Source organism: Muscardinus avellanarius, assembly GCF_963383645.1.
Source record: "Muscardinus avellanarius genome assembly, chromosome: 9".
In the NCBI taxonomy this organism is placed as follows: domain Eukaryota; kingdom Metazoa; phylum Chordata; class Mammalia; order Rodentia; family Gliridae; genus Muscardinus; species Muscardinus avellanarius.
In genome coordinates this window covers 11,714,768-11,855,311 of record NC_137795.1, presented here as the reverse complement: position 1 = coordinate 11,855,311, position 140,544 = coordinate 11,714,768, and the positions used below count along the sequence as shown (strand labels likewise).

The window sequence follows — 140,544 nt, the reverse complement described above, 5'->3', positions numbered from 1 at the left end:
ACACACACACACACACACACACACACACACACACACACACACACACCAGGGTGCCCTCATGAGGCACATCCTCTGCTTCAAGCAATCCTTTTTTCTGCAATACCATGCCCAACACCAGGGGCTTGAAGCGAATCAAACTGACCATTACGGCAGCCTTCTACAGGTTGCTATGGCTGCACCACATTGCAGTTGGGGAAACTGCTGGCCACTACGGCCATTCCCTGCAGAATGGACATCTGCTAGGACCTCATCTCCAGGACCTGCGCAGCACCAAATGCCCTCTGAATACTGATTTTGAATTCTCAAGAAGCCCTACAGGCCAGCGCCTTCCCTGTTCAGAAATGGTAAGTGGAAACCATCTCTGCAGTCCCTGCTTCCTGCAGTAGGCAGGCCCTTCTCTGTGCACCCTGAAGGCAGCTCAGGACTGAAGGGTATCAGGATCCAGAGCACAGATACACATCATTCCTGGCAGCTGGGAAGCCTAGCTCCTTCCTTCCAGAGAGCAAACTGGACTCGGTGCCACCTCTGATAAATTCCGTGTGATCGTGAACACGTTTTACCTCTCTGCCCCTTCCTCTGGCCAGGCAGGTCTGTGAAAGGCTGGACCTGGCGCTCAGATGAGGGGGACAGCAGAGACCACCAATTCAGGACAAGAAGTTGGGCGTGGTGATGCACACCTGTAATCCCAGTGCTTGGGAAGCTGAAATAGGAGGATCATAGGTACAGGGCCAGCCAGCTTCAGCAACATAGGAGACCCAGTTTCCAAATAAAAAAATAAAAGGGACTGAGGGTATAGCTTGGAGGTAGAAAGCCCCTGGGTTCAATCTCCAACACCACCAAAAAAAAAAAAAAAAAAAAAAAAAACAGGACAAGCAGTCCTGAGGGATTGTGTCCAGGAATATTACAGAGGAGGCTTTCTATGCAGTTTCTGTTGGTGTGACCAGGAGAACCTCCCCTTCCCTTGGAATGAACTCAGGACTCCCCTTCCACTATGGAGACCAAAATCCCCATCAGAGGGGCCTTGCTTTGAAGGCTTGCTGGAATCCCAAATCAGTGCATGGTTTCTGAAAGCGGTCACATGTCCTCACCCTTCAACACCAAATTCCACCCACTCCTTGGCTCCATCTCTGGATCATGAGGTGAAGCCGCTCTGCACAGAGACCTCTTCAATGGCAGGACGTCACTGCTGAGCCTGGCCCATCCCCTCCCCACCTCGTGTATGCGTACAGAATCCCTGATTGTTAACACTGAGCGAGCTGCTGCAAACAGGCCCATGTTTTCATCTTCCAGCCAGGGAGGCTGGGGCCAGGAGATGAAGGTAGGTATCCCATAGGACCAGGTAGGTAGGCCCTGGAGGATAGATTCCAAGTCACCCATAGCCAGGCCAGGTCCCTCCCAACGTGGCCCAGGAGCCCCAGCACTTGGCAAGCATTCTTCCATCAAAGCCCGTACACACACACATCTGCACCTGTGCACACGAATACACACGCAGGCACACAGGCATACCACACACTCATGTACACATATATGCACCCTCTTGTTCATGCTCAGAGCATTTACTTAGTAAGGTTTTTTCAAAACAGGTTTTTTATTTAATCCATCCCCGTTTTGTGAACAATGGTCCCCCCAGTCCTGTTTTCTTGCTAAAAAGAGATTCATTAGGAGAGGAGAGATCAGAAAAGGCTAACATCACCGCCACTGGTCCTGAGCTCACACACACACACACACACACACACACACACACACACACACACACACACTCCTCTGTCAGAGCGCATTGGAGCAGGGGCCCCAGGCCCCGAGATGTCGCAGTAGACCAGGAGGAGACCCTGCGCCTCCTTTGCTGCCCGGGTCCTTCGCCCTCAGCTCCTCTGGCGCGGGGGGCAGCCGGGGACGCTCCCGCAGAGCCTGGGGGCTGCGCCAGGGCCACTGCGCGTCCCTCGGGTCCCCAGGGAAGGCGAGCCTCCGCTGCCCGTTCCGGGGCCCCCGGGCTTGAGCGCGTCGCCCGAAGCCCCTTACCGCAGAGCAGCAGCAGCAATGCGAGAAGGCGCGGCAGCCGCGCTAGCAGCTCCATCTTCAGCCGGGCTTCTACAGCTGGGCTCGGCCACCGCTCGTCCACTGCTAGTGCACCGCTGGCCAGGTCTGGGCGCTGCAGCGGGACACGGAGTGCGGGGCGGGGCCACGGGAGCCACGCCTCCGGTCACGCCCCGGGCCCGCCCCGGCCACGCCCCACTCGCGATCGGGTGCAGCCTGGAACGTGTGGGGGGCGGGAAGGCGACGCGCAGAAATGGTGGGCTTGCTCTGGGGTCTGGGCTGCGGTCCAAGCAGGAATAAGAATGGGTACCGACTGGGAGGGGAAATTGGAAGGCTGCCCTTCAGGCCGAAGGGCAGTGTGGGGGCAGAGTCAGGGAGGGAGAAGACCCGGTAGCGGGCTGGGGTGAAGATGAGGATGGAGGGTGTGGTGATGGGCTGTTGGGTCAAGGCTGGGCCTGGGCAGGACCTGCGGGGAGGAGGCCAGAGTCCAGGGGGTCCCCAGGTGGAGAAGAGGCTGTGAGCAGAGGCAGCCAGGTCTCCCTACACAAGGCCTCACCCAAGGGCTGAAGGAGGGAGCCAGGCGAGAAGCCAGGATGGCACCTCTGAGCTAGCGAACTGTGTGTGCGCGTGAGACCGAGAGGGTGAGTGTGTGTGGCGGCAGGCGCACGCACACTTGTACACACAAAGGGCGGAAGCAGAGGCAGTCTGGGAGAGGGAGGACAGTGGCGGCCCCCCCACCCCAAGGACTTGACCTCAGAGCATCCGGGCCCTGATGACAAGGAGAGGGCTTCTCCAGCAGCAGGTCACTGTGCCAGGTAGCTCACCTCTGTCACCCTCGGACGCTGCCAGCACATGCCCTAGCCCCCAGGGGCATTTTGGCCTTCCAAATGACCAGTGTCAGGACCACTTCTGAGACCCAGGCTAGGGACCCCTCTGTGCTCCCGGGCCTTCCAGCTGAAGGTCGGGACAAGCCTCACCTCTGTGAGTAGCCATGGCAACAGCCTTGGGAGGAGCTGGGCTAGCCTTTCCTGGCTTACAAAGACCCTCTTTAGAATTTTCTTAGAATTTCTGTGGAAGAAATTCTCATTAGAGCCAAATTAATACAAGGGAGACTCTAAAATTGATGTCAACCATCTTCTGCCTGAGAGGCCTGGGGCGTGGCGGGGCAGGGACAAGCCTGGGATGAACAAGGGTAGCTCACACAGGCCTTGCACCCTCTATCAGGGGTCTTAAGAAAGGCTGACCAGCCAAGCGTGGTGGCACATGCTTGTAATCCCAGCATTTGGGAAGCTGGGACGGGAGGATCACGGTTCGTGGCCAGCCTCAGCTACTTAGTGAGTCTCTTCGCAACCCATTGTGACCCTGTTTCAAAAATAAAAAGACTAAAAACTAGGGCTGGGGGTGTAGCTGGGAGGTACAATGCCCCTGGGTTCCATCTCCAGTACCACAAAAAATAAAGAAAGGAAAGGAAAGAAGGAAGGAAGGAAGGCTGACCAGCTACCTCCCTTGACCATGCACTAACCAAGGCAAACCAAAGGTCAGGACAGGAGCAGGTGCCACCAAAGGCCCAGAGAGAAGCTTAGACCAGATTGACCCCAAGCCATCTGCACATGGAGTGGGTCGCCAGCTGGGAGAGCACCCTGAAGCCTGGGCCAGCCGGAGAGGGGGAGAGGGACTGTGAGTCACCTCTGAGCAGTCCATGGGGACAAACGCCATGGACCAGGCAGGGCCGCAGTCACTGCACCCACGACCTGTCCACTTTGTCCCGGTCTGGCTCCTCCCCCAGGTGCTGACCACTGGGATGCTGGTGATGCTCAGAGGGGCTCCCTGGAGCAGAAGTGGGTGACTGAACCTGGAGCGGGGGACAGTCAGGGCCAGGGTTGCCACCCGCAGGGAATACCAGGCCATGGAGACACAGGAGGAGTTCCCGGGCTGCGGGCAGGTGGGACGCAGCATTCCCTGGGGAGGTCAGAGTGGCCAGCCTCGTGTCACCGCAGGCTGTCACCGCCCTCCGTGAAGAGCCTCGGCCTCCCTTGGCGTCCCTGATTGCTTTCACCCCTCAGTCACAGTGGTGGTGCATCCTGGAGCTTCTGACACTGGGGATTAAGACACTGGCAGCTCTCACTTTCTCACTCCAGGCTTTATATAGCTGGCTTCTTCCTGGACAATGAGAGGGGCCATATGGAGGGTTCTGGGCTAAGAAGGCACCTGCTGCTACAGTCCCACCAAGGTCCAGCCTCCAGCCAGCAGAGAGGGATCCCAGGGGTCCCCAAGCCACCCCAGGACCGTAACAACTCTGTTTTTAACATTCAGCGAATTGGCGTAGATGATGTGTGGACCCGGGTAGAGATGAGGAAAGGCAATTAGGTCAGAATGCCCGGCTCAAGAGAGGAAGCAGGAGCCTGGTGCGGTGGCACACGTTGTAATCCCAGGATTTGGGAGCATTGCCGTTTTCAACCAGCCTCAACTATTTAGTGAGGCCCTTTGCAACTCAGTGAGACCCTGTTTCGAAATAAAGAATAAAAAATAGGGCTGGGGGTGTAGCTCAGAGGTAGAATGTCCCTGGGTTCCATCCCCAGTACTGCAGGGAGATAGAAATGATAGATAGATAGATATATAGATAGATAGATAGATAGATAGATAGATAGATAGATAGATAGTAGATAGATGATAGATAGATAGATAGATAGATAGATAGATAGATAGATAGATAGATAAGCAGCCCGGGGCAGGAGGGAGTTGGAGCGTTCACAGCCACACTTTGAACACACTGTATAAGGTTCGATGAGGTCCTTCAGAGGTTATCTAAGGATAACAGCATATTGATCCACAAATAATCAGCCCTGAAATGTGGAGAGGAGCAGGAAGAGCCTGGATCCCTCCTGGGACAAGGAACCCCCATGGTGGCTGCTCTATCCCTCATACACCCAAGATCCCACGATGAGCTGGCACACAGGAGCCCACCTCCTCTGCACTGCTGCCACATGTGGCTAAGCCATGCACCTGCCCCTCAGCCCGGCTGGGCAGGAGCCCTTGTCTACTGCCCTGTGTCCCTTAGGGCTCATAATTCCTTATGCCAAACCTCCCATTTCAAAACACTGTGTGGTATCTCTCCTGATCAAACCCTGATACACTATTAAATATCCATTCTATAATTATTTCCCATAAACAGCTGTAAAAGAAATTTTCCTCTGGCACTCAAGGAAGGAACCTCTTTCCTTTTTTTTTTCCCAATCAGAATTTTTATTTATTTATTTATTTATTTATTTATTTTTTATTGGTGCACTGTATTCATACATCATAGTGGGATACAAACTTTTGTAGACATACATGCACACATCGCCCAGTCAGCCCCCACCCAATCACCACCCCTTCCTCTCCCCATCCCTCCCTCCCATGCTTGGCTTAGTGGTTGACATCTAGTATTATAGCAATTTATCCAAAATTAAAAATTATAATCTCACATAACAGTTTCATTTGTCTGATACCAAGCTTTTGATGACTTAAAGATAACATTTCAATATTTCTTTTTACTTTCTTTCTTACCAGAGAATATTTTTTTCTATTTTTTTAGGTGAAACTATCATATATTAATATATTTATTCTTCAGAAAAAAAATCTATCCTAATATGGAATATGGACTCTAGATACCCAAAACGATCTTGAAAAAGAACAAAGCTAGAAGATATATATTTTCTGATTTCAAACCATATAAAGCTACAATAATTGAAACAGTGTAGTACTATTCTAAAGGCAGATATATAAACCATTGGAGTTAAATAAAAGCCTAGAGCTAAATTCTTCCCTATATTGTCAAGTTATTTTTGACAAGGTTTCCACGAACATTTGGTGGTGGAAATAATAATCTTTTAACTAAATATTGTTGAAACATAATAATTACATGGAAAAAAATAAAGTTGGACCCTTACCTAATCCCATATACAAATATTAACTCAAAATAGATAAAAGACCTAAATATAAATCTTAAGACTATAAACTTTTAGGAGAAAATCTGGGTCATAAAACCTCACAACATTGAAATTGGCAGTGATTTCTTGGTTATGATTTCAGTGGCACAGGCAACAGAAGAATATACAAACTCCCTAAAAAATAAAAAAAAATATTGTATATCCAAAGACAATGTAAACAGAGTTAACAGTTACTAATAGAATGGGATAAAATATTTCCAAATGCTATATCTGAAGGTATATTAATATTCCAACTAGAAATCCTAAAAATTAACAACAATAAAGGCAAACAATACCATTTAGAGATAGGTAAAAGACTAACATAAGTAATGAATCTCCACAGATAACCAATCTTAGTTGACTGTTGGATGGAAACTCTTGTTTCTCTGGTTCTGGTGTGTGTTACCTATTTCTTCTTTGTGGTTAATCTCTTTGAGTATTTTCTCTAGTGCTGGTTTTGAAGACATAAATTCCTTCAGTTTCTGTTTGTCATGGAAGCTTCTTATTTTTCCATCTAATTTGATAGAAAGTTTTGCTGGGTAGGAAATTTTTGGCTGGAAGTTGTTTTCTTTCAGAGTTTGGAATATGTTACTCCAAGCCCTTCTAGCTCTCATGACTTGGTTTGGGAAGTCTGGAGTGATTCTAATTGGTTTGCCTCTGAATGTCACTTGGCCCTTTGTTTTTGTTGCCTTTAAGTTTCTCTGCTTGGCTTCCACATTGGTCATTTTGACAATTATGTGGCGTGGGGATCCTCTTCTCCGATTCTGTCTAAAGGGAGTTCTATAAGTTTCCTGGACCTGTGTATCAACCTCTTGCTCTATGTTTGGAAAATTTTCTGCTATTACTTCCTTGAAGAGATTGTTGATCCCTTTGGTTTCACTTTCTTTTCCCTCCTCTATTCCAATTATTCTTAGGTTAGCTCTCTTAAAATGGGCCCATATTTCTTCAATGTCAGATTCCTGCTGTCGGATATTTTTTTCTAGAATAGAAACTATGCGTTCATTTTTGGAATGATCATCTTCAAAGAGCGAGATTCTGTTCTCCATGTGGTCTAATCGGTTGTTTGTGCTTTGAATTGAGGCCTTTACTTCATTAATTGCATCCTTTATCTCTTTTTGGCTCTCTCTGAGTTCTTTTCGAAGCACCTCTATTATTTCTACAGTTATTTTCCTGATTTGATCTTCTAGAAATCTCTGATTTTCTGTTTTATCGGGTTCTGATGTTGTAGGGTTGTGGGCATTCATTGCTCCAGTATTATTCCTCTTTCCCATGATTTCGGAAGTTTGTGCCTTCTCTGGGTTCTTCCCTTGGGTCACTATGACTTCACTTAAGGTGTTCTGGATCTCGAGTCAGTAGTATCTCAGACCCCACTACTCCTTTACTGGGTTGTATCACAGAGTCTCCAACCCAGAGAGTCGATAGAGGCTGCTTTAGACTGTGGGGGGTGCCAGGTTGCATGTTCTCCTATGGTGTGATATCTCTGCCACCGCCCCTCCCCCGCTGGGTCAAGTCCCAGGGAGTACAGTACTGGGATTTCTCCTCTGTGGCCCGCAATTTGACTCACTGTTCTTGAGTACGCAGATGTAGCTGTACTGGATTCGGTGAATTCTCTGCTGCTGCCGCCGGTGACAATATGGCGCTGCTGCTATGCCCTCGGCCGTGAGGCTGGCGTATTCTTGGTTTTGATTTCCACTCTGAATCCCTGCAGCGTGTGCTGAGCTCAGCCACTGGGAGCTTTAGATTTTACCTGCGCCAAGAAATCCCGCCTGGCTGTTCCGCAGCGGCTCACCTCGGCTTGTTGTAGCCGTCCGGTGAATTTGCCGCTGCCGCCGGCAGTATGGCGCTGCTGCCGCGTCTTCAGGCGTGAGGCCAGTGTATCTCCTCTGTGGCTCTGAGCTCTGTTCTCAGTCCGCTTTCTCTCTGGAGCCTGGTGATTTTTTTGTTTCTCTGGTGATGGTGTTTTCTGGCTATGAAAGGCGCTGATTTTGTGGTAATGGAGATTGGTTGTTAGCGGGGCTCTTAAGCCCCGCTTTTCTCGGTCACCATCTTCCCAGAAGTCCCCTCTTTCCTTTTCTTTTCTTTTTTTTTCTTTTTTTTGTGGTGGTACCAAGGATAGAACCCAGGGGCCTTCTACCTCTGGGCTATACCCCCAGACCTATTTTAATTTTTATTTGGAAACAGGGTCTCACTAAGTTGCTAAGAGCCTCACTTAAGTAGCTGAGGCTGGCTTCAAACCTGCAGTCCTCATTCCTCAGCCTCCCAAGTACTGGGATTACAAGCATGTGCCACCATGCCCGGCTGAGTAGCCTCTTCTCTGAACCTTGGCAGCCGGGCATGGTGGCACACTCCTGTAATCCCAGTACTTGGGAGGTTAAGATGGGAGGATCACAGGTTCAAGGATAGCCTCAGCTACCTAACAAGACCCTCAGCAAACTAGTAAGACCTGCTTAGACTAAATAAATAAGTAAATAAATAAATAAATAAATAAATAAATAAATAAAAGGGCTGGAGGGGAAGCTCAGAGGTAAAATGGCCCTGGATTCAACCCCCCGTATCACAATATAGACACATACATACATGCATACATACATACACACACACACATACATAACATTATGCTTCTGCCAGATGAGAAAATGCCGAGCATCTTGGCCTGCACCCTCTCTGGCCTAGCGACACTTGAGTGGCCTGCCTGCATGTCCCCACCTCAAGGAGCCCGCTGGTTTCCAAGCCTCTGCTTGTTTGGGGTTAGAATTTAGGAGGTCTGGCGCCACCTGCCTGCCGAGAAAGACATTTCCCAGGGCTTGGCTCCCTCTGCTGGACAGATGCTTAAATAACCTCAGGACATCCTCTACACCATCGTGAGTGGAACATCTGAGTCCTAGCTCTGGGACACCTGTCTCCAGAGAAGGAATGATGGCGGAGATTCCAAGAAGGGGTGCCTCTGACCTCCCAGATGTTTCCCACCTCATCTCAGGACCTAGTTCTCCATCTCGGATTTTTTATTTTGTGTGTGCGACACCGGGAATTGAACCCAGAGGCATTTTACCTCTTAACTAAACCCCCAGCCAGATTTTTTATTTTTTATTTGGAAACAGGATTTCACTAAGTTGTGAAGGGCCTCACTAAGTTGTCGAAGCTGGCTTCAAACCTGCGATCCTCCTGTCTCAGCCTCCCAAGTACTGGGATTACAAGGGTGTGCCACCACGCCCGACTCCATATCAGATTTTTAAAATATTTTTCTTTTTCTCAGTTCTAGTGATTGAACCCAGGGCCTTGCATGCACAAGACGAGTACCTTACTACATCTCCAGTCCTTGTAAAATTTTCTTGAGGCAGGATCTTGCAAAATTGCCCAGGCTGGACTGGAATTTGCAATCTTCCCTCCTGCCTCAGCCTCCAGAGTAGCTGGGATTATAGGCGTGGGCCACTGTGTCCCAGCTACATTTTTATTTTTAATCGGTCCATAGTAATTGTGTAGCATTTTGGTAGATGTATTTTATGTGTGATGATCAGAGCTTGGTAGCTGCCATATCTATCACAAAAGACGTACATCTTTTTTTGTGCATTGGCCACATTCAAAACTTCTCTCTACTAGGTGTTTTGTTTTGTTTTGTTTTGAAGTAATGGGGATGGAACCCAGGGGCATTCTATCTCTGAGCTACACTACACCCCAGTCCTATTTTTCAGTCTTTATTTTGAAACGGTCTCACTGAGTAGCAGAGGGATTCACTAAGTAGCTGAAGCTGTCCTTGAGCCGTGATCTCTTGTCTCAGCCTCCCAAATGCTGGGATTACAAGTGTGCACCACCATGCCTGGCTCTTCTAGTTACTTTGAAATAATTCAATTCACCCACAGTCATCTACCTGCGCTAAAGAATATGAAGTGTTGCTCCTCCCATCCAGCAGCACCCTGCACCTGCCAACCTCCTTTCTTCGTTCCTTGCCGCCTCATTCCCTTCCAGGCTCTAGCAACAACCACTCTCTTCTCTGCTTCTTTGAAGTCAGCTTTCCCATTTCCACATATAAGTGAGAACGGTCGGTATTTGTCTTTCTGCACCTGACTTACTCACTTAATATAACGTCTTCCAGTTTCGTATTGCTACAGGTAATGGAATGTCACTCTTTTATGGCTAAACTTTATTCCACTGTGTATATATATTCCACACTTTTCTTTCTTTTTTTTTTTTTTTTCGGAGTTAGAACCCAGGGGCATTCCTCCAAGCTTCACCCCCAGCCCTATTTTTTATTCTTTATTTTGAAACAGGGTCTCACTGAGTTGCAGAGGGCCTCGCTAAGTAGCTGAGGCTGTCTGAGAACCGCGATCCCTCCTGTCCCAGCCTCCCAGATGCTGGGATGGCAAGCGCGCGTCACCACGCCTGGCTTATATTCCACATTTTTCTTATCCAGATCTTGGTTATTGAACAGTGCTGCCATAAACATGTGAGTGCAGATAATCTCTTCAACATACTGATTTCAATTCCTTCCTTTTCTATGTATACTCAGTATCGGGATTGACAGATCATTTAGTTCAATTTTTAAGGTTTTTTTTTTTTTTTTTTTTTTTGGTGGTACTGGGGTTCCTGGAAGCCCTTCTTCCTCCGGGCTACACTCCCAGACCTATTTTATATTTTTCAAACAGGGTCTCTTACGCCAGCGCGGCTGGCTTCGAACCTGCGCGATCCTCCTGTCTCCGCCTCCCAAGCGCGGGGATTACAAGCGTGCGCCACCACGCCCGGCAAGGGTTTTTTTATTTTTGTTCTTATTTTGTTTTGCTTTTGTGGAACTGGGTATTGAACCCAGGGGCATTCTACCTCTTATCCCCACAGCCCTTTATACTATTTTATTTTGAAACAGGGTCTCTCTGGGTTAATGAGACTCTCACTACTTGCTGAGACTGTCCTTGAATCTGCAATCCTCTTGTCTCAGCCTCCCAAGTACTGGTACGATGGGCACACACCACCACTGGCCAATTTTTAGTTTTTTGGCAGGAACATCCATACTGCTTTCCATAATAGTTGTGCTAATTTACATTCTCTCCAACAGTGTACAAAAGTTTCCCTTTCTCTGCATCCTCACCAGCACTTGGTATTTTTGTCTTTTTTTATAAGAATCATTATAACTGGAATGAGACAATATCTCATCATAGTTTTGATTCGCATTTCTCTGATTAGTGATGCTGAGCAATTTTATATATACTTGTCAACCATTTGAATATCCTCCTTTGAGAGCTATCTGTCTACTCAGGCCATTTGCTTGCTTTTCACTGGAGTATCTGCATTTTTCTGTTGAGATCCTTATAAAGTCTAGAAATTACTCCCCAGTCGGATGAAGAGTTTGCAAACATTTTCCCCCATTCTCCTGATTGTCTCTTCACTCTTTTGAGAGTTGCCTTTGCTGTGCAGAACACTAATTCCATCCATTTTAGTTAGATGTAATCTCAAGGATCATTTGCTCTGGTTGCCTGTGCTTTAGGGTCATAACCAAAACCTATTTGCTCAGACCCGCGTCCAGAAGCATTTTCCCTACCCTTCCTCCTACTAGTCTCAGAGTTTCAAATCCTGAACGTCTCTTGTGTGTGTGTGTTCTCTTCCGTTCTCATCATTGGGGATTTGTAGTTTTCTTTCACACCCTTAAGTATTTTCCCATATTTTTGTAGCTACTATAAATCGTTTTGTAGCTACTGTGATTTGCATTGCTTTCATGATTTCTTTCTCAGCAAGTTCATAATTGATATATAAAAATGCTACTGATTTATCTATGTTGATTTTGTTTATCCATTCAATGATTTTGGAAGTCTTTACATCTTTCTATGCATAAAATCCTGCGAATAGGGTTTTTTTTTTTTTTTCTTTTTGTGGTACTAGGGATGGAACCCAGGGGCATTCAACCTCCAAGCTACACCCCCAGCCCTATTTTTTATTCTTTATTTTGAAACAGGGTCTCACTGAGTTGCAAAGGGCCTCACTAAGTAGCTGAGGCTGGCCAAGAACCGTGATCCTCCTGTCTCAGCCTCCCAAATGCTGGGATTACAAGCGTGCCCACCACCCTTGGCTCCATTTATTGAGTTCTTTAACTCCAAGATTTGCAATTCTTTCTTTGGATGATGTCTACTTCTGCTGAATTCATCACCCACAGCATGAATTGCCTTCCTAATTTTATTGAATTTTGTATATTTTCTCATATCTCATTAAGCTTCCTTAGAATTATTCTTTTTAATTCTTTAATAGACAATTCAGACTGCCAAGATCGCGTTCACCCCGCGAGCACAGTCCCCTCACCCTCCGCCCCGGCCGGTCCACACCCGCCACCCAGCTCACCATGGATGACGATATCGCTGTGCTCGTCATTAACAACGGCTCCGGCATGTGCAAGGCCGGCTTTGCCGGTGACGATGCCCCCCGGGCCGTCTTCCCATCCATCATGGGGAGCCCACGGCACCAGGGCGTGATGGTGGTCATGGGCCAGAAGGACTCCTATGTGAGTGATGAGGCCCAGAGCAGGAGAGGCATCCTGACACTCAAGTACCCCATCGAGCACGGCATTGTCACCAACTGGGATGACATGGAGAAGATCTGGCACCACACCTTCTACAACGAGCTGCGTGTGGCCCCTGAGGAGCACCCGGTGCTGCTGACTGAGGCTCCACTGAACCCCAAGGCCAACCGTGAAAAGATGACCCAGATCATGTTCAAGACCTTTAACACTCCAGCCATGTATGTGGCCATCCAGGCTGTGCTGTCCCTGTACGCCTCTGGCTGTACCACTGGCATTGCGATGGACTCCGGTGACAGGGTCACCCACACCGTGCCCATCTACGAGGGGTACGCCCTTCCCCATGCCATCCTGCGTATGGACCTGGCTGGCCGGGACCTGACAGGCTACAGCTTCACCACCACAGCTGAGAGGGAAATTGTACGTGACATCAAGGAGAAGCTGTGCTATGTTGCCCTGGACTTTGAGCAGGAGATGGCCACCGCAGCTTCCAGCTCCTCCCTGGAGAAGAGCTAGAGTTGCCTGACGGCCAGGTGCTCACCATTGGCAATGAGCGATTCCGCTGCCCTGAGGCACTCTTCCAGCCTTCTTTCCTGGGCATGGAATCCTGTGGCATCCATGAGACTACCTTCAACTCCATCATGAAGTGTGATGTTGACATCCGCAAGGACCTCTATGCCAACACAGTGCTGTCTGGTGGTACCACCACGTACCCAGGTATCGCCGACCGGATGCAGAAGGAGATCACAGCCCTGGCCCCTGGCACGATGGAGATCAAGATCATTGCTCCCCCTGAGCGCAAGTACTCCGTGTGGATCGGCGGCTCCATCCTGGCCTCACTGTCCACCTTCCAGCAGACGTGGATCAGCAAGCAGGAGTACAACGAATCCGGCCCCTCCATCGTCCACCGCACGTGCTTCCAGGAGGACTGTTACTTAGCTGCGTTACACCCTTTCTTGACAAAACCTAATGCGCAGAAAAAACGAGATCAGATTGGCATGGCTTTATTTGTTTCCTTTTTTGTTTTGTTTTTGTTTTTTGTTTTGGCACTTTTGACTCAGGATTTAAAAACTGGAACGGTGAAGGTGACGACAGTCGGTTGGAGCGAGCATCCCCAAAGTTCAACAATGTGGCCCAGGACTTTGATTGTACATTGTTCTTTTTTTTTAATAGTCATTCCAAATAATAGTGAGCTGCATTGTTACAGGAAGTCCCTCGCCCTCCCAAAAGCCGCCCCACTCCTCTTCAAGGAGGATGGCCCAGTCCTCGCCTGAGTCCACACAGGGGAGGTGACAGCATTGCTTTTGTGTAAATTATGTAATGCAAATTTTTTTAATCTTCGCCTTAATACTTTTTTATTTTGTTTTATTTTTAATGGTCAGCCATCAAGGCCCCCCAACTTTTTGTACCCCAACTTGAGATGTATGAAGGCTTTTGGTCTCCCTGGGAGTGAGCTGAGGTGTGGAGGCAGCCAGGGCTTACCTCTTACACTGACTTGAGACTAGTTCAATAAAGTGCACACCTTAAAAAAATAGACAATTCATATACTTTCTCTCTCTCTCTCTCTCGCTCGCTCTCTCTCTCTCTCGTGTGTGTGTGTGTGTGTGTGTGTGTGTGTGTGTGTGTGTGTTATTGGGGATTAAATCCAGGGGTATATTACCACAGAGCTATGCCCCTAGTTCTATTTAATTTTTATTTTGAAACAGGGTCTCACTAGGATGTCTCACTACTTGCTGAGACTGACCTTGAACTTGGGATCCTCCTGAGTTCTAGGATTCCGAGGGTGCACCCCCCACCCGGCTGTACATTTTCTTGTCTTTGGAGTCTGCCTCTAGAGTTACTGTGTTCCTTTGGAGGTGTCATGTTACCCTGGATTTCCATGCTTCGTGTGTTCCTATGTTGGTATTTGTACATCTGACGGGTCAGTTGTCTCTACCAACTTTATAGGATGGCTTTTGTAGTAAAGGACTTCCTAACCAGGCAGGCCTATAACCCCAGTACACAGAAGGCTGAGACAGGAGGATTGCATGTTTGAGGCCTCAGCAACTTGGTAAAACCCTTAGCAACTTAGCAAGATTCTGTTTCAGATGAAAGAATCAAGCCAGGCGCAGTGGCACACGCTTGTAATCCCAGCATTCGGGAGGCTGAGACAGGAGGATTACAGTTCGTGGACAGCTTCGGCTACTTAGTGAGGCCCTTTGCAACTCAGTGAGACCCTGTTTCAAAATAAAAAATGAAAAATAGAGCTGGGGGTGTCGCTTGGAGGTAGAATGCCCCTGGGTTCAATTCAAGGAAAGAAGGAAGGGAAGGAGGGAAGAAGGAGAAGGAAGGAAGAGGAGTGAGGAAGGGGAGGGAGGGAGAGAATCAGAGAGGAAGGGAGGAGAGAGAGGGAGGGGAGGGGAGGGGAGGCTCAGGCCCTGCTGCTGCTGTGTGCTGTGAAGCTGGTTGGTTGGCTATGCCCTGTTGGCTTCTTTTCCAGGTGAATGCATTAGCGTAGTGCCCACATAGCTTCTCAGCTATAATCTCCATGGGCAAAGCAGGTGCACCCAGCTCTGGCTATGGGGCACCCACCCGTTCCTGTGAACTGGGGGCTGGGGTGGCAGTCAGTGTCTGACCGCTGTGAGGCCAGCCGCACCAGTGGGCCCCAATGGAGGACCTAGCCGTACGCAGCAGCAGCTTGGGCACCTGCGTGAGGCACCCAGGGCCAGCCTAGGCAGAAAGCACTGCTGTTCCCGGGCACCAGGGGGGTGGGCGGAGCTTCCGGGAACAGGCTGCTCGCGGCTTCGGCTTCTGGCTTCCGGGGAGGGGGTCCGGATGCTGCAGGGAGGCTCAGCAGCTGAGCGCTCAGGAGTCAGGGGTGGGCAGGCGCAGCCACTGCCTACTTCCAGAGCCTCAGTGGACCCATCCACAGGGGTGGGATGCCTGCATGTGTTCCTGGCTATCTCCTTTTTTGTTTGTTTTGTTTTAGGGTTATTTGTTTGTTCTTGTTTGGTACTGCTAATTGAACCTAGGGGTATTCTACCTCTGAGCTATACCGCAGCCCTATTTTATTTTTATTTCAAAACACGAGAGTCTCACTACTTGCTGAGGCTGTCCTTGAACCTGCAATCCTCCTGTCTGAGCCTCCAAAGTATTGAGATTACAGGCATGTGCCACCATGCCCGGATCCTATATCTATCTATATCTATCTATATAGATATCTATGTCTATCTATCTATATAGATAGATATAGATAGGTTTTTTTGTAGTACTGGGGATATCTATAGGTAGATAGACGATAGATACTTTTGGGGTTTGTTTTTTGTTTGTTGTTTGTTTTTTGCAGTGCGTGAGATGAAACCCAGGGGCAGTATACCTCCAATCTACATCCCCAGCCATATTTTTTGGTCTTTTTATTTTATTTTATTTTATTTATTTTTTGTGGTACTGGGGGTGGAACCCAGAGGCTTTCTACCTCCGGGCTATACTCCCAGACCTATTTTATATTTTATTTGGAACAGGGTCTCACTAAGTTGCTGAGAGCCTCTCTAAGTAGCTGAGGCTGGCTTTGAACCTGTGTCATCCTCCTGTCTCAGCCTCCCAAGCACCGGGATTACAAGCATGTGCCACCACACCCAGATATAAAGCCCTTTTTTTTATTTTATTCTTATTATATTTTGTTTTTGTGGCACTGGGGGTTAAACCCAGGGACATTCTACCTCTGAGCTACACACCCCCAGGCTGATTTTATTTATTTTGAAACAGGGTCTCACTAAGTAGCTGAGGCTGGCCATGAACCTGCAATCTTCCTGTCTCAGCCTTCCCAGTACTGGGATTATAAGCATGCATCACCATGCCAGGCTCTAAAGTCCTTTTTAAAATTAAAGAAATAACCAGCATGGTGGTGCATGCTTATAATTGCAGTTTGTGGACAGCCTCTGCTACTACTTAGTGAGTACCTTTGCAACTCAGTGAGAACCTGTTTCAAAATAAACAATAAAGCCATGCTCGGTGGTACATGCTTGTAATCCCAGCATTTGGGAAGCTGAGACAGAAGGATCGTGGTTCGCAGATAGCCTCAGCTACCTAGTGAGGCCCCTTGCAACTCAGTGAGACCCTGTTTCAAAAATAAAGAATACAACCAGTGTGGTGGTACACGCTTGTAATCCCGCATTACAGGGGAGGCTGAGACAGGAGGATCACAGTTCACGGCCAGCCTCAGCTACTTAGGCCCTTTGCAACTCAGTGAGACCCTGTTTCAAAATAAAGAATAAAAAACAGGGCTGGGGATGTAGCTTGAAGGTAGAATGGCCCTAGGTTCCACCCCCAGTACTGCAAATTAATTACTTAATTAATTTATTTAAAGAAACAAACTGGACAGGGTGGTGTGTTCCTGTAACCCTAGTACCTAGGAGGCTGAGACAAGAGGTCGGAAGGAAAGAAAGGAGAAGGAAGGAAACACACTTAGCATGGTGGTGCACACCCTGAATCCCAGCTACTCAGGAGGCTGAGTTTATGGAGACATCAGAGACCAGACCTTCGCCTCTGATGGCTCCCACAGCCTGGATCCCTGCCCCTTTGACCCTCCTGCCTCAGCCCAGGAGACCAGAACGTGGCCCCCACATCCCTTCCCCAGGCCACTGCCCGCCAGAGGCCAGGCCCTCTCCCTCGCACCAGGACAGGCTCCCACCTGGACAACTCCCATCTCACCAGCACCCAGCCCACTCCCACTTCAGTGCCAAGGACACTGACCCGCCAGGGTCCTGGTTCACTGTGCCTGGCAGCACGCACTCCTAGGCCCAGGGACCCCCACGCTCCTCTGTCCCCACACAGCCACTCGTCCCTCTGAAGGCTCAGGGGACTCCCTCCTGGGAGCCTCACAGTGCTGAGGAAGACGGCTCCCCAGGGTCTGCCCCGCAGCCCCTGCACCGCAGCCCCTGCCCCACAACCCCTGCACCGCAGCCCCTGCACCGCTGATGGTCAAGCGCTGGCTGCTAAACCCCAAAGGAACAAGCTGGGCCAGCTGGGATCTCAGAGCAGGCACCAAGCCGCCATCTCTCTGCGTGTCCAGGGCAGACCCAGTGCTGACTGCGGCGTCCAGTCCACTCACAGATGGCCCGGAGGCGGGCAGGAGAGGGGCCGAGGCAGGCAGGGGCACACGCACAGAGCGGATGAGGGAGGACTGTGACCCAAAGATAGGCCCATCCCGGGGGTGTGACCCCAGGAACTAGCGTGAAGGCCCAGTGTGTGCCATGGTCACAAACACTAGCCTGGCCTCCTCCATCCCTGCCTCTGCTCTCAGAGTGTTGGAGGAAACGCCAACACCCAGACACCCAGGACGAGTGGTGCAGAGCGTGCTCCCAGTGCCCACAGCCCCGGGCCTCAGTTTCCCCACTGACCTACCCCAGGCACACAGAGCTGATGGGGTTGCGAAAGAACCTGTACATCTCGGAAGGACATGGGCTGAAGCCAGGCAAGCCAGGGGCCAGCGAACACCCTCCAGGGCACAGGAACCCAGCGTCCCTTGCCGCTGGGCCTGGCAAGCCGAGTGGAATATGTTCTGTTCCTAGAACCCGCGGGCGTCCCTGACTCACTTGCAGGCTCTGAGGGCAGCCTGAGCTCCCGGTGCCATCAACACCCGCTGTCCTCCCCTGCGCCCCAGCCACACAGTGTGCATTCCCCAGGCCCTGCGGCCTCCCCTGCGCCCCAGCCACGCAGTGTACATCCTCAGGGCCCTGCGGCCCCATTCCTCGGGTAGTTAGAGCAGGCCTCGGCTCTCTCAGGCAGAGCCCCAGCAGAAGTTCTGGTCTGTGTCCCGCAACTGCAACCTAAGATCAATTATTGGAGAAGCTGAGGCAATGGCTAAAATGGAGGTAGCCCGCAGGCGAAGTGATCGCTGCCTGACCACTAACAATGACGCTTTCCAGAAACCTTGATGGTGAATGAGGTGCTCAGAATGGAGCTTGATCGGCCTGGCAGGGTGGCACACACCTGTGATCCCAGGCCCCTGCCTGCCTCGGCCCCTCTCCTGCCCGCCTCCGGGCCATCTGCGAGTGGACTGGACGCCGCAGTCAGCACTGGGTCTGCCCTGGACACGCAGGGAGATGGCAGCTTGGTGGCTGCCCTGAGATCCCAGCTGGCCCAGCTTGTTCTTTTGGGGTTCAGTGATCCCAGTACTTGAGAGGCTGAGACAGGAGGACCCCAGGTTCAAGGCCACTGCACAGTAACTAAGCAGGAGACCCTGTTTCAAAATAAAAAGTTATTTTATTTTTAAACAGCCAGGAGTGGTGGTGCACACTTGTAATCTCGGTATTTGAGAGGCTGAGACAGGAGGATCTCAGGTTCAAAGCCAGCCTCGGCAATTTACCAAGGCTCTCAGCAACCTGGTGAGACCCTGTTTCCAAATAAGAAATAAAAAATCAGGCTGGGGGTGTAGCTTGAAGGTAGAATGCCTCTGGTTCCAATCCCCAGTGCCAAAAAACAACATTAAATTAAAAAGGGCTAGCTGAGCCAGGCATGATGGTGCACACTTGTAATCCAAGCATTTCGGAGGCTGAGGCGGGAGGATCACAGTTTGTGGACAACCTCAGCTACTTAGTGAGGCCCTTTGCAACTCAGACCTCCTGTCTCAGCCTCCCAAGTACTGGGATTACAAGGGTGCACCACCATGCCCAGCCTGTAAACTGTATTTGTATTTTTTTTTTTTTTTTTTTTGCTGGTCTAGGGATAGAACCCAGGGACATTCGACCTCCAAGCTACACCCCCTGTCCCATTTTTTATTCTTTATTTTGAAAACAGGTCTCACTGAGTTGCAGAGGGCCTCACTAAGTAGCTGAGGCTGTCCGTAAACCGGGATCCTCAGGTCTCAGACTCCCAAATGCTGGGATTACAAGCGTGCGCCACCACGCCCGGCTAACTGTATCTTTAAAGAGAATAGATCTGCACCTCCATGCATGAACATGAACATGAAGTGATTATCTCTGAGAAGAGTTGAAAGCAACCCTCCAGGAGCGAGGTTGGGCCCAGTGGGAAAGCCTCAACCCCACCCCAGAATGCATGTGTTTTATCCTCATATACCTGTGACTTTTTTCCAGAAAGGGCAATAACAAAGGAGGAACAGGCTTAAATTAAAACCTCTGCTTTTATCTCTGACTGGCATGTGTTGAAATTCTTTTTGCCACGGGAGCCAAGAACCCACAAAAGCTATCATATTGTTCATGACAGAGGGCCTCTGAGACCCATGGGGACAGTCAACACGGGATCACTGTTCCCATCCTGAAATTCTCAATAACTTTATGCGCGTGCATGCATGTGTGTGCGTGTGTGCGCATGTGTGCGTGTGTGCGTGTGTGTGCGCACATCTGCATGTCTGCTCACAGTGGTGGGGATTGAACCCAAGACCTTATGTGTGCTGGTACTGGAAAATGGCTTTGGTAAGAGAACAGCAGCAGTAAAACACGTGTGGCCCAAGTACCCACTGAGTCCGGTTGTCCTCTGCACACAGAGCCCCAGGCAGACGCAGGTCAAGCTCAGCCCTGGCCTGAGCCACAGCAAGATACCACAGGCCCTAGCAGCCGGGCGTGGTGTCCCATGCTTGTAATCCCAGTACTTGGGAAGCTGAGATAGGAGGATCACAGGTTCGCAGCTAGCCTCGGCAACTTAGTGGGGCTATCAGCACCTCAAATAATAAAATAAAAGGGAGCTAGGCATGGTGGCGCACACTTGTAATCCCAGCATTTGGGAGGCTGAGACAGAAAGATCACAGTTCGCGGACAGCCTCAGCTACTTAGCAAGGCCCTCTTCAACTTAGTGAGACCCTGTTCCAAAATAAAGAATAAAAAGTAGTCCTGGGGTGTAGCCCGGAGGTAGAATGCCCCTGGATTAAGACCCCGGTACCACAATAAAAAGATAAAAAGAGCTGGGGGTGCAGCTTGGAGGTAGAATGCCCCTGAATTCAATCATCAGTACCACACACACATACACACACACACAAAAAGACACCGTGGCCTTCTGAGAAACCCCAGCAGCCAAAGAGCTGTTTCCTGCTGGCCCTCCTCCCGTGTCAGCTGCAGTTACCCTGAAAATAATGGCCAACGCAGGAAGGGAAGAGGGGGGACAGGCTCCTTCCTGACCCAGCAGCAGTGGCCACCCAAAGTCGACGGACCCGTGGGTGCTCAGCACACGTGTATGCCTGCCACGGGACAGAACTGTCCCAGAAACGGGGATGACGTGCTGACACCTGCTAGGAGGTGGATGGACCTTAAATATCATGCCCGGGGAGAGAAGTCAGCACAACAGGCCACATGCCTTGTGATTCTGTTTACACCGAATGTCCAGGACAAACCCAGAGACAGACAGTAGAAGGGTGGGTGCCAGGGACAGAGGGCAGAGGGGAAATGGGAATTAACTGTCCCCGGTATGCCGGTTTCTTTTTAGGCAGATGGAAATGTTCTGGAATTAAACAGAGGTGGAGCCGGGCATGGTGGCGCATGGTTGTAATACCCACGCTTGGGAGGCTAAGACAGGAGGATCGCGCAGGTTCGAAGCCAGCCTCAGCTACTTAGTGAGGCCCTTTGCAACTCAGTGAGACCCTGTTTCAAAATAAAGAATAAAGCAGCTGGGTAAGGTGGCTCACGCTTGTAATCCCAGCGCTTAGGAGGCTGAGACAGGAGGATCCCACAGGTTCGAAGCCAGCCTCGGCTACTGAGTGAGGCTCTCGGCAACTTAGTGAGACCCTGTTTCCAAATAAAGGATAAGCCGGGCGTGGTGGCTCAGGCTTGTACTCCCAGCATTCGGGAGGCTGAGACAGGAGAATCACGGTTCGCAGACAGCCTCAGCTACTTAGTGAGGCCCTTCGCAACTCAGTGAGACCCTGTTTCAACAACAACAAAAAAAAAATGGGCAGGGGTTGTAGCTCAGAGGTCAAATGCCTCTGGGTTCCAACCCCAGACCCGCAAAAAAAAAAAAAAAAAAGTATAAAATAAGTCTGGGAGTATAGCCCAGAAGTAGAAAAGCCCCTGGGTCCCACCCCCTGTACCACAAAAAAATAAAAATAAAAAATAAAAAAATAAAAAGGCTAAAAAATAGGACCAGGGGCATAGCTCAGAGGTAGAATGCCCCTGGGTTCCATCCCCAGTACCACAATAAATAAATAAATAAATAAATAAATAAATAAATAAATAAATAAGATTAGATAGGGCTGAGAGTATAACTTAGAGATAGAATGCCCCTGGGTTCAATACCCAATACCAAAAAAAACAAACAAAAAAAAAACTTGGCATGGCACAGAAGAGGACTTGTGATATTTCTGCTGAAAATAAGAAATTTTAACTTTCATGCAAAACTTTTTACTGCAAAAACATCATCACAAGCTAAGACATAGAGTTTGTGGAAGAGAGGAAACTTCTGTTCTTTAGTACCTTCAAGGTAGCACCTGTTCCCATTTGATTTTTAGTGTGTGTGTGTGTGTGTGTGTGTGTGTGTGTGTGTGTGTGTGTGTTTTACAGTACTGGGGATAGAACCCAGGGGCATTCTACCTCTGAGCTACACCCCCTGCCCTATTTTTTTTTTTTTTTGGTGGTACTGGGGTTCCTGGAAGCCCTTCTACCTCCGGGCTACACTCCCAGACCTATTTTTACATTTTTATTTGGAAACAGGGTCTCCTAAGCCAGCGCGCGCGGCTGGCTTCAAACCTGCGTGATCCTCCTGTCTCTGCCTCCCAATCGCGGGGATTATAAGCGTGCGCCACCACGCCCGCCCTGCCCTATTTTTTTATTCTTTATTTTGAAACAGGGTCTCACTAAGTTTCAGAGGGCCTCACTAAGTAGCTGAGGCTGTCTGAGAACTGCGATCCTCCGTTCTCAGCCTCCCAAATGCTGGGATTCCAAGCATGCACCGCCACGCCTGACTATATTTTCATTTGTTGAACAAGGGACCCTGTAAGCATAGCTGGCCCTGGGGACACCCCAATTAGGCAGGCCCATAGGGACCGAGGCCCGGGACACACAGTGAGCGGCTGCAGCCTGGGTCCTAGGTTCCTAGCATAGGTCAGCTCTGGCCTCGTGCTCAGCATGGAAGCAAAAAGGACCCAGATGTCCCTGCTCCACCTATCCATAAGGCAGGCAGGAAGGGCCAGAGGACCAGCAGGGCTGACCTGTCTGTATCCCCAGTTTCCCCTTGATCTGAGTTCCACCTCCCTCCCTGGAAGGTAGAACTGCCCATGGGCAGCTATGGAGAGGCACCAGAGGTGGCAAGCAGACACCAGATGCGCCCTACAGAGGTCATGCTGCCACCCAGAGGGGCCGGGCAGGGCCCGTAACTCTGCAGAGGGGATTCGAGGGACACCACAGAGACACACAGTGCCCTGGGCACAAAGAAGAGTATTCTGGGCTGGGATCCAAGTGTCTGGTGGCCTGAGGGCCCCAGGAGAGTCTCAGAGGGGCTCCGAGTCCAAATCAAGAGGCCACAGGCTGGTATTAAGGGCCACTAGCCAGGCAGAGCGTGGCTGCCCCAGGCCATCAATTAGAACATGCTCCTTCTGGGGTCTCCACACGCTCTTCCTTGCCCATCCCTCCAGGCAAGAGGATCAAGGAAATGCCCCCGGACTGGAGGGCCACGTTACCCAGCAGCACTCCCTGCCCTGTGGCACCGGCCTGCTTGGCACAGGCGGGGCCCTTCTGCGAAGAGACCTTCCGGGTATCCCCTCACAGGCAGGCCTCCCTCCTCCCAATGCCCTAGATTCTGCAAGATCGAGCGACTCACTCCTGTAGAAAGTTCAGAAAGCTACAAAAAAAAAAAAAAAAAAGCCCACAAGAGAAATAAGAAATAAGCCCCCTTTTGAGGTAGCACGTGGCACCTGCTATCCACTCCTGATTTGTTTCCTGTGAAACTTTGCTCAAATTTTGGACCTGTCACATCTTAAAGGGCCCCATGTGACCACTGAGAGTGACGGCTATATCATGTACGTCACAGCACCTATTTCCTTCTTCTCCAGCCCTTAATTTTCTTCATTCTCATAATAAACATATAATTACTCTTTAAAGTGGAAAAAGAAAAAGAAAAACAGCCGCCCTTACAAGGGACATCTTTAGACATTTCAAACCATGAGTCTGGGGGCAGCAGCCGGTCCTCCCAGCCGGGGACTGACCTGTCCCTGTGTCCAAGGAAGCAGTGCCTCCGCCCAGCTGGGGCTGTGCCAGCCTGCCCTCCCCATGGGCTTCCTCCTCCAGGTCTTTAAAGGCACCACGGGCACTCAGCTCAGCATCAGTCACCTGCCTCCCACCGAACCACCACCATGCGCTGTCTCATCAGCCTCACCCTCGGCCTGCTGGCCCTGAAGGCAGTCCTTGCTCTGGACCCAGAATTCATCGCAGAAGGTAAGCCCCAGCCAGCCACCTCTCCCCAGGATACACCCAGGAGGGTCTCCCATGCACCTCGGTGCTGCTCACTCTGGTGAAGTGGGCACCTCGAGCTACCAGCCATGGATGAGAAGCTCCCGGCTGGGCGATGGAGTGATGGCAGCTGTCCTTGACTTTCCACCCTCTACAGAGGGTCTGCAGCTTTGCTTCCTAATTTTCTAAGCTGACTTTCTTATTCTTTTCTCAAGAGGCTGTGGTCTGGCAGGTTCTCTTCCACCACCCCCTCGCTAAGAAATGGTGTCTCGCCGGGCGTGGTGGTGCACGCCTGTAATCCCAGTACTTGGGAGGCTGAGACAGGAGGATCACAGATTCGCGGCCAGCCTCAGCTATTTAGTGAAGCCCCCTGCAACTTACTGAGAACTCGTTTCAAAATAAGAAATAAGCCAGGCGTGGTGGTGCACGCTTGTAATCCCAGCATTCAGGAGGCTGAGACCTAAGGATCACGGTTCGCGGACAGCCTCAGCTACTTAGTGAGGCCCTCTACAACTTAAAGAGTAAAAAATAGGGCAGGAGGTATAGCTCGGAGGTCAAATGCCCCTGGGTTCTACCCCTAGACCCACATAAAGTTAAAAAATAGGTCTGGGAGTGTAGCCCGTGGGAGTGTAGCCTGGAGGTAGAAGGGCTTCCAGGAACCCCAGTACCACCAAAAAAAATAATAAATAAAAATAAATAAATAAATAAATAATAGGGCTGAGAGCATAGCTTGGAGGTAGAATGCTCCTGGGTTCTATCCCCAGTACCAAAAAGAAAAAGAAAAAAGAAATAAAACAGATCTGGGGATATAGCTCCAAGGTAGAATGCCCCTGGGTTCAATCTCCAATATGGCCAAAGGAGGAAAAAAAAAAAGGGGCATCTCAGCTGGCCACCAGGGCATATGCTTGCAATCCTAGTATTTGGGAGGCTGAGACAAGAAGATAGCAGGTTTGCAACCAGCCTCAGCAACTTAGCAAGGTCCTCTGCAATTTAGTGAGATCCTATTTCAAACTAAAAGATATGCCAGGCACGCTTGTAATCCCAGCGCTTGGGAGACTGAGACAGGAGGGTTGCGATTCACAGCTTCAGCTACCTAGTGAGGCCCTTTGCAACTCAGTGAGACCGTTTCAAAATAAAGAATAAAAAAACAAGGCCGGGCGTGGTGGCGCACGCACGCTTGTAATCCCAGCATTTGGTTGGCGGAGACCAGAGGATACTGTTCAAGGACAGCTTCAGCTACTTAGTGAGGCCCTTTGCAACTCAATGAGACCCTGTTTCAAAAAAAAAAAAAAAAATAGGGCTGGGGGTATAGCTCAGAGGTAGAATGGTCCTAGGTTCCATCCCTAGTACTGCAAAAAATAAAAATAAAAATAAATAAATAAAAATAAAAGATAGAGCCGGGTGTGGTGGAACACGCTTAGGATCCCAATACTTGGGAGGCAGAGAGACAGGAGGATCACACAGGTTTGAAACCAGCCTCAGCTACTTAGTGAGGCTCTCAGCAACTTAGTGAGACCCTGTTTCCAAATAAAATATAAAATAGGTCTGGGGGTATAGCCTGGAGGTAGAAGGCCCTTGGATTCCATCACCAGTACCACAAAAATAAATAAGTAAAATTTTAAAAAGATAAAATAGGGCTGGGGATGTAGCTCAGAGGTAGAATGTCCATGGATTCCATCCCCAGTATCAAAAAAGGAAAGGAAAAGTGAGCTATTGGAGGCTGGGCTCCCTGTATTCCCACTTGCCTCCGCCTGTCCTTCTCTGTGACCCAGGGGTGAGGACAGGGCCCCGGCCCCACTTACCCACCTGCCGCCCATGCAGCTGAAGTCATGTGCCCCGAGCCCGGCTCCTCCAAGGACGCGGACTGCACCGCAGACTGCCTCACCAACGAGAACTGTGTTGGCAGCAAGTGTTGTAACAGCGCTTGCGGCAGCGCCTGCAAGACCCCCGTCAACGGTAATGCCCCATCTGGCCAGGGTTGTCCCGGGACTCCCGAGTGGGCACCGCAGCCCTTGCTAGTGCCCACACACCAGCCCTGCGCCCCTGGCCTGCCCTGAGCCCCCTGAGCCTGCCAGGCTCCTCCTGGGGCCTCTGTGGTCTCCTAAGGACTCCATGGTGCAGAGGCGCTGCGGGGGATCCTGCCCCGAGACCACCAGGAGGCCCTGAGGCCCAGGGACACATCGGAGCTCAGGGTTCTCTAGGCTCTCAGCTTCCCCATTCCTAAAACGGGGGGTTGAGAGTTGGGGGTGCCGGAAGTGGCCCTAGCATGGAAGGGCTTCCGGCCCATCTCTCCTCTATAGCTGCCCAAAAGGCTGGCCGCTGCCCCTGGGTGCAGCCCCTCGCGGCTTCTCAACCATGCAACGAGCGGAACCAGTGCTCCAACGACAACCAGTGTGACTTAGGCAAGAAATGCTGCTTCAGCCAATGCGCCATGAGGTGTCTGGATCCCGTCTTCGGTATGCAGCCCCAAGGCTTCCCCTGGGCCCTTTTCTTCCTCCACTTGGTCTGGCCACCACCTGGCCCCCCGGGGCAGAGGGCAGGTGGAGTGCCAGGATACAGGTGTTGGGCTCCATGGAGGCTCTCCTCCAACATAGCTGTGCCACCTGCAAGCTTCCCTGGCACTCGACATGCTGCGCAGGTCAGGAGTGGGCGTCAGTAAGCAAGCGGGCTCAGGAAAGCAGAGACTGGCCCAGGGCGGGCAGCTGGTGGGACTTGGCCCTCGGGGCCCATGTGCCAGGCCATACCTTTGCCAGGAAGAGCTCAAAACCATAAGCCAGGCAAGATCGCGCATGCTTGTAATCCCAGCATTTGGGAGGCTAAGACAGGAGGATCCTGCCGGTTTGAAGCCAGCCTCAGATACTTAGACCCTTTGCAACTCAGTGAGACCCTGTTTCAAAATAAAGTATAAAAAATAGGGCTGGGGGTGTAGCTCAGAGGTAGAATGCCCCTGAATTCCATCCCCAGTACCGCAAAAAAAAATAAAAGAGAGAAGAGAGAAAGAAAGGAAGAAAGAAAGAGAGAAAAAAGAAAGAAAGAAAGAAAGAAAGAAAGAAAGAAAGAAAGAAAGAAAGAAGGAAAGAGAGAAAAATATAGGACTGGGGGTGTATCTCAGAGGTAGAATGGCCCTGGATTCTATCCCCAGTACTGAAGAAAAAAAAAAAAAAGAAAAAAAAACCACCTCGAAGTCCCAGTGAGACACAGGCTCAGGGCTAACTGTCCATGATACCTGTGACCTGAACCCTGGCTCCGGCCACTGACCCCAGCTGACAGTGGCCTCACCCACCCACCTGCCTCTGCGGCAACAGTGCGGCAGGGACGGTGACGTGAGGGCCCAACTCGCTGACCAGCACAGCCCAGAAAAGTGCCTGCCCAGCAGGTCCCTTGCCACTGGGGGCGAACATGCTAGCATGTGAACCACAGCGCGGAGGTGACCTCCCCCCATGCCACCTGTGTCCCCCTGCAGAAAACGCCCCCTGATCGCCCAGGAGTGACCAGCCCCAGTCTGAACCCCAGCAAGAACCTTCTCTCCTGGATCCAGCGAGCACATAATGTCTCCTCTCTGCTGCTAATAAAAAAATCTATTTGGCTTTATGTCTCTGTCTGTCTGTCCATCTGTCCCTGGCCCCTGAAGGAGGGACTAAGCAAACACAGGCCTTGCCCTTAAGGTGGCTGGGGCTGCTGCAGGAAAATGGGCAATCCCCATGTTGAGGACCATGTGGGGGAAGGCTGGGACCTGGGGCCAAGCTCCAGCGAGACTACGGGAAGGGACGCTGGCAGATCCCTGGGCTGGGAGAGGCCCCCACCCAGCTCTGGGCTTACCAGCCAGGTCTCCTACATCTGCCTACTCTGAGGTGTGACCAGCAGAAGCCAAACCTGCGGGAGTCTCGGAGCCCCAAAGGTGCCAGGGGGCTGGTCTAGCAGCATGCAGTGCAAAAAGGCACTGTTAGTGGGTGCATAAAAGGATAGAAAAGAAGTCGGGTGTGGTGGCCCACACTTGTAATCCCAGCATTTGGGAGGCTGAGTCAGGAGGATCGCAGTTCGAGTTCAGCCTCCACTACTTAGTGAGGCCCTTTGCAACTCAGTGAGACCATTTCAAAATAAAGAATAAAGCCAGACATGGTGGTGCACACTTGTAATCCCAGTACTGACTTGGGAGGCTGAGACAGGAAGACTGCGCAGGTTCGAAACCTCAGCTTCTGCTTTTTTTTTTTTTTTTTTTCTGGTGTTACTGGGGATGGAACTCTTCTACCTCCGGGCTACACTCCCAGACCTATTTTATATTTTTATATGGAAACAGGGTCTCTTAAGACAGAGACGCTGGCTTCGAACCTGCGTGATCCTCCTGTCTCCGCCTCCCAAGCGTGGGGATTACAAGTGTGTGCCACCACGCCCAGCATCGAAGCCTCAGCTTCTTAGTGAGGCCCTCAGCAACTTAGTGAGACCCTGTTTCCAAATAAAATATAATATAGGTCTGGGAGTGTAGCTCAGAGGTACATCCCTAGTACCACAAAAAAAATAAAGAATAAAAAATAGGACTGGGGATGTCACTCAAAGGTAGAATGCCCCTGGATTTCATCCCCAGTACAAAAAAAAACAAAAAAAGAAGATAGAAGAGGGATGGGTGCACATTGGCACCACTCTCTGCCAGTGTTGTACAGCGTCTTCAGCAAAGTGTGTGTCCTGCTCCAACACTGGGTGGGCACCCTGCAGCCCATGCTGATCCCAATGCTGGCAGCTGGCAGCCCAAGTTCACATCGGACCCCACAAGTTAGGCACCTGGTCCCACAGTCTGCTCCCACTTCAGAGGTCAGTCCCAAGGCCCAGGCCTCCTGCACATCTGGCTGACTTGGCTATAAAGCTGGAGCTTCTCACAGTCCCTCCAGTTGTCCAGAAGTCACTGGAAGCACTCTACTGTACTCTAGAATATGGATCAGGAGCAGCCAGATAAAGGGACCCTTAGGGTGAGGCCAAGGGTGGGCAGGTGCAGAAGAATCTGTCCCCATGGACCAAGCTGAGCCTCCCTGCACACACCAGTGTGCTCACCGTCCCAGAAGTTTCCCTGTCACCCGCTCTCCATCTGGAGCTTTTTTTTTTTTTTTTTTTTTTTTTTTTTTTTTTTTTTTTGGTGGTACTGGAGTTCCTGGAAGCCCTTCTCCCTCCAGGCTACACTCCCAGAGCTATTTTATATTTTTTTATTTGGAAACAGGGTCTCTTAAGCCAGCGAGGCTGGCTCCGAACCAGCACGATCCTCCTGTCTCTGCCTCCCAAGCGCAGGGATTACAAGCATGCGCCCAGCCATCTGGAGCTTTTACAGAGGTGTCCTTACGCAGACATGGTTGATTCAATTATTGACCACTGGGGATTGAACTCAATCTCCAGCCACTTTTTCCTCCCTGGAGATCAAGGATAATGCTAAAGTTCCAGTCCTCTAATCCGGTGACTGCTCTTTTAACGACCAGACCCCGTTGGAAGCTACGGAAGGGCCACCGAAAGTCACTTTATTAGCAAAAGGCCCTCCCACCACTCAGAAAATGCTGCAACAGTCGAGCACAGTGGCGCACGCTTGTAATCCCAGCATTTGGGAGGCTGAGACAAGAGGATCTCGGTTCAGGGACAGCCTCGGCTGCTTAGTAAGGCCATTTGCAACTCAGTGAGACCCTGTTTCAAAATAAAGAATAAAAACTAAGCCGGGCAAGGTGGCACATGCTTGTAATCACAGCATTTGGGAGGCTGAGACAGGAGGATCATGATTTAAGGACAGCCTCAGCTACTCAGTGAGGCCATCTGCAACTCAGTGAGACCCGGTTTGAAAATAAAGAATAAAAAAATAGGGCTGGGGGTGTAGCTCGGAGGTCGATTGTCCCTGGGTTCCATCCTCAGACCTGCAAAAAAAAAAAAAAAAAAAGTTTAGAGCCAGGAGTGTAACTCGGTAACAGAGAGCTTGCCTAGCATGTGCGAGCCCCCGGGTTCAAAACCCAGTACCTAAAATAATAATTTAAGAGAAAAATTAAAAATCAAGTAATCATTCCTTGGGAAATATAAGGCAGTGAGAGGAGGGAAATTAAGTCCACACATGCACAACGGAAGGAACCCAGCCTTCCCGCTCTATTTCCTCCTGCCTCCCTTTTCCCCGTCCTTTTCCCGGAGCGGCATCCAGCACCACGCCCCGCCCACCCGGGTGGGCGTGGCCGTGACTTCCGGCCTGGCGCGCGCAGCAGCCTCAGTTCCGGCGGCGCCCGATGACGTAGGCGAGCGCGCCGCGCCTCGTGGGCCTGGGACGGCGCGGGCGGCGGATGGAGGTCAGCGAGGTTGGCTGGGCTTCGGTCTGGCGCCACGGAGAGAAGGGGCTGCTCGGCGCGGGTAACGGGGGGCACAGAGGCCTGGCTGGGGGATGCGGAGAGGTGGGCCTGGGAGGGTGGGGGCGGCCAGACGAGTCCGGAGGAAGCCTGCGGCGGGGAAGGGATGGCGGGCGCCGCTCGCCCCGGGCTGGATCGGCCGGCTGCGGGCCTGTGCGCACGCGCCCCTCTGCCGGCCGAGCCCCGCCGGGTCCTGGAAGGCGCTGCCCTTGTTGACCCCTAATGTCCCCAGCGAGTCGATTTGGGTTAATATTTGCCCGATCCCGAGTCCGGCTTCTAGGCCTCGCTTTCTGTAAGCTGGTGTCTTAAAAACTGGACAGGTTTTCCAGCGCACGGTTTCAGGAAGTGGTAGGTGGTTGGACTTGGGCAAGTGTTCCTCGCTGAGCCTCATTTTCCCCCTCTTAGGTAGAGGTAGGTTAAGCTTTCTTATGGCTGCGGTAATTAGATGTTAAGATAAAAATGTGCTGGCCATATAATAAATTTCAGGAAATAGAAAATCAAAGATGCTTTCGGCTTTGCAGAAGCGAGGGCCCTATCATGTGGCCTGCCAAGGTCATGTAATCTCTCAGGTAGAACTGGTAAAAGCAACATCATAGGGATAATGAGCCCATAGTCTTGGAAGGGGTACTATGTTGTGGGGCTTGGAAAGATTTAAGTGTGCAGAGCATGAGGGGGACCATTCGCTGTGGGGAGGAGATGAGATAAAACTGAGAAGAAAATTGAGGGCCATGTTGTGAAATGAATTTTGTGATAGATTCAGGACTTTGTGCTTATAAGTTGGGGGGGGTTGTTCCAAGTAAGTTTTTGATGTAGTCTACCTTGATTTGGGGAAGCACACTGTCGTGTTGCAGTGCTAAAGAGTATCCACAGAACATTAGTAGTATGAGCTACCCCCCACTTTTTTGTCACCGGAGGTGGAACCCAGGGGCATTTTGCCTCTGAGCTATTCCCTATTGTTTTTATTATTATTATTATTCATTTATTTTGAATCAGGATCTCACTGAGTTGCAAAGGGCCTAAGAGCTGAGACTGTCCGTGAACCACAATCCTCCTGTCTCTAAGTCAGTAATTCCTATTCCTGGTTACCTTTGAGATAAAGTTAGTGCTCTGAGCCCTATCTGCAGAGATTCCCATTAGGAGATGTTGGGCAGGACCTGGGAATCTGAATTGTTGAGACCACTCGTGGGTGATTTGAGACACAGCCAGGGCTGAAAATCTTCCAGGCTGCAATGTGATTGTGTTTTAGAGTTTGAAGGTATTCTATACTGAATAAAATAAAAATAAATGAATAAAATAGGAGTTGGGGAGAAAAAATGCCCCTGAGTTCCATCCCGAGTTCCCTCCCCCAAAAAAGCCAGGTGTGGTGACACGTGCTTGTAATCCCAGTATTTGGGAAGCTGATACAAGAAGATTGCAGGTTCACCTCAGCTACTTAGACCCTCCGCAACTTCTTCAAAATAAAGAATTTTAAAAAAAATAGAGCCAGGCATGGTGATGCACGCTTGTAATCCCAGCATTTGGGAGGCTGAGACAGGAGGATCACAGTTCATGGACAGCCTCAGCTACATAGGCCCTTTGAAACTCAGTGAGACCCTGTTTCAAAATAAAAGGGGTTGGGGGTGTAGGTTGGAAGTAGAATGCCCCTGGATTCCATCCCCAGTACCGCAAAAAATAAATAAAAGGGCTGGGGATATAGCTTAGAGTTAGAATGCCTCTGGATTCAATCCCCAGTGTCACAAAAAAAGTACTGTCTCATATATATGGATATTCAAAAAGGAGATAGATTAAGTCTGGCTTTAGGGAGAAGATGGCTGTGACTTGATTTCCTCTAAGTTGGAGGGTGAGAAGCTGCCACTCTAGTACCTCCTGTCTTTGCAGGGCTTTGGAATCACTGACTAGGAGTCTTATCTCCCCACCCGCCCAGCCATCATGGCAGCTCGCCTAGTGAAAAGATGCACGTGCCTCCTGAGAGAAGCGACTCGGCTTGCCCCTGCTGTGACTCCAGTTGGCCATCTGAGACTCGCTAGGGTGGCCCATAACACTTTGAGCTCCTCAGCCACATCACCCAGTTCCCCTTCCCCAACTTCCTTGACGGAGCTGGTGGAAAAGGAGCAAGTGTTTACCCCTTACCCAGAGTGTCAAGAGGTCGACCTGCTCATTGAGAAGGCCACCAGGCCGAGGGAGCTGCTAGAGCTGCTTGATAATCACAGACTGCGCCACAATCACGCCGCCCTCATACTCATCCGGCTGTCTCGCCTGCTGTCAGAGAAGCCAGAAGACAGGGCAGTGGTCATACAGGATGCCCGCTGTCGGCAGCTGCTCCATCTGGTCACCAGTCAGGTGGGTGTCAGCGGGTGGTCTGAGAACTTGGACAAAGGGAGAGTAGCCAGAGGCACAAGCAGCGGACGCCCCCAGCATCTTGTTGGCAGTTCTTTTTCCTATGTTTCAAAGATTTTCCTATGTTTTCTACATTTGTCCTCAGAAGAGCCCTATTAGGTAAATATTGATGTCTTCATTGTACAGACGGCTAAAACTGCAACTAACACTACTACAAGAAACTTACTATTGCTTTGTTGAAGAAATGCTTAGAAGTTGGAACCTCTCTGGCTGAGAATAAGTTATTCTCCTAAAGAAAAGTCAGGATATCTTATAGCTAAAAATTTGTTGTTGGAAGCTGAGCACAAAGGTACACAACTATAATCACAGTTCTTGGGAGGCTGAGACAGTATCATAGGTTAGGCCAGACTCTGCCCTTTTTTAATTTTGCGGGTCTGCTGGGGATGGTAATTTTTACCTCCGAGCCACATCCCCTGCTCTATTTTTATTCTCTATTTTGAAACAGGGTCTCACTAAGTAGCTGAGGCTGTCCATGAACCATGATCCTCCGGTTTCAGCCTCCCAAATGCTGGGATTATAAACGTGCGCCACCACGCCCGGCTCTGTTTAAAAAGAATAAAGAGGGGCTGAGAGTGTCACTCAGGTAGAATGCCCCTTGGTTTCATCCCAGGAGTTGGAGTAAATGCCCCCAAAATGGGGCTCCAGAGGCATTGCAGCCAGACATGGGGCTGGTGGGGTACAGTGTGGCTGCCTTTCCCCCTTCCCTGCCCAGATAGCCTCAGTTTGGCACGGGACCCTTGTGAAGCTGCTGCGGAGCCTGTACCTGCTGGCGCTCCCTGAGACCTCGAAGGAACTGCAGTCGGTGGAGCAGGAGGTGCGCTGGCGCCTGCGGAGACTCAGTTACAAGCAACTGGCCCTCCTGGCCGAGTCCTGTGCCTCCTTCTCAAAAGAGCAGCACTCCCAAGAGCTGCTGGCCGAGCTGCTGGTGCACATGGAGAGGCGCTGGACTGAGATTGAAGATGGCCGCACCATGGTGGCCATCATGATGAAGACAGGGCACCTCTCAGAGCCCCTGATGAACCGCCTGGAAGACAAGGTATGGCGCCAAGAGCTGGCTACATCTGGTTTATCTCTGCCGGTTTTGGGTTTGTTTTCGGTGACTGTCCTCTGTCCTTCTTCACCGAGCAGGAGAGTATCGTGTAATGGGACAGGAACCCTGGAAACTTGTGTCCAGAGTCTCAGGCATCACACGGGGAGGGACCAGAGGGCCCCAGGTGGTCATGCCAGCCATGTTAAGCCAGGGCCACCCACTTGCCATACCATGAGCCATCTCCCTCGATTTCGCCTCCGGAGCTCCTGGCGTTGCCACAGTCCAGCTGCTGGCAGAGCTCTTTAGATAGGCTGTGCGTCCCCTGCCTCCCTCAATTTTGTCCTTGCAGTCAAGTCAAATTCAGCCTCCATCATGTCGTGATAGAGGCTGGCCCAGATGGCTGCCACAGCAAGCTCCGCTGCTCATGGGCCCTGGGCCCCCTGCCCTGGGGCCTGGGGATAAGTTTGGCTGCGGACATTGTGCCCTCGGTTCCGGGAGGAGGCAGGCCCTGCGTGGGTAGGCCTGTGTGGAGTCAGCTCAGGCCCAGTTGCTGTCTCACAGGGGCTGCACTGGATGGGACCCTTGCCCCCAGCTCATCCCTGCCACCTCAGGCCATCGAGCTGACCCCTGCACGGCTGTGGTTGACAGTGCCTGGAGCTGGTGGAGCAGTTTGGCCCGGATGAGTTGCGGAAGGTGCTCGTGACGCTGGCAGCTCAGAGCCGCCGGTCGGTGCCCTTGCTGCGGGCCATCTCCTACCACCTGGTGCAGAAGCCCTTCCAGCTGACAAAAGGCATGCTCCTGGACCTCGCCTATGCCTACGGTGAGGAGTGCGGGCCCTGGCAGGGTGAAGAAGGCCTGCAGCCGTGTCAAATTCGGTGCCTGCCCCGCCTGTGGGAGGCATTGGCCCAGAAGGCTGCCACAGAAACATTGTGACTCATGGGCCCTGTCCCCCTGCTCGGGCTCAGGGATAAATTTAGCCACAGACACCAAGCCCCTGGACCTCAAGGCTGAGGTGGGTGGGCAGTGAGATAGCTACTGACCTGAGCTAAGCCCTTTGATCTGCTCCATCCCAAAGGCAAACTCAGCTTCCACCAGACACAGGTATCCCAGCGTCTGGCTGCTGACCTGCTGGCCCTCGTTCCCAGCCTTACTCCTGGCGAGGTCGCCCGCTGCACCAAGTCCTTCGCCTTCCTCAAGTGGCTCAACCTGCCCCTGTTTGAAGCCTTTACTCAGGTGAGCCGTGGCTGGTGCTGGCACCAGGGCCTGCCCCAGCTCAGAAGTGGCTTTGGAGCCTCTGTTGGAGACACTGCTTTAAGCACGACCTAAAGCTAGTCTGCAAGCACTAATGTGTGGGTGGGAGAGAGATTTCTGGCTTTCTGGCACATTTAGAAAGATGCTACTTAATGGTGGGGAAGCTCATCTGAGAGCTGTGTCTGTGCTGGGTGGTGTTTTCCTCCATGACAGGATAACTATAGCAGGGAAAACACGGAGGGTGAGGCCGAGTGTCTGCTACCTTCTCCCCAGCCATTGGCTGCCCAGAGGGAATTGCCAGGGACCTGCCTGCGCTCGCCTTTCCCTGCGCTGGTCTCCACCGGGCCTGCTAGTTGCGGAACATTTCTAAGCCACTGTCAGGCGGTGTCTCAGGGTCCTGCAGCTGTCCCCATGCGCACGGCCCCTCAGACTGGGCTGGGTGGACGCGGCCCGGCAGGAAGCTCATCCTGTCCCTCTGCCGTTCCCACCTGGCCAGCACATTGTGGACAGAGCCCAGGACGTTCCCCTGCCCCACCTGTGCAGCATACTTCTAGCTTTTGCCCGGCTCAACTTCCGCCCAGAGCAAGAGGATCCGTTCTTCAACCTGGTAGGTCTCCAGCTACTCCTCTCCCTTGGTCACAGGAAGCCGCCTGGGGTGGGAGGGGAGGGGCCATGGTGCCCGCTGTGGGCGGGGGTGGCATCCCCGGGAACGTTGGGAGCCAGTGCCGATCCATGCTGCTGTGACTCAGGGCTGGGGCCCTGCTCTCATTTTGCAGCGCACCTTTAGCATCTACTGATGCTCAGAGGCCCTAGTGGGAACTGGGGTGGGGGCTCCTGCTCCATGCACCAGCTGTAGAGTGTGGGATGGTTATGAAGCCTGGGGTGTCACAGTCCAGGGGACTTGGCCTGGTACATTGCTGAGAGCGGCCAGCCAGGGCCACTAGCGGCCTCACGTTTGGGTGCTCTGATCCTGATGGTCAGAAATCCCTTCTTCCTCACCCTAGTGCCCCTCAAGGACACTACTAAGAGAGATGATGTGGGGTCTTAGGTGTCTGTCAGGGTGAGGGCTGGGTGAGCCTAGCTAAATGTATCACTCTTCAGGCATGAAGAAGGTTCTGGTACCTCTAGCCCAGAGTTGCTCCAGACCTGACCTGGCCAGGTCCTCACCTAACACCTAGTGGCCTCCCCCAGCCGTGGGGCAACAGGTCGAGGGCAGGTCATTGGTAGTTGGCTGCCCTTGGATGTTGCAGTCCTGGGCAGAGCTTACTTTCTCCCCCACACCTTGTATTCACTCCCTCAGGTGCGGGAGAGGCTGGAGCCTACACTGGGGAGCCTGGAGCCCTCCTTGCAGGTGGACCTGGTATGGTCGCTCTGTGTGCTGCAGCAGGTACGGGAGGCGGAGCTGCAGGCTGTCCTCGATCCCGGATTTCACGCCAGATTTCTAGGTGAGACACCCCCCCTGAGATGGCGGTGCTGCCTGGTCTGTCTGCCTAGAGCCAAGTGGAGATCACAGTAGGCCGGGTGTGGTGGCGCACACATGTAGTCCCAGCGTTCGGGAGGCTGAGACCAGAGGATCACGGTTTGCAGACAGCCTCGGCGACTTAGTGAGGCCCTTCACAATTCAGTGAGACCCTGTTTCCAAAAATAAAAAGACTAAAAAATAGGACTGGGGGTGTGGCTCAGAGGTGCAATGCCCCTGGGTTCCATCCCCATTAACAGGGGGGGGAAAAATCTCAGTAGAAGCAGAGACGGCCAGAGAATAGCCCAGGGCTTCCCCTCCCTGCAGGTGGCCGCCAGGGCCACTGCTCTCCCCTCTTAGCGCTTCCCTGACCCCTGCTCTGCTCCTCCTGGCCTGGCGCCTACCCCACCTTTTCTTGCTCCCCTGATCCCAGGAGGCGGGTCTCCAAAGGACCAGAGCACCCTCCAGAAGCTGCTGCACATCAACGCCACCGCCCAGCTGGAGCACCCCGAATACAGGGGCCCCTTCCTGCCAGCATCCGCCGTGGCCCCCAGCCCCTCGTCCCCCAACAAGAAGGTGACCCCCCTGCAAAAGGAGCTGCAGGAGACTCTGAAGACTCTGCTGGGCAGCGCCGACCGGGGCAGCTTCGAGGTGGCCACGCAGTACGGCTGGGTGCTGGGTGAGGGCTCCCTCGGCTGGTGAAGGGCCTGAATCTGCCCAGTTAGGACCCTCTGACCCTTCCTGGTGCAGCGAGGGACAACCCCTGAGCTGCAGGACCCCTCCCGTGCTTCCCTGTCTGGCTCTGGGAGGACAGGGACAGTCCTAGCAGGCTCTCGCCCATGCCCCTTCCCAGATGCGGAGGTGCTCTTGGATGCCGATGGCCAGTTTCTGCCCCTGAGGGACTTCGTTGCACCTCATCTTGCCCAGCCAGCTGGGAGCCAGCCGCTGCCCTCGGGGGCTAAGAGGTGGGTGGCCAGGGACCCGCGGCAGCACACAGCTCTTGGGCGCACACACCGGCGGTCCTTCTCTGAGGGGCTGAGCGCAGCCTTGTCAGCAACCTTCCCTCCTGCTAGGCTCGCTTTCCTGCTCTGGGAGTTCCCCAATTTCAACAGCCGGAGTAAGGATCTGCTCGGCCGCTTCGCTCTGGCCCGCCGCCACGTGCGAGCCTCTGGCTTCCTGGTGGTGGATGTGAGTACCTGCTGGCCGAGTGTCACTGCGTAGGAGGTCCAGCCAGTGCTGCTGCTGTGACTACAGGAGCCCCCGGGCCTAGGCCCAGCTAAGACAGGGTCTTCTGTGAAGGGCGGGAGGGTCAAGGTCACCCTTTTAAGCGTCCAGGGAGGCATTGCACTTTCCTTTTCTGGGATTGACTTCTTGAGTGTTGTTTTTTTAACCACCTTTTGTCATTTGGAGGCCCTGCTAGGCCCCCTGGGGTTTGTGGGCCCCTCAGGCACCAGCAGAGCCAGGGCCTCCCCACTCAGCGCTGGCTCCTCCTGGGTCTAGGCAGCCAAGGGGTGGGAAAGCACAGGCAGGGCCAGGACAGCGCTCCAGCCAGCCAGCATGACGCGGCCCCTGCTGCCTTCCAGGTCCCGTACTACGAGTGGCTGGAGCTCAAGTCTGAATGGCAGAAAGGCGCCTACCTGAAGGACAAGATGCGCAAAGCAGTGGCCGAGGAGCTGGCCAAGTGATTGTTCAGCACAGACCACCGCTGGGCCTAGCAGGGAGTGCCAGCGGCAGGAACCACGCCGCGGATGAACTGTCAGCTGCACGGCCCCTTAGCCCGGTGGGGGTGGCCGCAGCTCCAGGGGCCTGTGTCCACCCGTGGGGAATAAAATCTAACTGGTGGTGAGCACCAGCCAGCTGCCCAGCTTTGCGCCTCCCCCTGCTCTGGAAGACGGGTGGTTCTTGGGGCTCTGTACCTTGCGCTGCTCTGCTGGACACTGCCAGCAGACAGAAGACCTTGGGGGGTGAGTCTGATACCTGCTTATTCCTGGGGGCCTGTTGTGAGCCCACAGGCAGGCAGAGCACTGTAGCTCTGGACGTTCCGGGAAAGCCAGTGCAGCGAGATGAGTGAAAGGTGTTCTGGAGAGGGCTGGATGGCTGCATGGGCCTGTCTCTGGGAGGAGGATTCGTCAGCTGGTCCCACAAGGTCCAGAGCCAGATAGGGGCACACCAGGCCACCCTGCTGGGGCCCTGTGCCCAGACGGCCTGGGGCCCAGGGAGCCAGGATGTGCCGTCCCAGTCAGGGTGAAGCTGGGGCACCAGGCACTGCTGTCCTCTCCTCTGCTCCTGCCCCTCCATTCCTCAAGAAGGTGACTCTCTGCTTGAAGCCTGGTGTTCCAGCTTGACCAGCAGGTCCAGGTGTTTAGAACCTGGTCTTTGTTCTACTGCAATGGAAGGTGGGCCCGAGCCCAGCAGAGGGAGCATTCCACAGTGAAGGAATAGCCAGCTCCAGGCCCTGTGTGCCTCGCAGGGAGTCCATGTGCTGTTCACCACTGGGGGAGGGGCACAAGCTTCTATTTGAAGTAACAGGTTGCCAGTCTTGTGGTACTAGGGGTTAAATCCAGGGGTGCTCTACCTCTGAGCTATTCCCTCAGCTCTATTTTATTTTTATTTTGAATAGGATCTCACTAGGTTAGTGAGAGTATTGAGAGTCTCACTGAAGCAATTCTCCTGTTCCAGCCTCCCAAGTGTGTGCCGCCATGCCCAAACACCACTTGTATAGGAACATTCTCATCAGTGGTAGAATTCGGGTGCGTGGGCGCCCCAATAGTAACAACACAAGTTAGGGCATGGGGCGTTCCCATCATCATAGGACATTGTTTTTACTGGGGATGGGGCCTGGGGCCATCCTACCTCTGTGCTATGCCCACAGCCCTATATTTTGAAACAGGATCTCACCAAGTTGCTGAGGCTGGCCAAGAGCTGTAGCCCTCCTGTCTCAGCCCCCAAGTATTGGAATTGCAAGTGTTCCTTGCCATGGCCAACTTTCCAGTACTATCTCTTGAGGACTTCCTCAAATCATTGCATGTGCCGATGGCTCCCTTATTGTCTTAACAACTGTTGCTTTATACCACTGTGCATTTACCACCTCACCCATCTTGATGTTTCTTGGTTTGGGCTACTATGATAAAAGTGACCATAAAACCTGCCCAGAAGTACAACTGTCATTTCATACCGAGTTTAGTGCTGGGTTTTGCTTGTTTTTAACTCTAAAGAGTGTGTGTGTACCCAAAAGCATTCTACCTCAGCTATATCCCTAGCCCGCTTTTTTATTATTAATTGTTGAGGCTGCCCTTGAACCTGAGACCTTCCTGTCAGCCTCCCAACTAGGGTGATTACAGGCTTGTGCTGCCATACCCAGTGTTCACTGATTATTTTGGGGGGGAGGAGTACTGTGGGTTGAACCCAGGTGCATCTTTTTTTTTTGTGTGTGTGTGTGTGTGTGTGTGTGTGTGTGTGTGTGTGTGTGTGTGTGAGAGAGAGTCGGGATTGAACCCAGGGGCATTCTACCTCTGAGTTACACCCCCTGCCCTGTTTTTTATTCTTTATTTTGAAACCGGGTCTCACTGAGTTGCAGAGGGCCTCACTAAGTAACTGAAGCTGTCCACAAACCATGATCCTCTGGTCTCAGCCTCCTGAATGCTGGGATTACAAGCATGCGCCACCATGCCCAGGAACTACACTCCCCAGCATTTTTTTTTTTCTTAATTTTGAAACGGTCTAAGTTGCAAAGGGCTCACTAAGTAGCTGAGGCTGGCTTTGAACCTGTGATCCTCCTATTGCAGCCTCCCAAGTCCTGGGATTATAAGGCTGTGCCACCAAGCCCAGTTTGTTAACTGGTTTTTCAGGAATTTTTCCAGGTCTGTAGTGATACCACGGTTCTAACTTGCATTTACCTCCTGACTAGTGGTGCTGAATAAATTTTTCATCTCTGAAAAGTTGATAGATGTCTCCTTGCCATCTGTCCCCTTTGGTGAAATGTCTTTTGTGTCCTAATTTGATTGGATTATTTGCTTTTTCCCTGGTAAATGTTGAGAGATTTGGTGTTTGTTTTGATACTGATGATTGGAACTCAGGAGAATTCTACCTTCAAGTTACACTCCCAGCTGGGGTTGTAGCTTGAGGTAGAATGCCCCTGGGTTCAATCCCCAATACCACAAAGAAATCTTTGAATTAGAAGATAGGTCAGCCGGGCGTGGTGGGCACGCTTGTAATCCCCACGCTTGGGAGGCAAAGACGGGAGGATTGCACAGGTTCGAAGCCGGCCTTGCTGGCTTAAGAGACCCTGTTTCCAAATAAAAATATAAAAAATAGGTGTCTGCGAGTGTAGCCCGGAGGTAAAAGGGTTTCCAGAAACCCCAGTACCACCAAGAGAAAAAAAAGATAGGTCAGAGCCAGGCGTGGTGGCACATGTGTTTAAGAGGCTGAGACAGGAGGATCCAGGTTCCAGGACAGCCTCAGCTACTACTTAGGCCCTTTGCAACTCAGTGAGACGTTTCAAAAATAAAAAATAAAAACTAGGACTGGAGGTGTTGCTCAGAGGAAGAATGTCCCTGGGTTCCATCCCCAGTACTGCAAAAAAGAAGATAGGTCATTAGAGATTATACAAACTGAAGAAGGGATGGGGAGACAGCGGCCAGTGTGAATACCATTAAGCACATCAACATACGCTGCTTCCTCCCGAAGTCCACACGGCTTCTGAAGAGAGGAGCAAGCCACCCCGGGGGCCTCAGTCGGCCTTGATGTCCAGCGCGCGGCTTCTGGTCACTACCCGGAAGCTGCCCAGGCTGAGTGCTGTCAGTCACACACCACTATCCCTCAAAGCCAACACAACCTGGAGAGGAGCGCTCCCAAAAGGGAGGGCTCCCAGGATGGGGGAAACCCACTGAAAGGTGTTCTAAGGGTTTATATACTTCTTTCTGGGTGGGATCCCAGAGGCAGTCTTGGGATTGGCATCGTGTCCTTTCCTCCGCGGGGAGTCCCAGACGCTGTCTTCTGGACTCCTGGGACCCTCCTAGAATTGCTTATCAGCAGGGACAGTTGGAGTTCTGTGAAGCTCTGGCCTCTCAGGAGACTTGACTTCATTGTCACTTGACAATTAGTTGGCATCTGTTGCCCCTCAGGAAATGAAGGCTGGCCTCCGTGGCCCTGCGGCCCTCTCTGCCTACTCCAGTACCTCCTCGCTGGGGCTTGGTACTGCTACCTGCTGGTCTGTACAGTGCCTCACTGGGCTACTTTTCACTTTAGGCCCACTCCCCCCGGGTGTTAGGCCTCTGGTGCCCCGCTTGAGGGGTGCAGCTTTGGGTGTGCACAGTTCCCGGGAGGGGAGGACACGAGCTGGCAGGGCCCTCTGCCTCTCCCTCACCACACCCAGCTATTAAGCTTCACTAATGGCCACAGACCGGCCCACTGATTACCCTAAAGCTTTCAACAGTCTCCTGGGGCACACACTATCCGCACCATAGAACAGTTTGAGGTTCGATATTTTTTCTAGCCCCTGGAGGGCTCCCCCCAGCACTGCAGCAGATGCATCTCCACCAGACCCCACACCTCCCAGCTGCCTCTCACAACCCCCACTGCTCCTGTGCACCCCCCCAAGTCTGTTCACTTAGGAAGAGATGGGGGCTCTTGCAGCCTGCTTCTCTTCCCCAGGCAGAATATGGACGCAGTGGCAAGCTTTTGCATGACACCCATTCTGCAAGCTGAGCCTCCAGCGGAGGGAGACAGACTGCCGGGAACTTCCTCACTTGCTGGAAAGGCACTGTCAGAGCCCCAGTATTCTCAGCACACCATGCCCGCAGTAAACCCACCCTTCCACAAGTGGGACTGCGGAAGAGGGAGCCCCAGCGGAGGACAACTGCAAATGCCTGTAATCCAGTACTTGGGAGGTTGAGGGTCACAGGTTGGAGGTCAGTGCTTGGTAACTTAGTTAGAGCCCCCCCCCCCCGTCTCAAAATTTTTTAAGGGTTGGCATGTTGCTTAGAGGCAGAATCCCCTGAGCTCAATTCCCAGCACCACAAAAAAAAAATAATTTTTAAAAGGAGACCATAAGCAATGGACTAAGCAACAGGTATCTTGCAGCAGGAGGAGAAACACTGAGTTTTTCTTCGCAGCAGGAGGCCCTCCAGCCACCGCTGGGGGAAGAAACTCTGAGCCCTGTTCTGGTCTCCACCCATCTGCAGTGACTCCACCTTCCTTTGCTGGGAGGGAGAGGTCTTGGTCCAAACACAGGACTTTGCCCTACTAAATTTTCATAGATTTTATTTGTTTTTCATACTACAGGTTAAACCCAGAGCCATTCTATCTTCAAGCTACACTCCTATCCCTTTTTATTTTTTATTTTGAAGAACAGGGTCTCACTAAGTTGCTGAGGGCCTTCCTTGCTCCATTGTTGAGGCTGGCCTCTAATCTGTGATCTTCCTGCCTCAGGCTCCTAAATACTAGGATTATAAACCTGTACCACACCACACCTGGCTTCATAGATTTTCATGAACAGATGCCTCATCATTCTCTATTTTCCCTTTGGACCAATTACAGAAGATTTAAAATTTTTTTCTATTTATTTATTGTGGTGTTGAGGCCTGATCCCAGGGGGGCTTTGTGCCTGCTAGGCGAGCATTCTACCACTGAACTACACCCCACCCCAATTTTTCTCATTTAATATATTGGTGTTGTGAATTGTTTATTTTTAAGTGATTTTTGTTTTGGTACTGGGGATTGAACTCAGGAGCATTCTACCTCCCAACTCTTCTTTTTTATTTTGAAACAGTATCATCCCAGTGTGGGGGTGTAAGCCTATAATCCCAGTACTTGGGAAGCTGTATAGGAGAATCACAAGTTCAAACCCAGCCTCAGCCATTTAGCAAGGCTCTCAGCAACTTAGCAAGACCAGGTTACCAAATAAAAAATAAAATAGGGCTGGAAGTATAGCTTGGAGGTAGAATGCTCCTGGGTTCAGTCCCCAGTGCAGAGAGAGAGAGAGAGGAAGAGAGAGAGAGAGGGAGAGAGGGGGGGGGGAGAGAGAGAGAGAGAGAGAGAGAGAGAGAGAGAGAGAGAGAGAGAGAAAATAAAAAAGAAACAAGGTCTTGCTAAATGACTGAGAGTTTCACTGATTTGCTGAAGCTGGCCTTGAACCTGTGATCCCTATCTCCAGAACTAGGATGATAGGCGTGTGCTACCGCACCCGGTCTGATTACATTTACTTTAAATATGTTGGTAGCCAGGCATGGTGGCACACACTTGTAATCCCAGTACTTGGAAGGGTGAAACAGGAGGATCACAGGCTCGAGGACAGCCTCAACAATTTAGCAAGACCCTCAGCAACTTAATGGAACCCTGGTTCAAAATGTTGCTCAGGGGTAGAATGCCCCTGGGTGTGTGTACGTGTGTTAATGGGAATCAAACCCAAGGGTACTGTACCACTGAACTACATCCCGAGCCCTAGTTATTTTTTTTTTGAGAGAATCCCTAAATTGCCCAAGCTGGCCTCAAACCCCTGCTTCAGCCTCCTAATGGCTGGGATTGTGGCGTGCGCAGCTGCACCCTGTGATCATTTTCCTCACTAGTGTCTCCCTGCACCCCAGGAGCCTCTGGACGGTTATCAGGGAAGAAAGGCATGCGCTTCCCAGCAGGCCACTTGCAGTTTTGGCAGACTCTGCTGTAGTGTCCGCAGGCCCCCACCTTATACGGGAACAAGGAAGAATATCTGGCCCTTCTGTTGGTCGGTAGGATCAGTGAACATCAGGCCCGGGTCTCCTGCTGGACGGGGCCTCTGACCCCTGCTGCTGTGCTGTTTTCCTGGCCCCTCACCAAACCACCAGTTTCCAGTCATCTCAAAGAGTTCTATTTTGGCTTTCTTTTTCTTTTCTAGATTTATAGTTGCCCTTGGTAAGGAAGAATGAAGAGAAGCCCCTCTGGCCCCACTAAGGGGCATTTTGTTTCTGCAAAATCCATGATGTTAGCAGGTTGTGGTGGCAGAAACTTGTAATCCCAGTGCTTGGGAGGCTGAGACAGGAAGATCACAGCCTCAGAAACTTGATAAGACCTCTTTCTTTCTTCCTTCCTTTCTTTCTTTTTTTGTGGTACTGGTGGTGGAACCCAGGGGCCTTCTACCACTGAGATACACCCCAGTCCTATTTTTATTCTTTATTTCAAAACAGGATCTCACTAAGTTGCAGAGGGCCTCTCTAAGTAGCTGAGACTGGCTGTGACCCCGCAGTTCTCCTGTCTCAGCCCCCAAGTACATACTGGGATTACTAGCATGCACCACTTCGCCTTGGCTAATGAGGCCTGTTTCAAAATAAAAAATAAAATAGGGCTGAGGTGTAGCTCAGAGGTGGGCTGGGTTCAATTCCCAATAACACACACACACACACACACACACACACACACACACACACACACACAATAATAGTAGTAGTAATCATCATCATCATCCATGATTTTGACAAGATGGCCGGCAGCTGTCAGAGCAGAGAGGTAAGAATTCAGCTAAGACAAGCAGCAGCATTCAGAATGCTTGGGAGACAGAAATGGGGGTCCTTAAGTGGTGGGTGTAAAGGAAAGGAGGAAGAAAGAATCACCCCAGGGAGGAAAGATGGGTGAGCCACCAGCGACTTTGCGGGCTGCGGGGTCGGGGCAGTTTTGTGGAAGAACACTGGGCTTAGCTTTAGCACAGCAGGTGTGGTGTCTGGGGCACAGCGGGTAGGTACGTGGTGCTGAGCCTCGAGGCGGGTACCAGAGTCAGTTGTCCTGAGCTTTCCTGTACAATCTGAAGACAGAAGGCGCTGGAGGCTCTCTCTTCGTCTCCCACAATGGCTGCTCTGATTTTCCCTACCCCAGCTAAGAAATGATGACAATGTGTCATTCATCCGTGCCTGGCACGGTGTGTGTGCGGCGGCAGGGGGCGGCGCTCTGCGAATCTGGGCGGTGCCCCGGCCTTTGTGGAAGCAATAGTGCATTTCAGGAAGGCCTAGGGACGGACTTCATCCTTGGAGGTGTGGCAGAAGCCTCCACCAGAAATGGAGGGAGGAGCGTTTCTTTTCTCTTCCCTCCTCCACTTAGAGGACTGAGGGGGTTAGGAGTGGGGCGCAGATCCTCAGGCTACAGGGAGACCCAACTCCGACCAGGATCTTGTCTGGGATTGCCTTCCCTGCTGAGCTCTCCAGCTCCATCTCTTGTTGCCAAGGAGACAGGAGGCGGTTGTCATGGAGACCGACGACGGCAAGTACCAGCCAATCACTACAGACCTGCGGTTCCAGATCATCTTTTGGAGGGAGGCATCGAGCTGAGCAGGGTCTCCTCCCCTCCTTGGGCCCTCTGCTCTGACAGAGAGGAGTGGGCTGCGCCACAACCCCCCCAGAGCAAATCTGAATCCCCCAGGATCCTTAAGCAATGTCTGCGCATCTTCCCAATTAAGGGGTGATGGATGCTACCTGAGAGGTGCCCAGCTGCGAATGGCTCTGAACACCTCCGAGAAAGGCAGGACGGGGCGCAGGCCCTTCTCCTGCCTGCTCGGATTCGCGCAGCGCAGGAGGGAGGCGCAGCTGCGGGTGGGGGTGGGGAGGGAGCACCCCCTCGCTCCGCTGGCTCCGCAGTGCCCAGCTCACCCGCGCACGCTCGCTCCTGCCTCTGGGCGGGCGGGGCGGCGCTGACGTCACCCACGCGCCCCCCCCCCCCCCGCGCGGCAGAGGGGCGGTGGCCGCGCGGGCTACACCGGGCGGCGGCACGGACTGACGGACCAAAGGACAGAGGGACCGGCAGGTGCGCATCCAGACCATGCCCGGGGAAGCTGCCCGCGCCGAGCTGCCGCTGCCCGAAGCGGGCAGGCCCGGACCCCGCACAGGTGAGGCCGCGGCCACTCCCCGCGCGGCCCAGGCTCCCTCCCCTCCTGTCATCTCTGCGGTCTGGTCTTAACTCCGTCTGAACCCGCTCCCGCTCGGGACTTTGGGGGACACGGGAGGGGTGCGGGGAGTGCCCTCGGGAGCCAGAAGCGACTGGGGACCCACGCCCTTGGCCTCTGACCCCGGGTACCAGCTCCATGAGCCCCGGGGCCTCGTCCTGCGCTTGATGGCGGCTCCTTGGCCATTGTCTGGCTTAGCTGCAGCCTCCGGGAGCCAAAGGCGGTGGGTTCTGAAGCGGGTGGCCCAGCTGATTCCTGTAGGCTGGTCCAGCACCAACCCAGAGGGAGCCAGCAGCGCCCGAGCAACTGACCAGACACGAGAAGGAGTAGGGCGTCGGGCCCCACCTGCGGGCGGATGCAGACTGAGGGCCATGGGGAGGAACAGCGGCCTGGCCAGTGATGGCCCCACTGTGGCCTCCCATCCTTAGAGAGCTGGTCAGCCAGTGCTGGTGACCGTGGGTCCACTTGGCTGGGACAGTTAGCCTGGATGGCCCTGCTGGAGGTGGGCCAGGTGTGGCTTGGGCAGGGCCAAGGGCACCTTGCAGGGATGGGACCTGGGCTGTCGTCACCTCTGCCCGTGGTGAGAGCCGGGGGCCATGGCTGGGCCTCCCCAGAACCAGGGTCAAGTACTGGCTGGGTTTTGGCTCACTCAGTGACCTTGAATGAGTCACTGTTGGCCTTCTATTTCCATTCTGTTCTAACCTTGGCCCAGTTCTGCCCTTCCGTGCCCTGGGGTACACCAGGGGTCAGTGTGATGCCAAGACCCTCGTGATGCCCACCAGCCACGCCCACTCGGTGCCAGGGATTGGGTGTGCTCAGCGGACTTCAGAACCCCCTAACTTCTCCAGCAGCCTGCCCCTTAATCGATCCCTCCCAGCTGGGCACCATGGGCCCAGTAGCCTGATGCTGCTGAGGGCGGACGGGGCAGCCTGGCAAGACAGCCACCCCTTCTTCGGCTGTACCTCTCCCCCAGGCCAACCTTTACTTTGCAGATGGGAGCTCACTGTCACAAGTGAGCGTGCTAGGTGGCATCACCTGGCAGGCATCTCTCTGCCCAGGAGCACAGCCCCTTCTCAGGCAGGACTTGGCCTTGGCTCGGTGGGGGGGGGGGGTAGGGGTTTTAGTGGCTGTTTCAAAGAGAGGCATCTGGCTTTGGTCCAGGAGAGGGAAGGGCTGTTACAATCATCCGAATAAAGCTTGGGAGTGTTTGGAGCACACAGACCTCTTGTGATGTGGGGTGAAAACCGCAGGATTGGAAAGTGCAGGGATAAAGCCTGGTCAGCAGACAGGAGGCAAAGCACCAGGGCCTGGAGTGGCTCTGCTCGCAGGGTGCAGGGCGGTGTCCCGAAGTGCTTTCTGACCTGCAGCACTTCCTGGTGTATGTGGGGAGTGGCTTGTCAGCTGGAGGTGTGTCTGTCCCTGGAGGTTTTCTGAGCATCTGCAGCCTCTTCATGGGGCACCTAGGGACCCAGAGCAGGGCCTCAGGGACAGGAGGATCTGGCTGCTTCTATGAAGAAGATACAGCCCTCCTGCTCCTACCGGCTCCAAGGTCACTGTCTTAGTTACCACTGCCCTTCTGGCCCCATGGGGCATGTCTGTCTCCATCCTCCAGTAACTTGGCTGCATGCAGGGTCCTGACTCCCCCCTCTCCCTGTGCCCCTGAGGAGGGGAGGGGGAGCAGAGTGGCACAGAGCCCTGAGAGAAAAGTTAGCCTCAAGTGCAGGCAGCAAGGAGAGGAAAGAAGGCCCCCCTTTTAAAGGAGATGTAATTGAGAACCGGAATGTTCTGAAACTGCCCAGCACGGGGGCCCATACCCCCTGTCACAGGAAGGGGCTGGCTCTGCCCAGCAGATTCTGATTGCCGTCCACTCCTACCAGGCCCTGCTGAGCCACGCTGATGTCAGGGACAGGAGACAGAGAATTCTCTGAAAAGAGAATCGCTAGCTGCATCTCCTACAAAGTGCTCCCAAGAAGAGCCCAAGTTTGTAACATAGCAACCCTCCCCACCGCTGCCTCTTCACAAAGCCACTGTCAGAAGCCCTGGAAATTCTCCCTTACATGCAGTGTCTCTCTGGACTTGCCCACCAGCTCCCACGGGGCCCTTTCATCAGTAGGATTCTGACCTGGCCCGAAGATGCAACCCAGGCTTCATGTCCTTCTCTTGTCTCCACAGACCTCTCCTGTGACGCAGCTGCTGGCACCATCCTGAGAGGGGAGACCCATGCCTTGACCCCAGAGCCCAGCCCCCTGGCCCTCACGTTCATGCCCGGCAAGCCAGGTGCCCGGCCGCAGCCTGAGGGAGCTAGCTGGGATGCAGGACCTGGCAGCGCCCCCTCAGCCTGGGCAGACCCGGCAGAGGGTGGCCTGAACCCCGCGCTCCTCACCGAAAGCCCATGCCCCCAGGCTCTGCCCAGTGAGGGCCGGTTCCCCGAGGCGCTGCCTGCTGAGGCCCCGCTCCCTGCCACCCTGGAGCCGCGGATTGTGATGGGCGAGGAGACTTGCTGGGCGCCCCCGTCGCTGAGGGCAGCCCGGCCAGTGCTCAGGGACCAGGAGGGTGGGCATGCCAGCCTGCACCTGCCCCCCGAGCTGTGTTCTCAGGGTGATCCTCCTGTGCCTTCCCCTTCGCCAGACCTTGATTCCTACTTCACGCCACCCTCCACCCCCACCAAGACCACTCTTGCCCTGGCCCCAGGCCACGGGCTGCACAGGGACGCCTGGGCCCCAGAGGCTGAGCTGCTGGGCGAGCTGCTGCACTCACCGCCCACCTCGCCCTCAGGCTCCTACATCACCGCTGATGGGGACAGCTGGACTTCCTCTCCCTCCTGCTCCCTCAGCCTGCTGGCCCCTGCGGAAGGGCTGGATTTCTCCGCGGGCTGGGGCCTCTCCCCACAGGGGTCCCTGGCAGATGATGGAGAGCCCTGCCCTGCCACACCCTCCGAGGCCCTGTCCTCTGAGTCCAGCCTCTCAGCAGACAGCAGCTCCTCCTGGGGACAGGAGGGCCATTTCTTTGACCTGGACTTCCTGGCTAATGACCCAATGATCCCTGCAACCCTCCTGCCCTTCCGGGGCAGCCTTATCTTCCAGGTGGAGGCTGTGGAAGTGACGCCACTGCCCACAGAGGAGGAGAAGGAGGAGCGAGTGGCTGGGGATGCTCCGGCCCCCACTGAAGAGGCTGAGGAGGACAGCACGTCAGCCTCCTTCCTGCAGTCGCTGTCAGACCTGTCCATTGCTGAGGGGATGGACGAGGCCTTTGCCTTCCGGGATGACACCTCCGCGGCCTCCTCGGACTCAGACTCGGCCTCCTATGCAGGGGCTGACGACGACAGGCTTTATAACCAGGAGCCCCACGCGCAGCCCAGCACCCTGCTGCAGGACAGCGTCCAGAAGCCAGAGCAGGACCCTAGAGACGGGGCTGCCTTCTGGGGCCTGGTCCCCACCCCTCAGGTCTCAGGAGAGGCCGCCCGCCTTGCCAACAGCCAGGAATCAATCCCAGAAATGCCAGAAGAGAGACTTGCTTTAGGCCAGGAGGCTGAAGCTTCTGGGACCCCTCAGGCTCCGCAGGGAGCCCCAGGCCTCCAGGCAGGGGCTGGAACCGGGGTGAGGCCTCAGGCCGGGGAAGCAGCAGCTGACCTCACTGCTGGACATGCACCTGCCACCAGGGCACCGCCTCAGCCCTCCCGGGAGGGGGTGAGTGCTCCCCTGGGAGAGCCCATTGCTACAGAATCTCCTCCAGCTCTCCAGGAAGAAGCAAGCCCCACCTTGTGCCCAGCCCCTCCTGAGAGCCTGAAGGAAGGAGGAGGCCTGGGCCTCCCCTCACCATCCAAGTCTGTGGCTGCGGCCACGCCAGGCCCCCAGCAGGCCGAAGGAGGCGACCTCCTGCCCCAGGTGGCCCCCGAGGTAGCACTTCTGTACATACAAGATGCAGAGCCCACCTCAGGCCTGGAGCCCGTGACTGTGACCACACAGGGTTCCCAGCAGGCTGAAGAAGGTCACCTCCTACCCCCAGTGGTCCCCAAAGCAGTACTTCCACCCCTGCCAGATGCAGAGCCCACTTCACGCCCAGAGCCCAGGGCTGCAGACACCTCTCAGGCCCTGCAGGCAGAAGCAGGCTGTGCCCCAGGGACTAAGCCTGAGGCCTCCAAGACCCTGCAGGAACTAAGTGTGGCCTTAAACCCAACACCGGGGCCTGAGGAGCAGGACCTGGCTCCCTCTGGAGACCCGGAGCTTCCAGGCTTGGACAAGGCCCAACAAGGTGCCCCAGGACCAGCAGCAGAGGCAGGGGTACCTTGGGCCCCAGGGGAAGAAGCAGGACCCACCTTGGGCATGGAGGCCCCCGGTCCCCCTGTGTCTGATGCTGGCATCCAGGAGGACGTAGCGGAGGGCCTTTCTGCATCTGAGCAAGAAGTAGGTCTTGAAGCCCATGTGTCCGAGGGTGATGGGGACAAGATATATTTGCCTCCAAAGGAGGCCCTGGGGGCTAAGAACCAGAGTGGTGGAGGCCCAGAGCCACCAGCACAGGGACAGGGACCTGGCTCAGTGGCGTCAGGTGCAGGGAAGGCCGCCAAGGCACATCCTGCTGCCTGCCCTAAGGTCAGCCAGGCACAGGCCCCGAGCCCAGCCCGGGAGGGAAGGAGCCGGAGCAGCAAGGCCAGCCGGGGACCCAGGCTTCCCGCGGCTGCGGCCACAGAGGCCAGACGAGGCTCGTGCCCCAGGTCTCCAGCAAAGGCTGTGTCCAGGGTGAACAGGGACTGTCCTAAAGACCCTGCCCCACCGCCCCTACCCCCTCAGAGGCAGGAGCCCACAGTGGCCCTGGGCAGTGGAGAGCAGCCCCAGGCAGCCCCTGCTATCCTCAGCTCCTCTCCACCACGGCACCCAGAACAGCCTCCCAAGGGTCTGCACAGTGCCCCCCCAGACAGGCCCCTTGACCCTGACCTCTCTGCTCTTGGTGTCCTCTCCAGAGAAGCCCCAGAGTCCCTAGGGCTCCCTGCCCCTGGTCAAAGCCAGAGCCCTCAGAAAGACTCCATGAAGGGTGACAAGCCCCCAGCCTCTCAGGGCCTCCTGCTGCCTCAGGCGGGGGTCCGGCAAGCCGCTGCCATTGCTGCCTCAGGAACCACACAACCTCTGGGGGGTGGGCAGCGAGCCGGCCGTCTGCCGCACTCGCCCCTCAACCCCAAGGCGGCCCCCATGGATGCCAAAGACCTGGCCTTGCGGGTCTCAACCCCTTGCCAAGTGCCTCCTCCCTCTGGGACCCAGAGCCCCCCTGGCCCTCAAGGGCTGCCAGCCCTGGAGCAGCAAGAGGACGAGGACAGCCTGGAGGAAGGTGAGGGGCATGCGGGGGGTGGGGGGCACTGCCCAGGCGAGAATCTCTGTGGGGAAGCCACCCACACACCTCTCCTCTCCAGACTCGCCTCGGGCACACTCGGACAGCCACGGGGACTCGTCCGCAGAGCTGGATGAGCGGGACATCTCCACCCCTCAGCCGGAGCAGTGCCCAGCCCAGGTGCCGAACAGGGAGGGGTGGGCCTTGGGCAGCCCCTCCCACCCACAGAGGCTCAGTCCTTCCCTTTCCACAGACCCCCACAGGCAGCAGCGATGACACCCTTGCCAGAGCCAGGCAGAGCCGCAGCGAAAAGAAGGCTCGAAAAGTAAGCTGGGACCTCCCTGGCAACCACGGAGGGGATGCCTGCATGGCCGGGGCGGGCAGGGCACCCCACCTAGGCCCCCCACACCATAGTAATGAAACCCACCCACAGGGGGTCTTTAAGCTGACACCTTCCCTAAACAGCGGCCTTGGAGACCAAGGCCCACTTTCCAGCGCACACTGGGAAGGAGCAGCTGCCAGGCACCATGCTGCCGTCCTTCCTGGCCTGGGCCCACACCAGGCCTGAGCCCTCTCTGCCTCCTGCCCCAGGCAATGTCAAAGCTGGGCTTGCGGCAGATCCAGGGTGTCACCAGGATCACCATCCAGAAGTCTAAGAACATCCTCTTTGTCATCGCCAAGCCTGACGTCTTCAAGAGTCCTGCCTCGGACACCTACGTGGTCTTTGGTGAGGCCAAGGTGAGTCCTGGTGGTGCCAGTGGCTGTGGCCAGTGGGGAGGAGCGTACGGGCCCTGCTGACACAGCTGTCCCGTGCTGCAGATTGAGGACCTGTCCCAGCAAGTGCACAAGGCCGCAGCAGAGAAATTCAAGGTGCCCTCTGAGTCCTCAGCCCTGATCCCTGAGTCAGCACCGGGGCTGCGGCTGAGGCCAGAGTGTGAGGACGAGGAGGACGAGGAGGAGGTGAGACCAGACTGTGTGCGTGCATGTATGTGGGGTTCTGCCTGGAGACCCTGTCTCCAGAGGGCCTGCCCAGGCTGCTGCAGCCACCTCCCTGTGCCCTCCAATCAGGTGGACGAGGCAGGGCTGGAGCTGCGGGACATTGAGCTAGTGATGGCCCAGGCCAACGTGTCCAGGGCCAAGGCCGTGCGGGCCCTGAGGGGCAACCACAGCGACATCGTCAACGCCATCATGGTGAGTAGTGCTGCCTGCCCCTAGGGTCCCGGGTGCCTCAGAGGCCCTGCTGGCCACTCTCCTGGGGAGTGGCCCTCCCTCCACTCAACCCCTCCCTCCACGTTTTTCTGCAGGAGCTGACGATGTAGCCGCTGGCAGGAAGCTGGTCCATCCCGCCCCTCCCCAGCTCTGCTGTCAATAAATGGGTGTCCCCTTGGCAGCTCACACCTGTGGTGCCTCTCGAGGTCACCTGGCTTCTCACTCCCTGACATCCTGCCCCTCGGGCCCAGCCAGGGCTCACTGTAGCCATCTGCAGCAGAGACCAGTGGCCCACAGAGCTGACCGCGCTTGGGACAGGCCACCCTGCGGCTCCACAAAACGCCCTATGTGGCCACGCTCTGTCTGTGCATGGGGACACCGAGACCCGCTTGGGCCCAGGCTGTGGGAGGTGGCAGATGCCCCAGGAAAAAGGCCTGGCTTTCTGCAGTCTCCCCTAATGCTCCTAGGGCAGGGATATTTGCATGTCAGTCTAGAGACATCCAACACAAAGGGTCTCGGCTTTCCCTGGCCTGGCCAGCCCAGCACAGTTTGTTTGTGAGGGACATCTCCCTGTAAAACGCCCTTCAGGGCTGCCCTGTCCTGAAGCTGATACCACACGGACCTGTCAATATTACTCAGGAAGGTCCTGCAAGAGACTCCAGACCCTGACTAGCTCTGGAGACAGCTGTGGCTATCCAAGGAGTCCCAGGAGCTCCCCATGCCTGCCATGCAGGTCCTATGCCCACAGGGCACAGCCCCCAGGCAGGCAGCCAGCCATGTGGCCAGTCTCTTCAGCCCAGGAGCCTCTGGACATGGCCCCAGGAGAGTTGAGGCTCTGGTGACGGGAGAGTCCTGGGGCATCCTGGTTACCTCTACCCCTCCTGTGTTCTAAGGACAGTTTGGAGAGGGTCACAGGCTTAGGAGAAGAGCTCACTGGGGAGGGGGCAGGACAAGGACACCGTAAGGGTGGTGGGGCCCACAGAGCCTCTCTGAAGCCCCAGCCCTGGCTCTGAACCCTCGAGGCCTCGCCGACCACACTTCTGATCAGCAGGGAGCCTGGGCAGGGAGCCCGAGCATACCAGTGCCCACGGGGGCAATCTTCCTGGGATGTAAAGACCGGCGCATCCTCGAGGACCACACATTGCTCTGCCCCGGACGCCCCAGAACCCTTGCTCTTCCCCCACATCCACAAAGACGGCCCAAATCAAAATCACTGGCTGCCTTACCCCAAGACCCCTGTGGACAGCTCTGGGCAATGAGGGCAGACACGGTCCCAGGGCCAGGTACCTGACTGCCCCTTCCCCATGGAAAGTTTTAACCCAAGAGGCTCAGAAACATGCTTGGCAACCAGAGATTAAATTATTCACATTGCAGTAAACTTTTCTTTAAGGTCTCTGAGAGTAACAACAGAAACAAATGTGCAAAACTGATAGCTGTCCAGGGCCAGGCCAAGGAGCGGCTCTTCCTGCCAGCGCGGCCTGGCCCTCCCAGAGCAGGGTCGGTGCAGGCCTGCGGGGGCCCTGGAGGAGGCGCCCGAGCCCTCCATCCTGCACCGGGACATGTCCCGTGGTGGCCCCGCACTTTCACAGTAGAGGACCTGGCCCCCCAGGGCCACTTGCCGCCTGCAGCCCCCCAGCACCGAGTGGGAAGGGCCCACAGGCAGGCATGCAGGCTCCTCCCAGGGAAGCCGGGGCGGAGGGCCATGCAGAGGGAGGGCAGTGCTGCCGTCAAGAGCCCTGGTCCATGCTGCAGCCCCCAGCACTGAGCCGGCAGGCAGGCAGGCTCCTCCCAGGGAAGCGGGGCGAAGGGCGTGCGCAGCGCTGCCTCAGGCTGAGCCCTGGTCCATGCTGCAGCCCAGCGCCTCAATGTCGCTGCTGATGTCAGAGATCATGCGGTCCCACTCGTCCCCCTCAGAGGGCGCCGACTGGTCGTCGGGGCTGCCCGCGGTCCTGTTCCCGTTGGTGGTGGAGGTGGACGTGGTGCTCAGGGCCCGCCGGTGCCGGCCGAAGCTGTCAGTGATGATGCCGCGGCCGTCCTTCACGCCGATGGTCTCCAGGAAGTTCTCAAAGTGCTGGCTGTCCTTCTCGGGGATGAAGGGCCTCAGGCCTGCCAACACACGAGCCCCACAGGGCACCCAGGGGCTCAGGGCACACACGGTGGCCTGAGGACCCCATGACACAAGCTACACAGCCTGGAGCCAGGTGGCTTGGCCAAAACCCCAACTCTACTGGGGACCCAGCCCGGGGAGCTTGCTGTGTCCTGCCCACCTTCCCCAGCCTCCTCTCATTCTCTATCAGTCCTCAGAGCTCCATTTTGTAGGTAAGCAGGCTGAGGCCAAGCAGTCCTCACAGGCTTCTGCTGGCATCGGCAAGGAGGTACTGTCCTCAGAGCCAGCCCAACCCTGGGTGGCCATCTTGACTCAGGAACCCATCTCACAGAAACTCTGAACCCCACTGCAGCTTCCCAGAGGGCGTAAGGGTCCCGTGCACACAGGAGTGGCAGCCCGGCCCCTCCCCTCCAGAGCTAGGGCTCCTGTTATCAACCCCCACCCCACATACCCACAGGCCCTGCAAGGCTTTCACAGTAGGGGAATGGCCTGCCTAGGCCATGGCAGGAGGTACTGGGGATTGAACCCAGGACATTCTACCTCTGAGCTACCCCCCAGCCCAATTTAATTTTTATTTGGAAACAGGATCTTCCTATGTTGCTGATGGCCTCACTAAATTGCTTTGGCTGGCTTTGAACCTGTGATCCTCCTGACTCTTACCAAATACTGGGATTACAGGTGTGTGCCCCGATGCCTGGCTTCCAACCAGGCATGGAAAGGTGTTGGGTGCAGCCTCCCAAGGCACCCATTATGAACGACTGTTGGGGCCTGGATCTGAACCCTGTGAAGGGCTGACCACAGGAGCTTGGGGTGGTGAGAGCTCCGACTAAACTCTATCCCTTCATACCCATGAGCAGGGAGCCCAACAGAGGTGGCTGATGCCTACCAGGCTAATAAAAAGGGAAACAGACTTGCCCCCCTTGGCTTATTGGGGGAACAGGCCCGAGACACTCAACTAGATACAGTTCCACCACTGCCCCTCAAGGTGGTGGGCAGACGTTTGGGGTCTGAGCCTCAGCCTCCCCTGCAGGCCTGCCTGCCTGCCAGCCACTCTGTCAAATGTGATAAGCTCTTTGGGGTCTTACAAAGGCTGGTCCCTCAACCTTGGGATGATAGCACCCTGCAAACTCCTACACACTTGCCAAAAGCCACTCAAGTGTCACCTCTCTGAAGGGTCCTCCTGAACACAGGGTTCAGTCCTGGCCGCCCTGCCCACGGCTCAGCTCAGGGGCCTCAGAAGGGACCCCCACCCCTGCCTTAGCTGGACGCACTCCCAGGGAGGCCCAGCCACCTCGGCCCTCACCGAGCAGCAGGAACTTGCGGCTGTCTCCGTAGAGCTGCCGCAGGCTGATGCAGAACTCGTGGATGGAGGCACCATTGCGGTACTCGTGCAGCAGCGCCGCAAACTGCTGGATCTCCTGCGAGGACAGCTTGGTGCGCAGCTGTGAGAGCAGAGCAGAGCACCGCAAGGCTGAGACGGCGGACCCACTGCGCCCAGCTGCCGCGCGCGGCCCAAGTGGGAGCTCCTGCACAGGCAGGCCTGGCTCGGAGGCACGGCCCATGCTGAGGACACTCCGTTTGGCCACAGGTCTGCACCCTTGTGGGGCCAGAGCCCGTGATGCACCCCTGTGCCCTCAGGTCCTGCAGGGCAGCCCCTGGAGGGAACGAGGTACCCGTGACTCCACACTCCTGAGCCCCAGCGCTCCTGGCGGGGTGGGAGGGGGCAACCCGGTGCTGCAGAGGGCAGCAAGCACATGGGTCAGCGGGCAGGCCTGGATGCTGGTGCCAGGGCCCACGCCCTTGGACCATGAACAATGAGATCAGGAATTCAGAGTGTCCAGTAACAGAACCCCAGGCACCGTGGGAGTCACCGTCCCCACCAGGACCTGGTACCAGCACCCCCCCGCCCTGTGGAGGCCGGCCGGCCGGCGCTGCCCACCGTCAGCATGTAGTCCTGCAGCAGCTCCGCAGCGCTGGTGCTCAGCTCGCTCTCGCTGGCGGTCTTGCCACAGGGTGCCGCCTGCACGCAGAAGGCCAAGGGCGGCAGGCCACTGGCATCCAGCGTGTCGGGGAAGCAGCTGAAGGGGAACAGTGTGTGTGGGCAGGGGTACCCTGGCCCCGCGCCCGCAGCTCAGGTGCGTGCTGTCGAGAGGCAGCCAGCATCATACAGGACGGTGACGAGAGCTGGCTTGAGGGGCAGGGGCCAATGGTGGAGTGGACACCACAGGGTTGGGCACAGTGGGCTCTGCACAGAGGGAGGGGTCCTGGGACAGGGGCGGCAGTGCTGTGGAGGGCGAGGCTCGAGGGAGGCTGGCAGCCCGTGCAGAGGGAAGGGAGGTAGGCAGTGGACAGCGGTGTGGGCTGAGCGGCCACCGAGGGCACAGGTGGGAGCAGGGAGGACTGGGCGGTGCAGAAGACTGATGCCACCCACTACGCCTTTTACAAGGTCACTCTGGAGGCAGGAAAGGTGGGCGGGGCAGGAGACGAGGGATGCTTAGGCTCTAACAGTGGACAGCAGAGATGCAGTGCGGTGGGTCGGGACACTGAGGCGTGCACTCACAAGGTGCTGGCTTCAGCGTCGTAGGTGTCCTTAATATCCACCTTCGTGGAAGAATCATCTGTAAGGAAGATGTAAAAACAAAGGCTACCTTCGGGCCCAGCCCCAGCAGCACTTAGGAGATGGGGACAGCCCCATCCTTTGGGCCCCTGAAGCCCCTCATCGTGTAGCTGCCCCTGCCCTGGGAGGCGCTGTGTGCAGACTTGAGCCTACACCCCTCCTGGGATCTGTCAGATGTACACCCTGCTGCTGGCTGGGCAGAGGACACAGGACTCCACTCGCCCACGGCCAAGGTAATGACAGCAATCTTTGGGGGTGCTATGTGCTAAGTTAAACCAGAGAAACTGCAGTACTTGTCCCACACACAGCAGAAGCCACCAAGCTGAGCAGTGTGTCCCCAGCCCAGACACAGCTGAGGCCTCAGATCTCAGCAAACCCCTGAGCCCAGCAAAGGGTCCGGCATAGTCAGCTGGCTGGGCAGTGGCACTAATGGAACTTTGTCTCTGTGACAAAGACGATTTTGCTGTTCTGAATCTTACAGGGACTTCCCAACACTGAGACAGGAAAGCTTTCTGGGAGGCAAGTGAGGTTTGGGAAGAGAGAGAAGAAAGGGACACTTCTGGCAGTGCAACCCAGGTAAGAATGGTGGGCAGGACAGCAGCCCCAAAGGTGGCCACATCCTAATCTGTGGACTGCTAGTGTCCTGTTACACAGCAGAGGGGAATCTGGGCTGCTAATCACCAGCCCATCCTGGATCATGTGGGTGGATAGCTGTGGACACGGGTTCCAAACACAGAGGGGGACGCTGAGGGGCAGAGGGAGAGGTGATTGTAGGAAAAGGCACAGATGCAGCCAGGCGAAGGAAGGGGTCCTCCCTGCAACCTACCAACGCCAGCCTGGGGACCCTGACCTTAGCCCTGTGAGGCCCCCACGGACTCAACTCTTTCTTTTCTTTCTTTTTTGTTTTTGTGGTACTAGGAATTGAATACAAGGGCATTCTACCTCCAAGCGATACCTCCAATCCTTTTTAGTTTTAGCTTATTTTTGTGATACTGGGGATGGAACCCAGGGCCTTCTACCTCCAAGCTATACCCCCAGAAAAATAAGAATATATTTTATTTGGAAACAGGGTCTCGCTAAGTTGCTGAGAGCCTCACTAAACTGCTGAGGCTGGCTCTGAACCTGCACGATCTTCGTCTCAGCCTCCCAAGTACTGGGATTAAAATCATGTGCCACCACGCCCGACTGGTGTTGCTTTTAAAACAGAGTCTTGCTAGGTTGCTAAGAGTCTTACTAAGTTGCTGGGGCTGGTCTCAAACCTGCAATCCTCCTGTGTCAGCTTCCCAGGTGGTAAGCCTATAAGGTGTGCAGCTGCCATGCAAGGCTACAGACCATCTTAAGAAGATGGAATCATTGTTTAAGCTGCTAAACTTCTGTGATCTATCGTTTCAGAAGAGAATGAAAACAAGCAAGGTGCTGAGACAAATACGTGCAGCAATCACACGCGTGGACGTGTGCGTGAGTTCCTATGTGTGCACGTGTGTGCGCGTCCCACTGGGGTGTCTGGAAAGGCTGGTCTGGAACCCCACCCAGCCCTGGCATGCGTGCTTCCTTTTTGTGAAGGAACGTACAGGCTGGACAGGCATGAGCGTAGACTTTTCACCTTTAGAGCTGGGTGTGAACCTTGTAATCTCACAACTTAGGCTGAGGCAGAAGTACTCTGAGTTCAAGGCCAGTCTGGTCAACTTAGCAAGACTATCCCAGACACAAAAATTAGAAAAAGAAGGCTAGGGGTGTAGCCCAGTGTCTAACACACGTGAGGCTCTGGGTTCTATTCTATCCCCAGTACCACATAGTTTTGTGTGTGTGTGTGTGTGTGTGTGTGTGTGTGTGTGTGTGTGGTACTGGGGATGGAACCCAGGGGCCTTCTACCTCCGGGCTACCCTCCCAGACCTATTTTATATTTTATTTGGAAACAGGGTCTCACTAAGTTGCTGAGAGCCTCATTAAGTAGCTGAGGCTGGCTTTGAACTTGTGGGATCCCCCTGTCTCAGTCTCCTGAGAACTGGGATTACAAGCGTGCACCACCACACCCGGCTCACAGTTATTTTTTTAAAAGTCCCTAATGGGCCGGGCGTGGTGGTGCACACTTGTAATTCCAGCGCTTGGGAGGCTGAGAAAGGAGGATAGCATAGATTCAAAGCCAGCCTCAGTTACTTAGTGAAGCTCTCAGCAACTTAGTGAGACCCTATTTCCAAATAAAGTATAAAATAGGTCTGGGAGTGTAGCCCGGAGGTAGAAAAGCCCCTGGGTTCCACCCCCAGTACCACACACACAAAAAAAGTCCCTAATGGGAATTAAGTGCCAAATAAGTGCCAAAGCCAGTCACAATGACGTTGGACTCTCCACACAGTGAGTGCATTACTCTGAACAAGCTGTTGACCTCCAAGCCTCAACTTCTGGAGAACAGGGAGAAAGGAGGCTCCTACCTCACTAGGCTGTAGAGGAACAAAGGAGGCACAGAGGCCCACATGCAGAGGGTCTTCAGGGCAAGAGTCAGGGTGGAGCTGGGCGCGGTGGCGCACGCTTGTAATCCCAGCATTCAGGAGGCTGAGATGGGACTGGGGTTCGCAGCCAGCCTCAGCTACTCAGTGAGGCTCTGTTTCAAAATAAAGAATAAAAACTAGGGCTGGGAGTGTAGCTAGAAGGTAGAATACCCCTGGGTTCCACCCCAGTACTAAAAAAAAAAAAAAAAAAAAAAAAAAAAGACAGAGATGGCACTGGAACCAGAACTGACTTTCACAGTGAGGTATGCACCTGCCCAGAGGACCGCTTCCCACTCTGGGGACACAGGGCTCTCTACCTGGGAATTACTGGGGACTTGTCTCCATAAAAAGAAGAAATGATGAGCAACAGGCTGCACTGTTCCTAGGATTTTTTTTACATAGACCCTTAAACCCTCTGTAAACAAAATATGTGAAAAACTGCTATTGGGTTTGGGAGGCTGAGCTCCGGCGAGCCTATCCACAGGCTGTTTGGCACAGACCAGCAGGTGGCCGGCTGTCCCCGCAGCAGCCTGGCTGAAGGCCCAGGGTGCAGGCTCCCAAGTGCTGGGCCACACAAAGCCTGTGAGGAACTTCGGCTTTCCTTGCCACCCACCACCCCAGGCCTGGGCCTTGGCCTCGGGCAGCAGGAGCAACCACTGGGTTCTAGACTGGTCCTGGAAGCAGCCCTGGGTCTGGGCATACTGAAAGGGCGACTTCCTGACCACGCCAGCCCCCAGCTCCTGCACACCCCCACAGGGGGCCTGTAGTTCCAGGAGGGACCCCCGGCCCCAGATGCGCGCCCCCTTCACCCAACACACCGCTGTGTAGGGACAGGTGGTGGGTGGGTGTGGAGGCACCGTCAAATATTGCTCGGTCCAGGAAGTCGATGGTGGACTCTGTGTAAACAATCTGGAAGACCTGGCCGAGCAGGGAGCACAGCTCTTCCGCAGCGACCTGCAGGGGCAGAGAGCGGCAGCCGTTTCAGCCAGCGGCCAGCCAGCGGCCAGCGGGACACCACACCTTCCCGGCGCTTCCAGGGCGGCTGCATGGGCAGGGACCAGGAGCCAAGGTACCTCTGCCTTTCACAGCCCAGAGGGGCACAGAGTGGAGGGCCGTGGCCACCCTGGGGCTCTCGAGGAGGGACAGTGGCCCAGATGTGCCTTCAGGTGCCTGAGGACAGCAAAATGCTATCATAGGGCATATAAGGTAGGTAGTGGCTATTATCCACCTTACAGAGGTCGAAATTAAACAGAAAGGTGTTAAGCAACTCCCTAAGGCCCTGTGCTCTTGGGTGGCTGAGGGGGGCCCAAACCATGACCCAAAGCTGTGCGCCAGCCCCAGAGGAATCTGCCAGCAGTTGGTAGACCCAGGCAGGTGTGGCTAAGGCCACCGCCTGCCCTCGGTGAGGGGAAAAAGGGGCACACTGAAGAGGCGAGGAGCGCAAGCCCGCTGGCCACGTCAGGGAGGGAGTGAGAGCGGGGCTGGGGACTGTGTGATCTCAGGGGTAGGTACGAAGGGCAAGGGGCTTTCTGGGACCAGGTCATGGCCAGGGCCAGGATACAAGCTGGGCATGGTCATAGCCATGGCTAGGATCAGATGGTGGGCGGGCCTGTGTGGAACTGGGAGTAGGGTGGGCTTGGGAGGACAAGGCAGGGCAGTACCTTGGCCATGCTGGGCAGAGGGGTAGGGGTCCAGCAGAGCTGTGGATGGGACCTGGCCACAGGCAGGGCTGGGCTATAGGACGGGCCAGGTCGTGGTGAGACCAGGCTGTGGGCAGAGCTGGAGTTAGAAGGGGCCAGGCGGGCCTGGTTGCGAGCTGGGCGGCAAGGTCTGGGTATGCACAGGGGAGGTCTCACCTTGCTCTCTGCAGCCAGGATGACCAGGCAGCAAGCCTCCACCGGCCCCACTGTGCTCTCCGACAGGGAGCCTGCACTGAAGCCTCTGGAACTTTCTGCACACAGACTCTGGCTGGGGGAGATACCTGGGTCCTGGGCTGATAAATGAACACCCTATCAGGTTAGCCCAGCAGAAAGAGGTCAGGCAGCAGCTGGGCTGCTCCTAAAACAGCTCAGGAGCCCTTTACCTGGCTCAGGGGTCCACCGAACAGCCCAGGTGACTGGCCTGTGCCAGGGGCACTCTCTGGGCAGGTCCCCTCTCCTTCCCCAAAGGAGGTGGGAACAGCCAGGCCTGAAGGCCAAGGTTCCAGAGTACCCTCAGAGGTCTCGGTGGTGGCCTTAGCAGTCACAAGCCAGCCTCCTAAGGCAGAGGAACCAGTTTAAGACGACCTCGTCTTTACCACGAGGAACCTTGGTGTTACTGAGCCTGTGCTCAGTTCCTGAGAGCTGAGGACGAGGCCCGCCCTCCGTCCATACCTGTCTTCAGGACCACCAGGTGGGCGGCATCATCTCGGACATAGGAGACAGCAGCAATGTCGTGGATGGGCACCCTGAGGATGATGTCCTCCCCGTCCCTCCAGGCCAGCTTGACGTTGTAGGCAGACAGGCTAAGCACAGCGTCGTGCTCCTGCGTCAGGTGGCCAGGGAGCTGGTGGGCTCGCTGAGAAAAGCCATGGGATCAGAGTGGGCCTGCCTGGCCAGCGCCGGCTCCTCTCTGGAGCGCTGTACAGCGGTGTCACGCACAGCCAGCAGTGTGGTCACTCGGGCGCCAGCGCCACCCGCCTGGGGATTCCTCTCAAACTGCTTTCAGGTTTGAACTTTCAGTGTGTGATTTGGAGTACCTTGAAATTGTGAATTCTAAAAATAGTTCATCAAAAGCCGGGCGTGGTGGCGCACGCTTGTAATCCCCGCACTTGGGAGGCTGACACAGGAGGATCAAAGACAGCCTCAGCTACTTAGTGAGGCTCTCAGCAACATATTGAAACCCTGTTTCCAAATAAAATATAAAAATAGGTCTGGGAGTATAGCCCGGAGGTAGAAAGCCTCTGGGTTCAACCCCAAGTACCACCAAAAAATAAAAAAATAAAAATAAATAAATAAATAAAATAAAAATAGTTCATCAAAAAAGGAAAGAAAATAGCCCCAAACTATACTGAGCAAGTCTGGAGAATGAAGTTAATGCGCGGACTGAGGAACAGTCTCCATGGCCAAGGTACGAGGGCCAAGGGCTTGGGGAAGGGACAGAACAGGGTCCCCCGGCCATGAGCTCGGGAGGACGGAGTTACCTTTGCATTGTCTATGAAGTGCAGGATTTCTGTCCTACTGGAGGGATTCAGGTATCCTGGTATAGATGTCAGCTGACCTAAATACTGAAAAAGAGCAGAGAAAGCGCCGTGAGAAGGGGACGGCCAGCCACGCCACATCGCCGCAGCCCGGAGCAAAGAAGGCCATCCTCAGGCCTCCAGGCCCCGGCCTCCCCAGGGCCGCCAGGCGGGACGGCAGATGTTTCCTCATCACTGCTGGGAAACTGAAAGCAAGGAGCCATGAACAGTCCCACTAAAGATGATCCACAATCAGTGGTCCACAATCACGAAGGTCAACACAGCTGAGACACGGCAAGAGAGAGATGAGCGCCACGGCTTGAGTGTGTCCCCCGAGCCCTGTCCTAGAAACGCACCCCAGACAACGATGCGGGGCCAGGGCCGGGGCCGGGGGCGCTCAGATCCTGAGCGCCCTGCTTCAGCCAGGACTAATGCTGCCATGGCGGGAGTGGGCTCCCTCCTGGGCAGTGGGGTCCTTATCAAAAGGAGGAGCTGGGCAGGGCATGGTGGTACACGCTTATCATCAGTACTTGGGAGGCTGAGGCAGTAGGATCACAGGCTCCAGGCCAGCCTCAGCAACGCAAAGCCCTCTGCAGCTCAGTGAGACCTTATTTCGAAATAAGAAATAAAACAGGGCCAAGGATGTGGCTCAGAGGCAGATGCCCCTGGATTCCATCCCTGGCACCGATAAGCAAATCAGAGGGTGGGGCTGGCCCCCTGCTCTCCAGCCCTTCTGCCCTCATCATGGGACCAGGCACCAGAAGGTTCTCCAGCGCCTTCATTCTTTCTCAGTCTTAAGAACCTTGAGAGCCGGGCGTGGTGGCGCACACTTGTAATCCCCGCGCTTGGGAAGCTGAGAGAGGAGGATCGTGCAGGTTCGAAGCCAGCCTCAGCTACTTAGTGAGGCTCTCAGCAACTTAAGTGAGACCCTGTTTCCAAATAAAATATAAAATGGGTCTGGGAGTATAGCCCGGAGGTAGAAAGCCTCTGGGTTCCATTTCCAGTAAAAACAAACAAACAAACAAAAAGAACCATGAGAAACACAGTCCTGGTCACTGTCAAAAGCCAAGTCTGCAGCATACCACGGCAACACAAAATGGATCAGGGCATGATATAAATAGGTCTCTTTTATGTGTGCCCTGAGGCACCTGGCTCAGCAGACCGTGACGACCCAGGGCTGGCACGTGGCAGGCCCTGAGCCGCAGCTCTAGAGCCGCTGGGCTCGTGCCTGGGTCTTATACACCAACTCCGTGTTTTCAATGGTTGATTTTTTAGTTGTTACTATTATTATTGTTGTTATTATTTTTGTGGTCCTGGGGATGGAACCCAGGGGCATTCTACCTCCAAGCTACGCACCCAGCCCTATTTATTATTCTTTGTTTTGAAAGGTCTCACTGAGTTGCAAAGGGCCTCGCTAAGTAGCTGAGGCTGGCCGCAAACCTCAATCCTCCTGTCTCAGCCTCCCAAATGCTGAGATCACAAGCGCATGCCACCACCACACCCGGCAATAACTTCCTATACTGAAAACACTTCAGTGTGCCAGGCAGCCTTGGCCTCACTGTGCAGCTGGACTGCACTTCATCTGGAAAGGTCTCCAGCAACAAAGATCAACTAATGCCGGAAGCCCAGAGTCGGATGGAGAGGACAGGTGAGAAAGCCAGCGCGGGGAAGCAGAGGGCAGAGGGCAGCAGGCGCGGCAGGTGTCCACCAAGGCCCTGCCTCGCGCAGCGAGCTGCTCCTGCTCCTGCTCCTGCTCCTGCTCCGCGCACGCCCCTGACAGAGCAGCTGAACACAATCTCCTTCCTGCTGGAGAGCCACTGAAGACGACGACAACAAAGACAAGCGACAGCCTAGGAGGACGACTGCTCTGCCGACTGACAGGCGGAGCGCCCCTGGGAACACTGAGACAAGCCCAAGCCCAGGAAAAGGGGCCCTGCTCTAGAGAGACGGTGCAGAGGAGGCCTGGCACCTCACCACTTCCAGAGACCTCGCCCCACGCACAAGGAGAACTATACTAAGAACACTTTACCCGTTAGCAAAGATCAGAGGCTGGAGACAAGTGGCTCACAGACTGCCAGTGGCCCGCGCTGGCTCACCTTCTCTATGAAGAGCAATCGGAAATCGCTGTCAAACTGAGGAGCCCAGCCTTACAGATCCAGGAACCCCACTTCTGCAATTTACCTCATATGTGTGTGCGCGCATGTGTGCGCACCTGCGCGCATTTTGAAACTTGCCATATAGCAAGGCATGGTGGTGCACACTTGTAATCACAGTACCTGAGACAAGGAATCATAGGTCTGCAGCCAGCCTCAGCTACTTACTGAAGCCCTCTGCAACTTAGTGAGACCTTGTTTCAAAAATAAAAAAATAAAACCGGGCGTGGTGGCGCACGCTTGTAATCCCAGCACTGGGGAGGCCGAGACAGGAAGATTGCGGTTTGCGAACAGCCTCAGCTACTTAGTGAGGCCCTCCGCAACTTAGTGAGAACCTGTTTCAAAATAAAGAATAAAAAATTAGAACTGGGCATGGTGGCGCACCCTTGTAATCAATCCCAGTGCTTGGGAGGCTGAGGCAGGAGGATCGCACAGGTTCAAAGCCAGCCTCAGCTACTTAGTGAGGCTCTAAGCAACTTAGTGAGACCCTGTTTTGAAATAAAAAATAAAAAACAGGGCAGGGGTGTAGCTCGGAGGTCGATTCCCCTTGGGTTCCAGACCCAAAAAATAAATAAGCTGGGCGTGGTGGAGCAGACTTGTAATCCCCATGCTTGGGAGGCGGAGACAAGAGGATTGCGCAGGTTCAAAGCCAGTTTTGCTGGCTTAAGAGACCCTGTTTCCAAACAAAAAAGTATAAAAATAGGTCTGGGAGTGTAGCCCGGAAGTAGAAGGGTTTCCAGGAACCCCAGTACCACCAATAAATAAATATAAACTAAAAACAGGGCTAGGGATATAACTCGGAGGCAGGAAAAAAAAGTGCAAGCAATGATTTTTTTTGGATAAAACCCTCAAAACAGAAAACAAAAGCAAAAATAGACAAAAGGAGGTAGAATGCCCCTGGGTTCCATCCGCAGTACCACAAAATAAATAAATAAATAAATAAATAAATAAATAAATAAATAAAATTAAAAATAGGGCTGGGGGTATAGCTCAGAGGTAGAATGTTCCTGGGTTCAATTCCCAGTACTGCAAATAATCATAATCATAATCATAATAAAATTAATTGTAAAAGCACATGCCTGTAATCCCAGTACTTGGGAGTTTGAAACAGGAGGATTACAGGTTTGCAGCCAACCAACCAGCCAGGCTCAGCAACTTAGTGAGACCCTATTTCAAATAAAAAATAAAATAGGGCTGGAAATATAGCTCAGAAGTAGAATGACTCTGGGTCCAATCCCCAGTACCACACACACACACACACACACACACACACACACACACACACACACCAAACAGGGTACGGTCGGAGTGTGCAGCTCAGTGGTAGAATGCATGCAGAAACCTTGTGTTCCATCTCCAGCACACCAACAGATACACAAATAAAAAGCACCCTCGATTATAATTTTTGTGTGTGGTAACGGGGATGGAACTCAGGAGCATTCTACCTCTGAATTATACCTCAACCCTTTTTATGTGTGTGTGTTGGGGGGTACTAGGACTTGAACTCAGGCTCATTCTACCTCCAAGATACAACCCCACCCCTACTTTGTGTGTGTGTGTGTGTGTGTGTGTGGAACTGGGGGTTGAACCAGGGGCATTCTACCTCCAAGCTATGCCCTGTTTCAAAATTATTCTTAATTAAAAAAAATTTTTGTGTGTGTGGTTCTGGGGGTGGAACCCAGGGGCTTTCTACCTCTGGGCTATACTTATTTGGAAACAGAGTCTCACCAATTTGCTAAGAGCCTCACTAAGTAGCTGAGGCTCACTTTTAACCTGTGCAATCCTCCTGTCTCAGCCTCCCAAGCGCTGGGATTACAAGTGTGCAGCACCACGCCCAGCATTATTTTGAAACAGGGTCTCACTAAGTTGTGGAGGCCTCACTAAGTAAGATGAGGCTGGCCATGAACCACAATCCTCCTGTTTCAGCCTTCCAAATGCTGGGATTGCAAGCATGCGCCATCATGCCCAGCTTCTATTTTATTTTTTATTTGGAAACAGAGTCTCAATAAGTTGTGGACTATCTCAGGAGGTTGCTGAGGCTTCGCTGTGAAGCTGTGATCCCCCTGTCTCAGACTCCCAAGTACTGGGATTTTAAGCATGAGCCATCACGCCTGGCTAATTATAGTTTTTTTAAGAAATAATAACAAGTCTAACCAAGAAGTTCTTGGACTTGGATTAATTACCTACTGTGTCTCCCAGACTGGAAACCAAAGAACAGGCCTGACGTGCGCACACGCCTGCAGTCACCAGGCCCGACGCCTACACAAGCCAGCCTAGCACCAGATGTCGGGTGTATGATGGAGAACACAAAGGGAATCTTCTACTCATGAAGGTATGTGAGGATTAAACAAGAATGCATTTGAAAACGTTAAACAGTGTTGCTGCACACAGTAACCATTCCAAAAATAGGAGCCACTAAGTTCCTGTCAACTTTATTAACATTCATTCTAAACACAAAATGCTTTCCATGAAGAACCACGCTGGAGTATGTGGGAGTAAGTGTTTCCTTATCACTCGTGGGCTTTGTTGTGACTGTTTTTACTTTATCAAAGTGATAAATGTATACAGTTTAAAAAGTCAAACAGCCAGGCGTACTGGCACACTCTTGGAATCCCAATACTTGGGAGACTAAGACCGGAGGATCGCGGTTTGCGGACAGCCTCAGCTACTTAGTGAGGCCCTTTGCAACTCAGTGAGACCCTGTTTCAAAATGAAGGATAAAAAATAGGGCTGGGGGTGTAGGTTGGAGGTAGAATGCCCTGGGTTCCATCCCCAGTACCACAAAAATAAATAAATAAATAAAAATAAAAAATTAAATAAGTAAAAAATGGGTCTGGGAAGCTGGGTGTGGTAGCGCATGCTTGTAATCCCAGTATTTAATGAGGCCCACCGCAACTTCATAAGACCTTGTTTCAAAATAGAGAATAAAAAAATAGGGCTGGAGGTATAGTTCAGAGGTAGAATGCCCCTGGGTTCCTTACCCAGTACCACAGAAGTAGAATTCCTAGGTTCAGTCCCCAGGAACACGAACACACACGCGCGCGTAAAAAAGGCAAAACATTCCCATTGAGAATCTTCCAGCTATCCTAAAGTCACAGCATGACCGTTACTCAATTTGTGATGAGGTTGGTGTAAATAAACCTATTGAACAGCCTGCTGTGTAGAAGTAGAGCACAAGCCAGGCATGTAATTACAGTACTTGGAAGGCTGAGACAGAATTGTAGGTTCGAGGACAGCCTCAAGCAACTTAACAACACTGTTTCAAAACTAAAAAATATAAAGGGCTGGGATGTAACTTGAAGTAGAATGCCCTTGGTTCAATCCCCAGTACCAAAAATTTAAAAAAATTAAAGTATAGCATGTACAATTATGCACAGTAAAGAACACCTGATGACAATAACAAATCACTAAGTTGTTGGCTTTTAAGTTTACTACGCTAGCCAGGCATGGTGGTGCACATCTGTGGCTCCAGTATTTGGGAGGCTGAGAAGAACACAGGTTTACAGCCAGCCTCAGCAACTTGATGAAGCCCTCTGCAACTTAGCATAGGGTTGAGGATGTAGCTGAGAGGTAGAATGCCCTTGGGTTCCATCTCCAGTATCTCAAAAAATAAAATAAAATTAACAATAATAAATTTCTTGGGCGTAGTGGTGCACGCTTGTAATCCCAGCATTTGGGAGGCTGAGACAGGAGGATTGCAGTTTGTGGACAGCCTCAGCTACTTAGTGAGGCCCTTTGTAACTCAGTGAGACCCTGTTTCAAAATAAAGAATAAAAAATGAGGCTGGAGGTGTGGCTCAGAGGTAGAATGCCCCTGGGTTCCATCCCTAGTACTCCCAAAATAAATAAATAAATAAATAAATAAATAAATAAATAAATAAATAAATAAACAAATAAATATACTATATATATTTTTTCCATGTGTGTGGCACTGGGGGATGAAACCCAAGGACATTCTACCAAGCTATACCTCAGCCCATTTTATTTTTTATTTATTGATTTTGTGTGGTACTGGGGATGGAACCCAGGAGTATTCTATCTCTGAGCTATACCCCCAGCCCTATTTCACTCTTTATTTTGAAACAGGGCCTACGTTCCTGAGGCTGGAACCCATGATCATCTATCTCAGCCTCCTAAGTACTGGGATTACGAGCGTGCGCCACCATGCCCAGCTTTTTTTTTTTTAAATATTGACTCAGGGTCTCACTAAGTTGCTGAGGACCCCACTAAATTGCTGAGGCTGGCCTTGAACCTGTGATCCTCCTGTCTCAGTCTTCCAAGTATTGGGATTAAAGGCGTGGGCTCTAGACTATACATCTCTGTATCAAAACCACTCAAGTGACTGAGCACACCGTCAAGCCTGTGTAAGTAGGTTCTACAGTGTTCACACAATCACCAAGTCGCCTGATGATGCATTTCTCAGAACATAAAGATCCCTGACATTAGCGACACTTGACTGCTTCAAAGATTTTCCCCTATCTTCTGCACTGTTGCTGTTTTATCATATCTAATTTTTGCACTTGTCTTAGGCTGTCTTTATATTAAAAGCTTTCCTCAAACGTTGATTTGTCCTTGGCTGCCTGGGTTTAAAAGGAGGCTCTGAAAGGCTGACCGACGCTGTGGCAGAGGTGGAGGAGCTTGGGCTCTCCCCAGGTGGGTTGGGTGGTAACCCCAGGACCAGTATGGAGACACTCCTTCCCGCTTAGCACCTTTCCATGAGTCCCCTGGTGGGAGAGGCCGGGTACAGGCATTCTAGAAGCCTGAAAGAGAAAGGGGTCGGTGTCCTCCCGCTCAGAGCAGACGGTGACTTAACTTCTTGTCTCAGTCTGGGTCTCGCCCATCCTCTCGTAGGCCAGGTGTGTGCAAGTGCAAAGCCCCGGCCTCGTGAGAAGGGGCAGCTGGCCCCGGGCAGGGCCAGGTCAGACTGGGAGTCCCCCTCAGGCCGCGGGACACCTGGGCACCTCCCTGCAAGCCCTCGCGTCCAGCCTCGGCTCAAACCGTCATCGCACCCCTTGGCTTCCTCTCCTGGCCATTTCCCTGACCTCACGACTTCATACCTCTTCACTCATTATTTGCAGGTTAGGGGACGTCACGAGGCTTAGTCTCTCGGGTACAGGCCTCACACATACTAGGCAAGCATTCTACCACTGCCCCAGCCTCCCGGGTCGCTGGGTTCCAGGCTTGTGCCACTGTGTCAGCACTCAGCCAAATAACTCTCGTCATTCTCCCAGCTCTGCAGCCTTCGCCTGGTGGAGCCGGACACACTGCGCACACGGCCTTGAGACCAGGAGGAAGCACACTACCGCAGAAAGAACCAGAAACCGGGTCAGGGACGGGAACCTGGGTTTTGGGCTTTCTGGCCATTCGATCCATTGCACAGGGAAGACAGTGGGACATGGGCTCAGGCTCTGTGTGCAGGCCCCTCGCCGACTCCGGGTCTGGCGGGCGCCCTGCCGCCCGCGGGACTTACCTTCACCTCCTTCTCAATATAGTCGCTCAGCAGTCTGTCTGGCTCGACGCGCTCGGGCAATGACAGCACCACAGTGTGCAGAGGGCGCCTCTCTGTCACCTTCTCATGGGCTTTCTTATCTCTACTCTTTTCACCTTTTAGGAATACTCGTTTAAATGGCGACACAATTCCAGGCTGCAGGCAGAAATGGCAATGATTGGAGTTCATTATTCACAAATGCTTTGCATTGTACCACGGCTCACAAACAGCAGTGAAAACCTCCACCACGGACCCCAGGCGAACAGGGACTGGCCAGGCCAGGCCAGTAAGAAAGGGCCAAGAACACACCAGCTTCGCGGGCGGCTCTGGCGAGCGGCTCTGGCGGCTCCCAGCCCAGGTGGCACGGTGCTCCGCGGTCTCGGCACAGAGGCCTGTTCACCTGCTCCTAGCACACTGAGAAGGCGAGCAGAGGACAGACGGGGCAGAGTTCGCCCAGAAGACAAATCAAAGCTCAAAGCTCGCTCCACCTCCTCCTGGTGTGACTGAGCACCTTCACTTCAGAGAGCACGGAGGTCAGGGAAGCGGCGCGGCCAGGCTGCCATCAACAAGAGCACATCTCAGCAGCCATGGAGGACGGTGATCTGCAGAAATTCATCTCTAGGGGAGCACGTGCTCCTGATGCAACCCCTGCCCTCTGCACCCCCTCCAGACTCCAGGCTCTGACCATAAGAATGCCCATCACCAACCAGACCCACGAGGGAAGAGGCCGATCAGGGGCTGGCGGGCCCTGACCCAGCAACCTCACACCCTGTGCAGCCGCCTGGAGTCAGCCCTGACGACTAACCGCCATGAATTTAAACAGCAAGAGTGAGATAAACGAAGGCAATCCTCCTGGTGGGCACTATGAAGAAGCAATGCCATGTCCTGCTGAGAGATGGCGCTGCAGGCCGCTTCACGGCCAGAGGAACACAGCCAGGAAAACTACCTCTGCAGCAATGCCCCCAGCACGGGCCTGGAGCCCAAGCCATGACCCATACGGGAGAGAATGACGGCCCGCTGCTTTCTGTGATTAGACAGGTACTCAGGGAGGAGACACCAACACCCCCTCCAGTTTACCACCCGGATGGAGCGATCGCGCACCCGGAGAGCAGCTGGGCCACAAGCAGGCCCAGAGTAGGCTGTCTGCCATCACCAAACACTTAACAGAAGTGTTCATCCTGTCCCTCCCCTGCACATGGGAAAGCTAGCCACATACTACATTCAATGTACTATGGTGTCATAGGACACGCTGTCCCAGAGGACACCTCGCCCAACCAATCTCATGGAAGGGTAATCACAGGTGAGGGCAGAGCTCTGTGACTACACCCAACAAAGGCCGGATCTGGTGAGCCAGCAGCTCCTAGCAGATCCTGCCATCACCCCCATAACCAGTCAAGGGTCAGACCCTGCTCTAGGGACACTTTAGCTCGCCAGCATCCGAAGAGAATCCAAGCAAACAAAGTCCCCTCCTCACAAAGCAACCCTAATGTCTTTCTTGGCTCTGCTGCCTCCTGATAGAGGAGCCTGAGCATTCTCTGCCCTGCAGCTTCACTGTCAACCATTCAAATGTTGGCCCTTTGACATCTGGGTTTTATGCCACTGATCCCCTGAAAAACATGGAATAAAGAGTTCCATTCAACAAAACATAACAAGAAGCCACGGCACTGACCTGGCATGTGTCACACCACCACCATGCTGTGCCCTGCTGGTGTATGGGGGGGGGGTCTGCATGTCAGAGACCCTGTGCTGCTGGTGAACAAGTTCCTTGGGCTGGAGGGCCAGACCGTTGCTTTGGCATGATCTGGGCTACACTGATTTCTAAGCAGACTGTAACGTTAGCCAAGCGCTTACCATCTCTAAAATGGGTTCAATGCCGGCACACTATAATCCCAGTATTTGGGAGGCTGAGACAAGAGGATCAAAGGTTTGAAGACAACCTTGGCAACTTAGCAAGGCTCCCAGCACCCCAGTGAGACCATTTCTAAATAAGAAATAAAATCAGGGCCAGGCATGGTGGCACACACTTGCAATCCCAGTACTTGGGAGGCTGAGAAAGGAGGATAACAGGTTTTCAGCCAGCCTCAGCAACTTAGTGAGGCCCTGTCTCAAAATAAAAGAATAAAATAGGGTTGGGGGTGTAGTTCATAGAATGCCCCTGGGTTCCATCCCTACCACCACAAAAAGAAAGAAAGCAAAAAAAAAAAGAAAGAAGCTGGGCGTGGTGGCGCACGCTTGTAATCCCCATGCTTGGGAGGCTGAGACAGGAGGATCGCGCAGGTTCGAAGCCAGCCTCAGCTGGTTTAAGAGACCCTGTTTCCAAATAAAAAATAAAACAGGTCTGGAAGTGTAGCCCGGAGGTAGAAGGCCCCTGGGTTCCATTCCCAGTACCACCAAAAAAGAAGAAGGAGGAGGAGGAGGAGGAGGAAGAGGAGGAGGAGGAGAAGGAGAAGAAGGAGGAGGAGGAGGAGGAGGAGGAGGAGGAGGAGGAGGAGGGAGGAGGAGGAAGAGAAGGGAAAGAGAAAATCGGGGTGGGGGTACAGCTCAAAGGTAGAATGCCTCTGGGTTCAATTCCCAGAATCAAAATACTTAAAAATTAAAAATTAATTAAAATGGTTCAAGATCCTTGCAGGTTATCATGAGCAGTCTGTGCAATACTCTACAGAGAGCTCTGAGCACACTTCCAACATGTTGTGAACAAGCAAAACATATAGCAACAATTATTTTTATGGCTGTGTTCCCTACTGACAACACATCATAAAATTTGTCTCCTTCAACTGCTGCAATTATAAAGATAGTACCAAAGCCTCATACTGGATGTCAGACCTAACATCCACCCGAGCTCTTCATCCATGTGCCCACCTAGGACAAGACTGTGATCCAGGTTCAGAGCCTTGTGAGCCACCAAATACTTCCTCTCTGGAGCTGCATGGCAGGCACAGGGTCCTGTAGCTCAGGGGGCGGGCAGGATGGAGCCCAGCAGCCTGAGTCCCAGGGCCTTCCCTTCCCAGAGGCCTTGGACTCAGTGCCCATCTGAGGGGACTTGGAAGTGGACGGGAGCCTGCATGTGGGAACCAGCACAAAGGACTGTGATTCAGATGGTAAGGCAAATACAAATGACACATTAGGGATCGCTCCTGTGCCCTGTGCAGGGAAATAAGAAGGGAAATCCCCATCCTACCCCCTTCAGAATTCTATTCTCTCTCCTATTTAGATTATGCAAGTCCTTTTTAATAAGTAAATAAGCTGGACGCAGCGGAGCATGGATTCAGTAGGGTCACAAATTCAAGGCCAGCCTCAGCGACTTAACAAGACCTTGTCTCAAAATAAAAAATATTTTTTTTAATGTTCAAAAATATTTTTATGGTGATGCACGCTTGTAATCCCAACATTTGAGAGGCTGAGACAGGAGGATCATGGTTCGAAGACAGCCTCAGCTACTTAGAGAGGCCCTTTGCAATTCAGTGAGACTCTGTTTCCAAATAAGGAATAAAAAGTAGGGCTGAAAGCTGGGCATGATGGTGCACGCTTGTAATCCCAGCACTGAGGAGGCTGAGACAGGAGGATCATGGTTCGAGGATAGCCTCAGCTACTTAAGCCCCTTGAAACTCATTCAGACCTTGTTTCAAAGTAAATAAAAATAAAGCTGGGGTGTAGCTCGAAGGTAGAATGTCCCTGGGTTCCTTCCCCAGTACCACACACACAAAAAAAAGGTAAATAATAAAAATAAGACTGGGGGTATACCTTTGAAGTAGAATTCCCCTGGGTTCAATCCCCAGTACAAAAAAAAAAAAAGAAAAAAAAAAGAAAGGAAATAAACAAGTATTCCAGTGCCTACAGATAGAAAAGAGCCTTTCCTTCATACCACATATGTTGAAATAAGTAAGAAAAGAAAAGAAAGAAGCAGCACAACTCAGCTGCGTGTGTCCCCATCTCAGGGTTCGGCCATGTTTGGGGAAGATGGGCATCTGCCCACTGCTGCCAGTTTGCCCTGATGACAAATGTGCAGGCGCCTCAGGCCCACGGTGGACACAGCAGGTGAGCCAGGGTCCATGCTGGCACGCAGCCCCGGGACTGCTATGTGCCCACAGGCACATAGCCACAGGCACATAGCAGCTCCGGGCACCCTTTGGGCACGTGCACTCTCTATTTGCAGTACTGGGGATGGAACCTCTGAGCTACAATCCTAGCCCTAGCCTATTTTGAAATGGTCTCACTGAGTTGCAAAAGGCCTAAGTAGCTGAGGCTGGCTGGGAACCTGCGATCCTCCTGTCTCAGCCTCCCAAGTACTGGGATCACAGGCATGCACCACCACACCCAGCCCGTTTCTTTTTTCTTTTTCTTTCTTTCTTTTTTTTTTTTTTTGCAGTTTTGGGGATGGAATTCAGGGGCATTTGACCTCCAAGCTACACCCCCTGCCCTAATTTTTATTCTTTATTTTGAAACAGGGTCTCAGTAAGTTACGGAAGGCATCACTATATAACTGAGGCTGTCCACAAACCGCGATCCTCCAGTCTCAGCCTCCCAAATGCTGGGATTACAAGCATGCACTACCACACCCGGCCCCTCTCTATTTCTTGATCTTTTCCCTCTACCATTTCTCAGCTCAGATCTTTGGTCCCAACTGACTATAAACCCACATAAAAATTACTTTCCCCTGGAAGACAAAGCCTGTGGTCTCGCTGCTGAGTGAAGACTGAGCAGCGCAAGGGCCTCTACGCCCCAGCTGGCAGACGGGCTCCTCGCCTCCACCTGCACCCCTGCGACGGCCCTTCAGCAGAGCAGTTTCCATGAGAAGCCACGGTCTCAGCCAAGGAAGCTGGTGGCTGGCCCTCCAGCCCGTCGCCCCAGAGCAGGGTCTGCCCGCGGGCCGGCAGGCCCGCACAGTGAACACGCCCTGGGACGCAGCACGAACAACACTCACAAGGCCCCGCAGTCCTCCTACGTGGCTCTTCCCACACTAGATTTGAACCTACCTCATTCTCCATGGAATACCCCAATGGAGACCCAGTTTGAGTAGGAATTTCTTTGGTGGAATTCGGATTCCTCCACCGTTGGTGACAGTTACTATGCATTCTCTATTTTCTCCTGAACTTGTTGAAAATATGGTCAGATGTTAGCCCTCCCTCTGAAAAAAACATGCATGAACAGGAAAGACCAGAAACCACAGCTTCCTTCTGCAAAGCCCACTGCAATTGTTTACAGTTTTAAAAAAGCTTAAAAAGCAGGCAACATCCAGAATGTTGACAAAATCCAAACAGGCTGCATGCACAAAAGCAAAAATGAACCAGCAAACACATTCCCACTCCTCCCAGCATGCAAACCCACAAGCAAGCCCAGCATCTCTGTGTGGCCCTGTGAAATCAACTAAGGGACATTACTTTGGAAGTCTGATCATCCTGAAGTTCAAATGCCAAAGCTAAAAATCAAAGAAGAAGCCAGTCCGGCCGGGCGTGGGGGCGCGCGATTGTAACCCCAGCATTTGGGAGATGGAGACAGGAAGATCGTAGTTTGCGGCCATCCTCAGCTACTTAGTGAGGACCTTTGCAACTCAGTGAGACCTTGTTTCCAAATATAGAATAAAAACTAGGGCTGGGGGTGTAGCTCGGTGGTAGAATGCCCCTGGGTTCCATCCCCAGTGCTGCAAAAAAAAAAAAAAAAAAAAAAAAAAGGGGGGGGAGAAGCTGAGTGTGGTGGCGCACATCTATAGTCCCAGTACATGGGTGGCTGAGGCAGGAGGATCACAGATTTGTGGCCAGCCTCAGCAACTCAGTAAGGCCCTCCGCAACTTAGTGAGATCCTGTTTTGAAATACAAAATAAAACAGGGCAAGATGTAGCTCAGAGGTAGAAGACCCTGGGTTCTATCCCCAATACCACAAAAATGAAGAAAGAAAACTAAAGTGAAAAGCGAAGGGCAAATCTTGGGGCTGATGCAGCTGATGAAGAACCAGGCTCTCAGCTCACAGAGGGACACAGCTGTGACAAGGCTGTTTTATGTATTTATTTTGGTGTGTGGTACAGGGGATAGAACCCACGGGCATTCTACCTCCGAGCTACATCCCCAGCCCTATTTTTATTTTATTTTTCTTACTTAGCAGTACTGGGGATGAAACCCCGGGGCATTCTACCACCGAGCTATACCCCAGCCCTAGTTTTTATTCTTTATTTTGAAACAGGGTCTCACTGAGTTGCAAAAGGCCTCACTAAGTAGCTGAGGATGCTGTCGAACCACAATCCTCCTGTCTCAGCCTCCCAAATGCTGGGATTACAAGGGTACGTCACTACGCCTGGCTCTCTTATTCTTTCTTTCTTTCTTTCCTTCCTTCCTTTCTTTCCTTCCTTCCTTCCTTCCTTCCTTCCTTCCTTTCTTTCTTTCCAGGTCTGGGGATGAAACCCAGGGGCATTCGACCTCTGAGCTACACCCCCTGCCCTAGTTTTTTTTTATTCTTTATTTTGAAACTGGGTCTCACTGAGTTGCAGAGGGCCTCACTGAGTAGCTGAGGCTGTCCAGGAACCGCAACCCTCCAGGTTTCAGCCTCCTGAATGCTGGGATTACAAGCATGCGCCACCAGCCTGACTTATTCTTTATTTTGAAACAGGGTTTCACTAAGTTGCAGAAGACCTCACTCAGCTGAGGCTGGCCAGAACCAGGACCCTCCTGTCTCAACTTCTCAAGCTGGGATGACAGGTGTGCACCACTGTGCCCGGCTGAGGAGGCTGTTTAGACACCCCGTTCTCACTGCGTGCTTTCAAGCAGCGAGACCTTCCCGGGGTCAGGTGCCTTCAGGTGGGGCTTGAGCCACCTGAGTAAGTGACACTAAGGTGCTCAGCCTACAAATGCCTCCAACTGCCTTCAGGACTCATAAGTTTGAGTCACCAATTTGAGACTAAACAGCATGTGTCCGAAGCTTGCCTTAACTTCCTTAAATCTCCTAGTCTAGAAAAGAAGTTGAATTTGTTGCTGGTGAAGGCCCTTAAAAATGAATACTCCTGCTGGGCGTGGTGGCGCACGCTTATAATCCCAGTGCTTAGAAGGCTGAGACAGGAGGATTGCACAGGTTCAAAGCCAGCCTCAGCTACCTAGTGAGGCTCTCAGCAACTTAGTGAGACCATTTCAAAATAAAATATTTAGGCCTGGTATAGTGGTGCACGCTTGTAATCCCAGCATGCGGGAGGCAGAGATCAGAGGATAGCGGTTCACAGACAGCCTCAGCTACATAGCAAGGCCCTTTGCATTGAGACCCTGTTTCAAAAAAAAAGACTAAAAAAATAGGACTGAGGGTATAGCTTGGAGGAACAAAGCCCCTGGGTTCTAACCCCAGTACCACCAAACAAACAAAAAACAAACATCTGGGTGTGGCTGCACAGGCTTGTAATGCTGGTATTTGGGAGACTGAGATAAGAGGTTCACAGCCAACCTCAGGAATTTAGGCCCTCCACAACTTAGTGAGACACCTGTTTTAAAATTAAAAAAAAAAAAATAGAAGCTGGGCATGGTAGCTCATGTCTATAATTCCAGTACTTAGGAGGCTGAGACAGGAGGATCATAGCTTCAAGGACAGTTTCATCAAGTACTAAGACTCTAATTAACCTAGAAATACCCTGTTTCCAAATAAAAAAAATAAATAAAATACGGCCAGAGGTCTCAGGGTGTATCTCAGAGGTAGTATGCCCCTGAGTTCAATCCCAGTAAAACAAAAATAAATGAAAAATTTAAAAAGGGGTAGGGACCAAGTGTAGATGCATGCCCATAGTCACAGTACTTAGGAGGCTGAGACTGGAGGTTCAAAGCCAGTCTCAGCAATTTAGTGAGGCTCTCCGTAACCTAGAAAGACCCTGTTTCCATGTAAAAATAAAATTAGTCTGGGAATGGGGAGTGTAGCTTGAAGGTAAAATGTCTCTGGGTTCAATCCCCAGTACCGAAAAACAAACAACAAAAAACTCCACCCTGCCACGCTTGTAATCCCAGCAGTTGGGAGGCTGAGACAGGAGGATCACAGTTCACAGACAGCCTTAGCTACTTAGTGAGGCCCTTTGCAACTCAATGATAATCTGTTTCAAAATAAAGAATAAAATATAGGGCTGGCGGTGTAGCTTGGTGGTAGACTGCCCCTGGGTTCCATCCCCAGTACCACAAACAAAAAACAAAACAAAAAAAACAAAAAACTCCACCCAGAACAGACTTGAAGGAAGAAAGGAAACCAGGAGCCAGGAGAGAGACACAGATGCTACTAGGCAGAGCAGTCACACCCTGCCGGGGTTACAGCAGGGCCCCTCCCAGGGAACGGACACAACTGAGCCGGTGAGACGGTGCTCGGACACTAACCCGCCAGTCAGCACAATCCTTCATCACAGACACGGTGAGTCCGGTGATCCGCATGAGAGAAGAAAGGACAGTGACTGAGAACAGAGAGAAGACTAGGAACAGACACTTGAGAAGAGCCACATACATAAAACAGGAATAGACAGCTGTGAAAAAGAACAGAGAGCAAGTAAGGTATCTTAGAAAGTACAAATATGATGGTCAAATAAAAACTCACTGGAATAATAGAGTGGATATAACTTAGAGCCAAGTGAGTAACTTAGGCCAGGGAATCTGCCAACTTGGTAGGACTGATCAACCTGATAGGAGGGAGCTTTAACTTTAAACTTTAATTAAACAGAATGTCAGAGTAGCAAAAGAATTCAATTCTCAGTAGTATATCACAAAAGAAAATTATACTTATTATAATACTCTGAACTTCATTATTAAGAACTTTGTTGGAAATTTGTTTTCATTATTATGTAAGTACCTGTGTAATGGCCTTGATTTTGCCTCTTGGCCCAGAAAACCTAAAATATTTCTTATCTGGCCCTTTATTATTATTATTATTATTTTTTTTTTGCAGGTCTGGGGATAGAACCCAGGAGCATTCGACCTCCTAGCTACACCCCCTGCCCTATTTTTTATTCTTTATTTTGAAACCGGGTCTCACTGAGTTGCAGAAGCCTCACTAAGTAGCTGAGGCTGTCCCCGAACCGCGATCCTCCGGTTTCAGCCTCCCGAATGCTGGGATTATGCTGGGATTACAAGCGTGCGCCACCACGCCCGGCTTATCTGGCCCTTTACACAAAATTTGCCAATCCTGTCCTAGAACATAAAGCAAAAAGATTAAAAAAAAATTAAGAATATGAGAAAACGTAAAAGCCACAGAAAGCCAGGCGTGGTGGCGCATGCTTGTAATCCCAACATTTGGGAGGCTAAGAGGATCATGGTTCTCAGCCTCAGGTACTATTTAGTGAGGTGTCCTTTGCAACTCAGTCAAACCCTTTTTCAAAATAAAGACTAAAAAATAGGGCTGGAGGTATCGCTTGGAGGTAGAATGCCCCTGGGTTCCATCCCCAGTAACGAAAAAAAAAAAAAAATTAAAAATGACAAATAAATAAATAAATAAATAAATAAAAGCCACAGAAGCCAGGTCCATGAGTCTAGCAATCACCTAAAAGCAAGGCAGAGTCAAAATAGGGACACAAATGTCAGAAAACAAAGAAACAGAAGACTCCACTCTACAGACAGAAAAACCCCAATAACAGAAGGACAAAACGTGACAGACAAGCCGTGTGTGGTGGCGCATGCCTGTGATCCCAGTGCCTGAGAGACTAAGACAGAAGGATCACAGGTCCAAAGTCAGCTGAGCAACTGAACAAGGCTCTCTACGATTTAGTGAGACCTTCTTTCCAAATAAAAAATAAACCAGGGCTGGTGAAGCTAGGAGGTAGCCCTTGGGTTCAATCCCCAGCACCACAAAAAAGAAGGGAAAAAAAGTGAGAGACAAATCCTAGTACCTAGACTCATTCTCATGAAACTGCAGGTCAGGCTGGGGGACAGTTCAGTGGTAGAGTACTCGTCTGGCATATGCAAGGCCCTGGGTTCAATGCCCAGCACTGGGGGGTGGGGGGTACGGGAGGACTATTGATTTTTAAGAGAACTCCAGTAAGAAAAAAAATCCCTGTAAAAAAAGTAAGAATTACTTCAGAATAGAAGTGTCTGTCATGTTGGAAGGAAATACAGTAATCCCCCTTAAAATTCAGAGGGGAAATTACAGTCAGGTGCCACAAGATGACATCTCAATCAGGACAGTGGTCCATGAGATTATACCTAGTGACAGTTAGCATAAGTGTGGGTAAGTACGCCACTCTATGATGGTCACACAACCATAAAATCCCCTAATGAAGCCCGCCGTGGTGGCGCACGCTTGTAATCCCAGTACTCAGGAGGCTGAGACAAGAGGACCGCCGTTCACAGCCAGCCTCAGCTACCTAGTGAGGCCCGCTGCAACTTAGTGAGACCGTGTTTCAAAATAAAAAGAATAAAACATAGGGCTGGGGGTGTATCTTGGAGGTAGAATGCCCCTGGGTTCAATCCCCAGTACTGGAAAAAAAAATCACCTAATGACACATTTCTCAGAACAATTCCTATTCTTAATGATGCATCACACTGGCTTAAACCTAATTTTTTTTTTTGGTAGTGCTGGTGCTGGGGGCTGAATCCAGGGCCTTCCACATGCTAGACCAGCAGACCAGGGCTCTACCACTGGGCAACACCCCCAGCCATAAACCTAGAAATTATTTAAAGGCAAAATATCAATTAAGTCAAAGAGAAAATAGTTATTTTCATACCTGCAGTGACTTGGGATCTTCCCCCCCCCTCACTCGCTCTCACACACACACACACACACACACACACACACACACACACACACGACATACACCCAGCAAAAGAAAAAGGATCCAAGAGAGAAAAAAGTATAGACTCCAACCCAAGGGGCAGAGAAAAGAAATCCCAGGGTGCTAATGCTAGCTGTGCAGTACACTGATAAGGAAAATCTTAAAGAACATTTTATTACATAAGCTACATGACTAAGACTCCAGAAGTTCTTGAGAAAAAGAACTGCACTGGGAATTGAACCCAGGGGCATTCTACCTCTGGGCAACACCCCTACCCCTATTATATTCTTTATCTTAAAACAGGGTCTAAGTTGTGGAGGCCTCACTAAGTAGCTGAGGCTGGCAGCAAACCTGCGATCCCCCTGAGTCAGACTCCGAAGAACTGGGACATGCTAGACCAGCAGACCAGGGCTCTACCACTGGGCAACACCCCCAGCCTAGTATCTGGACACCTCGCCCACCATAAAGATACTTTTGAAAGAGTAAAGAAAAACAATTTAATTGACACTCCAGAGAAAACAAGAAGGTTGCCATAAACAAATCAGTCCCCATGAAGTGTACTGCAACGTGGCCCTTCTGTTTTTGTTTATTGTTGTTGTTATGGTTTTTGGTGGTACTTTTTGATTGACTCAGGGTGTTCTGTCTCTGAACTACACCTAAGTGGCATAAGGACATTTTCTCAGTGATGGCAATGTTCTATTTCTTTGTAGTGTTGGGTTACGCATGTTTGGTGTTGAATATGTCCCAGATGTCCAGGTGTTAAAAGACTTGGTTCCCAGAGTGACGCTATTGGGGGGCTGTGGAATATTTAAGAATTTCAATCCACTAAGAGGTCCTCAGGTCATTGGGAGTGTGGAGCCCCTTCCTCTTCCTCCTCTTTTTCCTGGCTCACAATCTGACTGTGAACTACAATAAACCTCTCTCTCTGTCTCTTTTTTTTTTTTTTTTTTTTTTTTTTGCGGGTCTGGGAATGGAACCCAGGAGCATTCAACCTCCAAGCTACACTTCCAGCCCTATTTTTCATTCTTTATTTTGAAACAGGGTCTCACTAAGTTTCAGAAGGCCTAAGTAGCTGAGTCCATCCTCGAACCCACATCCTCCTGTCTCAGCTTCCCAAATGCTGGGATTACAAGCGTGCTCCACCACTTCTGGCTACCTTTTCTCTTTATAGTTGATCATCTCAGGTGTTTAGTTATAGTAACAGAAAGAAAACAAGGTTACACAGATGTATATATTTATCAAAATGTTAAGATGTGTATAGTTAGCTGGGCATGGTGGCGCACACTTGCAATGCCAGCATGTGAGAGGCTGTGACAGGAGGATGGTGGTTCACGGACAGCCTCAGCTACTTAATGAGGCCCTCTGCAACTCAGTGAGACCATTTCGAAATAAAGAAAATAAAAAATAGGGCTGCGGGTGTAGCTTGGAGGTAGAATGCCCCTGGGTTCCATCCCCCGTAAAGGAAAAAAAAAACCCAGATGTGTAGTTTATTGTGTATAAATTTTCCCTCAAAATTGCAAGCAAATCTTGAACCTAGTGACATAATGCTGTTAGCAAAGTGAAATGATGCCTATAATTTACTTAGAAACACATCATAAAAATAAGATGGGTAGACAGTGAGTATGAGCGGTTGACAGGGGGCTAAAATGAAATAAAGCAGAGCAAGAGCTCGTGTGGGCCAGGTGTCCAGGACCGAGGAGCCGAGCTGCAAGCCATTTCTTTCACTTTTACCCCCAAACTACTGTCCACCCACGTCACCAGCAACATACTTCTTTCTTTTATTTTTAATTAAAATCAACCTGCCAAGGCCAGGCGTGGTGGCGCACGCTTGTAATCCCCGCGCTTGGGAGGCGGAGACAGGAGGATCTCGCTGGCTTAAGAGACCCTGTTTCCAAATTAAAAAATAGGTCTGGGAGTGTAGCCCAGAGGTAGAAGGGCTTCCAGGAACCCCAGTACCACACACACACAAAAAAATCAACCTGCCAGGAAAAAATTAAAATATTAGTGGAAGAATCTGGCTGGTAGGTATGTGAGTGTTCACTGTATAATTCTTTCTACTTTGGTGTATTCAAAAACTTCATGGCTGGGAATGTAGCTCAGTGGTAGAACACTGGCCTAGCATGCTTGATACTCTGGGTTCCATCCCCAGTAACACACACACACACACACACACAACCAAAAAGGAAAAAGGAAAACCATCAAAATAAAATGATGGAGGAGTGGCTGGGCTGCAAACACAGAAGCAAAGGTGACTCCCTCCTCTTTGTGAGGGGCTGAGGACAGACAATACTGAGAAAGGAGCCCAAGAAAGAACTGGTCTGGCTGGGCGTGGTGGGCACGCTTGTAATCCCAGCATCCGGGAGGCTGAGACCAGAGGATCACAGTTCACGGACAGCTTTAGCTAGTTAGTGAGGCCCTTTGTAACTCAGTGAGACCCTGATTTAAAATAAAGAATAAAAAATAGGGCTGGGAGCCGGGCGTGGTGGCGCACGCTTGTAATCCCCGCGCTTCGGAGGCTGAGACAGGAGAATCGCACGGGTTTGAAGCCAGCCTCAGCTACTTAGTGAGGCTCTCAGCAACTTAGTGAGACCCTGTTTCCAAATAAAATATAAAAAAGGTCTAGGAGTATAGCCCAGAGGTAGAAAGCTTCTGGGTTCCACCCCCAGTACCACCCAAAAAATATATATATATATTTAGGGCTGGGGATGTAGCTCGGAGGTGGAATGTCCCTGGGTTCCATCAGCAGTACCACGAAAAAAAAAAAAAAAAAAAAAAAAAAAGAAAAGAAAAAAGAAAGAAAGAAAGAAAGAATGAACAAACTGGTCTGGGTCTGACACTAGATGTGGAAAGGTGGAAAGACAGGTGGTCTCCGGTTACTATTTGTGTCCTAGAACTATTCAGCAGCATATCAAATATCAGGAACAAAACAGCAAGGCATCATCAGGCCTGGGGAATTTTCTGACATGTTTCAGAAAGTGAACACTCAGACGTAAGCCATCTCGTTAATACCACGTAGCCCACCATGTAAAGCAGCAAGGGAAACTCAAGACCATAATCACAGCTGAACTGAGAGCTCGTGGTTACAACACAGAGGAAGCAGATAAGATTTTTGAGAAACACTTGCATGCAATTTTAAATGATAAAATGGGTAGTTTTAAGTTTTCTTTTTTCCCTCAAAGTTACAAGTGACAACAGAAGTGTATTTTGCACCTACGTGACACGCTAGGTGTCCCTCTGGAACAGCAGCACTGCTGGGTGTGCTGGCACACACCTGTAATCCTCCCATCTCAGCCTCCCAAATACTGGGATTACAGGCGTGCGCCACCGCACCCGCTGATCTGCTCACTTTCAAAATTCAACTATTCTTTCCACCTTCCCAGGTTACAAGGTATGCCAGCTTCCACTGCAACCCAAACCAAATTCCAACTTCCTGCTGTGATTATTACGGGGGATTCCTTTCATTGCATACATCTAATACCTGCAATCAAATGCCCTAATTCTTAACACAGTTCAAGCAAAAAACTGTTACCAATCTGGCACACTTGAAAGAAACAAAAAAGTGTCATTTTCTTGGCACAGGAATAGAGCTTTGGAAAAAGTTTCCTGCTTCTGCCAAAAAAGAAAAAAGGCCGGGCTGGGTTAGGTTTCCTAACAAAGCCCTTGCTATGAGGCCTGGGTTCCTTCTGCAGCACCACAAATCACAAAACCGAATCCAAATGCAACCCCCTCACAGCCAGGCGTGGTGAGCACGCTTGTCATCCCAGCACTCGGGAGGCTGAGACCGGAGGATCACGGTTCATGGACAGCCTCAGCTACTTAGGCCCTCCACAACTTAGTGGGACCCTGTTTCCAAATAATAAAAAATAGGGCTGGGGGGGTAGCTCAGAGGTCAAATGCCCCTGGGTTCCATCCCCAATACCGCAAAAAAACCAAAAAACAAAACCTCCTCATACCTGCATTGTCACTTGGAAGAACTGCTGCATCTCTCAGCCTGAGGGTAAGAAAGCCACACCAGACAGCGCACCGACGTAATGGGATCGCTTCATGACGCCACCGCAATGACCCCGCCGCAATGACCCCGCGGAGGCCCAGGCAGGCCCACTCCTCCTGCTGCAGGTCCCTGAAGACAAACCTGTCGCTCACGGTGCTGGGGCCCACTGCAAGCTTTCCTGACTACAGAGTAGCTGCAATCTATGGTCCACGTGGAGTGCAGCGAGGGTTTGTCCAGGGCAACACAACAGATCTGATCCTCAGAGACTGCCCAGGACCATGGCACTCCTACCTACAGACAGACAAACTGACTTCTACAGCTTGCCTCAAAACAACCTGCTAGGGTTGGCAGGGGACAATCCACAGACCCAGGCTTCAATCACAGAAACTTAGGCTCGCCCAAGTCCAGAGGCTGGAAGCCCAAGGTCCGGGGGTGGGCAGCGCTAGCTTCCTGCAGATGAAGTCTTCTCCCGTCCTCACAGTCACCCCTCTGTGTATGTGTGTGGCCTAATCTCCAATTATAAGGACACCGGCTGGAATGGCTCAGGGCCCAAACAGATGAGCTCATTTGTATTTGAGCATTTTTTTTGTTTGTTTTGAGGTACTGGAGTTGGACCCAGGGGCATTCTACCTCCGAGCTAAGCCCCCGCCCTATTTTTTATTCTTTATTTTGAAATACAGTCTCACTGAGTTGCAGACAGCTAAGAAGCATGAGGCTGTCTGCGAACCGCAATCCTCCTGTCTCCGCCTCCCAAGTGCTGGGATTATAAACTTGTGCCACCATGCCCAGCTACATTTTTTTGTTTTTTGGCAGTACTGGAGATGATGCAACCCAGGGGCATTCGACCTCCAAGCTACATCCCCAGCCCTGTTTTTTATTCTTTATTTGGAAACAGGGTCTGAGTTGCAAAGAGTCTAAGTAGCTGAGGCTGTCCTCAAACCGTAATCCTCCTGTCTCCGCCTCCCAAATGCTGGGATTACAAGTGTGTGCCACCATGCCCGGCTTCTACCTTTTAATTTTCTAGACAATACAAATGAGTGTGTGTGTGTGTTGTGTGTATGTGTGTGTTTTCACCCCTGTAATACAGGAGACTGAACCCAGGAGCATTCTACCTCTGAGCTACACCCCAGTCTTTTTTAATTATCTTGAAATAGCATCTGTCTCACTAGGTTTAGTCTCACTACTTGCTGAAGCTGCCCTTGAACTTGCGATCCTCCTGTCTCAGTCCCCCAAGTACTAGGATTACAGGCATGTACCACCATACTCAGCCAATACAAATATATTTGATCAACACAAAAATATTTAACTTGATTCAGGTGAAAATCATGACCACTGGGTGTATAAATTAAGATATAAGAGCAGAAGCTGTAACCCTAATCTGAATTGAAAAATACACACACCTCGACCCAAGTGTATGCCTAAGTTTCCTACAAAAAGGAATTCCATCTGGACAGAACAGGACCACAATGCAGAGCATCTGAGTTCATTCTATAAATACGGGCCTTATCATCCAAATCTCAAATCAGGACTTTTAGTACAAAAGGCACCAGCTGTTCTTCAGACACTAGGGCAGAACAGCCCCCAAGTGGCTACTTCTACCCGAGGTCCCACTTCTTCAGCAGCCAGTGGGCTTCTTCCAACCCATACATTCCCTCAGATGAACCCAGGACCTTTCATCTCCCCACCAGCTCAAGGTCTCTGCTCTTCCTACATCCCCATCACCCAGTGACTTCATGGGACACAAGAGATGCTCAACAGATGTCTGCTGAACGGACCATGATGGACTGACGTGCAGTCACCACGACAGCGTGTGCTGGGGTAGCTGGAGGAAAGGCAGTGGTACACCTGCGGCCATGTCAAAGACATCCACTTGGTCCCTTGGTTCTCTGCAGCTAATTCCTGTGTCCCATGATAGAACAAGCCTCAGTGACAGGACACCGAGGCGAGCACCTGAGACCTGGAAAAAGCCTGCCAATCCACATTTTTACAGGTTTAAGTCTGTATAGTATATGGCTTTTGTTGTTTTGTGGTGCTGAGGATTAAACCCAGGGACACTGTACCTCCAAGGTACTACCCCAACTCTGTGTGTGTGTGTGTGTGTGTATTAGTACGGATTGAATCTAGGAACATTTTACCTCTGCGTTACATCCTCAGCCCTATTTTATTTATTTTGAAACAGGGTCTCAGTAGATTGATGAGTCTACTTACTGAGGCTGTCCTCGAACCTGTGATCTTCCTGTCTCAGCCTCCCAAGTACTGGATTAAAGGCGTGTGCCACCATGCCTACTCTCAAACCTTTTTTTTGTTGTTTTGTTTTGAAACAGGGTCTCACTAGGCTGTTAAGAGTCTCACTAACTTATTGAGGCTAGTCTGGAACCTGTGATACTCCTGTCTCATCTGCCTTTCTACTGGGATTACAGGTTCATACCATCACACCTAAATTGTTTTTCTGTTTGTTTTGTTTTTGCGTTATTGGGGAATGAACCGAGGGGTATCCTACTTCCAAGATATACCCAATCCAATGTGTGTGTGTGTGTGTGTGTGTGTGTGTGTGTGTGTGTGTGTGTGTATACTGGGAATGAAATCCAGTCTAAGCTACATTCCATCCATATTTTTTATTCTTTATTATTATTACTTTTTGGTGGTACTGGGTATGGAACCCAGGGGCTTTTCTACCTCTAGGCTATACTCCCAGATCTATTTTATACTTTATTTAGAAACAGGGTCTCACTAAGTTGCTGAAAGCCTCACTAAGTAGCTGAGGCTGGTTTTGAACCTGTGCGATCCTCCTATATCAGCCTCCCAAGCACTGGGATTACAAGCGTGTACCACCACACCTGGCTTTTATTCTTTATTTTATCTTTTTTTTTTTTTTTTTTTTTTTTTTTTTGGTGGTACTGGGGTGGAACCCAGAGGCCTCCTACCTCCGGGCTATACTCCCAGACCTATTTTCTATTTTATTTGGAAACAGGGTCTCACTAAGTTGCTGAGAGCCTCACTAAGTAGCTGAGGCTGGCTTCGAACCTGTGCGATCCTCCTATCTCAGCCTTCCAAGCGCGGGAATTACAAGCGTGTGCCACCACGCCTGGCCTTTTTATTCTTTATTTTAAAACAGGGTCTCACTGAGTTGCAAAGGACCTCACTAAGTAGCTGAGGCTGTCCGCGAACTGTGATTGTCTCAGCCCCCCAAATGCTCAGATTACAAGCGTATGCCACCCTGCCTGGCTTTCCGATTTTTAATTTTGAAAAGAGGTCTCTCTAAGCTGCTGGGGCTGCCTGGAACCTGTGATTCTCCTGTCTCAGCCTCCCAAGTTCTGGGATTATAGGCATTTTCCACCATGCCCAGCTGCATTTTTTGAAGGAAATAACTTAAAAAGAGAATTTTAGTGCCTATACTGGAATGATGCAAAAACTTATTAAGTTCTAATTGTGAAAAAGTTTAAAACAGGTATTTCTGATTCCGAGAATGATTTAAGCTCCTAAATTCATAAGTTGGTTGTGATCTCAAACTGAATGAAGAAAAAGGCTCTGCCAACTTGAAATAATCTAAGGAGCCAGGGGTGGTGGCGCTCATTTGTAATCCCAGTATTTGGAAGACTGAGACAGAAGATCACAGGTTCGAAGCCAGCCTCAGTGACTTGTTGAGGCTCTCAGCAACTCAGCAAGACCCTGTTTCCAAATAAGAAATAAAATGGGAAACTGGGCATGATGGCACACACTTGAAATCCCAGCATTTGGAAGGCTGAGATAGGAGGATTGCTCCTATTACTTGGAGAGCCTCAGGTACTTGGCGAGGCCCTTTGCAACACAATGAGACCTTGTTTCAAAATAAAGATTAGAGCTGGGTTGGTGGCACACACTTGTAATTCCAGCACTTGGGAGGCTGAGAGAGGAGGATCGCACAGGTTCAAAACCAGCCTCAGCTACTGAGTGAGGCTCTCAGCAACTTAGTGAGACCCTGTTTCCAAATAAAGTATAAAATAGGTCTGGGAGTATAGCCTGGAGGTAGAAAGCCTCTGGTCTCCACCCCTAGTACCACACACACACACACAAAAAAAAGAATAAAATTATAGGACCGGGTGTGTGTGTGTGGGGGTGTAGCTTGGAGGCATAATGTCCTGGGTTCCACCCCCAGTACCACAAAATAAATAAAATAGATCTGGGGGTATAGGCTAGAGACAGAAGGCCTCTAGGTTCCATTGCCAGTACCACACACACACCAAAAAGAAGAAAGAGGAGGAGGAAGAGGAGAAATAAAAAGATACTAGTAAAGCTTGCTAAGTAAGGGCTTGGGTAGGAGCCCAGGCCCCAAAGAGCCGTCTTGCCTGAGTACAGGGAACGAGCCAAGATGACAAGTGCCAAAATAGAGGGAACATACAGCTCCTGTCTTAGGGGATGGCAGACACAGACAGTATGTGTATGTGTGTGTGTGTGTGTGTGTGTGTGTGTGTGTGTGTGTGTGTGTGTGTGGTGTACTGGGGATGGAACCCAGGGGCATTCTACTGCTAAGCTACACTCCCAGCCCTATTTTTATTCTTTATTTTAAAACAGAGTCTAAGCCGGGCGTGGTGGCGCACACTTGTAATCCCTGCACTTGGGAGGCGGAGACAGAAGGGTCGCATAGGTTTGAAGCCAGCCGTGCTGGCTTAAGAGACCCTGTTTCCAAATAAAAATATAAAATAGGTCTGGGAGTGTACCCCAGAGGTAGAAGGGTTTCCAGGAACCCCAGTACCACCAAAATAAATAAATAAATAAATAAATAGATAAATAAAACAGTCTAAGTTGTGGAGGGCCTAAGTAGTTGAGGTTGGCTGCGAACCTACAATCCTCCAGAGCCTCCCAGGTACTGGGATTACTAGCGTGTACCATCATGCTCAGTTTATTGAGCCTTCACTTGTATTCCAAAAGTTCAGGATGTATTACTTGCTTCTGTTTTGTTTTGTTTTGTTTTTGTAGTACTAGGAATGGAACCCAGAGGCATTCTGCCTCCAAGCTATACCCCCAGCCCTATTCCTTATTATTTATTTATTGCAGTACTGGGGATGGAACCCCGGGGGAATGTACCTCCAAGCTACACCCCCAGCTCTATTTTTTAGTCCTTTTTATTTTATTTTTTATTTATTTATTATTTTTTTGGTGGTACTGGGGTTCCTGGAAGCCCTTCTACCTCCAGGCTACACTCCCAGACCTATTTTATACTTTTTTTTTTTTTTTTTTGAAACAGGGTCTCTTAAGCCAGCGCGGCTAGCTTGGAACCTGCGCGATCCTCCTGTCTCCGCCTCCCAAACAAGGGGATTACAAGCATGGGCCACCACACCCGGCCTGTCCTTTTTATTTTTTGAAACAAGATCTTACTGAGTTGCGAAGGTCATAAAGGTAACTGAGGATGTCCACAAACCGCGATCCTCCTGTCTCAGCCTCCAGAATGCTGGGATTACACGCGTGTGCCACCACACCCGGCCCTTCTGTCTCTTACGACTGGTAAAAAAAAAATCAATGTTTCCACTAAAAGTGGTAGAAGGCTCCAGAAGAAACGGAGCCAATTCCCTCCTTGCCTACCAGTGTCAGGTGCCCCTGTAAGGAGTCCACACTAAGGAGGTGACTGGCCTCGGGTACTGAGCTGCTGGCATGCCACAGAACAGCAGGCTCAGACAGCAAACAGCACCATGCACACCAGGGCCTGGTCCCTAGCTAAGCAGTCACTGGGATAGCACCTTTCCTTTCTAGCTAACTCCTTTTGTATTGCTCAGCTTCGCCCTCTCCACCCCCGAGCTTCTATAATCTAATACTTGTAGGCCAAATCACCACTTTTGGTGGTGCTTTTTTCCAGTCTTAATTCATCTTCAAAGGTAACCACAACTGATACTGCATCTAAATTTCTCATGCACGCTCCTTAACATAAATGAGAAAAAGTAGAGAGGCAGCAGCACAGGGCTCCCTGAAGGCCACTGGCTACCTTCCATTTCAAATAAGACTTTTTAAAAAATGGGGCATCTCCTAAAACAAGGTGATGAGCATGGTCAATTAAAGGACACGGTCTGCGGACTGCTGGACGGTAACACAGGACAGGAGGACCTGTTTTAAACTTGTCCGTAAAGCAAACACGCACATTTATCAAAATGAAAATGATAGGCAAGTCAAGAGGATTATAAAGCATTTATTTTGAAAAGGATACATTTTATTAAAACTCACTTTCTGCTTTAAAGGTAGCTTATCCCACATCGTTTTTGCAGTTTCCTGAAAACGTTCTTTATCAACTACTCAAGCCTGTAATTAAAGCCACATTTTTAAACTACATAAACTAAGGAGCCTCTTGAACTCTGTCCTAAAGCCCACGCCAAATATAACGTCACTGAAAGCACTCAATGGTGTTACGTACAAGGGACACTCGACGAGCGAGCGGGCCCTGACTGGAGTCCACCCTTGCTTTGGCTGGACCTCCAAAAAAGCAGCCAAGTGGGCTGCAAGCGCCCACGGCCCTCGCACGCCTCCGGCCCCGCCTCAGCCCTGGACACCCTGTCCCCTCGCTGGGCCCACTTCCTGGCGCCCCGGCCCGCCGCACGGGGAGGCCACCGAGCAGGCGACCGGGCCGGGGGCGAGCGCCGCCCGACCGGGAAAGGCGCGGCGCTTCCTGCGGGCGGCGCCGGCCACCTGACCCTGCCCCCGGCGGGCTGACCCGGCCCGCCCCGCCCAGTCCCCGGGGACCCCCACCTCCGCGGCCCGGCCCGCCCGCGCCCCCCGACCCCGGCGGGCAGGCTGCTCAGCGCTCACCTTCTTGCCCTTCTTGCCTTCCTCCTCCATGTCGCTGCGTGCGGCGCCCGCGGCCCGCCCCGGGAGCCCCGCAGCCAGCGGCCGCTACATGCTCGCCCCGGGCCCACCACCCCCGCGCGCCCGGCGCCGCCCGCCAGCCCACAGTCCCCGCCCCGAGCCGCGCCCCGCACCCGCACTTCCGGGCTTGGGGGCGCCGGCCCGCCCACGCCGGCCCCGCCCCCAACCAGGCCGCGCCCACCACGGCGCGCACCGCACTTCCGGCCCGACGGAGCAGGCGGGCCCGAGCAGGCCCCGCCCACAACCAGGCCGCGCCCACTCCCGTCGCGCACCCGCACTTCCGGCCCGAGGGAGCAGGCGGGCCCAGCCAACGGATACCCCCGCTGCAGGGAGGAAGGAGCGCGCAGGCCCCGCCCAGTCCGCAGACGGCTGGGAACGCCTCTCGAGAAGGCTGAGAGCGCGCTTCAGGGGCCGCGGGAACGCGCCTCCTCAGCCTCGGGTAAGCCCCGCCTCCTGAGGAAGGGCGGGAGCGCTGCGCCCCGCCCCAGCTCGCCCCGGCGCTTCAGGGCCGCGGGAGCGCGCGCGGGAGTAGCTCCAACTTTTCAATTCTGCCGCCATCTTTTGGTGGCCAGTTTCCCAGCCTGCCTCGGGCAGAGGAGGACCGGCTCCGGCCCCTGGGGATGGGGCGGGGCGGCGGCGGGGCCTCACCGGGCGGGGGCGGGGCCGCTTCCTTCCTTTCCTTCAGCGTCCGCTTTATTTTCTGGGCCACTGGGAGGTCGTTTTCTTTTGCGTGCTGTGTGTCCTACTTCGCGCCTAAAACGAATGGGCCAGGAAAATAGAATCGCCACAGCAAAGACGTCCAAGCCCTCTGAATAAAACCGGAGAAGCTTCACAATCACCGAAGAATAATTGCCGCATTTCGCAGAAAAGCCTCGAAGACTAAGGTGATTGGGCGAAAAGCACACTGAAAATTAGGCTCAGCCGCAGGCCCTCCGCTTTGCCACTGAACCAAGGTCCTGTACGGAACTTATACTGCAACTGAGAGTAAACTGATACCAACGGAAACCAGTATTTACCTTCGACTACTGTATACTGAAGCCGGGCGTGGTGGTGCACGCTTGTGATCCCAGCACTTGGGAGGCGGAGACCAGAGGATCGCGGCCAGCCTCAGCTACTTAGGCCCTTTGCAACTCAGTGAGACCCTGTTTCAAAATAAAGAATAAAAAATAGGGCTGGGGGTATAGTTCGGGGGTAGAATGCCCCTGGGTTCCATCGCCAGTGCCACAAATAATAATAATAATAATACTGTAGACTGTACCTGTTGTCAATACACTCTGCTAGAACGTGGAGCTGGCCCTATAAGCATCCTTGCCAGAAGGCAAAATAAGCACTGTGAAAGAAAGAGGATTTGCTGCAGGTGAGCGCTCTTGGCAGGCACATGCAGAGCGGGAGGCGTCCACAGCACCAGGCTCCCAGGTGGAGGGCAACTTCTCTGCCTCAGGTTCTCCGCATCCTCAGCTTCCCAGAGTCTGGCTCCTGCAGTAAGTACCAGGCTGGCAGCCCCCGCTTCTCCAGCATCCACCTGGAGACGGTTTATATCCAACTCACCTGCCCAGGAACAGCCTTCCTGGGCGCCTTAAAGGGTGGATTTCCAGTGAGCCACACCCCCCAGCCTTCTGGTATTGTCAATCTAGGTTCTCACATTCACAGACACAACCACTTGGTTGTCATTGTTCTCCAACAATTCAGGAGCAGAGGTCTGACATGTAAGGTCTTCTGCAATCTTCCATAAATGTGCCTTTTCAAATTTATCACGCCACAATTCAGAAAAGGACACTACCACTACCTCCTTAGCCGGACAGCGACTCCCCCAAGTGTTCTTACCCTTGGATTGACTCCACCTTGCTCAGCCAACCCCCAGGCAGACCCCCAACCCCTGTTTCCATATAAACGTTCCAGACTACTAACCCAACCAATCCAGAAGCAACAGTATTTCTCCTGATGTTCTGTTCTATCCCCAAACATTCCCAGCTTCATGTTGCCCAACCCATCTTACCAAGTACCCAGGTTAGGTTCAGTGTAAACCATCTGTGCTCTTGCCTGGCGTGGTGGTGCACGCTTGTAATCCCCGTGCTTGGGAGGCAGAGACAGGAGGATAGTGCTGGTTCGAAGCCAGCCATGCTGGCTTAAGAGACCCTGTTTCCAAATAAAAATATAAAAATAGGTCTGGGAGTGTAGCCAGAGGTAAAAGGGCTTCCAGGAACCCCAGTACCACAAAAAAAACAAAAACAAAAACAAACAGTCTGTGCTCTTGAAACCACTGGGACAATGCAGGTGTGCTCCCAAGGCCTTCACTCATCACCTATTATTACAAAGCCAGACGAGCCTGAGCCCTCAATTATAACAGGGACTTAGGCTGCCTTTGCTAAAAAAAAAAAAAAAAAAAAAAACCCTCTTTGCATGTATTTTAAGTGCCTTTATACAAAAAAAAGTTTAAAAACTACATTTGCACATTTGCCCTACACTTGGGAGGCTGAGACAGGAGGATCACACAGGTTCAAAGCCAGCCTCAGCTCCTTAGTGAGGCTCTCAGCAACTGAGACCCTGTTTCCAAATAAAATATAAAATAGGTTTGAGAGTGCATCCCAGAGGTAGAAAGCCCCTGGGTTCCATCCTCAGTAACACACACACACACACACACACACACACACACACACACACAAAACTACATTTGCTGGCCAGACATGGTGGGTGATACACACCTGTGATCCCAGTACTTGGGAGGTTAATGGGAGGATTGCAGGTTCTAGGCCAGCCTCAACAACTTAGCAAGGTATCTCAGCAGCTTAGACCCCATTTCAAAATAAAAAAATAAAATAAGGCTGAGCATGTAGCTCAGAGGTAAACCAGGTTGCCTCTGGGTTCAACCTCCACTACCAAAATAAAAGTCTTATCAACAATGTCCTTCCTTCCTATACGAATTAAATAGCTTGAACTAATGTAATGGTTTGGATTTGGGGTGCCCCAGCCCTCACAGAAACAAGATGGCAATGTTGGAAGTGGGATTTGGTTGTAATCTCAGCAGTGGATAAATCCACTGTGGTAGATCTGAGTGGCGGCCCAGTCTGGTACGATGTGGCTCGAGGCTTGAGGCAATGGTCCCTGGAGCTGGAGCGAAGCCCTGGGGATTATATTCTGTTTGAAAATACAGAATAAAAAATCGGGCTGGGGGTTTAGCTTGAACGTAGAATGGCACTGGGTTCCATCCCCAGTACCACACAATAAAATGATTAAATACATTAAAAATGAAAACAATAGCCAGGCACGGTGGCGCACGCTTGTAATCCCCGTGCTTGGGAGGCAGAGACAGGAGGATCACGCAGGTTCGAAGCCAGCCACGCTGGCTTAAGAGACCCTGTTTCCAAAAATTAAAAAAGTATAAAATAGGTCTGGGAGCGTACCCCGGAGGTAGAAGGGCTTCCAAGAACCCCAGTACCACGAAGAAGAAGAAGAAGAAGAAGAAGAAGAAGAAGAAGAAGAAGAAGAAGAAGAAGAAGAAGAAGAAGAAGAAAATAGTGTTGGGCAATAGCTCAAAAGTAAAATGGTCCTGGTTTCTATCCCCAGTACCACAAATAAAGAAATAAAAAATAATAGTGCTGGGGGTGTAGTTTGGAAGTAGAATGGCAAATAAATGAATATTAAAAATGAATCAAGAGGCTCCATAGAAGAAATGTAAACAAGGAGCTGAAGTGAGCAGCTACGAATCATTCAGGTGTAATTCAGCAGTTCTTCTGGCGCAAAGAACGTCTAAAACTCCCAGTGGACAAGATTGTCACGCCTTCCAGGGACTCAGAACAGAGCTCAAAACCAGAAAAGAAATACACCAGCCTCACAGCCAAGGGCGTGGCAGTGGCTCCATATTGTCAACAGCGGCTGTGAGTTCACCAGGCCTGCGACAGCTCCAGATCAGCGTGCACAATAACCATAAGTAAAATTGCGGCCCCTACAGGAGAAATCCCAACCCTGCATGCCGAGGGTCTTGCGCATCTTTGATAATCTCCCTGGATCTGAAATTTTACAGACCAACCCAGTGAAGGAGTAGTGGTGGCAGAGAAACCACACCCTAATTGCAGCTCCCTGTGGGAAAACGCCAAACCCAGCACCCCCACGGTCTCGTGCAGACTCAATTAACTCCCTGGGTCTGAGACTTTATGATACAACCCAGTAAAGGAGTAGTGGCAGCTGAAATTACCACAAACTCGAGATCCAGAGCATGCTAAGTGAAGTCGTGGTGACCTGGGGAAGAACCCAGAGAAGGCACAAACTTCTGAAATCATGGGAAAGAAGAACAACAATAGAGCAATGGATGCCCACAACCCCATAATATCAGAACCGGATAACACAAAAATTCACAGGTCTCCAGAAGATCAAATCAGGAATATAACTGTAGAAATAATACAGGACTTTTGAAAAGAATTTAGAGAGAGTCTAAAAGAAATAAAGGATGCAATCATTGAAGTAAAGTCATCAATTCAAACTATAAACAATCGATTAGACCACATGGAGAATAGAATCTCGCTCCTAAATGATCACTCCAAAAATGAACGTATATTTTATAACTTAGAAAAAAAATCAGACAGCAGGAATTTGACATTGAAGAAATATGGGCCCATTTTAAGAGAGCTAACCTAAGAATAGTCGGAATAGAGGAGGGAAAAGAAGGTGAAACCAAAGGGATCAAAAATCTCTTCAAAGAAATAATACCAGAAAATTTTCCAAACATAGAGCAAGAGGTCGATACACAGGTCCAAGAAACTTATAGAACTCCCTTTACACAGAATCAGAGAAAAGGTTCCCCACGCCACATAATTGTCAAAATGACCAATGTGGAAGCCAAGCAGAGAATCTTAAAGGCAACAAAAACAAAAGGCCAAGTGACATTCAGAGGCAAACCAATTAGAATCACTCCAGACTTCCCAAACCAAGTCATGAAAGCCAGAAGGGCTTGGAGTAACATATTCCAAACTCTGAAAGAAAACAACTTCCAGACAAAAATTTTCTACCCAGCAAAACTATTTATCAAATTAGATGGGGAAATAAGACACTTCCATGACAAACAGAAACTGAAGGAATTTATGTCTTCAAAACCAGCACTAGTAAGCCAGGCATGGTGGTGCATGCTTGTAATCCCCGCACTTGGGAGGCTGAGACAGGAGGATCACACAGGTTCGAAGCTAGCCTGGGCTACTTAGTGAGGCTCTCAGCAACTTAGTGAGACCCTGTTTCCAAATAAAATATAAAAAATAGGTCTGGGAGTATAGCCCGAAGGTAGAAAGCCCCTGGGTTCCACCCCCAGTACCACCAAAAAAAAAAAAAAAAAAAAAAACCAGCACTAGTAGCCGGGCGTGGTGGTGCAGGCTTGTAATCCCCACGCTTGTAAGGCAGAGACAGGAGGATCGCACAGATCCTCCTGTCTCTTTGTTTGGAAACAGAGACCCTGTTTCCAAATAAAAATATAAAATAGGTCTGGGAGTGTAGCTCGGAGGTAGAAGGGCTTCCAGGAACCCCAGTACCACCAAAAAATAAACAAAACAAAACCAGCACTAGTGAAAATACTCAGAGATTAACTACAAAGAAGAAATAGGTAATACACACCAGAACCAGAGAAGAATAAACAGTATTTCAAACAGAAATAAAATCTTAATATGTTAGGAATTAAAAGTTATCTCTCAATAATCACACTGAATGTAAATGGCCTCAATTCCCCAATAAGAAGACATAAAGTGGCAAAATGGATTAAAAACCAGAATCCATCTATCTGCTGCTTACAAGAAACACACTTTACAAGTAAAGATAGGAACAAACTCAAATTTACAAGTAAAGATAGTAACAAAGGTAAAGGGCTGGAGCAAGGTAATTCATGTGAAGTAGCCATCCTAACAAATGTGAAGTAGTATTTCACTATAGTTTTTATTTGTATTTCCTTAATGATTATTTATATTATAATTGAGTGATATTCATGTGTTTATTGGTCATATAAAAATCTTTGGAGGTTCATTATCTATTTTAGTCTTTTACCTATTTCTAAATGTATTGTTTGCTTTTATTGTTGCTAATTTTTAGGATTTCTATTTGGAATATTAATATACCTTCAGATATAGCATTTGGAAATATTTTATCCCATTCTATCAGTTACTTTTAATTCTGTTTACATTGTCTTTGGATGTACAATTTTTTTTATTTTTGTGAAGTTTGTATATTTATTCTTTTGTTGCCTGTGCCTTTGGAATCATGTCTAAGAAATCACTGCCAATTTCAATGTTGTGAAGTTTTATGACCCAGGTTTTCTTCTAAAAGTTTATAGTCTTAAGATTTACATTTAGGTCTTTTATCTATTTTGAGTTAATATTTGTATATGGTGTTAGGTAAGGGTCCAATTTTATGCCTTTTCATGTAATTGTTATTTTTCAACAATATTTAGAGAAAAGATTATTATTTCCTTCACCAAATGTTCTTGGAAACCTTGTCAAAAATAACTTGACCATATATGGAAGAATTTATTTCTAGGCTTTATATTTTACTCCACTGGTTTATATATCTGCCTTTATAGCAGTACTACACTTTTTCAATTATTGTTGCTTTTTAAGGTTTAAAATCAGAAGTTGTACATCTTCTAGCTGGGTTCTTTTTCCAGATTTTTTTGGGTGTTTAGAGTTCATATTTCATGTTAGGATAGATTTTTTCTGAAAATAAATAAGTAAATGTATAAAAAATAAAATAAAGTTAAAAAAAAGAAAGTTCTAATTGAACACCAAAAAAAAAAAAAAAATTAATGCAATCACTTTGGAAGACAGTATGGAAGATCCTCAGAAGAAGGAAAACAAACTTACCCTATGACCCAGCAATACCACCTCTGGGTATCTACCAAAAAGAATGAAAACCAAAATACCAAACTAATGCATGAGCAACCTTGTTCATAGATGCACAATTCACCATTGCCAAACTGTGGAACCAGCTAAGATGTCCTTCAACAGATGAGTGGATTACAAAACTCCTGGATGTGTATACAATGGAAATTGCCCAGCCATAAAGGAGAACAAAATTATGGCATTTTCAGTGAAATGTCACAAAAAAATGAGAAATCAGATACTTTCCCTAATGTGCAAAAACTAGGGAGAAATGGGTAACAGGAGCAAATCTAGATGAAGAAGAGATCCTATAGAGGAGCAATTAAAGTGACCTATCTGAGGGGATGGGAGGGGGTAAGAGGGAAATTCTTTAAAGCAAATGATGTACTTAAACAAACATATCAAAGCCGGGCGTGGTGGCGCATGCTTGTAATCCCTGCACTTGGGAAGCTGAGACAGGAGGATCACGCAGGTTCGAAGCCAGCCTCAGCTACTTAGGCTCTCAGCAACTTAGTGAGACCCTGTTTCCAAATAAAATATAAAATAGGTCTGGGAGTATAGCCTGGAGGTAGAAAGCCCCTGGGTTCCACCCCCAGTACTACAAACAAACAAAACATATCAAAGTTAATCAGGAAACCAAGCATGGGAAGGGGGGGGAGGGTAGGGGTTAAGGATTGGGTAAGGGTTGATTGGGTGACGTGTGCATGTATATCTCAAGTTTTTTCTTTTAATCCTTTTAAGAAGTATGACTTCAATGCACCAATAAAAATTTATTTTTAAAAAATGAATCAAAATAATAAAAATAGTTTGGGGAGTGTCGCTTGGAGGAGAATGCCCCTGGGTTCCATCCCTGGCACTGCAAATAAATAAGAAAGAACAAAATAGGCCTGGGAGTATAGATCGGAAGTAAAATGCCCCTGGATTTCATCCACAGTATTGGAAAAACATAAAAATAAAATAAAAATAGATAAAACAAAGCAGTGCTGAAGGTGGAGTGTTGTTTGAAGGTACAAGGCCCCTGGGTTTCATCCTTAGTGCCCCCCAAAAAATTCATTTGGGCTCAGGATTTCAGAGGTTCAAGTTATGGTTAGCTCAACAGCAAAGCTTCAGGCTGAGAGGAAGCAGAGCATCATGGCAGAGCATCAAGCCGTGGTGGAGGAAGGTGGCTCAGCTCCTGGCAGCTAGGAAGCAGAGCAAGAGCGAGAGGGAGCAGGACAAGACACAGTCCAAGGGCACGCCACCATTGAGACAGGGACCACTACAGGTTGGAACAGGGAGAAGCAATCTCAGCCTGCAACAGCAGGTTACCTCAGCTCTCACCTCCAAGAGCCCAGAAACCCATAACTTAGTAGATGCAAGAAAGAGTCATCACATTCAGTAGGAGACAGGGGAATGTGTCAGGAATCCCACACATGAGGAAGAGCCCAAGAGGGTCTGAGAGGGCCGCTGTGCCCTGGTGCTCATGGTGGGCCTGAGCCGGCACTACACAGAGGAGAAACTGTGGAATCTGTTACTAGCTCTGCTTTCAGGTGCCATGGCTCTGCACACATTGGTGTCTTCACCCACCACTGGCTTTCCACTCCCACCAGTATGTAGTCTAAGGTTCTGCTTCCATCTTCCTGGTCACAACTCTTTTACTTCTCTTTTGTGTCTACTAGTCGGCCAGGAGTCTTCCTTTTATAGCCTGGCAACTCTTCTGATTGATCCTAGAGCTGGGCTCTGATTGGTCCTCAGAGCTAGGCTCTGATTGGTCCTTGAAGCTGGGCTCGGATTGGTCCTTAAATCTTTGCTGCTATTGGTCCACTTTCAATCTCATTTTGGAATCCCTGCTTAGCCTTGACCTAGAAGTCAGGGGGAGCTGCTGCCATAGCCTTACTTCTGCTCCCGGTCACCCTTTATCCTTCTCACCACCCCCCAAATAATACTGGTATCCCTAACTGCCCTTAGGGAACAGGAACAATGGCTACTCCAGGTGCTTCCTTCTGAGAAGGGTCGATGAGGGGGAAGGACAGCTGGAGTCCAGTAGACAGGTTCTCAGGGCTCAGAAGATCAAGGGAGCTGGGGTAGAATTTCTGGGGCTGTCATCTGTGGCTCCATCTGGCACACTATTTATAATTTAATCACCTCTAATCAGGAAGACACAAGCCTAATCCCACCATTCAGGAGACTGAGACCAGAGGATCAGAGTTCGCGGCCAGCCTCAGCTACTTAGTGAGGCCCTCCACAACTCAGTGAGACCCTGTTTCAAAATTAAGAATTAAAAAATTGGGCAGGGGCCAGGCGTTGTGGTGCACGCTTGTAATCCCCGTTCGAAGCCAGCCACACTAGCTTAAGAGACCCTGTTTCCAAATAAAAAGTATAAAATAGGTCTGGGAGTGTAGCCCGGAGGTAGAAGGATGTCCAGGAACTCCAGTACCACCAGAAAAAAAAAAAAAAAATTGGGCAGGGGGTGTAGCTTGGAGGTCAAATGCCTCTGGGTTCCATCCCCAGAGCCACAAAAAAAAAAAAAATATGAACCACAGCTGGGTGTGTGGCACGGGCTCATAATCCCAGCATTTGAGAGGCTGAGACAGGAGGATGGGGTTTTGGGGCAGCCTCAGCTGTTTAGTGAGGCCTCCAACTTAGCGAGATCCTGTTAAAAAATACAGAGTAAGAAATCAGGCTGGGGGTTTAGCTTGGATGTAGAATGGCACTGGGTGCCATCCCCAGTACCACACAATAAAATTAATAAATAAATAAATACATAAAAAATTTTAAAAATAGTGTCAGGGGTGTAGCTCAGAAGTAAAAAGGTCCTACTCTCCATATCCAGTACCACAAATAAAATAAAAAGAATAAAAAACAGGGCTGGTGGGTGTAGCTCGGAAGTAGAATGGCCCTGGGTTCCATCCCCAGTACTTCAAATAAGTGAATAAATATAAAAAATGAATCAAATAAATAAAAAATAGTTTTGGGGGTGTTGCTTGAAGGTAGAACGCCCCTGGGTTTTATCCCTAGCACACATACTACATAAATAAAGAAATAAAGAAATAAATACCAAAAAAAGAAAAGAAAAGAAAAAAAAGGACTTGAGAGCCGAGCATGCTGGCCCACACCTGTGATCCTAGTACTTGGGAGGCTGAGACAGGCTCATTGCAGCCGGGGAGGTGGTGCACACTTGTAATCCCAGTACTCAGGAGGCTGTGAAAGGAGGATCCGGGTTTGTGGACAGCCTCAACTACTTAGTGAGGCCCTTTGCAAATCAGTGAGACTCTGTTTCAAAAGAAAGAATAAAAAGTAAAACTGGGGCATAGGGCAGAGTGAGAAGTCCCCTTGCTTTCAACCCCATACTGCCTTCCCCCAAAAAATAGAAAAGAAAGAAAAAGAAAAGAAAGAAAAAGCAGAGAAAGGAGCTCTCATTCTCTCTCCTGGGTACCCCTGCAGGAGCAGCAGGGAGCAGTTGGCCAATTTCCCCCTCATCCTCTACTCAGTCTCCTTGGCACTTTTTTTTCTGGGGGGGGGGGTACTGGGGATGGAACCCAGGAGCTTTCTACCTCAAAGCTCCACATCAAGCCTTATTTTTTGTTCTTTATTTTGAAACAGGGTCTCACTGAGTTGCAGAGATCCTCACTTAGTAGTAGCTAGGGCTGGCCACGAACTTAAGATCCTCCTGTCCCAGCCTCCCAAATGCTGGGATCCAAGCAAGGGCCACCGTGCCCGGTTTCTCTGGTTTTTTTTTTTTTTTTTTTTTCCTGACAACTTTTTTCAAAAAGAGACAAAATAGGCAAAGTTTGGTGGACACTTGTGGCATCGTTTCTTGTCTCTTACAGCCACTTTTCTTGGACCAGTGGATCCCCCAGAGGGGGTAGTTAATAAAATCTTTGCCAGCCGCTTTGCCTGCCTGTGCTCCGGAGGATCTGTTATTGAAGACTTGCTGGCCAGTTTCCACCAATTCAGACACCACCTCAAAACCCTCCAATTTCTGTAGTTCTCTTCTAATATCTAGGGCTGATTGGGAGACAAAAGCCAGATTAATGGCCCACCTATTTTCAGAAGCCTCAGGGATTCTGGGTGTATAAAGCCAGTCGGCCTCCAGGAGGCGCTCAAGGAAAGCGCTGGGTGCCTCTTAGAACCCCCGAATTGCTTACCTTAGACAAATTAGTGCGTTTCCTAGCAGCTGCTCCGACCCCACAGAGAAGAGTCTGGAGAGACCAGTCCAGAAACTCCTTATCTGTGTCACCATTAGGGTCCCAGTTTGGATGGGCGCTCAGGAAAACGGCCTCAAGGTGGTCTGAATTGGAGGTGGGGTGTCCATCGGGCCCAGGACAGACCACCGCACTTCATGGCAAACATGTGCCCTCTCTTCAGAAGTGCAAAGGGTCTTGAGCAGCTGCTGGCAGTCATCCCAAATGGGCTGGTGGGTAAGAAAGACCCACTCAAGGAGAGAGATGAGGCCCTGGGGGCCTCAGAAAAGGAGGGATTCTGATGTTTCCAGTTGTAGAGATCACTGGTACTGAAGGGGACACAGACCATGAAAGGGCCAGAGGGTGGCGGAGCCTGGAGCTGGGAAAGAATCGGTTCCCCTTTGGCCATATGCAGAGCCCCCCTCCCCGTGTGGGAAGGGGAGGATAGCGGAAGGGTATAGGATAATCAGGGGAGGGTGGGGCAGACAGGGAACAGCAGGGGGAAGCAGAGAGTAAAAGGAATTTAGGATGGGGTTGGGGTCTGAGGGCTCAGGGGTATGAAGAACTTCCAGAACATTAGGGACCGGGGAAGGGGAAGAAGAGGGTTTAGAGATCTTAGGATCTGTGACAAAAATAGCTTTCTTTATCCGTGGTCGCGAAGCACTTGAAGGTAGATCACGCGGGCAACCTGAAAGATAAACTTTAAGCCACTTAGGTTTATCAAAGAGGATAGCTCTCCAAATTTGTATATATGCTGCTTGATCCGGATGTCCTGGCCGACCAAACCCACTGGACCTGAAGGGCTGTAGGAAGGTGGGCGGTGTCCTCTGGTGGCCAGCTGACATTGAACGCTGGCCAGTCTACTTCACACACTCTACGGAAAACAAATGAGTCAACTGATGTACCATATCCAGGAGCGCGATTCTGAAAATCCTGAAAATGGTAAAAACAAACAATCAAACAAACACTGTAGGACAGTGGGCAGACGTCTGCTGATGGTCTTTGCCCCATGACAGAGCCCAGCAAAGCAAAAGCACAGCGCCAAACACAAGCCACAGTATCGAGACAAAGACAGAAACCGGCCACAATGTCAAGTCAAAGACAGAAACTAAAATTTAAAAATTTAAAAGAAAAAAAAAGACAGAAACTAAAAGACAACAGATATTTGACCAAAACGGAGTTAGAGGAACGTCTTCTCAGGAGCTCTCCTCTCCCTCTTTACCGAGGCACAGACCCAACAAAGGCCCTGGACAAGGTCTCCTCCAGCCCCGGGAGGCAGAGGGAGCTGCTGCGTCTAGCCTGTCCAGTCTCTCCCAAACGGTCGCGACCTACCTGAAATCCGAGCGGCTTCACCAGAGGGCATCCAGTCGTGGGCTCGGGGATGGCAAAGAGTGAGGCTGAGGATCGGCCGCTCAGGAGCTGCCCTCTGCGCTCTTAGCCAGCCCCCGAGGGCCATGAGCAGAGGCGAAATTTGAGTTCCTCCAGCAACCCCCATATTATCTCACTGATCTTGCTGCAGCCTCCAAAATGTTGCATGCAGGTTCAGCAAGAAATGAGACTTGAGAGTCCAAGGGAATAAGCCAGTTGAAGCCTTTATTAGCAGGCCTGTGGCGGAGCCCTCAGTCTAGAAATCTGACTGGAGGGGCGTGCCATCTGCAGGGGAGAGGGGTTTATATGGGAGAGAAAGAAGAGAGAAAAAGAGCCAGGCGTAATCCCAGCATTTGGGAGGCTGAGACAAGAGGATGGCACGCAGTTCACAGACAGCCTCAGCTACTACTTAGTGAGGCCCTTTGCAACTCAGTGAGACCCTGTTTCAAAATAAAGAATAAAAAATAGGGCTGGGGTGTCGCTCAGAGGTAGAATGCCCCTGGGTTCCATCCCCAGTACTGAAAAAAAAAAAAAAGAAGAAGAAGAAGGAGAAGGAGGAGGAGATTAAAAAAAAATAGGGAAAAAAAAAAAACACATGCAGGTGGCGGGCTTGGGATGAGCCAGAGCAAGCAAGCCATCTTACAGAAGCAGAACGGGCGGTTATCTATATCTTATTTGGCAGTAGCTTAATGTCCCAACCTTGAGCAGCACAATTTACTTTTGTCTGGTGGGAAAGGAAGAGAGGGGGTGGTAAGTGGAAGAGTGTAGGATGGCTGACAGAAACAAAATGGGGTTACTTTGGTTCTTACAAAACAGGGTCTCTCTATATCGTTAAGGCTGAACTCAAGCCTGCAATCCACCTTTTTTTTTTTTCTCAGTACTGGTGATGGAACCCAGTGGCATTCTACCTCTGAGTCACACCCCCAATCCTATTATTTATTTATTTATTTATTTATTTATTTATTTATTTTTGCACTACTGAGGATGGAACCCAGGGGCATTCTATCTCCGAGCTACACCCCCAGCCCTATTTTTTATTTTTTATTTTGAAACAGGTTCTCACTGAATTGCAAAGGGCCTCACTATGTAGCTGAGGCTGGCTGTGAAATGCAATCCTCCTGTTTCGGTCTAACAGGAGGATTGCATTTCACAGCCAGCCTCGACAAGTTATAGAGGCCCTCCTCACACAAATAGACACACATGTAGTATCACATGTCTGCAATCTCAGCTAGTAGAGAGGTTGAGACAGGAAGATAGCAGGTTCAAGGCCAGCCTGGGAAACTTGGTGTCAAAATAAAAAAAAAGAAGAAGGTCTGGGGCATGGTAGCACACACTTGTAATGCCAGTGGTTGGGAGGCTGAAACAGAAGGATCACAGTTGGTGACCAGTCTCAAATACTACTAAGTGAGACTCTACAAATTAGTGAGACCCTGTTTCAAAATAAAGAACAAAAAATAGGGCTTGAGATGAAGCTTAAAAGTAGAATGTCCATGGGTTTAATCCTCAGTACTGGGAAAAAAAAAAAGTCAGGGGAATGTGTTCAATGTAGTGCTCCTGGATTCAATTCTCAGTACTGAAAAATATTAAAAAATAAGCCGGACATGATGATACATGCTTGTATTCCCAGCATTTGGGAGGCTGAGACCAGAGGATCGTGGTTCATGGACAGCCTCAGCTATTTAATGAGGCCTTCTGTAACTTAGTGAGACCCTGTTTCAAAATAAAGTGAGACCTTGTTTCAAAAAAATAGGACGGGGGGAGTGGTGAGTTGGACCCAGCCACCCAACCCTCTCATGCCATTTTGGCATGGGGCTGTAACTATTTTCTGTATTTCTGTATTTCTATCTTTTTTTTTTTTTTTTTTTGGTGGTATTGGGGTTCCTGGAAGCTCTTCTACCTCCGGGCTACACTCCCAGACCTGTTTTTACATTTCTATTTGGAAACAGGGTCTCCTAAACCAGCGCGCGGCTGGCTTCGAACCTGCGCGATCCTCCTGTTTCTGCCTCCCAAGCGCGGGGATTACAAGCATGTGCCACCACGCCCGGCTATTTCTATCTTTTTAATAAACTTCTTTAAACCTTCAAAAAAAAAAAATAGGACAGGGGATATAGCTCGGAGGTCGAATGCCCCTGGGTTCCATCCCCAGCCCCGCAAATAATAATAATAATAATAAAAAATTTAAAAATAAAAACCAGACAGGCGTGGTGGTGCATGCTTATAATTCCAGCGTTTGGGAGGCTGAGACAGGAGGAGGATCCCAGTTCACGGACAACCTCTGCTACTTAGTGAGGCCCTTTGCAATTCAGTGAGACCCTGTTTCAAAATAAAGAATCAAAAATATAAGGCTGAAGGTGTAGCTTGGAGGTAAAATGCCCCTGGGTTCCATCCCCAGTACTACAAAAAACAAAGTACCAAGGAGATCAAGCTCTCGGGGAGGGAAAATTTGACCAACTGTTCCCCACCACTCATGCGGGGGTATACCAGGAAGAAGAATGAGACTTCCTTTGTCTGTTTTTTTTTTCTTTTTTTTTGGGGGGGGGGGTTGGAACCCAGGGGCATTCTACTTCCAAGCTATGTCCCAGCCCTGTTTTTTATTCTTTATTTTAAAACAGGGTCTCCCTGAGTTGCAAAGGGCCTAAGTTTCCGAGGCTGTCCGCAAACTGTGATCCTCCTGTCTCAGCCTCCCAAATGCTGGGATTCTAAGCGTGAGCCACCACGCTCAGCTTCTCTGCTTTTTCTGACAACTTTGTTTCAGAAAGAGACAAAGTAGGCAGAGATGCTGTGGACACACTGACAAACGTGGACTTCAGGACCTAGGGGGAGATAGGTAGGGCAGGCTGGGGGGCCATGGGGCCTGCGGGGGTCACGTGGAGTTGGGCCAAGCCATATGGAGAGGAAGCCGGGGCTTCAGGCTGAGGAGCACAGTTTCTGGATTCAAACAAAAAACTGGCTAAATTGTATGGGGAAGGTTCAGGGATTAAACCCAGGAGCGTTCTCCCTCTGAATCTCCCCTCTACTCTCTTTTGAAACTGAACTTGAGTGGACAATCCACCTTTTTTTTTTTTTTCAGGGACATTCTATCTCCGAGCTACACCCTCCGCGTTATTTTTTTTTTTTTTTTATTTTTAAACAGGGTCTCACTGAATTGCAAAGAGCCTCACTAAGTACCTGAGGCTGTCCACAAACCCGGATCCCCCTGTCTCAGCCTCCCAAATGCTGGGATGACAAGCGTGCCCACCACGCCATCTCTCTCAGCCTCCCAAGTACTAGGATCCTAGGATCAAGCCGGCTTTGCAAGGCTTTTTTTTTTTTTTTAATCTTTTTGTGGTGCTAGGGATGAAACCCAGGGACATTCTACCTCCGAGCTACACCTCCAGCCTGATTTTTTTATTCTTTATTTTGAAACAGGGTCTCACTAAGTTCCGGAGGGCCTAAGTAGCTGAGGCTGGCCAAGAACCCAGATCCAAGAACCCAGATCCTCCTATCTCGGCCTCCCAAATTCTGGGATGACGAGCGTGCACCACCACGCCCAACTTCAAATTTGTCTTTCCCCCCGAATCACACTCTCCAGTGTTGGTCCCGCAGGCAGGCTCCTGTCTATCCCCAAGACTTGCACCCGAGTACACTCTCCCCAGGTCGCCGAGGCCTCGGGAAGCGCCCCGACTCAGGATGCCAGCACGGCCAGGGAAACCAGAGCAGGCGCCCCAACTCCAGCTGGCACCGGGGGAGACTGGCCGGGCTCCAGCACGCCCCGCCCGCCCGCGCCTGACGTCACCCGGGACCACGTGACCCCGCTGGCGCAGGATAGTCCCGGCCGTAGGCCTTTCGCGCTGCGGTGGCCATGGCGAGAGCCGGTGCGAGGGACGGCCTTCTCAGCATCCGCTGCCATCGGGGACCCCAAGCGATGCTCGGCCTTCGTGAGCTCAGGTTGGGGGCCTGGGGCGAGTCCGGGGCGAGCGGCGGGGTCCCGCGACTCCATAGCGTAGCGGACACGTGGGGTGAGGCAGAAGGAAAGCGGGGCTCTGCTCTCCGCGCAGGGACCCGCCGGGCGGGCGGGCACCTGGAGCCTTCACCTCGTGGGGCCCGGCGTCTCGGGACCAGAGCCCCCTGGGGGGTTAGGGCGAGCGCAGCCGAGCTGACCGCTGTCCATCCCGCCTAGGTCGTGCGCCGGGCCACGACCGCACAGGTGAGAGGGCCGATTGTCAAGGCAGCTCTTGGACAAAGCCCCGGTAAGCGATGCGGATGTCCCCTTCCCGCCTTCTGGTACCGGGCGCACACCCGAGTCATTTCTTGAGAAAAAACCTTATCGAATTTCCTTACCGTGTCTTGGTCCACTATGCCCGAGCTCACAAGTGTTTTTCAAGAAGAAACTTAACGTTTTGAGAAGGATAAAGAAGAAAAAGGCAGTTCTGTATAATATGCCACGATATGCGTTCTTTGGCAATAAACATCTAAAAAAAAAGACATAGCTAGCCGAGCGTGGGGGCCCACGCCTATAATCCCAGTATTTGGGAGGCCGGGAAGGAGGATTGCGGGTTCGAGGCCAGCCTCCGCAATTTTGCGAGACCCTCTGCAACTTCGTGTGAACCTGTGTCAAAATGAAAAGTAAAATAGGGCTGGGTGTAGTGCAGAAGTAGAATGGCCCTGGTTTCATTCTCCAGCACCACACACAAAGAAGTACTGCGTGCAATTGTCAGTAAAGTAAAAGATCATATTATCTGACCTATTAAATGTGACCGTCTCTTCCAAGGTGCCTTCACTTAGCCATAAAAGAACTTCCTTGACCTGGGCACGGTGGCACCACGTGCTTGCAATCCCAGTACTGGAGAGACCAAGATAAGAGGATTGCAGGTTTGAGGCCAGCCTCACCAACTTAGCCAGCCCCGTTGAAAAAGAAAAAAGGTCTGGGGTATACTCCAGAGATAGAGTGCCCCTGGGTTCAATCCCCAGGACCGGTTAAATGAGAACTTCCCTGGGCCTTGACCTGCAGCGTGGGGAACCAGGGTCAGCATATCAACTCACCTCCATGACGCGTCCTTCCCTGGGGCGTGGGGGAGGGGTAGCAAGCCTCCAGCGTGCTTGGGTCTGCAGTGACCCTGTGCATTCCTACAGCGCTTGCCAGAACAGTCTTGAAATGGTTTGAGGCCTTGCCCTGCTCTATCCAGAGCAAGGTTATAGAAATTTCAGACAGTTACCTACTCCCAGATCCAGTGTGCTGGGTGTGGTGTGATCGTGTTAAAAGGCACTTTCAAAGCCAGGCATGGTGGCACGTGCTTGTAATCCCAGCATTCCATTCTGGAGGCCGAGACAGGAGGATCACGGACAGCCTCAGCTACTTTGCAACTCAGTGAGACCTGTTTCAAAATAAAGGATAAAAAAATAGGGCTGGGAGATAGAATGCCCCTGGGTTCCACCTGAAAAAACTCACTTTCTAGTAGACTTTTTTGTTGTTGTTGTTGTTGTTAATGGGGGTGGAACCCAGGGGCTTTCTACCTCTGGGCTGTACTCCCAGACCTATTTTATATTTTAATTGGAAACAGGGTCTCAAAGTAGCTGAGGCTGGCTTCGAACCTGTGTGATCTTCCCGTCTCAGCCTCCCAAGCGCGGGGATTACAAGCGTGCGCCACTATGCCCGGCTTTGCAGAAGTTCTAGGTAGAGCTGATAGAAGCCAAAAGAGAGTCGCTGAATATTTACCAGGCTCCAGACTCAGTACAAATGTTGTTATACCCTTAGAGCAAAAGCCTCATGTGCCAGGTGTGATGGTGCATGCTTGTAATCCCAGTTATATGGGAGACTGGAGCAGGAGGCAAGTTCAAGCCTAGTACTGCCCCTCCAAAAAAAAAAAAAAAAGAAAGGTTGAAAAGAACCTGGATGGTGGTGGTAAACCTGGGGGTTTAACCAGAATAACTAACTAAGGGACTTGTAGTTCAAGGCAAAGCCAAGCAAACCAGGGGCTCAGTTCAGCAGAGTAGCCAGTACCCAGGAACCAGTAGGCAGCGAGGTGAGTGCAGTCCCCGTGATGGAGGGTGCTGGTGTTGATTGGCACCAGCTTTGTGTCAGGCTCAGCACTAAACTAGTTCAAATCTTAGGCATCAAGTGGGGCGGAGTGGCACACACTTGCAATTCCAGCATTTGAGAGGCCGAGACAGGAGGATTGTAGTTCGCAGACAGCCTCAGCTACTTAGTGAGGCCCTTCGCAACTCAGTGAAGCCCTGTTTCAAAATAAAGAATAAAAAATTCTTTAGGGGTGTAGGTTCAAGGTAGAATGCCCTGGGTTCCATCCCCAGAACCACAAAAAGAAAAGAGAAAGAATATGGCCTCTCCCTGCAGAGCACAGCCGTCGCTGTCTGCTGAGGGGCGGCACCCTGTGTGTGCCCTGGGCTGCTCCTGTGTCCCGTGGTGATTGCGGGTTTTGTGTCTATCAGCATCCATGAAGGTGGCCGGCGACCTTGAGGCTTCTCGGACCTTTTCAGAGCCCCTGAAAGTTCGCCGCCCACAGCCATGCCCTAGCTGGACAGGAGAGTGTCTGCCGTTTCTTGGTGCTTTCGCATCTGCCCGGACGTCAGAGCTAGAAGAATTCAAGATGATCACCCGAACCTAGCAGGGGTAAGTCTATGTGCGTAATGATCCGGCTCTAGAAGTCACTTCTGGTTTTTGTCTTTGTGTTTATATTACTGGGGATTGAACTCAGGGACACTACCAACCACTGAGCTACACCCCCGGCTTTTCTTTTTTGCAGGTCTTGGGGTGGAACCCAGGGGCATTCTACCTCCAAGCTACACCCCCCTGCCCTAGTTTTTAGTCTTTTACTTTTTTTTTTTTTTCTTTTTCTTTTGGTGGTACTAGGGGTGGAACCCAGAGGCTTTCTACTTTTGGTGGTACTAGGGGTGGAACCCAGAGGCTTTCTACTTTTGGTGGTACTAGGGGTGGAACCCAGAGGCTTTCTACCTCTGGGCTACACTCCCAGACTTACTTTATATTTTATCTGGAAACAGGGTCTCACTAAGTAGCCGAGGCTGGCTTCGAACCTGTGCGATCCTCCTGTCTCAGCCTCCCAAGCGCAGGGATTACAAGCGTGCGCCACCACGCCCAGCTAGTCTTTCTTTTACTTTTGAAACCGGGTCTCACTGAGTTAAGCAAAGGGCTTCACTAAGTAGCTGAGGCTGTCCGTGAACCTGGATCCTCCTGTCTCCTTCTCCAGAATGCTTGGATTACAATGAGTGCGCCACCACACCCGACTTCCATTTTATTTTTTGTTACTGGATCTTGCTAGTTTGCTAAGAATCTTGCCACTTTGCTGAGGCTGTCTTTGAACCTGCAATCCTCTGGTCACATCTTCCCTAGTACTGGGATTACAGGCTTATGCCACCATGCCTAGCTCACACCCAGCCACTTCTCATTTCTTCCTTCCCAGAGGCATCCTACCTCAGCTACACCCCTAGCCCGATATTTTATTCTTTATTTGGAAACAGGGTCTCACTAAGTCACTCAGGCTGGCCACCAACTTAGATGCTCCTGTCTCCGCCTCCCAAGTACTGGGATTACAAAAGTGCGCCACCATGCCCAGCTTTATGTGCTGATTTTGCGTTAACCTGATCCAAAAAAATAATTAAGACCCATGACTTTGCCAGGCGTAGTGGTGCGTACTTGTAATCCCAATATTTGGGAGGCTGAGACCGTAGGATCACAAATTTGCAGCTAGTGTCAGCCACATAGCGAGGCTCTCCACAACTTAAGAGATGTCCCTGTTTCAAAATAAAGAATAACAAGCCGGGCGTGGTGGCACACGCTTGTAATCCCCGCGCTTGGGAGGCAGAGACAGGAGGATGGCGCAGGTTCGAAGCCAGCCACGCGCCCTGTTTCCAAATAAAAATGTAAAAATAGGTCTGGAAGTGTAGCCCGGAGGTAGAAGGGCTTCCAGGAACCCCAGTACCGTCAAAAAAACAAAACAAAGAATAACAAAAAATAAGGCTAGGAGTGTAGCTGGGAAGTACAGTGCCGTGAGTTGCATCCCCAGTACCACACAAAAAAACAAAAAGTAATTTTCTTAAGCTCACAGGACTATCGGGGAGATTGAGTCTAATCTCTGGACTCATGGGACCTTGGTCTCTGAGGATGGTGCTCTACTGATTTTGTGGTTTTGATGCAGCCTACATCAGGTCAGTGGTGTGTATCTGGAAAAGGCCCAGGCTACTGCAGAATGTGGCCACAGAAGCTCCCTAGAGCTCAGCTGCGTGTGCGCATGCGTGTGCATTTCGTAGTGGATTGAAGCCAGGGGTATCATTCTGCCATTGAGCCTCAGCCCTTTTTTATTTTAAAACAGGGCCCCACTAAGTTGCTGAGGCTGGTCTGCAACCCTCCTGTCTCAGCCTCCCTGTGGCTATAGGCATGTGTTCTATCAGTTACCTAGTGAGCTGGGAGTGGTAGGTGTCTAAACAGCCTCTAGGTGTGTAGGTGTGTGTGTTCACAGCATGCCTTCATGGGGTTTCTGTTCTGTTTTACAGATGAGGGTGTGGATACAGAGCATGGAGGCCGGGCGGTGTGCAGATGCCGTGAGGAGCTGGGCAGGACTCGCCTTTCCTGCCTGTGCTGGTCAAAACCTCATTCGCTCCCCTTCTGGAAGGAATCGGCGGTTGTTGGCCTGACAGACATTCTCTGGCCCAATTTGGATCCCATTTTCTCAGCTTTCCAAGAAGGAGCCTGGCTGGGCCTCAGGACCTTCTGGTGCCTCCTGAATTACAGAGCAAGACGTTTAATAAATACAGCTTTAGGCCAGGCATGGTGGCGCACGCTTGTAATCCTTGTGCTCAGGAGGCTGACACAGGAGGATCGCACAGGTTCAAAGCCAACCTCAGCTACTTAGTGAGGCTCTCAGCAACTTAGTGAGACCCTGTTTCCAAATAAAATATAAAAAATAGGTCTGGGAGTATAGCCTGGAGGTAGAAAGCCTCTGGGTTCCACCCCCAGTACCACCAAATAAATAAATAAATAAATACAGCTTTAAATGTGTGTGTGGTTCCCTTCAGCCTCTCTTCCTTCTTTCCCTGTGGCAGATGCAAGGGCCAGGAAGCCTTGGTTCCAGGGAAACCCAGGTGTGAATTGCCACTTGGGACTTGATCACCTTGTGTCTGTACCTCCCGTTTCCCCTGGTAGGCTGGGGTGGTGCTCACCACAGAGTCCAGACTGCCAAAACCCAAGATCCTGGAGGGGTTCCAGTAACACTCAGCCCTTGGCTGAGATACTCCAGTTTCATCAAGTGTCACAATCAGTACCTGAAACTCTTGGTGTGAGAGATAATGACCTCTGTACTACAAGATGGTAAAGTAGTGGATGGCAGTCTACCTATGGGTGATGCCCACGGCGGGTGGCTTAGCCAGGCTTGGTGTTACATACTTAAGGGAGATTGCAGCAGGCAAGGCCAAGGCCTGGTGGAGAGCCAGGGAGCATGCTAGGGGCACAGTAGCATGCCTACCTCTATGATCCCAGTACTTAGGAGGCTGACCGGAGGATTATGTAGGTTCAAAGGTCAGCCTCAGCTACTTAGGCTTTCAGCAACTTAGTGAAACCCTGTTTCCAAATAAGTATAAGTCTGGGAGTGTAGCCCAGAGGTAGAAAGCCCCTGGGTTCCATCCCCAGTACCAATAAGTAATAAAAAATAAGGCTAGGCCTATAGTTTGGAAGTAGAATACCCCTGGGTTCAATCCCCAGAACCAAAAAAATATCGGGCTGGGGTGGGGGGGTGGGAATGTTAGCTCAGTGGTAAAATGCCTCTGGGCTCCATCCCCAGTGCCACCAAAAAAAAAAAAAAAAAGGAACAGGACCAGGAGCTGCTTGCTGTGGCCAGGCCTCAAGCTGATCCAGGGGAACTACTGAGCTGGGCAGGCTTGGGTGGGTGGTTGGCTCCCTGCTGGCCTTCCCCTGGGAGGGGCACAGCCTTTTGTGTGGCTGCTGAGGAGTGGAGACTGCCCGGCTAGTCTCCGAAATCAATCCGAGCCGCTGAATTCCCTGCTGAAGGGCCCAGAGGTTCGTCCAGCCCAGGAGGAAGCTTCCTTCTGTGATGTCACCTCTGGGCTTCTGTGGATGTGAAATGAGGACACCCACAGGGTCCTGGGAATCCACTGAGGCATCTGGGAGCCCAGGGTTGTGCAAACTTGGGTGGAAGAGGCTTCCATGGTTGTGGTTACACCCCTGTTCACATGGCAACCAGTGTCTACCACCCCGCCCACGGACTAGGACTTATCACTGAGTTAGAATGGTCTTGACATTTTTCAGTGTTTAGGAGAAGGAAACCCCAAAAGAACACTATGACACATAAAAACTTTTTTGAAGTTCAGATTTCTGTCCAAGGGGTTTTCCTGGAAGTCAGACACAGCAGCAAAATTCCCAGCCTTATTTTTGGTTCTTTATTTTGAAACGGTCTCATTAGTTGCAAAGGGCCTCACTAAGTAGCTGAGGTGAGCCTGGATGTGAATTATGATCCTCCTGTCTCAGCCTCCCAAATGTTGGGATGACAAGTGTGCACCACCACGCCCATCTACAGCAGCTCTTTCTAAAATCACTAATATAACCCTAGTCTGCTTGATTCCCTGGGAGTTAGAGAAGGGAAATTGAGAAGGGAGGTGAGGGTGAGACCAGGGCTTAGGTTTGGGAAGCCCTGCAAAAACACCCATGCCCAGAGGCTGCAGACCTCCATCACGGGAGCTGGGAATGCTGACACTTGACACCAACTTGCCACGAGGAAGCGGCAAACAGGAGTTTAATTAACACAAATCTCACAGCACACAAATTACTCAAGTTTGAAATACTGGAGTCTGCTGCCTAGTCTTCCTTCTTGAGGGAGAGATGAGAGGCCCACCTGGGTGCTGGAAGCATACCCTCGCCACTGGGCCACTTTGGTGCGTAAGTCAGGGGTAGAACTGGAATTGAGCCCAGGGGGCATCCCACCTCTGAGTTATACCCACAGCCCTTTTAAATTTTAGTTTTGTGTGTGTAGTACTGGGGATTGAACCCAGGGTATTCACCTCTGATCTATACTCTCAGCCTTTTTTTCTTTATTTTTTGTTTTGAAGCAAGGTCCCGCAAGCTGTTTCTCTACTTTGCTAAGGCTGGCCTCAAACCTGTTGATACTCCTATTTCAGCTTCTCAAGTACTGAGATTATTAACATGCATCACTATGCCTGGCACAAGATAGTGTTTCAAAAATAAAAACTAAGCTGAACAGAGCGGTGCACATATCTAATCCCAGTATTTGGGAGGCTGAGACAGGAGGATCACAGGTTCCCTAGCCTCAGCTACCTAAGTGAGGCCCTCTGCGACTTAGTGAGACACTTTCAAAATAAAGAATAAAAAGTAGAGCTGGGGATAGAACTCAGAGGTAGAATGCCTCTGGGTTCAATCCTCACTACTGCAAAAATTAACAAACAAACAAACAAATAAATAAATAAATGGCTGGGATATAGCTCAGAGATAGATGCCCCTTGAGATCAATTCCCAGTACAAAAAAAAAATTCTGCTGCCTGGTCCCCTACCTCCAAAGTCTTGGACATAAGCACCCCTTTCGTTTTTTATGTTAAGATACAATATTATTTCATTAAGGTGTATGACTACAATGCATCAATAAAAAAATTTTTTTTATTTATTTTCTCTTTTTTTGGTGGTACTGGGGTTCCTGGAAGCCCTTCTACCTCCGGGCTACACTCCCAGACCCATTTTTACATTTTTATTTGGAAACAGGGTCTCCTAAGCCAGCACGTGCAGCTAACTTCGAACCTGCGCGATCCTCCTGTCTCTGCCTCCCAAGCGCGGGGATTACAAGCGTGCGCCACCACGCCCGGCTAATAAAAAAAAATTTTAAGAATTTAAGTCTGGAGTGGTGGTGCACGCTTGTAATCCCAGCACTTGGGAGGCTGAGACAGTAGGATTACACAGGTTCAAAGCCAGCCTCAGCTACTTAGTGAGACTCTCGGCAACTTAGTGAGACTGTTTCCAAATAAAATAGAAAATAGGTCTGGAAGTGTAGCCCAGAGGTATAAAGCCTCTGGACTCCATCCCCAGCACCCCAGAATAAATAAGTAAATAAATAAATAAATAAAAAGTTACTTAAAAAAATATGATAGCTGGGTATGGTGGCACACACTTCTAATCCCACCATTGGGGAGGCTGAGGCCAGAGGATCACAGTTTGTGGACAGCCTCAGCTATTTAGTGAGGCCCTCTGCAACTTAGTGAGACCCTGTTTCAAAAAATAAAGAATAAAAAGTAGGTCAGGGGGTATAGCTTGGAGGTCAAATGGGCCTGGGTTCCATTCCCAGATCTACAAAAAAAATAAATACAATGTGTACACAGTAAAATTCATCTAGTATTCAGCTCTGAGTTAACAGACACATACAACTGAGTAGCCATGACCCTATCAAGAAATCTTTTTTTGCGGGGGTGGGGGGTGTTACTCAGGGTTGAACTCAGGCATTCTACCTCTGAGTTACACCCTGAGCCCTATTTTATTTTAATTTACTTTATTTATTAATTTTTGTTGTGCTGGGGATTGAACCCATGGGCATTCTACCTCTGATACCTGAGCTACACCCCCAGATCTATTTTTCATTCATTTTTTTTTTTTTTGGCAGGTCTGGGGATGGAACCCAGAGGCATTTGACCTCCAAACTACACACATAGGTAGATACAGAAATGCATACATATATACACGCAGATAAAGAAATACGTGCCGATAGATATGGAAATACCACACATATGCATATTTACACACAGAAATAGATATAGAAATATAGATAGATGGACATAGGTATGGGCATATGTATTCATACTTACAGTTTTCTTGAAGTAATGATACTCTGGTGGGAAAAACATGCAAGCATATCCAGCATATAGGTCTTTTTTTTTTTTTTTTTGCAGGTCTGGGGATGGAATCCAGGGACATTCGACCTCCAAGCTACACCCCCAGCCCTATTTTATATTCTTTATTTTGAAACCATGTCTCATTGAGTTGTAAAGGGTCTCACTAAGTAGCTGAGTCTGTCCATGAACCTTGATCCTCCTGTCTCAGCCTCCCAATTTATACTTTATTTTGAAACAGGGTCTCACTGGGTTGCAAAGGGCTTCCCTAAGTAGCTGAGGCTGGCCACTAACTGTGATCCTCCTGTCTCAGCCTCCCAAATGCTGGGATTACAAGTGTGCACCACCACGCCTAGTTTATGTTTATTTTGAAACAGAATCTCTCTCTTAGCTGATGAGTCTTAGCTGATGTTTACCAAGGCGGTCCTTGAACTTGCTATTCTTCTATCTCAGCCTACCAAGTACTGGGATTACTGGTGTGCGCCACCACGCCCAGATTGAAATCCTTTTTTTTTTTTTTTTTTTTTTTTTTAGAGACACCCCAGAACTCTAACGTGCAGCCAGGGTTGGAAACCAGCCCATGATGTCTTCTCCACGACTTGGGTTGGGGGTTGAGGGGACAGGCAAGTACCCCCCAGGGCAGGGAGGACCGTTGTTAGTTAGGTGCAGTGGGCAGGAAGCTGCTCAAACCCCTGGGGAGGGAACAGCACGTGGGCAGGGCCGCCCTCCAGGGCAGGGCCGCCCTCCAGGGCCAGAACCCACTTCCTACTTTACCACAGCCTACAGGAGCCCAAGCCTCCCTCTCCCTCCGCCTCCTGCACAGCAAGGTCGGGTCACCCCGGCCTCAGTCGTTTCTCCAGGGCAGAATGGAGGACGAGGAAGGTCCCGAGTACGGCAAGCCAGACTTTGTGCTCTTGGACCAAGTGACCATGGAGGACTTCATGAGGAACCTGCAGCTCAGGTAAACGGGGTGCTGGGCGCCTCCTCCCCACCCCAGGGAAATGGGGGAGGCGCGTGGGTCCCCCCCCTCAGGGATTCAGTAAACGGCACACCAGGCACACGCCCAGGCCACTGAGGCTGGGATGAGCCCCTCAACGCGTGTGCAGGGAGAGAGTGCTGTCCAGAAAGCGACCACCTTTCTGAGCAGGAGTCGCCCCACCCTGCTCCCACATGGCCAGGTTCCTACCGCCCTTTCCTTCCTGTGATCAGGCCAAGGTGTGACCCCTATGGGGACAGACAGGCAAAGAAACTACTAACTAGGCGCGGGGCTGTGTCCCCTGGAGGCCCCTTGTTGCATCTCAGGCAGGCCCCACCCTGGGGCCTGAGCAATCTCACCAAGCCAAGAAGATGCTCTTGGGGGGTGTCACAGGACACAGCTGGGAGGGGTGACATTGGAACCCACCTACTCACTGAGAAGGTCAAACAGCAGGAAGACACCCAGAGCCCGGGTATGGCATGCCAGGCACCCTGTGGTACAGCTGGGCTTCACACCCCTCCCAGGGGAGCCTGCTGGGTGCTGGGAAACCCCTGTGGCGGGCTGGGGGACCAGGAGCCCCACTAGGCACAGAAGTCGGGAGGCCACGGTCCTGACCCAAGGACAGGAGGTGAGCTCGCCCGCCGAGCACATCTGCGCGCTTGGTCTCATTTTTACAAGAATGAGTTCACGAGGGTCAGCGGTGTTGAACTGGAAGGGACAGGGACTCGCTGCGGCCACGGGGCTGGTGGGAGGTGAGAGCTGAGCTCTGGAGCGCCCACGACAGGGGCGGCAGAGGAAGAGGAACCCAGCCAGGCTGCCTGGGGAAGGGCGGGTTCTACACAGGATGGGGAGCCACGTCCTGGGGAGAGGGGGGCAGGCCAGTGCTCCTCCCAGAGCTGGAGAAGCCAAAAGAGGCACTGACCGGCTCCCGCTGATGACTGAGAATTGACATTGTGGGGAGCGAGGGGTGCGGGCCACCAGCCACTAATGAATCTCCGACCCCTCCCTACACTCTGGGTGGGGCAGGGCGGGTCTTCTTCCGTAGTCGCTGGTTCCCGCCTGGGCGCTGACACAGGAAACACCTAAGCTCCTCCCTCATCTCCCAGCCAAGCCCCTCTCAGCAGCCCCAGCCCAGCCTGGATCCTGTCGGGATCTAGCTCTAGAGAGAAGGCATGGTCCCGATTCCTGGGACTTCATATCCGCTGTAGAAAGCAGTATGGATGCCAACTCTAGCCAGCTGGGTGCTCAAAGTGATCAGCTCACCCAGGATAGGACCCCAGGACCCTCCAGCCGTAGCCCGCCTTCCCCCTTCTCTGGACTCAGTCCTTCCTGGTGGGAGCACTGGCTCCCTAGGGCCCATCTCCACATGCGCCATGCACGAACATTACATTAAGTGCTCGACCCTAGCCAGGCATGATGGCGCACGCTTGTTATTCCAGCATTTGGGAGGCTGAGACAGGAGGATCACAGTTCACAGACAGCCTCAGCTACTTAGTGAGGCCCTCTGCAATTTAGTGAGACCCTGTTTCAAAATAAAGAATAATAAAAAAAATAGGGCTGGGGGTGTATCTCAGAGGTAGAATGCCCCCAGGTCCCATCCCTAGTACTGCAACAAACAAACAAACACACAAACCGCTCAGCCTTGCCCATTGCCCAGGTTCCTGAAGGGCCGCATCTACACCTACATCGGCGAGGTGCTGGTGTCCGTGAATCCCTACCAGGAGCTGCCCCTGTACGGGCCCGAGGCCATCGCCAGGTACCAGGGCCGTGAGCTCTATGAGCGGCCACCCCACCTGTATGCTGTGGCCAACGCCGCCTACAGGGCGATGAAGCGCAGGGCCCGGGACACGTGCATCGTCATCTCAGGTACGCCCAGGGTCGCACCTCATCACGAGAGCTCCAGAGTCTTGGGGGTGCAGGCAGGTCTGGGGGGCTGGGCTGCGGGGCACAGCTCCCCACTGATTCGCCCTCTCTCCTGGCAGGGGAGAGCGGAGCAGGGAAGACGGAGGCCAGCAAGCACATTATGCAGTACATTGCCGCTGTCACCAACCCGAGCCAGAGGGCCGAGGTGGAGAGGTGAGTCGCCCTGACCTCCACGGGGCCTGGCCCCAGAAAGCAAGAGACAGATGGGGGACAGGGGGAGCTGGAGTCCAGCTCAGGACAAGTCTGGTCAGGAAGGTTCCAGGTCACTTCATATGCCGAGAGGGAAGCTATAGCCGAGCCATACCAAGGCCCTCTCAAATGAGGTGGGGAAACCCGGGCCGGACCCCCGCTTTGCCTCCTGGGCCTTGCAGAGATTCCTTCCTATATCCGAGGTCATCTTCCTGATGCGGGAGGGGGCAGGTTGGAGGGGACCAGCACTGTTCCTCGCCCAGAGGAACACAAAGCTAGGGGTTCACTACAGATGGGTCAGAACAGCTGCATCTCCCCAGGCTGCAGCTGAGGTCAGAGGGCAGAGCAGTCACCAGAGACAAGGAACAGCCAGACATGGTGGTGCATGCTTATAATCCCAGTACTTGGGAGGCTGAGACAGGAGGATCGAGGATCGTGTAGATTCAAAGCCAGCCTCAGCTACTTAGTAAGGCTCTCAGCAACTTTGGACCCTGTTTCCAAATAAAATATAAAATAGGTCTGGGAGTGTAGCCCTGGGTTCCATCCCCAGTTATACACACACACACACACACACACACACACACACACACACACAGTAATAATAATAACAATGCCAGGAGTGTTGTTCAGAGATAGGATGTCTCTGGGTTCAATTCCCAGCCCAGTACCAAAAAAAAAAAAAAAAAAAAATGAAAGGAAGGAAGGAAGGAAAAAGAGAAAAAAGAAAGGAAGGAAAAAGAAAAGAAAACAAGCCGGGCGTGGTGGCACACGCTTGTAATCCCAGCATTTGGGAGGCTGAGACAGTTTGCAGCCAGCCTCAACTACTTAGTGAGGTTCTTTGCAACTCAGTGAGACCCTGTTTTAAAGTAAAGAATAAAAAAAAAAGGGGCTGGGGCTGTAACTCGGAGGTAGAATGCCTCTGGGTTCCATTCCTGGTACTAAAAAAATTAATAAAAAATAAATAAAATAAATAAATAATAAAGAAAAGAAAGCAAAGGGCAGTATTGCTGAGCGCCTGTCCTGGGCCCAGAGCGACACAGACTGTGTCCAGCCCAGGAGGCCCAGCGAGTGCTTGCAGGTCTGAGACGGTGGGCCCTCACTCCCTCCCCGCCGGCTCCTGGACCCATCCCGAGAGGCTGTCCTTTCCGTGAGGACAGCGCAGGCAGGGACACTGTTCCCCAGATGGGTCTTGCCTTGAGCCCTGGCCCCTCTGTTTTGACCACAGGGTCAAGGACGTGCTGCTCAAATCCACCTGTGTGCTGGAGGCCTTTGGCAACGCCCGCACCAACCGCAACCACAACTCCAGCCGCTTTGGCAAGTACATGGACATCAACTTCGACTTCAAGGGGGATCCCATCGGAGGACACATCCACAGTTACCTGCTAGAGAAGGTGGGCAGGTGGGCCGAGGACGCCCGCATGGCCCCTGGCTGGGACCTTCGCCGGGCTCCGGGCGCCGGCGCGGGGACACCCTGGCGTTGCAGGCTGGGAAGCGGGGCTCTCTGTGTGGCTCTTCTCTGGACCTGGGTGCCCTGCATTCCAGCCACTCTGACCCCAGGCTCCCTGAATCTGGGAACACTTGGCCAGGGACCCTGGGGCAAACCCGCTCGCAGGCTGGAGTCCAGCTGCCCTTCTGTCCTCAGTCTAGGGTCCTCAAGCAGCACGTGGGTGAGAGAAACTTCCATGCCTTCTACCAGGTGAGCCTCCCAGGTGGGTGGGGAGGGACTGCCAGGAGGAGGCCAGCAAGGAGAAGGAAAGGAGGTCAGCGACTGGGCCCAGCTCCCAAGTCTCCCTCACTCCCTCAACTTCCCCACATCCTCCAGACCCCAGCCCACCCACTCCAACCATTGGTCCTCAGCCCACACAAGATGGCGGGAGTTCTTTGGGAATTGGGAATGTAAGGGCTCCCTGAGCCAGGCAGTGTCTCCCTGAGAGCCTCGGCTCTTGGGGAGTGCCTCTGTGTTCAGCGCTGGACGAAAGGCTGGGTCTGTGTATCATCCTGCCTCTCTGGAGGTTGGTGGGGCTTTGGGAGGGTCCTTGGCCTCAGTGGCCTAACTGAGGGGCGTCTGTGTCCTCCAGTTACTCAGGGGCTGTGACGACCAGAAGCTTCGAGAACTGCACCTGGAGAGAAACCCCGCGCTGTATAATTTCACGCGCCAGGGAGCCGGGCTCAACATGGGAGTGTCCGATGTGAGTGTAAGGCGCAGGGGGATGAGGGTGCAGTCCGACTGAGGTCCAGGGTCCTGGGGTGGGGGCAGGGAGTGGACAGTGACTGGCTCAGGCCAGGAGGATGTGAGCAGCTCAGGTGTGTGTGCAGGACAGAGGGGGGCAGCTTCAGGGAGGAGCCGGTACAGGGCGAGCAGGTGTGTGGGGTGAGGAACTGGGGTTCAGGGAGGGATGGGTGCAGGGTGAGCAGGTGCCTGGGATTCAGGAATCAGGGTTCAGGGAGGGGATGGGGTACAGGTTGAGCACATATCTGGGATGGAGGGTTAGGGTCCAGGGAGGGCAGTGCCCTGGGCTCATGGTGGCTTAGTTGATGGCCTCCTTCTCCCTTAGGGCTTGGACAGTGATGAGAGGAGTCACGGCGTGGTGAAGGAGGCCATGAGGGTCATCGGCTTCAGTCCTGAGGAGGTGCATTCGGTGCACCGCATCCTGGCCGCTATACTGCACCTGGTGAGCGCAGCCCTGGAGGTGCAGGAGGGCAGGCCTCATGGGATATCCTTCCCCGCTGAGGCTGAGCTGCTGAGGCGGGGGTCTCGCATGGCGGCTCTCCAGGCAGCCAAGCAGAACATCTCGCAGCAGACCGTCTTCCTTCGGTGCTGTGGTTGATGAGCTGTTCCACAGCACCCCTCGCCTTCAGTTCTCTCTAAGACTCACAGAGGGCGAGTCACAGGGACAGAGGCCCCGTGAGCCCCGATCCCTGTTTCTATATGTCCATGGCCTGCAGTGACCGCTAACCGTGTCATCTGAGCAGGGCAGGGTTCCCCATATCCATGGCCCCCGAGCATCTTCCTTCTTTCTCCCCATCCACGGGCATCCAGCCTCCTTGGGGATGAGGAGCCTGAACTGTTCTTTGTCCCCCATCATCAGGGAAACATCGAGTTTGTGGAAACAGAAGAAAATGGCCTGGCGGTGGCCGAGGAGGCCCTGGTGGGCCACGTGGCCGAGCTGACAGCCACACCCCGGGACCTTGTGCTCCGCTGCCTGCTGGCTCGCACGGTGGCCTCCGGAGGCCGGGAGCTCATAGAGAAGGGCCACACTGTGGCTGAGGCCAGCTACGCCCGGGATGCCTGTGCCAAGGTACAGCCTGGTACTTGGAAGGGGAAACCCAGGAGACCTTCGTAGGGGACGCCAGATTGGCAGCCGCAAGAGGTGGCATGCTCTGCCCCCAGGCGGTGTATCAGCGGCTGTTTGAGTGGGTGGTGAACAGGATCAACGGCATCATGGAGCCCCGGGGCCGTGACCCTCGGCGTGACGGCAAGGACACAGTCATCGGTGTGCTGGACATCTACGGCTTCGAAGTGTTCCCTGTCAATAGGTGGGCAGCTCAGCCAACCATGTCCCGCCCCAACTCCCCAACCACTGTGGCCACAGTGGGGTCACCACGGTCCCGGGAGCTTGACCAGGAATGTCTGGATTTTTTTTTTTTTTTTTGTGGTACTGGGAGTGAAACCCAGGGGCTTTCTATCTCCATGCTACATTCCCAGACCTATTTTATATTTTCTTTGGAAATAGGGTCTCACTAAGTTGCTGAGAGCCTCACTAAGTAGCTGAGGCTGGCTTCGAACCTGTACGATCCTCCTCTCTCAGCCTCCCAAGCGCGGGGATTACAAGCGTGTGCCATCACTCCTGGCTGGATTCTTCGGCTGGTTCCCAGGCCACTCTGTCTTGACTGAGCCCCTGGACAGTGGTGTGCTGACGGAAGGCAACATTCTGGGGTTCAAATCTCCTGGCTGTGACTCTCAAGACTAGGGGCCATAGAGCAATGGAGGAGCATAGGCAGGAGTGCATGTGGTGCACCTGCATCATTGGGGGAGACCTAGGGGGTGGCTATCTATCACCATCACACCTGCAGGAAGTGGGAGCTGCTCTAAAGATCCCAGCCCTGAAGTCGGGAGTGGCAGCGCATATTTGAAATCCCAGTACTTGGGAGGGATCGCAGATTTGAAACCAGCCTCAGCAATTTAGTAAAATTGTCAGCAACCTAGTGAAACCCTGTTTCAAAAAAAGGGGCTGGGGGTGTAGCTCAAAGCAGAATTCCCCCCGGGTTCCAGCTCCAGGACAAAAATAAATAAATCAACCAGCCAGGTGTGGTGGCGCACAACTGTAATCTCAGTACTTGGGAGATGGAGACAGGACTGCAGATTCAAGAATAGCCTCAGCAAATAGTGAAAATCTCATTCTAGCAAGACACTGTTTCAAAATAAGAATAAAATAGGGCTAGGAGTATGGCTTGGAGGTAGAATGCCCCTGTGTTCAATCCCCAGTACCATAAAAAAAATAAAAAACAAGCCGGGCATGGTGGCACATGCTTATAATTTCAGCAATTTGGGAGGCTGAGACAGGGTACCTGGACTGCCTCAGCTAGTGAGGCCCTTTGCAACTCAGTGACACCTTGTTTCAAAATAGGGCTGCAGGTGTAGCTCAGAGGTAGAATGCCCTGGGTTCCATCCCCAGAACCGCAAAAAAAAAAAAAAAAAAAAAAAAAAATCTAGCTAAGGGTGGTGGTGAATGCTTGTAATTCCAGTGGTTGGGAAACCGAGACAAGAGGATTGCAGATTCCCAGGCAGCTTCAGTAACTTAGTGAGGCCCTCCATAACTTAGCAAGACCTTATTTCTTTTCTTTTCTTTTCTTTTCTTTTCTTTTCTTTTTTCAGTACTGGGAATGGAACCCAGGGACAGTCGACCTCCAAGCTACATCCTACACCCCCAGTCTTCTTTTTTGTTCTTTTTTTTTTTTGGCGGGTCTGGGGATGGAACCCAGGAGCATTCTACCTCCAAGCTACACCCCCAGGCCTATTTTTTTATTCTTTATTTTGAAACAGGGTCTCACTGAGTTGCAAAGGGCCTAAATGGTAGCTGCGGCTCTCATCGTACCACGATCCTCCTGTCTCAGCCTCTCAAATGCTGGGATTACAAGCGTGCACCACCACACCCGGTTTATTCTTTATTTTGAAACCGGGTCTCACTGAGTTGCAAAGGGCCTCACTAAGTAAACTGAGGCTTCCTGCGAAGCACGATCCTCCTGTCTCAGCCTCCTCGATGTTGGGATTACAAGCATCCACCACCATGCCTGGCTTACCTTATTTCAAAATAAAAGAATAAAATAGGGCTGGGGGTGTAGCTCAGAGGTACAATGCCCCTGGGTTTCATCCCCAGTACCACAAGAAAAAAAAAAAGCCCAGAATGGTGACAAACACTTGTAATACCGGTAATTGGGAGGCTGAGACAAGAGGACCGCAGTTTCACAGCCAGCCTCAGTTGCTTAGTAGATAGAATGCCCCTGGGCTCAATCCCCGGTAACACTCACACCAAAACAATCTTCCCAGCTTTGAGCAGTTCTGTATCAACTACTGCAATGAGAAGCTGCAGCAGCTCTTCATCCAGCTCATCCTGAAGCAGGAGCAGGAGGAATACCAGCGCGAGGGCATCGCCTGGCAGAGTGTAAGGGCCTGGCGGGGGTGTCACCTCACGGGGCAGGAGCCTCCTGGGTCTTGCAGGGCAGGAGGCCAGGGCACCGAGGAGGCTGGCATCAGGAGCCTCCCTGCTTGCCTCTGCCCAGGTGGATTACTTCAACAACGACCCCATCGTGGAGCTGGTGGAGCGGCCCCACCGAGGCATCCTGGCCGTGCTGGATGAGGCCTGCAGCACCGCCGGCCCCATCACCGACGGCATCTTCCTGCAGACCCTGGACACGCACCACCGCCACCACCCACACTATTCCAGCCGCCAGGTGCTCTGACTGTCCCACCGGGACGCAGGGGTGGGGGACAGGCCCAGGGGAATCAAACGCCCATGGCACGAGAGGCCTTGGAGGGACCCAGCTGGGTGCTGCTGAGGTCACACGGCAGTCTCCTATGTCCAGGCAGGGTGGCTGCTGGACTGTCCCCTCCCACAGACCACTGACCTGGCTCCACCTTCTTTTTTATTTATTTATTTATTCATTTATTTATTTTGCGGCATTGAAGATGGAACCCAGGGGCATTCTACCTCCAAGCTACACTCTCAGCCCCCTATCCATCCTTCCTTCCTTCCTTCCTTCCTTCTCTCCTTCCTTTTCTTTTCTGGTACTGTGGGTGGAACCCAGGGGCATTCTACCTCCAAGCTACACCTCTAGCCCTATTTTTTATTCTGTATTTTGAAACAGGGTCTCACTGAGTTGCAAAGGGCCTCACTAAGTAGCTGAGGCTGTCAGCGAACCGCGATCCTCCTGTCTCACCCTCCCAAATGCTGGGATGACAAGCGTGCGCCACCACGCCCGGCTCATGGTTCCACCTTCTGTGTCTTGCCCTCTACCTGTCCCACAGCTCTGCCCCACCGACAAGACCATGGAGTTTGGCCGAGACTTCCGGATCAAGCACTATGCTGGGAATGTCACGTAAGACACCTCCTCCCCCCACCCCTGCCAGCTGCATCCAACCCTGGTGTCTGCAGCAGGCACACCATCACAGGGCAGGAGTGCTGGAGAATGGACCAAGACCTCTGTCCCTAGAGACATTGAAAACATGCCTAGCAAGCCTGGCGTGGTGGCGCACGCTTGTAATCCCAGCATTCGGGAGGCTGAGACCGGAGGATCGCGGTTCGTGGACAGCCTCAGCTACTTAGTGAGCCCTCTGCAAGTCAGTGAGACCCGGTTTCAAAACAAAGAATAAAAAATAGGGCAGGGGGTGTAGTTTGGAGGTCAAATGCCCCTGGGTTCCATCCCCAGACCCACAAAAAAAAAAAAAAAAAGAAAAAGAAAAGAAAACATGCCTAGCAGACTGATCCCAGTACTTGGGAGACTGAGCCAGGAAGATCTCAGGTTCAAGGTCAGCTTCAGCCACTTAGTGAGACCCTGGTAAAATAGGGCTGAGAATCTAGCTCAGAGGTAGAAGAGCCCTGGGGTTCAGTCCCCCAGTACTGAAAAAAAAGTAAAAATTGGAAAATTAGAAGGGCTGGTGCGAGCCAGGTATGGTGGCGCACACTTGTAATCCCAACATTTGGGAGGCTGAGACAGGAGGATCTCAGTTTGCCTCCGCTAGTGAGGCTCTTTGCAACTCAGTGAGACCCTGTTTCCAAATCAAGAATAAAACTAGGGCTGGGGGTGTAGCTTGGAGGTAGAATGCCCCTGGGTTCCATCTTCAGTACCACACAAAAAAAGGGGGGGCTGGTGGTATAGTTCAGAGATAAAATGCCTCTGGGTTCGATTCCCAGTACCAAAAAAAAAAAGAAAGAAAGAAAAAGAGAGGAAGAGAGAAAAAGGAAAGGAAAGAAGGAAGGAAAGAAGTGAAGGAAGGAAGGAAGGAAGGAAGGAAGGAAGGATGGATGGATGGATACTGGCATTTCTACCAAAAACCTGGGTAGACCTCACTGTGGTCCTCAGATGGGCCCTGAGGATCCAGCCCAGGGTGTCTTTGGGATCGTCATGAAACTATTAATTTTCCTGGCTCACCCCATGCTGAAGAGGATTAGAGGTGACTCAGGCACAAGTGTCTAATGTGAGCTTTCCAAGGAAACAGAGTCACGATTTGGCACTGAGCTTGTTCATGGTCCAAGAAGACCACAGTTCTGAGCCTGTCATGCCTGTGGTCTAAAACACACTCTAGAGTTCCTGGGCACAAATGAACGGCCGAGGCTGCTGATGGTTGTTTTGTTTGTTTGTTTGTTTGTTGCAGTACTAGAGATGGAACCCGGGGACATTTTACCTCCGAGTGAAACCCCCAGCCATATTTTTTATTCTTTGTGTTTTTGTTTTGTTTTGTTTCCAGTACTAGGGATGGAATCCAGAAGCATTCTACCTCTGAGCAACACCTCCAGCCCTATTTTTTATTTTATTTTTTGTGGTACTGGGGGTGGAACCCAGGGGCTTTTCTACCTCTGGGCTATAGTCCCAGACCTATTTTATACTGTATTTGGAAACAGGGTCTTACTAAGATGCTGACAGTCTCACTAAGTAGCTGAGGCTGGCTTCGAACCGATGAGATCCTCCTGTCTCCGCCTCCCAAGCACTGGGATTATAAGTGTGCACCACCACGCCTGGCTTTATTCTTTTTTTTTTTTTTTTTTTTTTGCAGGTATGGGGTGGAACCAGGGGCATTTGACCTCCAAACTACACCCCCTGCCCAATTTTTTATTCTTTATTTTGAAACCGGGTCTCACTGAGTTGCAGAGGGCCTCACTAAGTAGCTGAGGGTGTCCGCGAACCGTAATCCTCCAGTCTCAGCCTCCTAAATGCTGGGATTACAAGCATGCGCCATCATGCCCAGCTTTTATTCTTTATTTTGAAACAGGGTCTCACTGAGTTGCAAAGGGCCTCACTAAGTAGTAGCTGAGGCTTTCCTCAAACTGAGATCCTCCTGTCTCAGCCTCCCAAGCGCTGGGATTACAAGCGTGCGCCACTGCGCCCAGCAGAGCTGGCTGATGTTTATGGGAGCTCAGTGGGTCCTATACAAACGCTCGATGGACCTTGAGACACAGAGGTCGGGTGGCTTGTCTGGAATCACAGTGCCAGGGAGTAGAGCTGGGATCCAGTGCAGGCGGGGACGTTTGGCTTCAGATCTGGGGCGTACCCACTCAATTCCAGGAGAGATACTTCTCCTAGGGAGAGAGAGTCCGAGGTGGTGAGGGAGAATGTAGACGTACAGGGAAGGAGGAGGGGAGCCAGGGGAGTGGACAGGGAGAGCTGACCCATGGGGGTCCTGGGGGCAGCAGTCAGATCCTGATCACTGCACTGGCCCTGGCCTTGCACAGGTACTGCGTGGAGGGTTTCATCGACAAGAACAGAGACTCTCTCTTCCAGGACTTCAAGCGGCTGCTGTACAATAGGTGAGCATGTCTCCTGGCTGTGTGGGTGCTGGATGGCCAGGGCTGGGGGCTTTCAGGGACTCTGGCTGGGGTCAGATCACCACTTGACAGGTGGGCAGCCTGGAGCTCAAAGCTAAAGCCACATCGCAACAGAGGTGGGGGCACCCTCGGGCAGGCGGGCTGCTCCCTGGGGGCAGCTGGCACGCAGCCTGTGTCTGTAGCTCAGATCCCACCTTGCGGGCCATGTGGCCGGATGGGCAGCAGGACATCACAGAGGTGACCAAGCGCCCCCTGACAGCTGGCACACTCTTCAAGAACTCCATGGTGGCCCTGGTGGAGAATCTGGCCTCCAAGGTACTCCTCACCCCACTGCAATTTTCCAGATTCTTCTCTCTGTGTCCTGGGTACCCACCATGGGGGGGGGGGCATTCTTGTCCTGTCTTCTTGAGCCGTGTCGGTCCCAACAGGGTCAGATGTGTGGGACTTGAGGCCAGGCTTGATCGGTTGCCGGCGCACATATACCCTCCCTTGATCCCACTGCCTCATGGCGGGGGTCCTGCCAGGGGGTGGATTTAGCAGCTGCAGATGAGCCAGGATTCTCCTGGTAGCTGGGGCTATAGGATCAGGAAACTGGCACTAGCCTTATTGAGGCCCAAAGTTGAAGTGGGAATCAAGCGAAATGGGATTAGCAATAAAACATCCAGAGATGGGGGACCCGTCCCTGCTCCCTAGGGCTGGAACCAGGCTCTGGTCCCAACCTCACAGGGCCACCCCTGTGGGGGCTCCAGAGACCTTGTTCTGCTACGATTTCCCTCCGCCTGATTCTCCGCCCTGCCCGGGACCTTGAGGGCTCAGGAAAGCTCCTGCTTGGAGCAAGGTACACAGTGGACACTGGCCCTGACCCCAAGCACTCTCTGTCCCTGCAGGAGCCCTTCTATGTCCGCTGCATCAAACCCAATGAGGACAAGGTTCCCAAAAGGCTGGACCAAGACCGTTGCCGCCACCAGGTTGAGTACCTGGGGCTCCTGGAGAACGTGAGGGTCCGCAGGGCCGGCTTCGCCTCCCGCCAGCCCTACCCTCGATTCCTGCTCAGGTACACACAGCGGCTGTCACCCCAGCTTTAGCCCACATGGGACTCCACAGGGGAGAGCAGAGGGTCCCAACCAGCACAATGTTCGAGGGCATGTGTGTGGACACGGGGAAGGCGTGGTGGATGTGTGTGCAAAGGGACGTGTGGATACAGGGGAAGGGCCCTGTACGGACACGTGGCAGGTAGAGCAGGACACTTGTGGTCAGGGATTGTGTGCAGGACACTCACACACACAGGTGCCCCACAGCTGTTCCAGGACCCTGCCAGAAAGGTCTCAGCCCAGGACTCTCCGGTGCCCCATCACCTCCTAGGAGTGGGGAGCACCCCTCTCCTGAGGCCAGGTCCCCACTGCCCTGTCCTGTGGTGCCAGGTACAAGATGACCTGTGAGTACACGTGGCCCAACCACCTGCTGGGCTCCGACCGGGCAGCCGTGAGCGCCCTCCTGGACCAGCACGGGCTGCAGGGGGACGTGGCGTTCGGCCACAGCAAGCTGTTCATCCGCTCGCCCCGGACGCTGGTCACGCTGGAGCAGAGCCGGGCCCGCCTCATCCCCATCATTGTATTGCTGCTGCAGAAGGTGCGGGCGGAGGGTGGCCCTCGGGGGGTGGGCGTCCCCTGGACCCCACGGGGTCCCTCCTCCATCCGGTCCCCACGGAGTTCCTGATCTGCTGAGCTCAGGGTCCTCACACCGTGGCTTATTTCCTGAATCTGCCTTAATCTATGGGTCCCGAGGCTGTCAGCCTTGTAGGGTGACCAGTCTGGATCCTGATGGCCACATGCTAGGGGTGTCTGGGTGTCCCTCTGTCTTGGGGTCTACCAGAGTTGCCAGGTGCCCTCGTGGGTGAGGAAGCACCCTCTTCTGCTCCCATCTCTTCCATGTGAGCTTTCTCCCTGAGGGGCTGGGGGTCCTGTAGTTTCAGGTCCAAGTTTTAAAGGCTGACACAGAGCCTGGCATGGTGACACACCCTTATAATCCCAGTACTAGGGAGGCTCAGACAGGAGGATCGCAGGTTCTCTGTCAGCCTCTGCTACTTAGCAAGGCCCTCTGCAACTTAGTGAGACCCTGTTTCAAAATAAAGAATAGCCAGGCATGGTGGTGCACACTTCTAATCCCAGCATTTGGGAGGCTGAGACAGGAGGATTGTGGTTTGCAGACAGCCTCAGCTACTTAGTGAGGCCCTTTGCAACTTAGTGAGACCCTGTTTCAAGATAATAAAAAATAGGGCTAGGGGTGTCTCTCAGAGGTAGAATGCCCCTGGGTTTCATCCCCAGTACTGTAAAACAAAACAAAACAAAACCTTAAAATTAAATAAAACAGGACTGGGATGTAAAGTCTACAGAGGTAGAATTTACCTGGGTTTAATCCCCACTGGCACACACAAAAAGCCGGGCACAGGCAAGCTGATCTTTTCTGAGAGTCTACTCTCTCAGCTTAACCAGCTACATGCTCACCCAGGAACCAACCACGGGCTAGACATGGTTCCTGGGAGACAGGGGGTACTCAGGAAAAGGCTGGGCTTAGGAGACTGGGACCTGACTGGACCTAACCCCATGTCCATCCCCCGGCCCGCCCAGGCATGGCGGGGCACCTTGGCCAGGTGGCACTGCCGGCGGTTGCGGGCCGTCTACACCATCATGCGCTGCTTCCGGAGGCACAAGGTGCGCACCTACCTGGCTGAGCTGCAGCGGCGGTTCCAGGCCGCGCGGCAGCCCCCTCTCTACGGCCGTGACCTCGAGTGGCCGCTGCCCCCCGCCGTGCTGCAGCCCTTCCAGGACACCTGCCACGTGCTCTTCTGCAGGTACTGCCCTCAGTGCCCGCGCTGTCGCCCAGGCAGTGAAGTGCTCACCCCAGGCCCACAGTGCCTGGCTGGGGACAAAGCAGGAAGCCCAGGCCACGCTGGCAGTGCATCTCCTGTCCCAGTACTGTGCTTGGCCTTGGAGGTCCAGAGCCACTGCCTGTCCCGGGGTAGCGGCTGGGCGGGCTGGTGTCCTCTGACAGCTGTCTTCTCCCAGGTGGCGAGCCCGGCAGTTGGTGAAGAACATCCCCCCTTCAGACATGGCCCAGATCAAGGCCAAGGTGGCCGCCATGGGGGCCCTGCAGGGGCTGCGTCAGGACTGGGGCTGCCAGCGAGCCTGGGCCCAGGACTACCTGTCTTCCGTGAGTGCCAGGAGGGCCGGGACTGCATGCGGCGGGTGGGGAGCTCACTGCTGACACTGTGCCTGTCGCACCAGCCATCCTGGCTAGCCTGTTGTGTGACCTGTGGACCGTGCCCTTGGACCCCGCCTCTCTCCTGAGGCTTCACCCTGAGGTCTAAGGGCATCATATGCCAGCCAGCCTGGGCTGTGCCAGGCAGCCTCTGAGCCCTGAGAGCCTGTGTTCTAAGGGGTACTGGATGACTGTTCCTTGTGTGATAAGGTACAGCCCCCTGGGACACGGACACACACACACACACACACACACACAGTCTCTCTCTCTCTCTCTCTCTCTCTCTCTCTCTCTCTCTCTCTCTCTCTCTCTCTGTGATTCCCTTAGTTCTCTCCTGGCTGCTGCGAGTTCGCTTTCCTGGGTCTAGACTTCAGAGAATAATATCTGGGGGCTTGGGCTTTGGGTTCCTCCAGATGGGGAAGCTTCTGCGCTAAGGGGTGAGGTCTCCACCTTGTTCCGGCTCCCCATCGGGCTCTCTAAGCTACCCAGCAGCAGAAGCCACCCAGGAAGGCAAGGAGAGCAGAGGGTGGGACAGACAGGGCCTAGGCCTAAGACCCAGCACGGTGATGCACGCCTGTGATCCCAGTCCTCGGGAGGCTGAGACAGGAGGACCAGGCAGGTTCAAGGTCAGCATCCACAACTATTTTTATATTTTTATTTGGAAACAGGGTCTCTTAAGCCAGTAAGGCTGGCTTCAAACCTGCACGATCCTGTCTCTGCCTCCCAAGTGCGGGGATTAAAAGTGTGTGCCACCACACCCAGCTTTTATTCTTTATTTTTGAAACAGGTTTCACTGAGTTGCAAAGGATCACTAAGTAGCTGAGGCTGTTCTCAGACCGCAATCCTCCTGTCTCAGCCTCCCAAATGCTAGGATTACAAGTGTGCACTACCATGCCGGGCTGCCAGCTTATTTTTTATTTTGAGGCAGGGTCTCACTAAGTGACAGAGGGCCTCACTAAGTGAGGCTGCCTGCAAACCTGTGATCCTACTATCTCAGCCTCCAAGGACTGGGATCATAAGCGTGGGCCACCACATCCGCCCGGCCCAAAATTTCAAAAAAATTGTTTTTTGTGGTACTGGGGGTGGAACCCAGGGGCTTTTCTACCTCCCAGACCTATTTTTTTATACTTTATTTGGAAACAGGTTCTCATTAAGTTGCTGAGAGCCTCACTTAGTAGCTAAAGCTGGCTTCAAACCTGTGCGATCCTCCTGTCTCAGTCTCCCAAGTCTGGGGATTACAAGCGTGTGCCACCACACCTAGCAAAAAAAAATTTTTTTTTTTTTTCAGGTCTGGGGATGGAACCCAGGGGCATTCGACCTCTGAGCTACACCCCCTGCCCAATTTTTTATTCATTATTTTGAAACCGGGTCTCACTGAGTTGCAGAGGGCCTCACTAAGTAGCTGAGGCTGTCCGCGAACTGCCATCCTCCAGGTCTTAGCCTCCCGAATGCTGGGATTACAAGCGTGCCCACCATGCCCGGCTCGAAATTTTTTTTAAAGGAGTAGCTCAGAGGTAGAATGCCCTTGGATTCAATCGCCAGTACCAAAATAAATAAACAAATTAGATAGTAGTAAAATGAAAAGGGGATAGGGGTGTAATTTGGAAGTAGAATGGCCCCGGGTTCAATCTTCAAGCCAAAAATAAATAAAAGAATAGTAAAATATTGAAACAGGAGGATCCAGGTTTGCGGCCAGCCTCAGCTACATAGTGAGGCCCTCTACAACTTAGTGAGACTCTGTTTCAAAAATAGAGAATAAGCCGGGTGTGGTGGCGCACGCTTGTAATCCCAACACTTGGGAGGCTGAGACAGGAGGATCGCACAGGTTCAAAGCCAGCCTCAGCTACTTAGTGAGGCTCTCAGCAACTTAGTGAGATCCTGTTTCCAAATAAAGTATAAAATAGGTCTGGGAGTATAGCCCAGAGGTAGAAAGCCCCTCGGTTCTACCTTCAGTACCACCAAAAAATAAATAAATAAATAAATAAATAAATAAATAAATAAATAATAAGGAGAAGGAGGAGGAGGAGAAGAAGAAGAAGAAGGAGAAGAAGAAGAAGAAGAAGAAGAAGAAGAAGAAGAAGAAGAAGAAGGAGAAGGAGAAGGAGAAGGAGAAGGAGAAGGAGAAGGAGAAGAAGAAATAAGAAAGAATAAAAAATTGGGGGAAGGTATAGTGCGGAGGTAGAATTCCCCTGGGTTCCATCCCCAGTATCCGGGGTATAGCTCAAAAATTGAACTCCTCTAAATTCAATCCCTAGTACAAAGCAAAACAAAACATGCCACAAAGATGAGGCAGAGGAGGAGGGCGGCACGCCCTTTGCCCTCACAGAACTCAGTGCCGCTGGACTCCCGCACCTGCCAGGCTGTTGCCTGGGTGGAGGGAGCTGCGGTGATTTGCTGAGGGCCGTCATCGCTCCCATGTGCCCCCAGCCCCTGACCCAAGCATCCTCTGCCACCGTCCGTTCTCAGGGCGCAGACAACCCCGGAGCGTCAGGCCTGTTCGCTCAGCGGCTGAAGTCTCTCCGGGAGAAAGATGGCTTTGGGGCTGTGCTCTTCTCTAGCCACGTCCGAAAGGTCAGCCTGGTCTGGGGAACACGGGGGGCGTGGTCGGGGTGCTGTGGAGAGCCCAGCCCAGGCCCAGCTGAGCCTAACGCTCTGGGAGAGGGGAGGACCCTGGGAGAGAAGCAGTTGGGGCTGGAAGTGGGGCCCAAGATGGGGGACAGCGCGCCCAAGGCCTAACACCTTCCGTCAGGTGAACCGCTTCCACAAGAGCCGGGACCGGGCCCTCCTGCTCACAGACCGGCACCTCTACAAGCTGGAGCCAGGCCGGCAGTACCGGGTGATGCGGGCTGTGCCCCTGGACGCGGTGAGCACCATCAAGGGCCCCAGGCTGGGTGCCCGGCCTCAGTTACCTCCCCATTGTCTCTGAACGATGGCCTGGAGCATCCTAATGCGCAGCCGATAGTAGCACCCCTCTGAAAACCCTGTGGTGGCTCTCCCATATCCTGCGGGGTGGAGGCGTGGACCCCCAGATCTGCCGGCACAGCCATCTCACCCCCTGCCCTGTGTCCTCGCACCGACCAAGCCAGATGGCCCCTCTCTCCACTCGTGCCTATCTGGAGGGGGCCTGCCGGGCGGGCCAGGACACACCCGGGCCCCTGCCACAGTACACGGCTGCCTCCTGAGGGACCCTGTCCCCACTTTCTGCTGGGCCCTGGGCAACATGGCATACGTTTTAATCCCAGCATTCGGGAGCTGAGACAGGAAGTTCACGGTTCGCAGACAGCCTCAGCTACTTTGCGAGGCCCTTTGCAACTCAGTGAGACCCCGTTTCAAAATAAAGAATAGACAGGCGTGGTGGCGCACGCTTGTAATCCTCCTGCTTGGGAGGCGGAGACAGGAGGATCACACAGGTTCAAAGCCAGCCACGCTGGCTTAAGAGACCCTGTTTCCAAATAAAAATATAAAATAGGTCTGGGAGTGTATCTTGGAGGTAGAAGGGTTTCCAGGAACCCCAGTACCACCAAAAAGGAAGGAAGGAAGGAAGGAAGGAAGGAAGGAAGGAAAGAAAGAAAGAAAGAAAGAAAGAAAGAAAGAAAGAAATAGGGCTGCGGGTTCAGCTTGGGATGGAACCTCTGGGTTCCATCTCTAGTACTGCAAAGAAAGAAAGAAAGGGAGGGAGAGAGGAAGGAGAGAAGGAAGGGAGGAAGAAAGAGGAAAAGAAAGGAAAAAGAAAGAAGGAAGGAAGGACGGATGGACGGACAATGTGGAGTGAGCATTCTGCTGAAGGCAGGGTTCCGGGAGGGGGTGGGAGGAGCTTCCTGGGGAGAGCCTGCTGCACCCTGACCCAGGCCCCTGCTCAGGTGACAGGGCTGAGTGTGACCAGCGGCAGGGACCAGCTGGTGGTGCTGCACGCCCGGGGCCAGGACGACCTCGTGGTGTGTTTGCACCGCTCGCAGCCACCCCTGGACAATCGCATCGGGGAGCTGGTGGGCGTGCTGGCTGCGCACTGCCAGGGGTGAGTGTGGGCCAGCGGGGATGTGGGGTTGGGCGTGCTGGCTGCGCACTGCCAGGGGTGAGTGTGGGCCAGCGGGGATGTGGGGTTGGGCGTGCTGGCTGCGCACTGCCAGGGGTGAGTGTGGGCCAGCGGGGATGTGGGGTTGGGCGTGCTGGCTGCGCACTGCCAGGGGTGAGTGTGGGCCAGCGGGAATGTGGGGTGCGGCGCCTCGCTGCCCTGGGCCCCGGCCTGACCCCTGCTCTTCCTGCTCCAGGGAGGGACGTACCCTGGAGGTCCGAGTCTCTGACTGCGTCCCACTGAGCCAGCGCGGGGTCCGGCGCCTCGTCTCCGTGGAGCCCAGGCCAGAGCAGCCTGAGCCAGACTTTCGCTGCAGCCGTGGAAAGTTCACCCTCCTCTGGCCCGGCCGCTGAGCAGCCTGCGCTGGCCTGCCCCGGCCTCCGGGCAGCTCCTCATACCTGGCCCTGGCCACAATGAAGGCCAAGACTGGCCCGCCCCTACCCAGCGCCCCACACAATAAAGATGCTGTGTCTGTGTCCTGCTCGGCTGGTGCCTGGGTACAAGGGAGTGGTCCTTCCACCCCACTGCGATGGAGCACGGGGCTGCCCAGGCTTGTGCTGCCAGCTGCCTGGACTGATGTCCACCCAGCATCCCCTGCTCGCCCACTGTGGGGTCACCCATGCTGAAAGAAGATACCTGGGGGTCCTGTCTGGGTTAGAATGGCAAGATCCAGTCCTCAGCGTCCCAATCCAAGGACGCGCTGGATGTGGGACCCAGGGTCCAGAATCGGGCGTTCTCCCAAGGCATGCTGCCCTAGACACCCAGCCTGCCTCTCACGGGCTCCAGACTGCCCTGCACCCCCAGTGGCCCTCTGTCTCTCTCCCTCCTCACCCACATGGCTCCCAGCCATGCTCCTGCAGCTCTGGGGAAGGCTTGGGCCCCAGGGCTAAGTTGGAGCAGGGCTGGGGGAGCACGCTAGGGTGCAGAGCAGCCCTGAGGACCATCGAGGGTGTGCTTATGGCAGCCCTGGCCAGGCTGGTGTAGATTCAGCCCATGCCTGTCCATGTCCGGTGCTGAATGCAAGTATCCAGGCGGTGGGACCTCCCTGCGGGGGGAGCCACCAAGAAGTGGGGTACCACAGCCAGGGTGGCAGGCACTGGGGAGCAGGGCAGGGTCTGGATTTATGGGAGCCAGGTGCCGCGCCTATGGCCAGCTAAGCGCTTGCCCGCAACACACCCTCCTGCCAGGCCTCAGCTCTTCAGCTCAGCACCGCTCTGATCCCATCCTCTTCTCCCCATCAGCGTTCCCTTTGCCCTCACAGCCGTTCCTCTTTTATGTTGGGACATATCTTTGTGGGGTGTCCTCACTTACTTGTGCCTGTTTGTTGTGGAGGATGGCATCTGTCACCGTGGCCTTTGGCTGAGTCATAAGAGCTCAGGAAAGCCGAGTGTGGAGGCGTACACCTGTAATCCCAATACTTGGGAGGCTGAGACAGGGTGACAGGATGGAGGACAGCCTCGGCAAGCCCTGAGACTCTCATCAACCACGCAAGACCCTGGCTAAAATAAAAACAAGCCAGATGCACACTTGTAATCCCAGTACTTGGGAGATTGAGACAGGAGGATTGTAGGTTGGCAGCCAGCCTCAGCTACTTAGTGAGGCACTCCACAATTTAGTGAAAATCTGCTGTGTGTGTGTGTGTGTGTGTGTGTGTGTGTGTGTGTGTTACTAAGATGGAATCCAGGGGCATTCTACCTCCAAGCTACACCCTGAGCCCTATTTTTTTATTCTCTTTATTTTGAAACAGGGTCTCACAGGGTTGCCTCACTAAATAGTAGCTGAGGCTGTCCACGAACCGTGATCCTTCTGTCTCAGCCTCCCAAATGCTGGAATTACAAGTGTGCGCCACCATGCCTAGCTGAGAACCTGTTTCAAAATAAAGAATAAGCCGGGCATGGTGGCGCACGCTTGTAATGCTAGCATTTGGGAAGCTAAGACTGTAGGATCGCAGTTCGCAGCCAGCCTCAGCTACTTAGTGAAGCCCTCCGCAACTCAGTGAGACCCTGTTTCAAAAATAAAAATAAAAAATAGGTCAGGGGATGTAGCTCGGAGGTAGAATGCCCCTGGGTTCCATCACCAGTACTGCAAAAAAAAAAAAAATATATATATATATATATATATATATATATATATATATATATATATATTTGACATGAGTTATACAAAATATTATCGTTTCAATGTGTAATCAACATAGAAATGGTTAATACTAGATATTTTTAAGTTAAGTCTCTGACCCCCAATGTGTGTTACACTTGAGGCACATATGAGTCTGCACACCCTAGACTACAGCCACTCAGAGCTGGCATGGCTGCCATAGCGGACCGCCCAGCTGGAGAGCCCTGGAGGTCCACAGGTACTCACCAAATATTGAAGGAAGGAAGGAAGGGAGGAAGGAAGGAAGGAAGGAAGGAAGGAAGGAAGGAAGGAAGGGAGGGAGGAAGGGAGGAAGGAAGGAAGGAAGTCTTGCCACTAATTTCGACTGGGAGGAGGGCGCCTCTGCTAGCCTCACCATGAATGGCCACCAGGGGGCGCAAGAGTGCAGGTGGAAGGTTTCACGTAGCATCCAGTGCCAGGACCCTGTGTCCTGTGGAGCCTTCAGGTGGCACCCGAGGAGGCCCCAGAAAGGGAGACCTCAACTCAGGACAAAGAGGTTCTTGACATATGTGTGGGAAAAGAATTTCAGTGTGTGCCAGATACTGAGGGGCAATCTGAGCGTGGTGGCACATGCTTGTAATCCCCGTACTTGGGAGACTGAGACAGGAGGATCACAGGTTTGAGGCCAGCCTCAGCAGCATAGTGAGCCCCCTCTGCAACTTAGTGAGACCCTGTTTCCAAATAAAATATAAATAAATAGGTCTGGGGGTGTATACCAGAGGTTGACGACTCCTGGGTTCCTTCCCCAGTACCACCACCCAAAAAAAAAAAAAAAAAAAAAAAAAAAAAAATATATATATATATATATATATATATATATATATATATATATATAGAGAGAGAGAGAGAGAGAGAGAGAGAGATTTTCTTAGGGAAGCAAGGAGTGTACTCTGGAGAGATGCTTTGGGGCGGTATGCTCTTCTTTGAAAGGAAACCTGATGGGCTGCGAGAGTGGGAGGTAAGTTAGGTTACATCAACCTAGTGACCACAAGATGGCTTATGGTGGCCCAGCCATTCTCAGGATTCTTAGGTTGACGTCTCCGTTATCTGATCAGTAGATAATACTGGGAAAGTACCCTGAAGTTTCCTTTGCTCCATCTATTCTAAAAATATCTGTGCTCGTGGGCTAACAGCGCACAGGGCAATTTTCATAGATGGGCAAATTTCCAGAAACTTTAAGATTGTGACTGAAAGCGGGGCGTGGTGGCGCACACACACTTGTAATCCCAGTACTTGGGAGGCTGAGAGAGGAGGATCGCAGGTTCGCGGCCAGCCTCAGCTACTTAGTGAGGCCCTTCGCAACTTAGTGAGACCCTGCTTCAA

The 140,544-nt window shown here is 51.9% G+C and overlaps 5 protein-coding genes and 1 pseudogene across 11 annotated transcripts in view; 4 read left to right on the top strand and 2 right to left on the bottom strand.

Moving 5' to 3' along the window:
* The window catches only part of RAMP3 (receptor activity modifying protein 3), a gene marked incomplete at both ends in the record, with an annotated part of 10,565 nt that extends 8,491 nt beyond the window's left edge, over positions 1-2,074 (bottom strand). The window contains one exon of the mRNA XM_080701158.1: positions 2,020-2,074. Coding sequence (XP_080557284.1) covers positions 2,020-2,074 — 55 coding nt within the window. The remainder of the gene's footprint in view (positions 1-2,019) is intronic.
* A 10,226-nt stretch (positions 2,075-12,300) lies between these two features.
* Positions 12,301-17,271, top strand: LOC308266742 (actin, cytoplasmic 1-like; annotated as a pseudogene). The gene is made up of 2 exons: positions 12,301-13,425; positions 17,111-17,271. The product of its transcript is annotated as an actin, cytoplasmic 1-like (transcript).
* Positions 17,272-32,149: 14,878 nt separating this feature from the next.
* TBRG4 (transforming growth factor beta regulator 4) lies at positions 32,150-38,042 on the top strand (the record flags this gene model as incomplete). 3 transcript variants are annotated; one of them, XM_080701516.1, is made up of 10 exons in its annotated part: positions 32,150-32,560; positions 33,330-33,653; positions 34,296-34,467; positions 34,723-34,880; positions 35,395-35,505; positions 36,199-36,343; positions 36,791-37,036; positions 37,211-37,322; positions 37,431-37,545; positions 37,941-38,042. In XM_080701516.1, 10 exons carry the CDS (start codon positions 32,150-32,152, stop codon positions 38,040-38,042), a joined length of 1,896 nt encoding a protein of 631 aa, XP_080557642.1. The 3 variants fall into 3 exon arrangements, with proteins under 3 accessions (XP_080557642.1, XP_080557643.1, XP_080557644.1); XM_080701517.1 differs by having other exon boundaries at positions 32,150-32,564; positions 33,334-33,653; XM_080701518.1 differs by lacking the exons at positions 34,296-34,467; positions 34,723-34,880.
* Positions 38,043-46,134: 8,092 nt separating this feature from the next.
* On the top strand, positions 46,135-52,896 carry NACAD (NAC alpha domain containing; the record flags this gene model as incomplete). The annotated part of the gene is made up of 8 exons (XM_080701157.1): positions 46,135-46,201; positions 48,431-51,577; positions 51,660-51,757; positions 51,831-51,902; positions 52,169-52,315; positions 52,397-52,537; positions 52,646-52,768; positions 52,882-52,896. The coding sequence occupies 8 exons, from the start codon at positions 46,135-46,137 to the stop codon at positions 52,894-52,896; spliced, it is 3,810 nt and encodes a 1,269-aa protein (XP_080557283.1).
* Positions 52,897-54,611: 1,715 nt separating this feature from the next.
* Positions 54,612-92,350, bottom strand: CCM2 (CCM2 scaffold protein; the record flags this gene model as incomplete). Of its 4 annotated transcripts, none has more annotated exons than XM_080701519.1 (10): positions 54,612-54,892; positions 56,197-56,335; positions 56,833-56,971; positions 57,454-57,511; positions 60,815-60,950; positions 61,853-61,989; positions 62,369-62,552; positions 63,178-63,261; positions 70,836-71,009; positions 92,321-92,350. In XM_080701519.1, 10 exons carry the CDS (start codon positions 92,348-92,350, stop codon positions 54,612-54,614), a joined length of 1,362 nt encoding a protein of 453 aa, XP_080557645.1. The 4 variants fall into 4 exon arrangements, with proteins under 4 accessions (XP_080557645.1, XP_080557646.1, XP_080557647.1 ...); XM_080701520.1 differs by having other exon boundaries at positions 56,833-56,944; XM_080701521.1 differs by lacking the exon at positions 70,836-71,009.
* A 26,121-nt stretch (positions 92,351-118,471) lies between these two features.
* MYO1G (myosin IG) lies at positions 118,472-137,417 on the top strand (the record flags this gene model as incomplete). The annotated part of the gene is made up of 22 exons (XM_080701515.1): positions 118,472-118,566; positions 120,239-120,447; positions 120,564-120,657; positions 121,919-122,084; positions 122,336-122,389; positions 122,772-122,882; positions 123,249-123,365; positions 123,783-123,992; positions 124,085-124,230; positions 126,242-126,356; positions 126,475-126,645; positions 127,220-127,290; positions 129,642-129,716; positions 129,917-130,049; positions 130,622-130,788; positions 131,156-131,363; positions 132,362-132,585; positions 132,800-132,944; positions 135,459-135,563; positions 135,742-135,855; positions 136,853-137,007; positions 137,261-137,417. 22 exons carry the CDS (start codon positions 118,472-118,474, stop codon positions 137,415-137,417), a joined length of 3,042 nt encoding a protein of 1,013 aa, XP_080557641.1.
* Between the last annotated feature and the right edge of the window lie 3,127 nt (positions 137,418-140,544).